This window comes from Salvelinus alpinus, chromosome 15 (genome assembly GCF_045679555.1).
Source record: "Salvelinus alpinus chromosome 15, SLU_Salpinus.1, whole genome shotgun sequence".
Classification (NCBI taxonomy): Eukaryota; Metazoa; Chordata; class Actinopteri; order Salmoniformes; family Salmonidae; genus Salvelinus; species Salvelinus alpinus.
This window is the reverse complement of record NC_092100.1, coordinates 2,503,423-2,647,601: the sequence shown is the minus strand read 5'-3', so window position 1 is coordinate 2,647,601 and position 144,179 is coordinate 2,503,423. Positions and strand designations below refer to the sequence as shown.

The 144,179-nt window shown below is 46.4% G+C and overlaps 4 protein-coding genes and 1 non-coding gene across 10 annotated transcripts in view; 3 read left to right on the top strand and 2 right to left on the bottom strand.

Moving 5' to 3' along the window:
• The first annotated feature begins 7,812 nt into the window (after window positions 1–7,812).
• trnas-uga (transfer RNA serine (anticodon UGA)) lies at window positions 7,813–7,894 on the top strand. The gene has a single exon. It is a non-coding gene; the product is annotated as a tRNA-Ser (tRNA).
• A 17,605-nt stretch (window positions 7,895–25,499) lies between these two features.
• Window positions 25,500–100,216, bottom strand: LOC139539380 (gamma-aminobutyric acid receptor subunit beta-3-like). Its single transcript, XM_071342260.1, has 8 exons — window positions 100,125–100,216; window positions 99,927–99,994; window positions 89,436–89,656; window positions 65,236–65,318; window positions 58,353–58,490; window positions 53,578–53,730; window positions 35,278–35,549; window positions 25,500–29,816 (listed from the first exon to the last, which is right to left on the bottom strand). The coding sequence occupies exons 1-8, from the start codon at window positions 100,195–100,197 to the stop codon at window positions 29,475–29,477; spliced, it is 1,350 nt and encodes a 449-aa protein (XP_071198361.1). The 5' UTR covers window positions 100,198–100,216; the 3' UTR covers window positions 25,500–29,474.
• Window positions 100,217–115,761: 15,545 nt separating this feature from the next.
• nipa1 (NIPA magnesium transporter 1) lies at window positions 115,762–120,961 on the top strand. The gene is made up of 5 exons (XM_071342251.1): window positions 115,762–116,228; window positions 116,494–116,541; window positions 116,741–116,831; window positions 118,347–118,507; window positions 119,948–120,961. Exons 1-5 carry the CDS (start codon window positions 116,096–116,098, stop codon window positions 120,457–120,459), a joined length of 945 nt encoding a protein of 314 aa, XP_071198352.1. The 5' UTR covers window positions 115,762–116,095; the 3' UTR covers window positions 120,460–120,961.
• Window positions 120,962–122,331: 1,370 nt separating this feature from the next.
• LOC139539379 (magnesium transporter NIPA2-like) lies at window positions 122,332–137,447 on the top strand. Of its 3 annotated transcripts, none has more exons than XM_071342259.1 (6): window positions 122,332–122,485; window positions 123,521–123,684; window positions 128,087–128,143; window positions 128,304–128,394; window positions 135,317–135,477; window positions 135,660–137,447. In XM_071342259.1, the coding sequence occupies exons 2-6, from the start codon at window positions 123,546–123,548 to the stop codon at window positions 136,307–136,309; spliced, it is 1,098 nt and encodes a 365-aa protein (XP_071198360.1). In that variant the 5' UTR covers window positions 122,332–122,485; window positions 123,521–123,545; the 3' UTR covers window positions 136,310–137,447. The 3 variants fall into 3 exon arrangements, with proteins under 3 accessions (XP_071198360.1, XP_071198359.1, XP_071198358.1); XM_071342258.1 differs by having other exon boundaries at window positions 123,444–123,684; XM_071342257.1 differs by lacking the exon at window positions 122,332–122,485 and adding an exon at window positions 122,529–123,178 and having other exon boundaries at window positions 123,444–123,684.
• Window positions 137,394–144,179, bottom strand: part of LOC139539378 (cytoplasmic FMR1-interacting protein 1 homolog) — a 107,169-nt gene continuing 100,383 nt past the window's right edge. For all 4 annotated transcript variants that reach the window (XM_071342253.1, XM_071342255.1, XM_071342254.1 and 1 more), the window contains 5 exons: window positions 142,249–142,321; window positions 142,080–142,174; window positions 140,504–140,742; window positions 138,254–138,401; window positions 137,394–138,041 (listed from right to left, as the gene is read on the bottom strand). In XM_071342253.1, coding sequence (XP_071198354.1) covers window positions 137,877–138,041; window positions 138,254–138,401; window positions 140,504–140,742; window positions 142,080–142,174; window positions 142,249–142,321 — 720 coding nt within the window. In that variant the 3' untranslated portion in view covers window positions 137,394–137,876. The remainder of the gene's footprint in view (window positions 138,042–138,253; window positions 138,402–140,503; window positions 140,743–142,079; window positions 142,175–142,248; window positions 142,322–144,179) is intronic.

Here is a 144,179-nt window from a genome sequence, read left to right as displayed (position 1 = left end):
TTTACTCAGGGTCACGGAGTCACAAACTACTTTACTCAGGGTCACAGAGTCACAAACGACTTTACTCAGGGTCAGGGAGTCACAAACTACTTTACTCAGGGTCACAGAGTCACAAACGACTTTACTCAGGGTCACGGAGTCACAAACGACTTTACTCAGGGTCGGGGAGTCACAAACTACTTTACTCAGGGTCAGGGAGTCACAAACGACTTTACTCAGGGTCACAGAGTCACAAACGACTTTACTCAGGGTCACGGAGTCACAAACGACTTTACTCAGGGTCGGGGAGTCACAAACGACTTTACTCAGGGTCACGGAGTCACAAACGACTTTACTCAGGGTCACAGAGTCACAAACGACTTTACTCAGGGTCACGGAGTCACAAACGACTTTACTCAGGGTCACAGAGTCACAAACGACTTTACTCAGGGTCACGGAGTCACAAACGACTTTACTCAGGGTCACGGAGTCACAAACTACTTTACTCAGGGTCACAGAGTCACAAACGACTTTACTCAGGGTCACGGAGTCACAAACGACTTTACTCAGGGTCGGGGAGTCACAAACTACTTTACTCAGGGTCGGGGAGTCACAAACGACTTTACTCAGGGTCACAGAGTCACAAACAACTTTACTCAGGGTCACGGAGTCACAAACGACTTTACTCAGGGTCACAGAGTCACAAACGACTTTACTCAGGGTCAGGGAGTCACAAACTACTTTACTCAGGGTCACAGAGTCACAAACGACTTTACTCAGGGTCAGGGAGTCACAAACTACTTTACTCAGGGTCACAGAGTCACAAACGACTTTACTCAGGGTCACAGAGTCACAAACGACTTTACTCAGGGTCACAGAGTCACAAACGACTTTACTCAGGGTCACAGAGTCACAAACGACTTTACTCAGGGTCACGGAGTCACAAACGACTTTACTCAGGGTCACAGGGTCACAAACTACTTTACTGAGGGTCACGGAGTCACAAACGACTTTACTCAGGGTCACAGAGTCACAAACTACTTTACTCAGGGTCACAGAGTCACAAACGACTTTACTCAGGGTCGGGGAGTCACAAACAACTTTACTCAGGGTCGGGGAGTCACAAACGACTTTACTCAGGGTCGGGGAGTCACAAACTACTTTACTCAGGGTCACAGAGTCACAAACGACTTTACTCAGGGTCACGGAGTCACAAACTACTTTACTCAGGGTCACAGAGTCACAAACGACTTTACTCAGGGTCAGGGAGTCACAAACTACTTTACTCAGGGTCACGGAGTCACAAACTACTTTACTCAGGGTCACAGAGTCACAAACGACTTTACTCAGGGTCAGGGAGTCACAAACTACTTTACTCAGGGTCACAGAGTCACAAACGACTTTACTCAGGGTCACGGAGTCACAAACGACTTTACTCAGGGTCGGGGAGTCACAAACTACTTTACTCAGGGTCAGGGAGTCACAAACGACTTTACTCAGGGTCACGGAGTCACAAACAACTTTACTCAGGGTCACAGAGTCACAAACGACTTTACTCAGGGTCACGGAGTCACAAACGACTTTACTCAGGGTCACAGAGTCACAAACGACTTTACTCAGGGTCACGGAGTCACAAACTACTTTACTCAGGGTCACAGAGTCACAAACTACTTTACTCAGGGTCAGGGAGTCACAAACGACTTTACTTTGAGATTCTTCAAATAGCCACCCATTGCCTTGATGATAGCTTGGCACACTCTTGGCATTCTCTCAACCAGCTTCATGATGTAGTCACCTGGAACGCATTTAAATTAACATGTGTGCCTTTTAAAAGTTAAATTGTGGAATTTCTTTCCTTCAAAAACCATCAAGTGCTATGATGAAACTGTCTCTCATGAGTACCGCCACAGGAAAGGAAGACCCAGAGTTACCTCTGCGGTGCGGGTGAACGGATGATCTCAGCATGTGTATTTCCCACCGTGAAGCATGGAGGCGGAGGTGTTATGGTGTGGGGGTGCTTTACTGGTGACACTGTCTGATTTATTTAGAATTCAAGGCACACTTAACCAGCATGGCTACCAGAGCATTCTGCAGTGGTACGTCATCACACCTGGTTTGGGCTTAGTGGGACAATCACTTGTTTTTCAACAGGACAATGACCCAATCCATGTTCCAATGGCACGTTGTGTTAGCTAATCAAAGTTTATCATTTTAAAAGGCTAATTGTGTCACACCCTGACCTTAGAGATCCTTTTTATGTCTCTATTTTGGTTGGTCAGGGTGTGAGTTTGGGTGGGCATTCTATGTCTGGTGTTCTATGTTGTCCCACACGAAGCCTCCAGTGATGATCCATGGCACGAAGCCTCCAGTGATGATCCATGGCACGAAGCCTCCAGTGATGATCCATGGCACGAAGCCTCCAGTGAGGATCCATGGCACGAAGCCTCCAGTGAGGATCCATGGCACGAAGCCTCCAGTGAGGAGTTATGGCACGAGGCCTCCAGTGTCGCCCTCTAGTCCGGAGCCTCCAGCGACGCCCTCTAGTCTGGAGCCTCCAGCGACGCCCTCTAGTCCGGAGCCTCCAGCGACGGGCTTCAGTCAGGAGCAGCCAGAGTCTCCCTCCTGTCCGGAGCAGCCAGAGTCTCCCTCCTGTCCGGAGCAGCCAGAGTCTCCCTCCTGTCCGGAGCATCCAGAGTCGCCCTCTTGTCCGGGGCCCGCTGCGAGGGTCCCCGGTCCGGGGTCGGCGGTAAGGGTCCCCGCACCAGAGCCGCCACCGCGGTGAAATGCCCACCCAGACCCTCCCTGGGTGGGCACGAGAACCGTTACAAATTGATCATTAGAAAACCCTTTTGCAATTATGTTAGCACAGCTGAAAACTGTTGTTCTGATTATTAAAGAAGCAATAAAACTGGCCTTTTTTAGACTAGTTGAGTATCTGGAGCATCAGCATTTGTGGGTTCAATTTCAGGCTCAAAATTGCCAGAAACAAAGGATTTTCTTCTGAAACTCGTCAGTCTTTTCTTGTTCTGAGAAATGAAGGCTATTCCATGAAAGAAATTACCATCTCATACAACGCTGTGTACTACTCCCTTCACAGAACAGCGCAAACTGGCTCTAACCAGAATAGAAAAAGGAGTGGGAGGCCCCGGTGCACAACTGAGCAAGAGGACAAGTACATTAGAGTGTCTAGTTTGAGAAACAGACGCCTCACAAGTCCTCAACTGGCAGCTTCATTAAATAGTACCCGCAAAACACCAGTCTCAACGTCAACAGTGAAGAGGCGATTCCAGGATGCTGGCCTTCTAGGCAGAGTTCCTCTGTCCAGTGTCTGTGTTCTTTTGCCCATCTTAATCTTTTCTTTTTATTGGCCAGTCTGAGATATGGATTTTTCTATGCAAGTCTGCCTAGAAGGCCAGCTTCCCGGAGTTGCCTCTTCACTAAAATAAAGAATAACGCCAATATCCATTGCTAATTCATATCCAGAAATGAGTCATCAAATTCTATAACCACTTAAAAACAAGCTGTAGTATCCTTAGAGGCTTCTTAGATTGATGACTCATGAGACGTAAGTACGGTTCAGTATTTAATTGTAACTTAGAATTAGATTCTCTAATGCACCTGGCTTAAGCTACCTGAAGCTTTCTTAATCACGGTTATATAGGCAGACATAGGAAATAGCTACGGATAGCGGGAAGCAAACCCCCGTCTTGAGTCAATACTGCCATCTATTGGTAAACATATATATACCAGGTTACTCACCAAGCAATCCCCACTCCTACCACTACAAAAACTTCAGATGCCAAGAGGTGACCATAGAGAAGAGTCCCCTCAGCCAGCTGGTTCTGAGGCTCAGTTGACTAACGACTACCAACCCAACAAAGTCTCAGGACAGCACTCGGGACAATCTGAACCACACAAATTTTCACCAAACAAAAAGAAAATGATATTACCTAGTGGGAAGACATTACAAAATCTCAAAGTAAACTAAAATTCTGTTTAGCCCTAAACAGACAGTTCTCTCTGACCACTGTGCCTGATAGAAAACGTTTTTTATTTTTTTACACTGTACAGACACAGTGAGCATTGCTATTGAGAGAGGCCGCCACAGGCACACCTGGCTCTCGAGAGAAGACAGGCCTTGTGTAAACAGCCCCCAAAATGAGGTGGAAACTGAGCTGCACTTCCTAACCTACTGCCAAATGTATGACCATATTAGAGACACACCTATTTCCCTCAGATGCAAGAACCCACAAATAATTAGAAAACAAATGAAATATTGACAGGCTTCCATATTTGTCAGGTGAGATAATACAGTGTTCATTCATCCAAATGTGTGACCTGTTGCCATGAGCAACCAAGCATCGAGCTAAAGGCTAAAGCTAGCTATCATATCAAACTGGTGTCTGTCTGTCTGTCTGTCTGTCTGTCTGTCTGTCTGTCTGTCTGTCTGTCTGTCTGTCTGTCTGTCTGTCTGTCTGTCTTTCTGTCTGTCTGTCTGTCTGTCTGTCTGTCTGTCTGTCTGTCTGTCTGTCTGTCTGTCTGTCTGTCTGTCTGTCTGTCTGTCTGTCTGTCTGTCTGTCTGTACACTGTCCAAGGATCCTTCAAGACTATCCAGCCCCAGCTAACACTGCTTGACATACCAAGTTTTGACCAGCACCCTCTCTCTGCCATCAAGTGAGTATGAATTAATTAGCAGCATGTGTAACTTATTTTGTACATAATGTTTCTGCCACCGTGTCTTATGACCGAAAAAAAAACGTATTGATATCAGGGCAGCGATTACTCACCTCGAACTGAAGGAATGCTTTTTCTTTAACGAGTCGGACGGGAAGAATTTACTTCAGACGCCCGACAAGGCCCTCATCCCCATCATTCGCAGGAGAAAGAGACACAGATATCGGGGACGAAGGTCTGGATGCCTTGTAAGGATCTGACATCGAGCGGATAATCTTCCTTTACCATCGGTCCTATTAGCCAACGTACAATCAATGGAAAATAATATAGACAAACTACAATCACATATATCCTACCAACGGGACATTAAAAACTGTAATATCTTATGTGTCACTGAGTCGTGTCTGAACAATGACATGAATAACATACAGCTGGTGGGTTTTAAGTGTTTTCGGCAGGATAGAGCAGCGGCCTCTGGTAAGACAAGGGTTGGGGGTCTAGGTATATTTTTAAACAACAGCTGGTGCACGATATCTTAGGAAGTCTTGAGGTTTTGCTCGCCTGAGGTAGAGTATCTCCTGATAAGCTGTAGACCACACTATTTACCGAGAGAGTTTTCATCTATATTTTTCCAAGCTGTCTTTTACCACCACAAACCGATGCTGGCACTAGGACTGCACTCAATGACTGCACTCAAATTTGTTGAATTCAAATTTGATTTGATTTGAACATCACCTCTGACCAGACACCCTGCTTTACACCCCATCTCCGTTGCACACACTTTCAATATTTAAACAATAAGTCATTTGATTTTTGATGGAGGATTGATTTCCAAGTTTTTAGTATAATTTTTTTTCAAGATGAGTAAAGATGGCCAGTCAGGGAAGAAGCATGTCAGGTCTGGTGTAAAGATGGCCAGTCAGGGAGGAAGCATGTCAGGTCTGGTGTAAAGATGGCCAGTCAGGGAGGAAGCATGTCAGGTCTGGTGTAAAGATGGCCAGTCTGGGAGGAGAAATGTCAGGTGTAAAGATGGCCAGTCAGAGAGGAAGCATGTCAGGTCCGGTGTAAAGATGGCCAGTCAGAGAGGAAGCATGTCAGGTGTAAAGATGGCCAGTCAGAGAGGAAGCATGTCAGGTCTGGTGTAAAGATGGCCAGTCAGAGAAGAAGCATGTCATGTCCGGTGTAAAGATGGCCAGTCAGAGAGGAAGCATGTCAGGTGTAAAGATGGCCAGTCAGAGAGGAGGCATGTCAGGTCCGGTGTAAAGATGGCCAGTCAGAGAGGAAGCATGTCAGGTCTGGTGTAAAGATGGCCAGTCAGAGAGGAAGCATGTCAGGTCCGGTGTAAAGATGGCCAGTCAGAGAGGAGGCATGTCAGGTCTGGTGTAAAGATGGCCAGTCAGGGAGGAGGCATGTCAGGTCTGGTGTAAAGATGGCCAGTCAGAGAGGAAGCATGTCAGGTCTGGTGTAAAGATGGCCAGTCAGGGAGGAAGCATGTCAGGTCTGGTGTAAAGATGGCCAGTCAGGGAGGAAGCATGTCAGGTCTGGTGTAGAGATGGCCAGTCAGAGAGGAGGCATGTCAGGTCTGGTGTAAAGATGGCCAGTCAGAGAGGAAGGATGTCAGGTCTGGTGTAAAGATGGCCAGTCAGGGAGGAAGCATGTCAGGTCTGGTGTAAAGATGGCCAGTCAGGGAGGAAGCATGTCAGGTCTGGTGTAGAGATGGCCAGTCAGAGAGGAGGCATGTCAGGTCTGGTGTAAAGATGGCCAGTCAGAGAGGAGGCATGTCCGGTCCAGTGTAAAGATGGCCAGTCAGAGAGGAGGCATGTCAGGTCCGGTGTAAAGATGGCCAGTCAGGGAGGAAGCATGTCAGGTCTGGTGTAAAGATGGCCAGTCAGGGAGGAAGCATGTCAGGTCTGGTGTAAAGATGGCCAGTCAGGGAGGAAGCATGTCAGGTCTGGTGTAAAGATGGCCAGTCAGGGAGGAAGCATGTCAGGTCTGGTGTAAAGATGGCCAGTCAGGGAGGAAGCATGTCAGGTCTGGTGTAGAGATGGCCAGTCAGGGAGGAGGCATGTCAGGTCTGGTGTAGAGATGGCCAGTCAGGGAGGAAGCATGTCAGGTCTGGTGTAAAGATGGCCAGTCAGGGAGGAAGCATGTCAGGTCTGGTGTAAAGATGGCCAGTCAGGGAGGAAGCATGTCAGGTCTGGTGTAAAGGTGGACAGTCAGAGAGGAGGCATGTCAGGTGTAAAGATGGCCAGTCAGAGAGGAAGCATGTCAGGTCCGGTGTAAAGATTGCCAGTCAGGGAGGAAGCATGTCAGGTCTGGTGTAAAGATGGCCAGTCAGAGAGGAAGCATGTCAGGTCTGGTGTAAAGATGGCCAGTCAGAGAGGAGGCATGTCAGGTCTGGTGTAAAGATGGCCAGTCAGGGAGGAAGCATGTCAGGTCCGGTGTAAAGATGGCCAGTCAGAGAGGAAGCATGTCAGGTCTGGTGTAAAGATGGCCAGTCAGAGAGGAAGCATGTCAGGTCTGGTGTAAAGATGGCCAGTCAGAGAGGAGGCATGTCAGGTCTGGTGTAAAGATGGCCAGTCAGGGAGGAAGCATGTCAGGTCCGGTGTAAAGATGGCCAGTCAGAGAGGAAGCATGTCAGGTCCGGTGTAGAGATAGCCAGTCAGGGAGGAGGCATGTCAGGTCCAGTGTAAAGATAGCCAGTCAGGGAGGAGGCATGTCACATCCAGTGTAAAGATGGCCAGTCAGAGAGGAGGCATGTCACGTCCAGTGTAAAGATGGCCAGTCAGGGAGGAGGCATGTCACGTCCAGTGTAAAGATGGCCAGTCAGATGACAACCTGGACCGGCCATCTCTTCCTCTTCTGTTTGGTGCTACAACGTTGGAAATGAACTCCATTGTTGTCTCTCCGTTCAGTTTTTAAATCGGCTCGCAGCGCTTAGACAAACCAGTCTTTATTTGTAACATAGCATTGGTGGCGTCATATTGATGTGCTTAAGTGCTTAATGCATAGACTTGTCCTTTGATTCAAGTGCTCAGAATATGTATTCCTTGACAAACAGTTCAAATAGGCTCTTCAGTAGATAGTCTAGTCTTTACAGAAGTCAAATGGACAGAATGAGATAGCCGACTGGTTCAGGCCTGGTATTTAGCATAGCAAGCTGCGATGGCCGACTGGTTAAGGCGTTGGACTTGAAATCCAATGGGGTCTCCCCGCGCAGGTTCGAACCCTGCTCGCAGCGCTATGGCAAACCAGTCTTTATTTTTAACATATACTTGGTGACTTGATTTGGATAATGTCCTTAATACATGGAATTGTCCAGTGATTCAGGTGCTCAGAATATATCTGCCTTGACAAACAGTTCAAATAGGCTCTTCAGTACAGATACTGTTGTTTGTGTTAGATTTACGATGGAAATACTGAGAGCCAGGTGGTTAAGTCCTCAGACTTGAAACGCAATTGGGTCTCCCTGCTCTTTTTTAAATCTTATTCTCAGTGAATAGTCCACTTGTACTTTCTCTGCACATAGTTTTTTGATTTGCACATTAAACTTCCAAACTTCACAGCTTTGTAAAGGACCGAGGTTACTTGGCGCAACAAGATCAATATGTCGTGCCATCAAGTTGACCATTTTACACCAATGATGTCTGTTTCCAAATCCCAATCCCTTTACTTGCATTCCAACAGCTGCAATGGCCGAGTGCTTTAGACGTTGGACCTGACAACATGAAGACAATGGTGCTTACTACTTCCCACAAGAAGAACAGAAGAAGAACAGGGGGAACTTTCCGTGAGGATTCTGTACGGTGAAACAGCATGGAGACTTATAATGGGGATGTCTCACAAGTCATTAAAACACAAGTCATTAAAACACAAGTCATTAAAACACAAGTTATTAAAACACAAGTCATTAAAACACAAGTCATTAAAACACAAGTCATTAAAAAGTCATCCGCTTCAGTGTAACGGAGTAGTTTTTGAAATGTGTCCACAACAAGGACAAAGGGAGACCACCTCGGAGAGGACAAAGGGACACCACCTCGGAGAGGACACCCAGATTCATATCTTAGTGATCTGTCTGCATTGTGAAGCAGCGTGGAGGCACCTATAAATGATGATCAATCTTAGTTTTGGAAATCTGGACTTCACCAACAAAGTAGCCTCCTTCAAAGTTGCTTAAAACACAAGTCATTGGCTTCAGCCTTAAGGAGTGCTTTTTGAAGTGTGTGTATTTTTAAAAACTGCTTACTGAGCGTTTCTGAACTCCTGATGTAGAAGTTGATGTAAACTTGAAAACAGGAACTGACTAAGTGCTTACAATCTCCAACTCTGCTGCATTATACATCGTTCCACATCGATTCACTTCCTCTCTCAGGGTACAGTAATATAAATATAAGCATGTTTTTCACAACATCATGATCCAGGTGAAAAAACACAAAGGAAGGGGAGGAGTTTGAACATTAGGAATAGTTTAACCTGGACCTGTATAGGTACCCTCTGCATCCTTCCAGTCTTATCCGGTGTCCTGTGTGAATTTAAGTATGCTCTCTCTAATTCTCTCTTTCTCTCTTTCTTTTCTCTCTTTCTCTCGGAGGACCTGAGCCCTAGGACCATGCCTCAGGGCTACCTGGCATGATGACTCCTTGCTGTCCCCAGTCCACCTGGCCGTGCTGCTGCTCCAGTTTCAACTGTTCTGCCTGCGGCTATGGAACCCTGACCTGTTCACCGGACGTGCTACCTGTCCCAGACCTGCTGTTTTCAACTCTCTAGAGACAGCAGGAGCGGTAGAGATACTCTTAATGATCGGCTATGAAAAGCCAACTGACATTTACTCCTGAGGTGCTGACTTGTTGCACCCTCGACAACTACTGTGATTATTATTATTTGACCCTGCTGGTCATCTATGAACATTTGAACATCTTGGCCATGTACTGATATAATCTCCACCCGGCACAGACAGAAGAGGACTGGCCACCCCTCATAGCCTGGTTCCTCTCTAGGTTTCTTCCTAGGTTTTGGCCTTTCTTGGGAGTTTTCCCTAGCCACCGTGCTTCTACACCTGCATTGCTTGCTGTTTGGGGTTTTAGGCTGGGTTTCTGTACAGCACTTTATGATATCAGCTGATGTAAGAAGGGCTATATAAATACATTTGATTTGATTTGAAGCTGGTTGAGAGAATGCCAAGAGTGTGCAAAGCTGTCATCAAGAAAAATGGTGGCTACTTTGAAGAATCTCAAATATGAAATATATTTCGATTTATTTAACACTTTTTTGGTTACTACATGATTCCATATGTGTTATTTCATAGTTTTGATGTCTTCACTATTATTCTACAATGTAGAAAATAGTAAAAATAAACAAAAACCCTTGGTGTGTTTTAGGTGTGTCCAAACTTTTGACTGGTACTGTATTTTAACAACTAGTGTGGAGATGGACAGCCATATGGGGCTATAGGTACAGATGGACAGCCAGATGGGGCTATAGGTACAGATGGACAGCCAGATGGGGCTATAGGTACAGATGTACAGCCAGATGGGGCTCTCGGTACAGATGGACAGCCAGATGGGTCTATAGGTACAGATGGACAGCCAGATGGGGCTATAGGTACAGATGGACAGCCAGATGGGGCTATAGGTACAGATGGACAGCCAGATGGACTATAGGTACAGATGGACAGCCAGATGGGGCTATAGGTACAGATGGATAGCCATAACATGTACATTTCCTTACACATACACATGTACTGTACACACACACACACTGACAGGAACACACACACACACTGACAGGAACACTCACAGACACACACACTGACAGGAACACACACACTGACAGGAACACACACACTGACAGGAACACTCACACACTGTTAGGAACACACACACACTGACAGGAATACTCACACACACACACACTGACAGGAACACTCACACACTGTTAGGAACACACACACACACTGACAGGAACACTCACACACTGACAGGAACACACACACACACACACTGACAGGAACACACACACACTGACAGGAACACACACACACACACACACACTGACAGGAACACTCACACACTGTTAGGAACACACACACACTGACAGGAACACACACACACACACACTGACAGGAACACACACACACTGACAGGAACACACACACACACACACTGACAGGAACACACACACACTGACAGGAACACACACACACACACACTGACAGGAACACACACACACTGACAGGAACACACACACACATTAATTCAAACATCTATCATTTCATTTGATCAGCAGTTTTTTCATAATCTTCATTGATCGTGGCACCTGTTTAGGCATTTCCCCTCTCCATATCAGACACGGCCTGTGTTCCAAATGGCACCCTATTCCCTATAAAGTGCATTACTTTTGACCAGAGACCTATGGGCCCTAGTCTAAAGTAGTGCACTACAAAGGGAATAGGGTGCCATTTGGAACGTGGAGAAGATGTTTTACGAGACAGTCAGAAGACATTTAGTCATCGAGCTCATTAATTCGTTTTGAACAACAATCTACATCAGACAGCGGTTATATCAATATACATGACTAAAGCTTTCAACTCATGAATATGATGTTGAACATTTATAAAATGTACTGATTCAGGTAATCTGAACCAGGTAATCTGAACCAGGTAATCTGATCCAGGTCATCTGAACCAGGTAATCTGATCCAGGTAATCTGATCCAGGTCATCTGAACCAGGTAATCTGAACCAGGTAATCTGATCCAGGTCATCTGAACCAGGTAATCTGATCCAGGTAATCTGATCCAGGTCATCTGATCCAGGTCATCTGAACCAGGTAATCTGAACCAGGTAATCTGGATTTGCAGTGGGTCTGTGTACCAAATGACAAGATATTCTGTATGTAGTGTACTACTTTTGACTAGGACCCATAGGGAACAGGGTGTCCTTTAATTGGGACACAAACTACAATAATTCATCAAAGGGGTTAAGAATGAGTACTAAAGAAGAGAAGAACCCTCTATCACACACAGTCATATTTAAATGGGTTAGTGATTCATAAACATGGATGGAGAAAGACATTAACTCTGAGAAACAAAAAGCTTGTCTCATTTGTACCCTGTAGTGCTGGATTCAGGGCAGATTAATGGCTGGATTCAGGGCAGATTAAGGGCTGGATTCAGGGCAGATTTAAAAAACTGGATTCAGGGTAGATTAAGTGTTGATTTCAGAGCAGATTAAGTGCTGGATTCAGTTTAGATTAAGAGCTGGACTCAGGGCAGATTAAGGGCTGACTCAAGGCAGATTAATGGCTGGATTCAGGGCAGAGTCAGGGCAGATTAAGTGCTGGATTCAGGGCAGATTAAGGGCTGGTTTCAGGGCAGAGTCAGGGCAGATTTAAAACTGAATTCAGGGTAGATTAAGTGTTGATTTCAGGGCAGATTAAGTGCTGGATTCAGTTTAGATTAAGTGCTGGATTCAGTTTAGATTAAGAGCTGGACTCAGGGCAGATTAAGGGCTGGATTCAAGGCAGATTAAGGGCTGGATTCAAGGCAGAGTCAGGGCAGATTAAGTGCTGGATAAAGGTTTGATTAAGAGCTGGATTCAGGGCAGATTAAGGGCTGGATTCAGTTTAGATTAAGAGCTGGACTCAGGGCAGATTAAGGGCTGGATTCAAGGCAGATTAAGGGCTGGATTCAAGGCAGAGTCAGGGCAGATTAAGTGCTGGATAAAGGTTTGATTAAGAGCTGGATTCAGGGCAGATTAAGGGCTGGATTCAAGGCAGATTAAGGGCTGGATTCAAGGCAGACTGAGGACTGGATTCAGGACCTATTAACGTTTGGATTCAGGGCAGATTAAAGGCTGGATTCAGGGCAGAGTAAGGGCTGGATTTAGGGCAGAGTCAGGGCATATTAGATTAGATTAAGAGCTGGACTCATTGCAGATTCGGGACTGGACTCAGGGCAGATTAAGGGCTGGAGTCAGAGCAGATTAAGTGCTGGATTCAGTTTAGATTAAGAGCTGGACTCAGGGCAGATTAAGGGCTGACTCAAGGCAGATTAATGGCTGGATTCAGGGCAGAGTCAGGGCAGATTAAGTGCTGGATTCAGGGCAGATTAAGGGCTGGTTTCAGGGCAGAGTCAGGGCAGATTTAAAACTGAATTCAGGGTAGATTAAGTGTTGATTTCAGGGCAGATTAAGTGCTGGATTCAGTTTAGATTAAGTGCTGGATTCAGTTTAGATTAAGAGCTGGACTCAGGGCAGATTAAGGGCTGGATTCAAGGCAGATTAAGGGCTGGATTCAAGGCAGAGTCAGGGCAGATTAAGTGCTGGATAAAGGTTTGATTAAGAGCTGGATTCAGGGCAGATTAAGGGCTGGATTCAGTTTAGATTAAGAGCTGGATTCAGGGCAGATTAAGGGCTGGATTCAAGGCAGATTAAGGGCTGGATTCAAGGCAGACTGAGGACTGGATTCAGGACCTATTAACGTTTGGATTCAGGGCAGATTAAAGGCTGGATTCAGGGCAGAGTAAGGGCTGGATTTAGGGCAGAGTCAGGGCATATTAGATTAGATTAAGAGCTGGACTCATTGCAGATTCGGGACTGGACTCAGGGCAGATTAAGGGCTGGAGTCAGAGCAGATTAAGGGCTGATTTATTGCAGAGTCAGGGATGATTAAAAACTGGATTCAGGGCAGAATAAGGGATGATTCAGGGAAGATTAAGGGCTGGATTTATTGCAGAGTCAGGGCAGAATAAAAAATGGATTAAGGTCAGATTAAGGGATGATTCAGGGAAGATTAAGGCCTGGATTCAGGGCAGATTAAGGGATGATTCAGGGAAGATTAAGGGCTGGATTTATTGCAGAGTCAGGGCAGAATAAAAAATGGATTAAGGTCAGATTAAGGGATGATTCAGTGAAGATTAAAAACTGGATTCAAGGCAGATTAAGGGCTGGATTCAGGGCAGATTAACGGCTGGACTCAGGGCAGATTATGGTCTGAACTCACTGTTGATTGGGGGATGGACTAAGTGCAGATTAAGGGCTGGACTCAGGGCAGACATACACACAAACATACACACACAAACACACACAAACTGACCATCCTACCGATCCTCGACTTCCGCGATGTCATTTACAAAATAGCCTCGCTTCATACTCGTCGCCAAACCCACTGGCTTCGGGTCATCTACAAGTCTTTGCTAGGTAAAGCCCCGCCTTATCGCAGCTCACTGGTCACCATAGCAGCACCCACCCGTAGCATGCGCTCCAGCAGGTATATCTCACTTGTCACCCCCAAAGCCAATTCCTCCTTTGGCCGCCTTTCCTTCCAGTTCTCTGCTGCCAATGACTGGAACGAACTGCAAAAATCACTGAAGCTGGAGACTCTTATCTCCCTCACTAGCTTTAAGCACCAGCTGTCAGAGCAGCTCACAGATCACTGCAGCTGTACATAGCCCATCTGTAAATAGCCCATCCAACTACCTCATCCCCATACTGTATTTATTTATTTATCTTGCTCCTTTGCACCCCAGTATCTCTACTTGCACATTCATCTTCTGCACATCCTACCATTCCAGTGTTTAATTGCTATATTGTAATTACTTCGCCACCATGGCCTATTTATTGCCTTACCTCTCTTATCCTACCTCATTTGCACAGGCTGTATATAGATTTTTCTACTGTATTATTGACTGTATGTTTGTGTTGTTGTATGTGTCAAACTGCTTTGCTTTATCTTGGCCAGGTCACAGTTGTAAATGAGAACTTGTTCTCAACTAGCCTACCTGGTTAAATAAAGGTAAAAAAATAATAAAAAAAGTATAAATAAACACACACACACACACACACACACACACACACACACACACACACACACACACACACACACACACACACACACACACACACACACACACACACACACACACACACACACACACACACACACACACACACACACAAACAATAGACACATTGTATTGTTGTTGAAGTCAATGTGACTCCGTTTTGTGGTCTCCTCACGGTGAACCAGCAGGTGTGCATTACAGACACCCCTGAGTGATACATTGCTACATCATGATATTACCATGTCACCCCTCTTCTGTTTTTCATTTGGCTTTTCCACATCAACCACTCTGTGAATGTGGAAACACAAAACATTTACAAGGCCGTCTTATTGAGACGCTGAAAACACATTACTGCTCTCCTTCCTTATCTTTCCACAGGTACATTTTAGACTGGCCATGTTCTATTGGCTATTTTGGATACACACCGTGTCACCAGTCCTGTGTTTCTGATATAGCTCATGAACATGAACCACCCTCTATTCTACAACACATTAACACCCCTGTGTCTTATTGCTGAAACCACATGAGGGTTAATATGTTTCCACAGGCAGAACGCCAATCAAACTCCACTAACTGATACGTTTTCATTGGATTCTATGTAAAACTGAAGTCCCCTGAGCTACCCTACCCCTACCCCATGAGCTACCCTACCCCTAACCCTACCCCCTGAGCTACCCCTAACCCTAGCCCCTGAGCTACCCTACCCCTAGCCCCTGAGCTACCCTACCCCCTAACCCTACCCCCTGAGCTACCCTAACCCTACCCCATGAGCTACCCTACCCCTAACCCTACCCCCTGAGCTACCCCTAACCCTAGCCCCTGAGCTACCCTACCCCTAACCCTACCCCCTGAGCTACCCTACCCCTAACCCTACCCCCTGAGCTACCCTAACCCTACCCCATGAGCTACCCTACCCCTAACCCTACCCCCTGAGCTACCCTAAACCTACCCCCTGAGCTACCCTAACCCTACCCCCTGAGCTACCCTAACCCTACCCCATGAGCTACCCTACCCCTAACCCTACCCCCTGAGCTACCCTAACCCTACCCCCTGAGCTACCCTAACCCTACCCCCTGAGCTACCCTAACCCTACCCCCTGAGCTACCCTAACCCTACCCCCTGAGCTACCCTACCCCTAACCTACCCCCTGAGCTACCCTACCCCTAACCTACCCCCTGAGCTATCCTAAACCTACCCCCTGAGCTACCCTACCCCTAACCCTACCCCCTGAGCTACCCCACCCCTAACCCTACCCCCTGAGCTACCCTAACCCTACCCCATGAGCTACCCTACCCCTAACCCTACCCCCTGAGCTACCCGAACCCTACCCCCTGAGCTACCCTAACCCTACCCCCTGAGCTACCCTAACCCTACCCCATGAGCTACCCTACCCCTAACCCTACCCCCTGAGCTACCCTAACCCTACCCCCTGAGCTACCCTAACCCTACCCCCTGAGCTACCCTAACCCTACCCCCTGAGCTACCCTAACCCTACCCCCTGAGCTACCCTACCCCTAACCTACCCCCTGAGCTACCCTACCCCTAACCTACCCCCTGAGCTATCCTAAACCTACCCCCTGAGCTACCCTACCCCTAACCCTACCCCCTGAGCTACCCCACCCCTAACCCTACCCCCTGAGCTACCCTAAACCTACCCCCTGAGCTACTCTACCCCTAAACCTACCCCCTGAGCTACTCTACCCCTAACCCAACCCCCCGAGCTACCGTAACCATACCCCCTGAGTTACCCTAACCCTACCCCCTGAGCTACCCTACCCCTAACACTACCCCCTGAGCTACCCTACCCCTAACCCTACCCCCTGAGCTACCCTACCCCTAACCCCTGAGCTACCCTACCCCTAACCCCTGAGCTACCCTACCCCTAATCCCTGAGCTACCCTAACCCTACCCCCTGAGCCACCCTACCTCTACTCCCTGAGCTACCCTACCCCCTCACCCTAACCCCGAACCCTTGCTAGCTAATGAAAACATTGCCATCGGTCTAAAGTCAATTTGACCACACGATGATGATGGCAAAGTTGTTTCCTACTTTAGTTGTTTCCTACTTTCTATCTTCCTACTTTAGCAACGTCAACGTATTTCCAGGACACTATCGTGTAATTGAGTCAAAACAGACGTTAGCCTTTGTCCAGAATGACTGGGCGTATCACAACTTTTTGGCGCCGCCAGCAGAGGGCGGCTTTGATAACGTTGATAACAATGGTATGACGCGACCGAGTGACGGAGGTGAAACCTATGAATAGTACTTCCTACTGTGTGTGGGTCAGTAACAGCCCTTTCTAATGTATGTGGGTCAATAACAGCCCTTCCTACTGTATGTGGGTCAGTAACAGCCCTTCCTACTGTGTGTGGGTCAGTAACAACCCTTCCTACTGTCTGTGGGTCAGTAACAGCTCTTTCTACTGTATGTGGGTCAGTAACAGCCCTTTCTACTGTATGTGGGTCAGTAACAGCCCTTCCTACTGTATGTGGGTCAGTAACAGCCCTTTCTACTGTCTGTGGGTCAGTAACAGCCCTTCCTACTGTGTGTGGGTCAGTAACAGCCCTTCCTACTGTATGTGGGTCAGTAACAGCCCTTCCTACTGTCTGTGGGTCAGTAACAGCCCTTTCTACTGTATGTGGGTCAGTAACAGCCCTTCCTACTGTATGTGGGTCAGTAACAGCCCTTCCTACTGTCTGTGGGTCAGTAACAGCCCTTCCTACTGTATGTGGGTCAGTAACAGCCCTTCCTACTGTATGTGGGTCAGTAACAGCCCTTTCTACTGTATGTGGGTCAGTAACAGCCCTTCTTACTGTATGTGGGTCAGTAACAGCCCTTCCTACTGTATGTGGGTCAGTAACAGCCCTTCCTACTGTCTGTGGGTCAGTAACAGCCCTTCCTACTGTCTGTGGGTCAGTAACAGCCCTTCCTGTGTGTGGGTCAGTAACAGCCCTTCCTACTGTATGTGGGTCAGTAACAGCCCTTCCTACTGTATGTGGGTCAGTAACAGCCCTTCCTACCGTCTGTGGGTCAGTAACTGCCCTTTCTGTCTGTGGGTCAGTAACAGCCCTTCCTACCGTCTGTGGGTCAGTAACTGCCCTTTCTGTCTGTGGGTCAGTAACAGCCCTTTCTGTCTGTGGGTCAGTAACTGCCCTTTCTGTCTGAGGGTCAGTAACTGCCCTTTCTGTCTGTGGGTCAGTAACAGCCCTTTCTGTCTGTGGGTCAGTAACAGCCCTTTCTGTCTGTGGGTCAGTAACAGCCCTTTCTGTCTGTGGGTCAGTAACAGCCCTTTCTGTCTGTGGGTCAGTAACAGCCCTTTCTGTCTGTGGGTCAGTAACTGCCCTTTCTGTCTGTGGGTCAGTAACAGCCCTTCCTGCCGTCTGTGGGTCAGTAACTGCCCTTTCTGTCTGTGGGTCAGTAACAGCCCTTTCTGTCTGTGGGTCAGTAACAGCCCTTTCTGTCTGTGGGTCAGTAACAGCCCTTTCTGTCTGTGGGTCAGTAACAGCCCTTTCTGTCTGTGGGTCAGTAACAGCCCTTTCTGTCTGTGGGTCAGTAACTGCCCTTTCTGTCTGTGGGTCAGTAACAGCCCTTTCTGTCTGTGGGTCAGTAACTGCCCTTTCTGTCTGTGGGTCAGTAACAGCCCTTTCTGTCTGTGGGTCAGTAACTGCCCTTTCTGTCTGTGGGTCAGTAACAGCCCTTTCTGTCTGTGGGTCAGTAACAGCCCTTTCTGTCTGTGGGTCAGTAACAGCCCTTTCTGTCTGTGGGTCAGTAACAGCCCTTTCTGTCTGTGGGTCAGTAACAGCCCTTTCTGTCTGTGGGTCAGTAACAGCCCTTTCTGTCTGTGGGTCAGTAACAGCCCTTTCTGTCTGTGGGTCAGTAACAGCCCTTTCTGTCTGTGGGTCAGTAACAGCCCTTTCTGTCTGTGGGTCAGTAACAGCCCTTTCTGTCTGTGGGTCAGTAACAGCCCTTTCTGTCTGTGGGTCAGTAACTGCCCTTTCTGTCTGTGGGTCAGTAACTGCCCTTTCTGTCTGTGCGTCAGTAACAGCCCTTTCTGTCTGTGGGTCAGTAACAGCCCTTTCTGTCTGTGGGTCAGTAACAGCCCTTCCTGTGTGTGGGTCAGTAACAGCCCTTTCTGTCTGTGGGTCAGTAACAGCCCTTTCTGTCTGTGGGTCAGTAACAGCCCTTTCTGTCTGTGGGTCAGTAACAGCACACTGTAATATGTGGTGTGGATGCAGGTCTGTTTCAACTTGCTAAGGGAGAGATGGACTCACACACATACAGTCAGATACAGAGTAGAAACACATGACTCGTGGGGGTCTCTTTATTAACATTTCTGTACTATTGACAAAATAACCATTTGTATACATGTGTCATCATGTTTTTTTAAACCCTAAGATTCATTTAAAACATTTGCCCAAAAGTGTTTTAATGCTCTACTCACTCAGAGAAGGTAAATGACTAAGATTGATTATGTAAAATGAATAAAGGTAAGTCTCGTTTATGAATGAAAATGGATGATTCGGGTTCCATGACATGCTTACTCTCTCTGCAATCTTGCAAAATGCTCCCAGCTCAACTAGCCTAAATATGGAATCATACTAAAAAATGAGACTCTCTGTAGGGGGGTCTAAACTCTCTGTAGGGGGGTCTAGACTCTCTGTAGGGTGGTCTAGACTCTCTGTAGGGTGGTCTAGACTCTCTGTAGGGCGGTCTAGACTCTCTGTAGGGGGGTCTAAACTCTCTGTAGGGGGGTGTAGACTCTCTGTAGGGGGGTCTAGAATCTCTGTAGGGGGGTCTAGACTCTCTGTAGGGGGGTCTAAACTCTCTGTAGGGGGGTCTAGACTCTCTGTAGGGGGGGTCTAAACTCTCTGTAGGGGGGTCTAGACTCTCTGTAGGGGGGTCTAGACTCTCTGTAGGGGGGTCTAGACTCTCTGTAGGGTGGTCTAAACTCTTTAGGGCGGTCTAGACTCTCTGTAGGGTGGTCTAGACTCTCTGTAGGGGGGGTCTAAACTCTCTGTAGGGGGGTCTAGACTCTCTGTAGGGTGGTCTAAACTCTTTAGGGCGGTCTAAACTCTCTGTAGGGGGGTCTAGACTCTCTGTAGGGGGCTCTAGACTCTGTAATGTGGTCTAGAATCTCTGTAGGGGGGTCTAAACTCTCTGTAGGGGGATCTAGACTCTGTAGGGGGGTCTAGACTCTCTGTAGGGGGGTCTAAACTCTTTAGGGCGGTCTAGACTCTCTGTAGGGGGGTCTAGACTCTCTGTAGGGGGGTCTAAACTCTTTAGGGCGGTCTAGACTCTCTGTAGGGGGGTCTAGACTCTGTAGGGGGGTCTAGACTCTCTGTAGGGGGGTCTAAACTCTCTGTAGGGGGGTCTAAACTCTCTGTAGGGGGGTCTAGACTCTGTGTAGGGGGGTCTAGACTCCCTGTAGGGTGGTCTAGACTCTGTGTAGGGGGGTCTAGACTCCCTGTAGGGGGGTCTAGACTCTCTGTAGGGTGGTCTAGACTCTCTGTAGGGGGGTCTAGACTCTCTGTAGGGGGGTCTAGACTCTCTGTAGGGTGGTCTAAACTCTTTAGGGCGGTCTAGACTCTCTGTAGGGTGGTCTAGACTCTCTGTAGGGGGGGTCTAAACTCTCTGTAGGGGGGTCTAGACTCTCTGTAGGGTGGTCTAAACTCTTTAGGGCGGTCTAAACTCTCTGTAGGGGGGTCTAGACTCTCTGTAGGGGGCTCTAGACTCTGTAATGTGGTCTAGAATCTCTGTAGGGGGGTCTAAACTCTCTGTAGGGGGATCTAGACTCTGTAGGGGGGTCTAGACTCTCTGTAGGGGGGTCTAAACTCTTTAGGGCGGTCTAGACTCTCTGTAGGGGGGTCTAGACTCTCTGTAGGGGGGTCTAACCTCTTTAGGGCGGTCTAGACTCTCTGTAGGGGGGTCTAGACTCTCTGTAAGGGGGTCTAGACTCTCTGTAGGGGGGTGTAGACTCTCTGTAGGGGGGTGTAGACTCTCTGTAGGGGGGTCTAGACTCTGTAGGGGGGTCTAGACTCTCTGTAGGGGGGTCTAAACTCTTTAGGGCGGTCTAGACTCTCTGTAGGGGGGTCTAGACTCTCTGTAGGGGGGTCTAAACTCTCTGTAGGGGGGTCTAGACTCTGTAGGGGGGTCTAGACTCTCTGTAGGGGGGTCTAAACTCTTTAGGGCGGTCTAGACTCTCTGTAGGGGGGTCTAGACTCTCTGTAGGGGGGTCTAGACTCTCTGTAGGGTGGTCTAAACTCTCTGTAGGGGGGTCTAGACTCTGTAGGGGGGTCTAGACTCTCTGTAGGGGGGTATAAACTATCTGTAGGGGGGTCTAGACTCTGTAGGGGGGTCTAGACTCTCTGTAGGGGGTCTAAACTCTCTGTAGGGGGGGTCTAAACTCTCTGTAGGGGGGTCTAGACTCTCAAGGGGGGTCTAGACTCTCTGTAGGGGGGTCTAGACTCTCTGTAGGGGGGTCTAGACTCTCTGTAGGGGGGTCTAGACTCTCTGTAGGGTGGTCTAGACTATCTGTAGGGGAGTCTAAACTCTCTGTAGGGGGGTGTAGACTCTGTAGGGGGGTCTAGACTCTCTGTAGGGGGGTGTAGACTCTGTAGGGGGGTCTAGACTCTCTGTAGGGGGGTGTAGACTCTGTAGGGGGGTTTAGACTCTCTGTAGGGGGGTGTAGACTCTGTAGGGGGGTCTAGACTCTCTGTAGGGGGGTGTAGACTCTGTAGGGGGGTCTAGACTCTCTGTAGGGGGGTGTAGACTCTGTAGGGGGGTCTAGACTCTCTGTAGGGGGGTGTAGACTCTGTAGGGGGGTCTAGACTCTCTGTAAGGGGGTCTAGACTCTCTGTAGGGGGGTGTAGACTCTCTGTAGGGGGGTGTAGACTCTCTGTAGGGGGGTCTAGACTCTGTAGGGGGGTCTAGACTCTCTGTAGGGGGGTCTAAACTCTTTAGGGCGGTCTAGACTCTCTGTAGGGGGGTCTAGACTCTCTGTAGGGGGGTCTAAACTCTCTGTAGGGGGGTCTAGACTCTGTAGGGGGGTCTAGACTCTCTGTAGGGGGGTCTAAACTCTTTAGGGCGGTCTAGACTCTCTGTAGGGGGGTCTAGACTCTCTGTAGGGGGGTCTAAACTCTCTGTAGGGGGGTCTAGACTCTGTAGGGGGGTCTAGACTCTCTGTAGGGGGTCTCAACTCTCTGTAGGGGGGGTCTAAACTCTCTGTAGGGGGGTCTACACTCTCTGTAGGGGGGTCTAGACTCTGTAGGGGGGTCTAGACTCTCTGTAGGGGGGTCTAAACTCTTTAGGGCGGTCTTAGACTCTCTGTAGGGGGGTCTAGACTCTCTGTAGGGGGGTCTAGACTCTCTGTAGGGTGGTCTAAACTCTCTGTAGGGGGGTCTAGACTCTGTAGGGGGGTCTAGACTCTCTGTAGGGGGGTATAAACTCTCTGTAGGGGGGTCTAGACTCTGTAGGGGGGTCTAGACTCTCTGTAGGGGGTCTAAACTCTCTGTAGGGGGGGTCTAAACTCTCTGTAGGGGGGTCTAAACTCTCTGTAGGGGGGTCTAGACTCTCAAGGGGGGTCTAGACTCTCTGTAGGGGGGTCTAGACTCTGTAGGGGGGTCTAGACTCTCTGTAGGGGGGTCTAAACTCTTTAGGGCGGTCTAGACACTCTTTAGGGCGGTCTAGACTCTCTGTAGGGGGGTCTAGACTCTCTGTAGGGGGGTCTAAACTCTTTAGGGCGGTCTAGACTCTCTGTAGGGGGGTCTAGACTCTCTGTAGGGGGGTCTAAACTCTCTGTAGGGGGGTCTAGACTCTGTAGGGGGGGTCTAGACTCTCTGTAGGGGGGTCTAGACTCTGTAGGGGGGTCTAGACTCTCTGTAGGGGGTCTAAACTCTCTGTAGGGGGGGGTCTAAACTCTCTGTAGGGGGGTCTAGACTCTGTAGGGGGGTCTAGACTCTCTGTAGGGGGGTCTAAACTCTCTGTAGGGGGGTCTAGACTCTGTAGGGGGGTCTAGACTCTCTGTAGGGGGGTCTAAACTCTTTAGGGCGGTCTAGACTCTCTGTAGGGGGGTCTAGACTCTCTGTAGGGGGGTCTAAACTCTCTGTAGGGGGGTCTAAACTCTTTAGGGCGGTCTAGACTCTCTGTAGGGGGGTCTAGACTCTCTGTAGGGGGGTCTAAACTCTTTAGGGCGGTCTAGACTCTCTGTAGGGGGGTCTAGACTCTCTGTAGGGGGATCTAAACTCTCTGTAGGGGGGTCTAGACTCTGTAGGGGGGGTCTAGACTCTCTGTAGGGGGGTCTAGACTCTGTAGGGGGGTCTAGACTCTCTGTAGGGGGTCTAAACTCTCTGTAGGGGGGGGGTCTAAACTCTCTGTAGGGGGGTCTAGACTCTGTAGGGGGGTCTAGACTCTCTGTAGGGGGGTCTAAACTCTCTGTAGGGGGGTCTAGACTCTGTAGGGGGGTCTAGACTCTCTGTAGGGGGGTCTAAACTCTTTAGGGCGGTCTAGACTCTCTGTAGGGGGGTCTAGACTCTCTGTAGGGGGGTCTAAACTCTCTGTAGGGGGGTCTAGACTCTGTAGGGGGGTCTAGACTCTCTGTAGGGGGGTCTAAACTCTTTAGGGCGGTCTAGACTCTCTGTAGGGGGGTCTAGACTCTCTGTAGGGGGGTCTAAACTCTCTGTAGGGGGGTCTAGACTCTGTAGGGGGGTCTAGACTCTCTGTAGGGGGTCTAAACTCTCTGTAGGGGGGGTCTAAACTCTCTGTAGGGGGGTCTACACTCTCTGTAGGGGGGTCTAGACTCTGTAGGGGGGTCTAGACTCTCTGTAGGGGGGTCTAAACTCTTTAGGGCGGTCTAGACTCTCTGTAGGGGGGTCTAGACTCTCTGTAGGGGGGTCTAGACTCTCTGTAGGGTGGTCTAAACTCTCTGTAGGGGGGTCTAGACTCTGTAGGGGGGTCTAGACTCTCTGTAGGGGGGTATAAACTCTCTGTAGGGGGGTCTAGACTCTGTAGGGGGGTCTAGACTCTCTGTAGGGGGTCTAAACTCTCTGTAGGGGGGGTCTAAACTCTCTGTAGGGGGGTCTAAACTCTCTGTAGGGGGGTCTAGACTCTCAAGGGGGGTCTAGACTCTCTGTAGGGGGGTCTAGACTCTCTGTAGGGTGGTCTAGACTATCTGTAGGGGAGTCTAAACTCTCTGTAGGGGGGTGTAGACTCTGTAGGGGGGTCTAGACTCTCTGTAGGGGGGTGTAGACTCTGTAGGGGGGTCTAGACTCTCTGTAGGGGGGTGTAGACTCTGTAGGGGGGTTTAGACTCTCTGTAGGGGGGTGTAGACTCTGTAGGGGGGTCTAGACTCTCTGTAGGGGGGTGTAGACTCTGTAGGGGGGTCTAGACTCTCTGTAGGGGGGTGTAGACTCTGTAGGGGGGTCTAGACTCTCTGTAGGGGGGTGTAGACTCTGTAGGGGGGTCTAGAACTCTCTGTAAGGGGGTCTAGACTCTCTGTAGGGGGGTGTAGACTCTCTGTAGGGGGGTGTAGACTCTCTGTAGGGGGGTCTAGACTCTGTAGGGGGGTCTAGACTCTCTGTAGGGGGGTCTAAACTCTTTAGGGCGGTCTAGACTCTCTGTAGGGGGGTCTAGACTCTCTGTAGGGGGGTCTAAACTCTCTGTAGGGGGGTCTAGACTCTGTAGGGGGGTCTAGACTCTCTGTAGGGGGGTCTAAACTCTTTAGGGCGGTCTAGACTCTCTGTAGGGGGGTCTAGACTCTCTGTAGGGGGGTCTAAACTCTCTGTAGGGGGGTCTAGACTCTGTAGGGGGGTCTAGACTCTCTGTAGGGGGTCTAAACTCTCTGTAGGGGGGGTCTAAACTCTCTGTAGGGGGGTCTACACTCTCTGTAGGGGGGTCTAGACTCTGTAGGGGGGTCTAGACTCTCTGTAGGGGGGTCTAAACTCTTTAGGGCGGTCTAGACTCTCTGTAGGGGGGTCTAGACTCTCTGTAGGGGGGTCTAGACTCTCTGTAGGGTGGTCTAAACTCTCTGTAGGGGGGTCTAGACTCTGTAGGGGGGTCTAGACTCTCTGTAGGGGGGTATAAACTCTCTGTAGGGGGGTCTAGACTCTGTAGGGGGGTCTAGACTCTCTGTAGGGGGTCTAAACTCTCTGTAGGGGGGGTCTAAACTCTCTGTAGGGGGGTCTAAACTCTCTGTAGGGGGGTCTAGACTCTCAAGGGGGGTCTAGACTCTCTGTAGGGGGGTCTAGACTCTCTGTAGGGGGGTCTAGACTCTCTGTAGGGGGGTCTAGACTCTCTGTAGGGGGGTGTAGACTCTGTAGGGGGGTCTAGACTCTCTGTAGGGGGGTGTAGACTCTGTAGGGGGGTCTAGACTCTCTGTAGGGGGGTGTAGACTCTGTAGGGGGGTCTAGACTCTCTGTAGGGGGGTGTAGACTCTGTAGGGGGGTCTAGACTCTCTGTAGGGGGGTGTAGACTCTGTAGGGGGGTGTAGACTCTCTGTAGGGGGGTGTAGACTCTGTAGGGGGGTGTAGTGTAAAGTCTGGTTGCGTCTCAAACAGCACCCTATTCCCTATACAGAGCCTCTAAAGGGAATAGGGACTTCCTCTCTGTGTAATGTCTGTCTTGGACCAGGGGGATGTTGTTGTAGTGTTTATGAGCAGTATAAACCCCTAGTCTTAGTTCTCTGAGGAAGTCTTAAAGGAGAGGATAGCATTCATGAGCAGAACCCCTAGTCTCAGTTCTCTGAGGAAGTCGTAAAGGAGAGGAGAGTGTTTATCAGCAGAACCCCCTAGTCTCAGTTCTCTGAGGAAGTCTTAAAGGAGAGGAGAGTGTTTATGAGCAGAACCCCTAGTCTCAGTTCTCTGAGGAAGTCTTAAAGGAGAGGAGAGTGTTTATGAGCAGAACCCCTAGTCTCAGTTCTCTGAGGAAGTCTTAAAGGAGAGGAGAGTGTTTATGAGCAGAACCCCTAGTCTCAGTTCGCTGAGGAAGTATTAAAGGAGAGGACACTTCACTGAGGAACATACATAAAGAAGTAGTAATGTGTAGTATATAGTATGGTTACATTACAAACCAATGATAGGGAAATGTGTAGGAGTACTGTGTCATAATACAATCAGACAATAGATCATGTGTATTGTGATAAGGAACCATTCAGAACCTGAGTTGTGTTTACTATGGCTACGGTATGTATGTACATTGTAAAAAATAACATAATTCAAAATCATTAGGCTATTCATAAAGATATGGGTAGAGTTTAGGTCAGACCAAGGTCAGAGCCTAATGTATTGCCAACACATGTAAGGCCCACATCAAAGCCTTGGTTGAGCATTGCATGGCAGCAGTTCGGGAACATACGTTTACTTATGATCAGAAAACATCATTTCACTCAGGGAAGGTAAATGAATAAGATTGATTATGTAAAAATGAATGAAGGTAAGTCTCATTTAATGACTAAAAATGGCTGATGCTTATCTTGGCAGTGTGGATGTTAGGCGTGACCTGTGAACTACAGTGATACTGAGGTGTGGGTTGGTGAGAGCAGAGTTGACATCATTCACGTTGCCTCCAATGCACAGTGACATATAGATCAAGATTACATATACAGTGAGGGAAAAAAGTATTTGATCCCCTGCTGATTTTGTACGTTTGCCCACTGACAAAGAAATGTTCAGTCTATAATTTTAATGGTAGGTTTATTTGAACAGTGAGAGACAGAATAACAACAAAAATATCCAGAAAAACGCATGTCAAAAATGTTATAAATTGATTTGCATTTTAATGAGGGAAATAAGTATTTGACCCCCTCTCAATCAGAAAGATTTCTGGCTCCCAGGTGTCTTTCATACAGGTAACGAGCTGAGATTAGGAGCACACTCTTAAAGGGAGTGCTCCTAATCTCAGTTTCTTACCTGTATAAAAGACACCTGTCCACAGAAGCAATCAATCAATCAGATTCCAAACTCTCCACCATGGCCAAGACCAAAGAGCTCTCCAAGGATGTCAGGGACAAGATTGTAGATCTACACAAGGCTGGAATGGGCTACAAGACCATTGCCAAGCAGCTTGGTGAGAAGGTGACAACAGTTGGTGCGATTATTAGCAAATGGAAGAAACACAAAAGAACTGTCAATCTCCCTTGGCCTAGGGCTCCATGCAAGATCTCACCTCGTGGAGTTGCAATGATCATGAGAATGGTGAGGAATCAGCCCAGAACTACACAGGAGGATCTTGTCAATGATATCAAGGCAGCTGGGACCATAGTCACCAAGAAAACAATTGGTAACACACTACGCCGTGAAGGACTGAAATCCTGCAGCGCCCGCAAGGTCCCCCTGCTCAAGAAAGCACATATACATGCCCGTCTGAAGTTTGCCAATGAACATCTGAATGATTCAGAGGACAACTGGGTGAACGTGTTGTGGTCAGACGAGACCAAAATGGAGTTCTTTGGCATCAACTCAACTTGTCGTGTTTGGAGGAGGAGGAATGCTGCCTATGACCCCAAGAAACCATCCCCACTGTCAAACATGGAGGTGGAAACATTATGCTTTGGGGGTGTTTTTCTGCTAAGGGGACAGGACAACTTCACCGCATCAAAGGGACGATGGACGGGGCCATGTACCGTCAAATCTTGGGTGAAAACCTCCTTCCCTCAGCCAGGGTATTGAAAATGGGTCGTGGATGGGTATTCCAGCATGACAATGACCCAAAACACACGGCCAAGGCAACAAAGGAGTGGCTCAAGAAAAAGCACATTAAGGTCCTGGAGTGGCCTAGCCAGTCTCCAGACCTTAATCCCATAGAAAATCTGTGGAGGGAGCTGAAGGTTCGAGTTGCCAAACGTCAGCCTCGAAACCTTAATGACTTGAAGAAGATCTGCAAAGAGGAGTGGGACAAAATCCCTCCTGAGATGTGTGCAAACCTGGTGGCCAACTACAAGAAACATCTGACCTCTGTGATTGCCAACAAGGGTTTTGCCACCAAGTACTAAGTCATGTTTTGCAGAGGGGTCAAATACTTATTTCCCTCATTAAAATGCAAATCAATTTATAAAATTTTTGACATGCGTTTTTCTGGATTTTTTTGTTGATATTCTGTCTCTCACTGTTCAAATAAACCTACCATTAAAATTACAGACTGATCATTTCAATGTCAGTGGGCAAACAAACAAAATCAGCAGGGGATCAAATACTTTTTTCCCTCACTGTAGATTACTTCAGCACTTATATATATTTTTTTAGATGAAACGTTTGCAGAATAGTCAGACCCAAGCCAATGGAATTAGTATCCAAAAGTGATTCAGTACATGAATATACATGACTATTCATGACTATTCATGGTTATTCATGATTGTTAATGACTATTTATGACTATACATGACTATTCATGACTATCCTATACAGCTCATATACAACCCTATACAGCTCATATGCAACACTATACAGCTCATATGCAACACTATACAGCTCATATACAACCCTATACAGCTCATATACAACCCTATACAGCTCATATGCAACCCTATACAGCTCATATACAACCCTATACAGCTCATATACAACCCTATACAGCTCATATACAACCCTATACAGCTCATATGCAACACTATACAGCTCATATGCAACCCTATACAGCTCCTATGCAACACTATACAGCTCATATGCAACCCTATACAGCTCCTATGCAACACTATACAGCTCATATGCAACCCTATACAGCTCATATGCAACACTATACAGCTCATATACAACCCTATACAGCTCATATGCAACACTATACAGCAGTCCATAGAACATAGCCATGACTGGAATGATAATATCCCAACAGATAAACCAGACATCGTAACTCAAAAGCTGTGCATTGCATTTCCCATTCAGTTTATAATGGGCTACTATGATAAATAGCACACTGAATTCATTTCTCATTCAGTTTATAAATGGGCTACTATGATAAATAGCACACTGAATTCATTTCCCATTCAGTTAATAATGGGCTACTATGATAAATAGCACACTGAATTCATTTCTCATTCAGTTTATAAATGGGCTACTATGATAAATAGCACACTGAATTCATTTCCCATTCAGTTTATAATGGGCTACTATGATAAATAGCACACTGAATTCATTTCCCATTCAGTTTATAATGGGCTACTATGATAAATAGCACACTGAGTTAATTTCCCATTCAGTTTATAATGGGCAAATATGATAAATAGCACACTGAATTCATTTCCCATTCAGTTTATAATGGGCTACTATGATAAATTGCACTGAATGAATTTCCCATTCAGTTTATAATGGGCTACTATGATAAATAGCACACTGAATTAATTTCCCATTCAGTTTATAAATGGGCTACTATGATAAATAGCACACTGAATTCATTTCCCATTCAGTTTATAATGGGCTACTATGATAAATAGCACACTGAATTCATTTCCCATTCAGTTTATAAATGGGCTACTATGATAAATAGCACTCTGAATTCATTTCCCATTCAGTTTATAATGGGCTACTATGATAAATAGCACACTGAATTCATTTCCCATTCAGTTTATAATGAGTTTTAGCACTCTAAATGAATTTCTCACACTAAAATAAGGGGTAGAGTTACAATAATTGGCATAAATCATTGTAAATAATGCTTTTGAAAACCACATACCATGTCCTGTATCACCCTCTTGTTTTTACAGTGGAGTGTTCAGTGTAACACAGGAAGAGATCAGAAGGATAGTATTTCCACAAAGGGTCGTTGTCTCCGCTTGTCTGAACGTACAGTTCAAGAGACCCCACAACTAATTTCTAGTGTCTCTCTGCACTCAGTATGGACTGCGTAGTTATATGTCCTCTGAATACAGATGGGTTTCTTTAGAGAAACAAGAACAAGGAAAGTTTAAGGAGTGAAAATCCCTTCCCATCTGTTACTTAGTTCAGTGGTTCTCAAATTGAACGGCCGGGGGTCCCTGAGGAGAGACTTGAAAACCACTAGTTCACGTAGTAAAGCCAGTAGATGAAGTTGAAGAGGGTAAAGGTGAAGGGGAAGACAACCCGTGACCATCTGTCGATGGCGTTCACGTCCGTCAGGTTGGGGATTTTGATTCTGAGTTGAGAGGACCGCCTGCGTAGCCGTGTCTTCTTCACGTGGGCGTTTCTCTCCCGGCCATTCAGAGCGCTCGGTTTTCGGTACTGGAGGCCTGGTTGGTTGAATATCATGGAGGAGGAGTTCCGTGTGGTTGTCTCGGTGATGCTGGTTGTGATCTCGTTGCCGGCGCCAACTTCGTTGTGGATCTCCAGGGTTGTCAGGAGGATGTTGCCCTGAGAGTCAACCTATCAGAGGAGAGGACAGTGAGAGAAGAAATGTAATTAGTTGGCTGAACTTAGATAAACTTTTTTTTTTTTTAGCAAGGACATATATAGGATACAAACCTCTACATCAAAACCTTCACTCCAAATCTAAATTTCAAACCTAAAACATTATTTTGAACCAGATTACCTGGAAGGACTTTTCCAGAATACACTTCTAACAAACCAAAACCTGCAAAAGAAACAGCAGAAACCTGGAAATACCATCCAACACAAAACTGAGTGATTAATGTTCAGTCTGAATCAAATCAAATCAAATGTATTTATATAGCCCTTCTTACATCAGCTGATATCGCAAAGTGCTGTACAGAAACCCAGCCTAAAACACCAAACAGCAAGCAATGCAGGTGTAGAAGCACGGTGGCTAGGAAAAACTCCCTAGAAAGGCCAAAACCTAGGAAGAAACCTAGAGAGGAACCAGGCTCTGAGGGGTGGCCAGTCCTCTTCTGTAGAAGCACGGCGGCTCGGAAAAGTCTGAAGCTACTTCTGAATCCAAAAAGTAAAAAACTATCATCTGTAGATATTTTGTTATATACAGACTTCATGCTAAAGTAAGGCTACAAAGCTACCAAGCTTGCTAGGACAGGGATGTGAAGTGAGAGATATAAAAGCCCCTTGAACTCAACAAATGGCAGAAGAGCCTCACAGCTCCCCCCCGTGTAGAGATCATTACACTTCCCCCCCCGTGTAGAGATCATTACACTTCCCCCGTGTAGAGATCATTACACTTCCCCCCCCGTGTAGAGATCATTACACTTCCCCCCGTGTAGAGATCATTACACTTCCCCCCGTGTAGAGATCATTACACTTCCCCCCCGTGTAGAGATCATTACACTTCCCCCCGTGTAGAGATCATTACACTTCCCCCCGTGTAGAGATCATTACACTCCCCCCCCCGTGTAGAGATCATTACACTTCCCCCCCGTGTAGAGATCATTACACTTCCCCCCCGTGTAGAGATCATTACACTTCCCCCCGTGTAGAGATCATTACACTTCCCCCCGTGTAGAGATCATTACACTTCCCCCCGTGTAGAGATCATTACACTTCCCCCCGTGTAGAGATCATTACACTTCCCCCCGTGTAGAGATCATTACACTTCCCCCCGTGTAGAGATCATTACACTTCCCCCCGTGTAGAGATCATTACACTTCCCCCCCGTGTAGAGATCATTACACTTCCCCCCCGTGTAGAGATCATTACACTTCCCCCCGTGTAGAGATCATTACACTTCCCCCCGTGTAGAGATCATTACACTTCCCCCCGTGTAGAGATCATTACACTTCCCCCCGTGTAGAGATCATTACACTTCCCCCCGTGTAGAGATCATTACACTTCCCCCCCGTGTAGAGATCATTACACTTCCCCCCGTGTAGAGATCATTACACTTCCCCCCGTGTAGAGATCATTACACTTCCCCCAGTGTAGAGATCATTACACTTCCCCCCCGTGTAGAGATCATTACACTTCCCCCCGTGTAGAGATCATTACACTTCCCCCAGTGTAGAGATCATTACACTTCCCCCAGTGTAGAGATCATTACACTTCCCCCAGTGTAGAGATCATTACCCTTCCCCCCAGTGTAGAGACCATTACACTTCCCCCAGTGTAGAGATCATTACCCTTCCCCCCCGTGTAGAGATCATTACCCTTCCCCCCGTGTAGAGATCATTACACTTCCCCCAGTGTAGAGATCATTACCCTTCCCCCCCGTGTAGAGATCATTACACTTCCCCCCGTGTAGAGATCATTACACTTCTCCCCTGTGTAGAGATCATTACACTTCCCCCGTGTAGAGATCATTACACTTCCCCCATGTAGAGATCATTACACTTCCCCCCGTGTAGAGATCATTACACTTTCCCCCCGTGTAGAGATCATTACACTTCCCCCCTGTGTAGAGATCATTACACTTCCCCCCGTGTAGAGATCATTACACTTCCCCCCGTGTAGAGATCATTACACTTCCCCCCGTGTAGAGATAAATACACTTCCCCCCTGTGTAGAGATCATTACACTTCCCCCCGTGTAGAGATCATTACACTTCCCCCCTGTGTAGAGATCATTACACTTCCCCCCGTGTAGAGATCATTACACTTCCCCCCGTGTAGAGATCATTACACTTCCCCCCGTGTAGAGATCATTACACTTCCCCCCGTGTAGAGATCATTACACTTCCCCCCTGTGTAGAGATCATTACACTTCCCCCTGTGTAGAGATCATTACACTTCCCCCCGTGTAGAGATCATTACACTTCCCCCCGTGTAGAGATCATTACACTTCCCCCCGTGTAGAGATCATTACACTTCCCCCCGTGTAGAGATCATTACACTTCCCCCCGTGTAGAGATCATTACACTTCCCCCCGTGTAGAGATCATTACACTTCCCCCCGTGTAGAGATCATTACACTTCCCCCCGACACTATTTGCTGATTGTTACAAAGAGGGGAAGGTAAACAACTTCGTCCCCTCGAAGCCTACCATTCACTATGTACAGACCCAGTGTCCGACAGAGCTGCAGCAGTTGTGACCTGTTTTTGTTGGTTATGTTGTCGTAGTTGTGCCTAGGGGGGCGTATGGGGGAGGGAATGCTGTCACCTCCAGGTAGGTGTTTGTCCCCCTGTGTGCGGAAGGTGTCAGGTTCTTGTCCGGTTCTGGCATTTAGGTCGCCACAGACTAGTACATGTCCCTGGGCCTGGAAATGGTTGATCTCCCCCTCTAGGATGGAGAAGCTGTTATCGTTAAAGTATGGGGATTCTAGTTGAGATTATTTATTTATTTCTAGCTAGACTTAAAATGTTCCTGTTATGATTACTTTAATAGAGTGGGTTAGGTCTGCTCTATATCAAACCCCCTGAGTCTCTTCCCTGTTTTACACCTGGTAGGTTTGTGGATAGGACTACCAGCTCTCTGTAACCTACAGTTGTACAACTGAATACATTCAACTGAAATGTGTCTTCCTCATTTAACCCAACCCCTCTGAATCAGAGAGGTGCCGGGGGGCTGCCTTAATCGACCTCCACGTCTTTGTCCCCAGGCGAACAGTGGGTTAACTTCCTTGCTCAGGGGAAAAACAACAGATTTTAACCTTGTCAGCTAGTGCACTATATAGGAAATAGGGTTCCATTTGGAATTCATACCTAGATGCTGTAACTGAATCTACCCCTGTATGTGAATCTGATTGGATGTCCATCCATTTGACAGCACTCTCCTGTCCTAGAGAAGAATAACTGAATATGGGAACGTAATACTGAACGGACTCTAACACTGTTACTGTGAAGAATCACGTCTGGAATGATTAATGTTCCTTTCATTCTCTACGATGCTATATGTCAGGTTACCTTCGGGCTCCTCCTAATGCTGTGTATAGTGTACTAGTGCTTACAGGTCTGCTATATGTCAGGTTACCTTCGTGGCAACATCCTCCGTTCACCTCGGGCTCCTCCTAATGCTGTGTATAGTGTACTAGTGCTTACAGGTCTGCTATATGTCAGGTTACCTTCGTGGCAACATCCTCCTTTCACCTCGGGCTCCTCCTAATGTTGTGTATAGTGTACTAGTGCTTACAGGTCTGCTATATGTCAGGTTACCTTCGTGGCAACATCCTCCTTTCACCTCGGGCTCCTCCTAATGCTGTGTATAGTGTACTAGTGCTTACAGGTCTGCTATATGTCAGGTTACCTTCGTGGCAACATCCTCCGTTCACCTCGGGCTCCTCCTAATGTTGTGTATAGTGTACTAGTGCTTACAGGTCTGCTATATGTCAGGTTACCTTCGTGGCAACATCCTCCTTTCACCTCGGGCTCCTCCTAATGCTGTGTATAGTGTACTAGTGCTTACAGGTCTGCTATATGTCAGGTTACCTTCGTGGCAACATCCTCCTTTCACCTCGGGCTCCTCCTAATGCTGTGTATAGTGTACTAGTGCTTACAGGTCTGCTATATGTCAGGTTACCTTCGTGGCAACATCCTCCGTTCACCTCGGGCTCCTCCTAATGTTGTGTATAGTGTACTAGTGCTTACAGGTCTGCTATATGTCAGGTTACCTTCGTGGCAACATCCTCCGTTCACCTCGGGCTCCTCCTAATCTTGTGTATAGTGTACTAGTGCTTACAGGTCTGCTATATGTCAGGTTACCTTCGTGGCAACATCCTCCGTTCACCTCGGGCTCCTCCTAATGTTGTGTATAGTGTACTAGTGCTTACAGGTCTGCTATATGTCAGGTTACCTTCGTGGCAACATCCTCCTTTCACCTCGGGCTCCTCCTAATGCTGTGTATAGTGTACTAGTGCTTACAGGTCTGCTATATGTCAGGTTACCTTCGTGGCAACATCCTCCGTTCACCTCGGGCTCCTCCTAATGCTGTGTATAGTGTACTAGTGCTTACAGGTCTGCTATATGTCAGGTTACCTTCGTGGCAACATCCTCCGTTCACCTCGGACTCCTCCTAATGTTGTGTATAGTGTACTAGTGCTTACAGGTCTGCTATATGTCAGGTTACCTTCGTGGCAACATCCTCCTTTCACCTCGGGCTCCTCCTAATGCTGTGTATAGTGTACTAGTGCTTACAGGTCTGCTATATGTCAGGTTACCTTCGTGGCAACATCCTCCTTTCACCTCGGGCTCCTCCTAATGCTGTGTATAGTGTACTAGTGCTTACAGGTCTGCTATATGTCAGGTTACCTTCGTGGCAACATCCTCCGTTCACCTCGGGCTCCTCCTAATGCTGTGTATAGTGTACTAGTGCTTACAGGTCTGCTATATGTCAGGTTACCTTCGTGGCAACATCATCCTTTGACCTCTGGCTCCTCCTAATGCTGTGTATAGTGTACTAGTGCTTACAGGTCTGCTATATGTCAGGTTACCTTCGTGGCAACATCATCCTTTGACCTCTGGCTCCTCCTAATGCTGTGTATAGTGTACTAGTGCTTACAGGTCTGCTATATGTCAGGTTACCTTCGTGGCAACATCCTCCGTTCACCTCGGGCTCCTCCTAATGCTGTGTATAGTGTACTAGTGCTTACAGGTCTGCTATATGTCAGGTTACCTTCGTGGCAACATCATCCTTTGACCTCTGGCTCCTCCTAATGTTGTGTATAGTGTACTAGTGCTTACAGGTCTGTGAGCTCAATGGGAAGAGTCCCCCAGATAACAATGTTTTGATTTAGAAAATATATATATATATTTTTTTAAACTCTGCATTGTTGGGAATGGGTTCGTAAGTAAGCTATCACGGTAAAGTCTACACCTGTTGTATCCGGCGCATGTGACAAATAACATTTGATTTGAACAATCAAGATATCGTTGAGTACAATTAGTCTCAATCTCTGTCCGTTGTTATGATAAGTGACTAAAAAGGTCCTGTAGATAAAACAGGGACCCACAGTTAACAATCCAAGAAGAAGAAGAATAAGTAGCCTACTGACCATTTCCGAGGGGGTAAACGTTACCCTGTTGCCGTCGAACTTGGCCGCCCTGTCATTGTTGACCTTCTCTGCTTTCTCTGCCAACTTCTTCTGCATCTGATAGCCCCGTCCGAAGAAGATATAGTTGACGAAGGCGTACTCCAGCAGGGCCAGGAAGACGAACACAAAGCAGGTCATCAGGTACATGTCTATGGCCTTGACGTAAGGGATCTTAGGGAGGGTCTCTCTCAGATGGGTGTTGATGGTGGTCATGGTCAGCACTGTGGTGATACCTGGAGCGGAAAGTTCCTTGGTTTGAAACATAGGCATAATGGCACAAGAAAATATCTGTGGTTTAAGCTGATTTACTTCCCCTCTGGGATATTGGGGTTTATTGACAAAAAACTAAATCTAATAAACTTGGTCAGTATAGATGGTCAATACCCAGATCCTATTTATCTGGAAATAATCCTATTTACATAAGTGGGTTCTAAGTAGAGCCGTTCAAATAAGGTGAGCAAAGATTATGTTTCTCTTAACAGGGTGATTGAGCCCTTTTACATTCCAGGTAGTGAAGCAACGTGTATTATTTGGTTGACCAGTCATTATAGTAATCTAATAAGGTAGACAAACTTCAGCTTTAGAATTAAAATGATCGATTCACACTAAGTCAACATAGAGGACATAACACAAACTAAACTAACAGTAACTTTGAGAGAGACAGCATCCATGAACAGCTATTTCTGACCCTTTGAGGCTTATTGTTAATCAAAAGAAAATCAATATCATTGAAAGTCATGCAGAAGCCTAGAATGCCTCTCACCTCCCATCCTCATATATACTGTACCAGTCACATACTGTACATCCTCATATATACTGTACCAATCACATACTGTACATCCTCATATATACTGTACAGTCACATACTGTACATCCTCATATATACTGTACATCTTCATATATACTGTACCAGTCACATATTGTACATCCTCATATATACTGTACATCCTCATATATACTGTACCAGTCACATACTGTACATCCTCATATATACTGTACATCCTCATATATACTGTACCAGTCACATACTGTACATCCTCATATATACTGTACATCCTCATATATACTGTACCAGTCACATACTGTACATCCTCATATATACTGTACATCCTCATATATACTGTACCAGTCACATACTGTACATCCTCATATATACTGTACATCCTCATATATAGTGTACCAGTCACATACTGTACATCCTCATATATACTGTACATCCTCATATATACTGTACCAGTCACATACTGTACATCCTCATATATACTGTACATCCTCATATACTGTACATCCTCATACATACTGTACATCCTCATATATACTGTACATCCTCATATATACTGTACCAGTCACATACTGTACATCCTCATATATACTGTACATCCTCATATATACTGTACATCCTCATATTTACTGTACATCCTCATATATACTGTACATCCTCATATATACTGTACATCCTCATATATACTGTACATCCTCATATATACTGTACCAGTCACATACTGTACATCCTCATATATACTGTACATCCTCATATATACTGTACCAGTCACATACTGTACATCCTCATATATACTGTACATCCTCATATATACTGTACCATACTGTACATCCTCATATATACTGTACATCCTCATATATACTGTACATCCTCATATATACTGTACATCCTCATATATACTGTACATCCTCATATATACTGTACATCCTCATATATACTGTACCAGTCACATACTCTGCGTCCCAAATGGCACCCTTTTTCTTAGGGTTTACAGGGGGTGTAGCCCTATCCAATCACAGCCCAGCATCCCATACAGGGGGTGTAGCCCTATCCAATCACAGCCCAGCATCTCATATACAGGGGGTGTATCCCTATCCAATCACAGCCTAGCATCCCATAAACAGGGGGGTGTAGCCCTATCCAATCACAGCCCAGCATCCCATACAGGGGGTGTAGCCCTATCCAATCACAGCCCAGCATCCCATACAGGGGGTGTAGCCCTATCCAATGTGGAGGCTATATACAGGGGGTACCGATACAGAGTCAATGTGGAGGCTATATACAGGGGGTACCGGTACAGAGTCAATGTGGAGGCTATATACAGGGGGTACCGGTACAGAGTCAATGTGGAGGCTATATACAGGGTATTACGGTACAGAGTCAATGTGAAGGCTATATACAGGGTGTTACGGTACAGAGTCAATGTAGAGGCTATATACAGGGTGTTACGGTACAGAGTCAGTGTGGAGGCTATATACAGGGTATTACGGTACAGAGTCAATGTGGAGGCTATATACAGGGGGTTATGGTACAGAGTCAATGTGGAGGCTATATACAGGGGGTACCGGTACAGAGTCAATGTGGAGACTATATACAGGGTGTTACGGTACAGAGTCAATGTGGAGGCTATATACAGGGGGTACCGGTACAGAGTCAATGTGGAGACTATATACAGGGTGTTACGGTACAGAGTCAATGTGGAGGCTATATACAGGGGGTACCGGTACAGAGTCAATGTGGAGGCTATATACAGGGTGTTACGGTACAGAGTCAATGTGGAGGCTATATACAGGGGGTACCGGTACAGAGTCAATGTGGAGGCTATATACAGGGGGTACCGGTACAGAGTCAATGTGGAGGCTATATACAGGGTGTTACGTTACAGAGTCAATGTGGAGGCTATATACAGGGTGTACCAGTACAGAGTCAATGTGGAGGCTATATACAGGGGGTACCGGTACAGAGTCAATGTGGAGGCTATATACAGGGGGTACCGGTACAGAGTCAATGTGGAGGCTATATACAGGGGGTTCCGGTACAGAGTCAATGTGGAGGCTATATACAGGGGGTTCCGGTACAGAGTCAATGTGGAGGCTATATACAGGGGGTACCGGTACAGAGTCAATGTGGAGGCTATATACAGGGGGTACCGGTACAGAGTCAATGTGGAGGCTATATACAGGGGGTACCGGTACAGAGTCAATGTGGAGGCTATATACAGGGGGTACCGGTACAGAGTCAATGTGGAGGCTATATACAGGGGGTACCGGTACAGAGTCAATGTGGAGGCTATATACAGGGGGTACCGATACAGAGTCAATGTGGAGGCTATATACAGGGGGTACCGGTACAGAGTCAATGTGGAGGCTATATACAGGGGGTACCGGTACAGAGTCAATGTGGAGGCTATATACAGGGGGTACCGGTACAGAGTCAATGTGGAGGCTATATACAGGGGGTACCGATACAGAGTCAATGTGGAGGCTATATACAGGGGGTACCGGTACAGAGTCAATGTGGAGGCTATATACAGGGGGTACCGGTACAGAGTCAATGTGGAGGCTATATACAGGGGGTACCGGTACAGAGTCAATGTGGAGGCTATATACAGGGGGTACCGGTACAGAGTCAATGTGGAGGCTATATACAGGGGGTACCGGTACAGAGTCAATGTGGAGGCTATATACAGGGGGTACCGGTACAGAGTCAATGTGGAGGCTATATACAGGGGGTACCGGTACAGAGTCAATGTGGAGGCTATATACAGGGGGTACCGGTACAGAGTCAATGTGGAGGCTATATACAGGGGGTACCGGTACAGAGTCAATGTGGAGGCTATATACAGGGGGTACCGGTACAGAGTCAATGTGGAGGCTATATACAGGGGGTACCGATACAGAGTCAATGTGGAGGCTATATACAGGGGGTACCGGTACAGAGTCAATGTGGAGGCTATATACAGGGGGTACCGGTACAGAGTCAATGTGGAGGCTATATACAGGGGGTACCGGTACAGAGTCAATGTGGAGGCTATATACAGGGTGTTACGTTACAGAGTCAATGTGGAGGCTATATACAGGGTGTTACGGTACAGAGTCAATGTGGAGGCTATATACAGGGGGTACCGGTACAGAGTCAGTGTGGAGCCTCTGGAACTGCCGATCTGCGGCCAACAAGGCAGAGTTCATCTCAGCCTATGCTTCCCTCCAGTCCCTCGACTTCTTGGCACTGACGGAAACATGGATTACCACAGATAACACTGCTACTCCTACTGCTCTCTCCTCGTCTGCCCACGTGTTCTCGCACACCCCGAGAGCTTCTGGTCAGCGGGGTGGTGGCACTGGGATCCTCATCTCCCCCAAGTGGACATTCTTCTTTCTCCCCTGACCCATCTGTCTATCGCCTCCTTTGAATTCCATGCTGTCACAGTTACCAGCCCTTTCAAGCTTAACATCCTTATCATTTATCGCCCCCCAGGTTCCCTTGGAGAGTTCATCAATGAGCTTGACGCCTTGATAAGCTCCTTTCCTGAGGATGGCTCACCTCTCACAGTTCTGGGTGACTTTAACCTCCCCACGTCTACCTTTGACTCATTCCTCTCTGCCTCCTTCTTTCCACTCCTCTCCTCTTTTGACCTCACCCTCTCACCTTCCCCCCCTACTCACAAGGCAGGCAATACGCTTGACCTCATCTTTACTAGATGCTGTTCTTCCACTAATCTCATTGCAACTCCCCTCCAAGTCTCCGACCACTACCTTGTATCCTTTTCCCTCTCGCTCTCATCTAACACTTCCCACACTGCCCCTACTCGGATGGTATCGCGCCGTCCCAACCTTCGCTCTCTCTCCCCCGCTACTCTCTCCTCTTCCATCCTATCATCTCTTCCCTCTGCTCAAACCTTCTCCAACCTATCTCCAGATTCTGCCTCCTCAACCCTCCTCTCCTCCCTTTCTGCATCCTTTGACTCTCTATGTCCCCTATCCTCCAGGCCGGCTCGGTCCTCCCCTCCTGCTCCGTGGCTCGACGACTCATTGCGAGCTCACAGAACAGGGCTCCGGGCAGCCGAGCGGAAATGGAGGAAAACTCGCCTCCCTGCGGACCTGGCATCCTTTCACTCCCTCCTCTCTACATTCTCCTCTTCTGTCTCTGCTGCTAAAGCCACTTTCTACCACTCTAAATTCCAAGCATCTGCCTCTAACCCTAGGAAGCTCTTTGCCACCTTCTCCTCCCTCCTGAATCCTCCTCCCCCTCCCCCCCTCCTCCCTCTCTGCGGATGACTTCGTCAACCATTTTGAAAAGAAGGTCGACGACATCCGATCCTCGTTTGCTAAGTCAAACGACACCGCTGGTTCTGCTCACACTGCCCTACCCTGTGCTTTGACCTCTTTCTCCCCTCTCTCTCCAGATGAAATCTCGCGTCTTGTGACGGCCGGCCGCCCAACAACCTGCCCGCTTGACCCTATCCCCTCCTCTCTTCTCCAGACCATTTCCGGAGACCTTCTCCCCTACCTCACCTCGCTCATCAACTCATCCTTGACCGCTGGCTACGTCCCTTCCGCCTTCAAGAGAGCGAAAAAACCTACACTCGATCCCTCTGATGTCAACAACTACAGACCAGTATCCCTTCTTTCTTTTCTCAGTGCAGTGATACTATCCAGAGTAGTGATACTATCCAGAGTAGTGATACTATCCAGAGTAGTGATACTAGCCAGAGCAGTGATACTATCCAGTGATACTAGCCAGAGTAGTGGTACTATCCAGAGCAGTGATACTATCCAGTGATACTAGCCAGAGTAGTGGTACTATCCAGAGTAGTGATACTATCCAGAACAGTGATACTAGCAAGAGCAGTGATACTATCCAGAGTAGTGGTACTATCCAGAGTAGTGATACTATCCAGAGCAGTGATACTATCCAGAGTAGTGATACTATCCAGAGTAGTGATACTATCCAGAGCAGTGATACTATCCAGAGCAGTGATACTATCCAGAGCAGTGATACTATCCAGAGCAGTGATACTATCCAGAGTAGTGATACTATCCAGAGCAGTGATACTATCCAGAGCAGTGGTACTATCCAGAGTAGTGATACTATCCAGAGCAGTGGTACTATCCAGAGTAGTGATACTATCCAGAGTAGTGATACTATCCAGTGATACTAGCCAGAGCAGTGATACTAGCCAGAGTAGTGATACTAACCAGAGCAGTGATACTATCCAGAGCAGTGATACTATCCAGAGTAGTGATACTATCCAGAGTAGTGATACTATCCAGAGCAGTGATACTCTCCAGAGTAGTGATACTATCAAGGGCAGTGATACTATCCAGAGTAGTGATACTATCCAGTGATACTAGCCAGAGCAGTGATACTAGCCAGAGTAGTGATACTAACCAGAGCAGTGATACTATCCAGAGTAGTGATACTAACCAGAGCAGTGATACTAACCAGAGCAGTGATACTATCCAGAGCAGTGATACTATCCGGAGCAGTGATACTATCCAGAGCAGTGATACTATCCAGAGCAGTGATACTATCCAGAGCAGTGATACTATCCAGTGATACTATCCAGAGCAGTGATACTATCCAGAGCAGTGATACTATCCAGAGTAGTGATACTAGTCAGAGTAGTGATACTAGCCAGAGTAGTGATACTAGCCAGAGTAGTGATACTAGCCAGAGTAGTGATACTAGACAGAGTAGTGATACTAGCCAGAGTAGTGATACTATCCAGAGTAGTGATACTATCCAGAGCAGTGATACTATCCAGAGTAGTGATACTATCCAGAGCAGTGATACTATACAGAGTAGTGATACTATCCAAAGCAGTGATACTATCCAGAGTAGTGATACTAACCAGAGCAGTGATACTATCCAGAGTAGTGATACTATCCAGAGCAGTGGTACTATCCAGAGCAGTGATACTATCCAGAGCAGTGGTACTATCCAGAGTAGTGATACTATCCAGAGTAGTGATACTATCCAGAGTAGTGATACTATCCAGAGCAGTGGTACTATCCAGAGCAGTGATACTATCCAGAGCAGTGATACTATCCAGAGTAGTGATACTATCCAGAGCAGTGGTACTATCCAGAGCAGTGATACTATCCAGAGTAGTGATACTATCCAGAGTAGTGATACTATCCAGTGATACTAGCCAGAGCAGTGATACTATCCAGAGTAGTGATACTATCCAGAGTAGTGATACTATCAAGAGTAGTGATACTATCCAGAGCAGTGATACTATCCAGAGTAGTGATACTATCCAGAGCAGTGATACTATCCAGAGCAGTGATACTATCCAGAGTAGTGATACTATCCAGAGTAGTGATACTATCCAGAGTAGTGATACTATCCAGAGCAGTGATACTATCCAGAGTAGTGATACTATCCAGAGTAGTGATACTATCCAGAGTAGTGATACTATCCAGAGCAGTGATACTATCCAGAGCAGTGATATTAGCCAGAGCAGTGATACTATCCAGTGATACTAGCCAGAGCAGTGATACAATCCAGAGCAGTGATACTATCCAGAGCAGTGATACTATCCAGAGTAGTGATACTATCCAGAGTAGTGATACTATCCAGAGTAGTGATACTAGCCAGAGCAGTGATACTATCCAGTGATACTAGCCAGAGCAGTGATACTATCCAGAGCAGTGGTACTATCCAGAGTAGTGGTACTATCCAGAGTAGTGATACTATCCAGAGTAGTGATACTATCCAGAGCAGTGGTACTATCCAGAGCAGTGATACTATCCAGAGTAGTGATACTATCCAGAGTAGTGATACTATCCAGAGCAGTGGTACTATCCAGAGCAGTGATACTATCCAGAGTAGTGATACTATCCAGAGTAGTGATACTATCCAGTGATACTAGCCAGAGCAGTGATACTATCCAGAGTAGTGATACTATCCAGAGTAGTGATACTATCAAGAGTAGTGATACTATCCAGAGCAGTGATACTATCCAGAGCAGTGATACTATCCAGAGTAGTGATACTATCCAGAGCAGTGATACTATCCAGAGTAGTGATACTATCCAGAGCAGTGATACTATCCAGAGCAGTGATACTATCCAGAGCAGTGATATTAGCCAGAGCAGTGATACTATCCAGTGATACTAGCCAGATCAGTGATACTATCCAGAGCAGTGATACTATCCAGAGCAGTGGTACTATCCAGAGCAGTGATACTATCCAGAGTAGTGATACTATCCAGAGTAGTGATACTATCCAGAGTAGTGATACTAGCCAGAGCAGTGATACTATCCAGTGATACTAGCCAGAGCAGTGATACTATCCAGAGTAGTGATACTATCCAGAACAGTGATACTATCCAGAGCAGTGATACTATCCAGAGCAGTGATATTAGCCAGAGCAGTGATACTATCCAGTGATACTAGCCAGAGCAGTGATACTATCCAGAGCAGTGATACTATCCAGAGCAGTGGTACTATCCAGAGTAGTGATACTATCCAGAGTAGTGATACTAGCCAGAGCAGTGTTACTATCCAGTGATACTAGCCAGAGCAGTGATACTATCCAGAGTAGTGATACTATCCAGAACAGTGATACTATCCAGAGCAGTGCTACTATCCAGAGCAGTGATATTAGCCAGAGCAGTGATACTATCCAGTGATACTAGCCAGAGCAGTGATACTATCCAGAGCAGTGATACTATCCAGAGCAGTGGTACTATCCAGAGCAGTGATACTATCCAGAGTAGTGATACTATCCAGAGTAGTGATACTATCCAGAGTAGTGATACTAGCCAGAGCAGTGATACTATCCAGTGATACTAGCCAGAGCAGTGATACTATCCAGAACAGTGATACTATCCAGAGCAGTGATACTAGCAAGAGCAGTGATACTATCCAGAGTAGTGGTACTATCCAGAGTAGTGATACTATCCAGAGCAGTGATACTATCCAGAGTAGTGATACTATCCAGAGCAGTGATACTATCCAGAGTAGTGATACTATCCAGAGTAGTGATACTATCCAGAGTAGTGATACTATCCAGAGTAGTGATACTATCCAGAGTAGTGATACTATCCAGAGCAGTGATACTATCCAGAGTAGTGATACTATCCAGAGCAGTGGTACTATCCAGAGCAGTGGTACTATCCAGAGCAGTGGTACTATCCAGAGTAGTGATACTATCCAGAGCAGTGGTACTATCCAGAGCAGTGATACTATCCAGAGTAGTGATACTATCAAGGGCAGTGATACTATCCAGAGTAGTGATACTATCCAGAGTAGTGATACTATCCAGAGTAGTGATACTATCCAGAGCAGTGGTACTATCCAGAGCAGTGATACTATCCAGAGCAGTGATACTATCCAGAGTAGTGATACTATCCAGAGCAGTGGTACTATCCAGAGCAGTGATACTATCCAGAGTAGTGATACTATCCAGAGTAGTGATACTATCCAGTGATACTAGCCAGAGCAGTGATACTATCCAGAGTAGTGATACTATCCAGAGTAGTGATACTATCAAGAGTAGTGATACTATCCAGAGCAGTGATACTATCCAGAGTAGTGATACTATCCAGAGCAGTGATACTATCCAGAGCAGTGATACTATCCAGAGTAGTGATACTATCCAGAGTAGTGATACTATCCAGAGTAGTGATACTATCCAGAGCAGTGATACTATCCAGAGTAGTGATACTATCCAGAGTAGTGATACTATCCAGAGTAGTGATACTATCCAGAGCAGTGATACTATCCAGAGCAGTGATATTAGCCAGAGCAGTGATACTATCCAGTGATACTAGCCAGAGCAGTGATACAATCCAGAGCAGTGATACTATCCAGAGCAGTGATACTATCCAGAGTAGTGATACTATCCAGAGTAGTGATACTATCCAGAGTAGTGATACTAGCCAGAGCAGTGATACTATCCAGTGATACTAGCCAGAGCAGTGATACTATCCAGAGCAGTGGTACTATCCAGAGTAGTGGTACTATCCAGAGTAGTGATACTATCCAGAGTAGTGATACTATCCAGAGCAGTGGTACTATCCAGAGCAGTGATACTATCCAGAGTAGTGATACTATCCAGAGTAGTGATACTATCCAGAGCAGTGGTACTATCCAGAGCAGTGATACTATCCAGAGTAGTGATACTATCCAGAGTAGTGATACTATCCAGTGATACTAGCCAGAGCAGTGATACTATCCAGAGTAGTGATACTATCCAGAGTAGTGATACTATCAAGAGTAGTGATACTATCCAGAGCAGTGATACTATCCAGAGCAGTGATACTATCCAGAGTAGTGATACTATCCAGAGCAGTGATACTATCCAGAGTAGTGATACTATCCAGAGCAGTGATACTATCCAGAGCAGTGATACTATCCAGAGCAGTGATATTAGCCAGAGCAGTGATACTATCCAGTGATACTAGCCAGATCAGTGATACTATCCAGAGCAGTGATACTATCCAGAGCAGTGGTACTATCCAGAGCAGTGATACTATCCAGAGTAGTGATACTATCCAGAGTAGTGATACTATCCAGAGTAGTGATACTAGCCAGAGCAGTGATACTATCCAGTGATACTAGCCAGAGCAGTGATACTATCCAGAGTAGTGATACTATCCAGAACAGTGATACTATCCAGAGCAGTGATACTATCCAGAGCAGTGATATTAGCCAGAGCAGTGATACTATCCAGTGATACTAGCCAGAGCAGTGATACTATCCAGAGCAGTGGTACTATCCAGAGTAGTGATACTATCCAGAGTAGTGATACTAGCCAGAGCAGTGTTACTATCCAGTGATACTAGCCAGAGCAGTGATACTATCCAGAGTAGTGATACTATCCAGAACAGTGATACTATCCAGAGCAGTGCTACTATCCAGAGCAGTGATATTAGCCAGAGCAGTGATACTATCCAGTGATACTAGCCAGAGCAGTGATACTATCCAGAGCAGTGATACTATCCAGAGCAGTGGTACTATCCAGAGCAGTGATACTATCCAGAGTAGTGATACTATCCAGAGTAGTGATACTATCCAGAGTAGTGATACTAGCCAGAGCAGTGATACTATCCAGTGATACTAGCCAGAGCAGTGATACTATCCAGAACAGTGATACTATCCAGAGCAGTGATACTAGCAAGAGCAGTGATACTATCCAGAGTAGTGGTACTATCCAGAGTAGTGATACTATCCAGAGCAGTGATACTATCCAGAGTAGTGATACTATCCAGAGCAGTGATACTATCCAGAGTAGTGATACTATCCAGAGTAGTGATACTATCCAGAGTAGTGATACTATCCAGAGTAGTGATACTATCCAGAGTAGTGATACTATCCAGAGCAGTGATACTATCCAGAGTAGTGATACTATCCAGAGCAGTGGTACTATCCAGAGCAGTGGTACTATCCAGAGCAGTGGTACTATCCAGAGTAGTGATACTATCCAGAGCAGTGGTACTATCCAGAGCAGTGATACTATCCAGAGTAGTGATACTATCAAGGGCAGTGATACTATCCAGAGTAGTGATACTATCCAGTGATACTAACCAGAGCAGCTTGGGAGTTTCATATTTTTTTCTTATCTTATTAAATTGTTACCATGCACCTGCAACTAAGATAGCTCAGATGCGCGAGTGCCTTTTGAAGTGTTTCCATGGTTTCAAGATCCTATCTAATTAGCTAACTTTTCTATCAAAATTCATAGTTGCAAGATCCTTCCCCTTTCAGGAACGTGTCCACCAAGTACATCAACTGCGCCATCCGCCCATTTAATCAATTCATTTCTTTCCAACTCTCTTTTTTCACTCCTTGCCTCTTTTGACCTCACCCTTTCCCAGTCCCCTCCAACTCACAAGGCAGGCAATACTCTTGACCTCATCTTTCCTAGAGGCTGTTCTCCTACTAGAGGCTGTTCTCCTACTAATCTTACTGCAACCTCCCTCCAGGTCTTGTTCCCTTTTCCGTCTCCCTTTCCTCCAACCCTTACCAAGATGGTCTCTCTCTCTCTCTCTCTCTCTCTCTCTCTCTACTCTCTCTCTTCTCTCTCTCTACTCTCTCCTCTTCTATCCTATCATCTCTAACCACTCAGCCCCTACCCAGATGGTCTCTCTTTCTCTCCCACTACTCTCTCCTCTTCTATCCTATCATCTCTAACCACTCAGCCCCTACCCAGATGGTCTCTCTCTCTCCCACTACTCTCTCCTCTTCTATTCTATCATCTCTAACCACTCAGCCCCTACCCAGATGGTCTCTCTCTCTCCCACTACTCTCTCCTCTTCTGTCCTATCATCTCTCTCTTCTACTAAATCCTTCTCCCTCTTGTCTCCTGATTCTGCCTCTTCGACCCTACTCTCCTCCCTTTTCGCCTCCTATGACTCACACGGTCCCCTTCCCTCCCGGCCAGGTCAGCCCCTCCCCTCTTGCTCCGAGTGACTCATTGTGAGCTTACAGAACAGGGCTGTGGGCAGCTGAGTGAAAATCTAGGAAAACTAAACTTTCAGAGGAACTATCATTCCTTCCACTCCCTCCTCTCTACCTCTGTATCTGCTACACCTGTTGTATATCATTCCTTCCACTCCCTCCTCTCTACCTCTGTATCTGCTGCTTAAGCCACTTTTTGTCACTCTAAATGTCAAACTTCTGCCTCTAACCCTAGAAACTATTTTCCTCCTTCTCCTCCATCCTTAATCCTCCACCCCCCCCCCCCCCCAACTCCCTCTCAGTGGATCACTGTCAACCACTCCTCACTCAGCCTATTGAGTTGACTGGTCTCATCCACTCAGCCTGTTGAGTCCACTGGTCTCATCCACTCAGCCTATTGAGTCGACTGGTCTCACTCAGCCTATTGAGTCGACTGGTCTCACTCAGCCTATTGAGTCGACTGGTCTCATCCACTCAGCCTGTTGAGTCCACTGGTCTCATCCACTCAGCCTATTGAGTCCACTGGTCTCATCCACTCAGCCTATTGAGTCCACTGGTCTCATCCACTCAGCCTATTGAGTCCACTGGTCTCATCCACTCAGCCTATTGAGTCGACTGGTCTCATCCACTCAGCCTATTGAGTCGACTGGTCTCATCCACTCAGCCTATTGAGTCCACTGGTCTCATCCACTCAGCCTATCGAGTCCACTGGTCTCATCCACTCAGCCTATTGAGTCCACTGGTCTCATCCACTCAGCCTATTGAGTCCACTGGTCTCATCCACTCAGCCTATTGAGTCGACTGGTCTCATCCACTCAGCCTATTGAGTCCACTGGTCTCACTCACTCAGCCTATTGAGTCCACTGGTCTCATCCACTCAGCCTATTGAGTCCACTGGTCTCATCCACTCAGCCTATTGAGTTGACTGGTCTCATCCACTCAGCCTATCGAGTCCACTGGTCTCACTCAGCCTATTGAGTCCACTGGTCTCATCCACTCAGCCTGTTGAGTCCACTGGTCTCATCCACTCAGCCTGTTGAGTCCACTGGTCTCATCCACTCAGCCTGTTGAGTCCACTGGTCTCATCCACTCAGCCTATTGAGTTGACTGGTCTCATCCACTCAGCCTATTGAGTCCACTGGTCTCATCCACTCAGCCTGTTGAGTCCACTGGTCTCATCCACTCAGCCTATTGAGTCGACTGGTCTCATCCACTCAGCCTATTGAGTCCACTGGTCTCATCCACTCAGCCTATTGAGTTGACTGGTCTCATCCACTCAGCCTATCGAGTCCACTGGTCTCACTCAGCCTATTGAGTCCACTGGTCTCATCCACTCAGCCTGTTGAGTCCACTGGTCTCATCCACTCAGCCTGTTGAGTCCACTGGTCTCATCCACTCAGCCTGTTGAGTTGACTGGTCTCATCCACTCAGCCTGTTGAGTCCACTGGTCTCATCCACTCAGCCTATTGAGTTGACTGGTCTCATCCACTCAGCCTATTGAGTCCACTGGTCTCATCCACTCAGCCTGTTGAGTCCACTGGTCTCATCCACTCAGCCTATTGAGTCCACTGGTCTCATCCACTCAGCCTGTTGAGTCCACTGGTCTCATCCACTCAGCCTATTGAGTTGACTGGTCTCATCCACTCAGCCTGTTGAGTCCACTGGTCTCATCCACTCAGCCTATTGAGTTGACTGGTCTCATCCACTCAGCCTATTGAGTCCACTGGTCTCATCCACTCAGCCTGTTGAGTCCACTGGTCTCATCCACTCAGCCTATTGAGTCGACTGGTCTCATCCACTCAGCCTATTGAGTCCACTGGTCTCATCCACTCAGCCTATTGAGTCGACTGGTCTCATCCACTCAGCCTATTGAGTTGACTGGTCTCATCCACTCAGCCTATTGAGTCCACTGGTCTCATCCACTCAGCCTATTGAGTCCACTGGTCTCATCCACTCAGCCTATTGAGTCCACTGGTCTCATCCACGTCAAAAAACTACAGACCGATATCCTTCTATATTTTCTTTCCAAAACACTTGAGCGTTCTGTCTCAGATCAACTCTCTCGTTATCTCTCTCAGAACCATCTTCTTGACCCTAACCAATCAGGCTTCAAATCGTATTTGTCACATGCGCCGAATACAACAGGTGTAGACCTTACAGTGAAATGCGTACTTACAAGCCCTTAATCAACAATGCAGTTTTAAGAAAAATAAAGTAACAAATAATTAAAGAGCAGCAGTAAAATAACAATAGCGAGACTATATACAGGGGGCACCAGTACAGAGTCAATGTGCGGGGGCACCGGTTTGTTGACGTAATTGAGGTAATATGTACATGTGGGTAGAGTTAATAAAGTGACTATGCATAGATAATAACAGAGAGTAGCAGCAGCGTAAAAGAGGAGGGGGGGGGGCAATGCAAAATGTCTGATTAGATGTTCAGGAGTCTTATTGCTTGGGGGTAGAAGCTGTTTAGAAGCCTCTTGGACCTAGACTTGGCGCTCCGGTACCGCTTGCTGTGCGGTAGCAGAGAGAACAGTCTATGACTAGGGTGACTAGGGTAGTCTTTGACAATTTTTAGGGCCTTCCTCTGACACCGCCTGGTATAGAGGTCCTGGATGGCAGGAAGCTTGGACCCAGTGATGGCACTCTGTAGAGCCTTACGGTCAGATGCAGAGCAGTTGCCATACCAGGCGGTGATGCAACCGGTCAGGATGCTCTCAATGGCGCAGCTGTAGAACCTTTTGAGGATCTGAGGACTCTTGCCAAATCTTTTCAGTCTCCTGAGGGGGAATAGGTTTTGTCGAGCCCTCTTCACAACTGTCTTGGTGTGCTTGGACCATGATAGTTTGTTGGTGATGTGGACACCAAGGAACTTGAAGCTCTCAATCTGCTCCACTACAGCCCCGTCGATGACAATGGGGGCGTGCTCGGTCCTCCTTTTCCTGTAGTCCACAATCTTCTCCTTAGTCTTGACCACGTTGAGGGAGAGGTTGTTGTCCTGGCACCACAAGGCCAGGTCTCTGACCTCCTCCTCAAGATGGGTCACTCAACTGAGACTGCTCTTCTCTGTGTCATGGAGACTGCCAAAGCTGACTCTCTCTCCTCTGTTCTCATCCTCCTAGATCCAGCCGCTGCCTTCGACCCCGTGAACCATCAGGTCCTCCTCTCCACCCTCTCAGGGCTGGGCGTCTCAGACTCTATCAGATCCTCCTCTGTACCCTCTCAGGGTTGGGTGTCTCAGGCTCTACACACTATTGGATTGCATCCTACCTGGCAGGGCGCTCCTACCAGGTGACGTGGAGAGGATCTGTGTCTGCACCACATATTCTCACTACTGGTGTCCCCCAGGGCTCGGTTCTAGGTCCTCTCCTCTTCTCTCTATGTTACATCTGCTCCTGCCACGCCCTCTACTGCTCATTCTGTGTCTCCTTGACCTGCCGCCTTTCCCCCAGTGCTCTCCCTCTCCCTCTCCCTCTCTGTGTGTGTGATTGTGTGGATGGAGACAGGTGTGCTGGAGTCAGAGCAGATGCCCACCAGCTGCAACCTGTTCCATAATCAAGACCTCTACAAATACTCAGTCCTGCCACTTCCACACTGCCAGATCGTAATCTCTGCTCAGTCAGTCTACGTTTCTAGCCGTTTATTACTATTTAGATCCTGTTATCCTGTTGTGCCTGTTTTCCTTGCCTGATACGGTTTTCCTCTCCGCTACAGTTCTGCCCACTCTGACACTGGTCCCTGTCTCCAGTCCCACGCCTCCTCATCCTGCTACTCTGCCCTGGATTCCCCACTCTACTGCTCCCTTGGATTCCCCTCCGGAACTGCTTACCCTGTCCCAAACACCTCTCGCTCCAGCCTCCGCACCTCGTTTCCTGCAACCCGCCCGAGCTTCCCCTGGCCTGCACTCCATCTTCCCGCTGTGTTCTAATACATACTTTGGTTACTTCATCCCAGTCTCCTTGTCTGAGTCTGCTCTTGGGTTTCCCTGTTCCACTCCGCGTAACACTCTATATATCAAGTCACTGGTCATATCCTCACCTGGTCTCTCCTATCACTGCTATGAGCATGGACCTCTCCTCTTCTCTCTGTAGACCAAGTCACTCAGCTCCGTCATATCCTCACACGGTCTCTCCTATCACTGCTATGAGGATGGACCTCTCCTCTTCTCTCTGTAGACCAAGTCACTCAGCTCTGTCATATCCTCACATGGTCTCTCCTATCACTGCTATGAGCATGGACCTCTCCTCTTCTCTCTGTAGACCAAGTCACTCAGCTCCGTCATATCCTCACATGGTCTCTCCTATCACTGCTATGAGGATGGACCTCTCCTCTTCTCTCTGTAGACCAAGTCACTCAGCTCCGTCATATCCTCACATGGTCTCTCCTATATTTGCTATACAGATGACACTCAACTACTTTTCTCCTTCCTCCCCTCTGACTCCCCAGGTGCCGACACGCATCTCTGCGTGCCTGGCAGATATTTCAACTTGGATGTCGGTCCACCAAGGTCAATATCGACAAGACAGAGCTGCTCTTCCTGCCGGGGAATGCCTGCCCGTTCAAAGACCTTGCCATCACAGTTGACAACTCCACAGTGTTGTCCTCCCAGAGTGCAAAGAACCTGGCATGACCCTGGATAACACTCTGTCATTCTCTGCAAACATCAAAGCAGTGACTCACTCCTGCAGGAGTCTACTCTGTGTTGTCTGGGCTCTCAGCTTGTGCCATTAAAATCCCTGCAATTTATCCAAAACTCTGCAACCCACTTGGTTTTCAACCTTCCCAAGTTCTCCCACGTTACCCCACTCCTCCACACACTCCACTGGCTTCCAGTTGAAACTCACATCCACTACAACACCATGGTGCTTACCTACAGAACAGCAAGAGGAACTGGCCCTCCCTACCCTCAGGCTCTCCTCAAACCCTACACCCCATCCCGAGCTCTCCGCTCTGGTGGAACCAGGTTTCCCCTGAAGCTAGGACAGCAGAGTCCCTGCCCATCTTCCCCCTGAAGCTAGGACAGCAGAGTCCCTGCCCATCTTCCCCCTGAAGCTAGGACAGCAGAGTCCCTGCCCATGTTCCCCCTGAAGCTAGGACAGCAGAGTCCCTGCCCATCTTCCCCCTGAAGCTAGGACAGCAGAGTCCCTGCCCATCTTCCCCCTGAAGCTAGGACAGCAGAGTCCCTGCCCATGTTCCCCCTGAAGCTAGGACAGCAGAGTCCCTGCCCATGTTCCCCCTGAAGCTAGGACAGCAGAGTCCCTGCCCATCTTCCCCCTGAAGCTAGGACAGCAGAGTCCCTGCCATCTTCCCCCTGAAGCTAGGACAGCAGAGTCCCTGCCCATGTTCCCCCTGAAGCTAGGACAACAGAGTCCCTGCCATCTTCTCCCTGAAGCTAGGACAGCAGAGTCCCTGTCCATCTTCCCCCTGAAGCTAGGACAGCAGAGTCCCTGTTCATCTTCCCCCTGAAGCTAGGACAGCAGAGTCCCTGTTCATCTTCCCCCTGAAGCTAGGACAGCAGAGTCCCTGTTCATCTTCCCGAAAACATCTGAAACCCTACCTCTTAAAAGACTATCTTAAATAACCCCACAGCACCCCCCCCCCCTCGCACTCTGTGTCCCAATGCACTGGCTCAGAGGGGACAGTCACACTATCCCCGTCTCTCTCTCTCTACAGACCAGAGGTCAGTTTTAAAGGCAGTACCTAAAGCCACTCTGGCAGCGGAGGGGACAGTCACACTATCCCCGTCTCTCTCTCTCTCTCTACAGATCAGAGGTCAGTTTTAAAGGCAGTACCCAAAGCCACTCTGGCAGCGGAGGGGACAGTCACACTATCCCCGTCTCTCTCTCTCTCTCTACAGATCAGAGGTCAGTTTTAAAGGCAGTACCCAAAGCCACTCTGGCAGCGGAGGGGACAGTCACACTATCCCCGTCTCTCTCTCTCTCTCTACAGATCAGAGGTCAGTTTTAAAGGCAGTACCTAAAGCCACTCTGGCAGCAGAGGGGACAGTCACACTATCCCCGTCTCTCTCTCTCTCCTTACAGATCAGAGGTCAGTTTTAAAGGCAGTACCTAAAGCCACTCTGGCAGCAGAGGCGTCGTAGTTGATCCAGAAGGAGACCCAGGACAGGATGGTGATCAGGATGGAGGGCATGTAGGTCTGCAGGATGAAGTAGCCGATGTTCCTCTTTAGCTTGAAGCTCAGAGACAGACGTGGGTAGGCACCTGTAGGGAAAACAATACGTCATATTTCTAGACAGACATACAGAATGGCCTGGACTAGACTGTACTAACTAGAGACAGTCTTGGGACGGCACCTGTCTATAGGAACACAACATAGTAGAAGGTGGGAGAAGATGGAAAAAGTGACAGTACTACTGCTTAACTCAAGCGGCACAAACACAGTGATAGGCCTATCTTATGTCGTGGCTTGTTTCACGTTCCCATAGCAACGGCAGCATGGGTGAGTTTGTCACCATGGTAACAAGCAAGCCTGGACCAAACTTCCAATGATTTGTTCGCATCTTAGCATTGAGACCACAAAGGAAATGTAAATTTAATATATCAGTAGAATAATAAACGTTTATGCTTCGATGACATTACAGTTTTTCTCAATCGCGTACAATCATTTTCTGAAACAATCGATTTTCAAAACAGAGTGCACGAGACAAAGAACTCTCTGTCCTTTTGCTGAACAGTCAATGCATTTTCAAAATGTAGTTGCCTTATCAAAACAAATAAGTTCATCAAAACTATATTATACCGTCAAAGTAGCAAATACATTCATCAAATACTCAGAAGACAGTAGGCTATAGCTTTAGTAATAGAATAGGCAGTAGGCTATAGCTTCAGTAATACTAGTAGTTGAAACATCACTTATTTATGTTAAAGCTTCGTCATGGTCTCCACTAGACGTGTTAAAGCTTCATCATGGTCTCCACTAGACGTGTTAAAGCCTCGTCATGGTCTCCACTAGACGTGTTAAAGCTTCATCATGGTCTCCACTAGACGTGTTAAAGCCTCGTCATGGTCTCCACTAGACGTGTTAAAGCCTCGTCATGGTCTCCACTAGACGTGTTAAAGCCTCGTCATGGTCTCCACTAGACGTGTTAAAGCTTCATCATGGTCTCCACTAGACGTGTTAAAGCCTCGTCATGGTCTCCACTAGACGTGTTAAAGCCTCATCATGGTCTCCACTAGACGTGTTAAAGCCTCATCATGGTCTCCACTAGACGTGTTAAAGCCTCGTCATGGTCTCCACTAGACGTGTTAAAGCCTCATCATGGTCTCCACTAGACGTGTTAAAGCTTCGTCATGGTCTCCACTAGACGTGTTAAAGCTTCGTCATGGTCTCCACTAGACGTGTTAAAGCTTCATCATGGTCTCCACTAGACGTGTTAAAGCTTCGTCATGGTCTCCACTAGACGTGTTAAAGCTTCGTCATGGTCTCCACTAGACGTGTTAAAGCCTCATCATGGTCTCCACTAGACGTGTTAAAGCCTCATCATGGTCTCCACTAGACGTGTTAAAGCCTCGGCATGGTCTCCACTAGACGTGTTAAAGCCTCATGGTCTCCACTAGACGTGTTAAAGCTTCATCACGGTCTCCACTAGACGTGTTAAAGCTTCCTCATGGTCTCCACTAGACGTGTTAAAGCCTCATGGTCTCCACTAGCCGTGTTAAAGCTTCGTCATGGTCTCCACTAGACGTGTTAAAGCTTCGTCATGGTCTCCACTAGACGTGTTAAAGCCTCATCATGGTCTCCACTAGACGTGTTAAAGCCTCATCATGGTCTCCACTAGACATGTGAAAGCTTCGTCAGGTCTCCACTAGACGTGTTAAAGCTTCATCATGGTCTCCACTAGACGTGTTAAAGCCTCGTCATGGTCTCCACTAGACGTGTTAAAGCTTCATCATGGTCTCCACTAGACGTGTTAAAGCCTCGTCATGGTCTCCACTAGACGTGTTAAAGCCTCATCATGGTCTCCACTAGACGTGTTAAAGCCTCATCATGGTCTCCACTAGACGTGTTAAAGCCTCGTCATGGTCTCCACTAGACGTGTTAAAGCTTCATCATGGTCTCCACTAGACGTGTTAAAGCTTCGTCATGGTCTCCACTAGACGTGTTAAAGCTTCGTCATGGTCTCCACTAGACGTGTTAAAGCCTCATCATGGTCTCCACTAGACGTGTTAAAGCCTCATCATGGTCTCCACTAGACGTGTTAAAGCCTCGGCATGGTCTCCACTAGACGTGTTAAAGCCTCATGGTCTCCACTAGACGTGTTAAAGCTTCATCACGGTCTCCACTAGACGTGTTAAAGCTTCCTCATGGTCTCCACTAGACGTGTTAAAGCCTCATGGTCTCCACTAGCCGTGTTAAAGCTTCGTCATGGTCTCCACTAGACGTGTTAAAGCTTCGTCATGGTCTCCACTAGACGTGTTAAAGCCTCATCATGGTCTCCACTAGACGTGTTAAAGCCTCATCATGGTCTCCACTAGACATGTGAAAGCTTCGTCAGGTCTCCACTAGACGTGTTAAAGCTTCATGGTCTCCACTAGACGTGTTAAAGCCTCATGGTCTCCACTAGACACCAGTATGTTCACACATGTTCATTTAAAGGAATTACTGCGAGATTTAGGTTGTTTTTCTACTTAACAAGAGTCAGACGAACTCATGGATTCCATTTTTATGTCTTTACGGGCAGTTTGGAGATCATTGAAGTTAGCATATCGTTAGCTTAGCGCAATTGCTGTAAGTCTCCCGGTACAGTAGCCAGTTTCTCTCAGAAGCAGGGGATTAAACCTTGTACTCTAAGGCTGAGTGTGCGGTCATTTATAGTCTTACAAAGCTATACATAGTAAATCAACATTTTATCAATGTGATCGTTTTACTGATAATCATCAGAAACAAGATTCTATCCACTTCCTTATTCTCTGTCCCGTTGTCACGTAGACATTTATAGAGATTGCAACGTTGTTCGAATTTCATTGTTAGAAATGAATAGATTCCAGTTTGCTCATTCCTCCTGCAAGAGCAAACAACCCATCACTCCTTCTAGCCCCCTTGCACAACCCCTCACTCCTTCTAGCCCCCTTGCACAACCCCTCACTCCTTCTAGCCCCCTTGCACAACCCCTCACTCCTTCTAGCCCCCTTGCACAATCCTCACTCCTTCTAGCCCCCTTGCACAACCCCTCACTCCTTCTAGCCCCCTTGCACAATCCTCACTCCTTCTAGCCCCCTTGCACAACCCCTCACTCCTTCTAGCCCCCTTGCACAATCCTCACTCCTTCTAGCCCCCTTGCACAACCCCTCACTCCTTCTAGCCCCCTTGCACAATCCTCACTCCTTCTAGCCCCCTTGCACAACCCCTCACTCCTTCTAGCCCCCTTGCACAATCCTCACTCCTTCTAGCCCCCTTGCACAACCCCTCACTCCTTCTAGCCCCCTTGCACAACCCCTCACTCCTTCTAGCCCCCTTGCACAACCCCTCACTCCTTCTAGCCCCCTTGCACAACCCCTCCCTCCTTCTAGCCCCCTTGCACAACCCCTCACTCCTTCTAGCCCCCTTGCACAACCCCTCACTCCCTCTAGCCCCCTTGCACAACCCCTCACTCCTTCTAGCCCCCTTGCACAACCCCTCACCCCTTCTAGCCCCCTTGCACAACCCCTCACTCCTTCTAGCCCCCTTGCCCAACCCCTCACTCCTTCTAGCCCCCTTGCACAACCCCTCCCTCCTTCTAGCCCCCTTGCACAACCCCTCACTCCTTCTAGCCCCCTTGCACAACCCCTCACTCCCTCTAGCCCCCTTGCACAACCCCTCACTCCTTCTAGCCCCCTTGCACAACCCCTCACTCCTTCTAGCCCCCTTGCACAACCCCTCACTCCTTCTAGCCCCCTTGCAAGTTATTGCTGATTTCAGGCTTCGGGAAGAGCCGGTCCAGACCTTCAATTTGGCAGAAGAAATCGGACCTGGGTAGGGTATAGCCTGAACTTCGCTGGCATGGGTAGAACTCAGGCTTAATTCATGCCCGTGCAGGGCTCCAAGAAGCATTCCTTGTGTTTTGGTGAGAGGGCCCAGCCGGTATGATACATAGCCTGTTATAAGGAAGCCCATTTGTACTAAGTGGTAAATTGTCTCTCATTAGAACGGTACGCAGGCAGGCACAGTACAGGACGACCACTAGACTACAGGACCCCAAACAATAACTCTCGTATACTGGATCACTGGTTCAGGGTGTTTGAGTACCTCCAAACTACATCACAATGCAATACACAGGAACATATGAAAACTGTAATACAATACACAGGAACATATTAACATTTTGGAGGGAGCTGGGAGAGAGAGTGTTGCTTAGTAAAAGAAAGTAACAATAACAAAGTTAGAGGCAATGGTAATTTTATCAGAGGGTGTTGGTTTGGTTTCTCTAACAAACAATGGGAACTTTATCAGAGGATGTTGGTTTGGTTTCTCTAACAAACAATGGGAACTTTATCAGAGGCTGTTGGTCTGGTTTCTCTAACAAACAATGGAAACTTCATCAGAGGGTGTTGGTCTGGTTTGTCTAACAAACAATGGGAACTTTATCAGAGGCTGTTGGTCTGGTTTCTCTAACAAACAAAAAACGAATCACAAAAGAGTGCGCCAATTCTTTTGATAATGATACCAAACACGGGGACTGCATAATATGATCATGATAAGTGTTGCAGTAACTTCCACAAAGCTCCCAGGTTTCCCAGAAATCCTAGTTGGAGGATTCTAGATTCCCTCCTGATTCCGGGAATCGTCAAACCTACATTTCTGGAAAAGCCACCCTAATCATGGCTCTCCATGGCTGTTACTGTACCTGTGGAAAAGACCACATTTCTGGAAACCAGTTTGTAGTCCACGATGGAGAACTGAGGCAGCTGGATACGGGTCACTCCCGTCACAGCATTCTCCCCCCCTTTCCAGTAGAACTCTATGTCATCTGTGGTGTAGCCATCTGTAACACAGAAACACACAGGCATGCGCAGTACATTATTCAACATAATAGAAATCATGGTTGAATCTAGTTAACCATGTGAGTCTGATGAGAAATAATGTATTGTAGTTTTATCCCCGCTTTTAAATGCAGTGAACTACTAAATAAAGTCAAATATAGGTTATGTAACCCAAGCCAACATACTAAAGCACTAACTTACACTAGCCTTGTCAATCATTTAGTAGGCACATTTTAAGATGACTAATCTTCATTAGCATTCAGGCTAAGTGACATTTGTGGCTCGTGATGACAGAGTATGATGAAGTCCTGTGAATCACAGAGAGAGAGCAGAGGCTCGTGGGTAATAGATAGTTACATGAGGCTGATGTAAATCTACCATTAGCCGGATGTCTAGCTGACAACGTGTTTGTGTCCCCAATGGCACCCTATTCCAGGTCTAAAGTAGTGTACAATATAGGGAATATGGCTCTGGTCTAAAGTAGTGCACTATATATAGGAATAGGGCTCTGGTCTAAAGTAGTGCACTATATAGGGAATAGGGTTCTGGTCTAAAGTAGTGCACTATATAGGGAATAGGGTGCCATTTTGGACATAGCCTGACAGTGTTTCCAGTCTCATTGGTAGGCAGACCAACAGATACGCTGTTTATGGCTGTTCATAAGTGACCTTCAGCAGTTTTATGGGGAGACATGTACTGATGAGTTAGGAGACATCATGGATCAGAGTGGAGTTAGGAGACATCATGGATCAGAGTGGAGTTAGGAGGCATCATGGATCAGAGTGGAGTTAGGAGACATCATGGATCAGAGTGGAGTTAGGAGACATCATGGATCAGAGTGGAGTTAGGAGGCATCATGGATCAGAGTGGAGTTAGGAGGCATCATGGATCAGAGTGGAGTTAGGAGGCATCATGGATCAGAGTGGAGTTAGGAGACATCATGGATCAGAGTGGAGTTAGGAGACATCATGGATCAGAGTGGAGTTAGGAGGCATCATGGATCAGAGTGGAGTTAGGAGACATCATGGATCAGAGTGGAGTTAGGAGGCATCATGGATCAGAGTGGAGTTAGGAGGCATCATGGATCAGAGTGGAGTTAGGAGGCATCATGGATCAGAGTGGAGTTAGGAGGCATCATGGATCAGAGTGGAGTTAGGAGACATCATGGATCAGAGTGGAGTTAGGAGGCATCATGGATCAGAGTGGAGTTAGGAGACATCATGGATCAGAGTGGAGTTAGGAGGCATCATGGATCAGAGTGGAGTTAGGAGACATCATGGATCAGAGTGGAGTTAGGAGACATCATGGATCAGAGTGGAGTTAGGAGGCATCATGGATCAGAGTGGAGTTAGGAGACATCATGGATCAGAGTGGAGTTAGGAGGCATCATGGATCAGAGTGGAGTTAGGAGGCATCATGGATCAGAGTGGAGTTAGGAGGCATCATGGATCAGAGTGGAGTTAGGAGGCATCATGGATCAGAGTGGAGTTAGGAGGCATCATGGATCAGAGTGGAGTTAGGAGGCATCATGGATCAGAGTGGAGTTAGGAGACATCATGGATCAGAGTGGAGTTAGGAGGCATCATGGATCAGAGTGGAGTTAGGAGGCATCATGGATCAGAGTGGAGTTAGGAGGCATCATGGATCAGAGTGGAGTTAGGAGGCATCATGGATCAGAGTGGAGTTAGGAGGCATCATGGATCAGAGTGGAGTTAGGAGACATCATGGATCAGAGTGGAGTTAGGAGACATCATGGATCAGAGTGGAGTTAGGAGGCATCATGGATCAGAGTGGAGTTAGGAGACATCATGGATCAGAGTGGAGTTAGGAGGCATCATGGATCAGAGTGGAGTTAGGAGACATCATGGATCAGAGTGGAGTTAGGAGGCATCATGGATCAGAGTGGAGTTAGGAGGCATCATGGATCAGAGTGGAGCTAGGAGACATCATGGATCAGAGTGGAGTTAGGAGGCGAGGTCAGTACAGGTGCATCAAAGTGGGGACCGAGAGACTGAAAAACAGCTTCTATTCCAGACTGTTAAATAGCCATCAAATCAAATCATTTTTGTGAAATGCTGAATACAACAGGTGTAGTAGACCTCACAGTGAAATGCTGAATACAACAGGTGTAGTAGACCTCACAGTGAAATGCTGAATACAACAGGTGTAGTAGACCTTACAGTGAAATGCTGAATACAACAGGTGTAGTAGACCTTACAGTGAAATGCTGAATACAACAGGTGTAGTAGACCTCACAGTGAAATGCTGAATACAACAGGTGTAGTAGACCTTACAGTGAAATGCTGAATACAACAGGTGTAGTAGACCTTACAGTGAAATGCTGAATACAACAGGTGTAGTAGACCTTACCGTGAAATGCTGAATACAACAGGTGTAGACCTCACAGTGAAATGCTGAATACAACAGGTGTAGTAGACCTTACAGTGAAATGCTGAATACAACTGGTGTAGGTAGACCTCACAGTGAAATGCTGAATACAACAGGTGTAGTAGACCTTACAGTGAAATGCTGAATACAACAGGTGTAGTAGACCTCACAGTGAAATGCTGAATACAACAGGTGTAGTAGACCTCACAGTGAAATGCTGAATACAACAGGTGTAGTAGACCTTACAGTGAAATGCTGAATACAACTGGTGTAGGTAGACCTCACAGTGAAATGCTTACTTACAAGCCCTTAACCAACAATGCAGTTCAAGAGTTAAGAAAATATTTACAAAATAAACTAAAGTGATTTTTTTTTTACAAAAATGGAGTAACACAAGTCATTTACATAACAATAAAGCTATATACAGGTGGTACCGGTACCGAGTCAACGTGCGGGGATACAGGTTAGTCAAGGTCATTTGTAAAGTGACTATGAACAGCGAGTAGTAACATAAAAATAGATAGAAATAGGCTATGTAGAACCCAAAGGCCTCTCTGACATGTTGAAGAAGAAATAACATTGACTCTATTTAGGGAATTTCTATTTGCAACATTCAAGAATGCAAATTGGAGTGGGTCTAGGGTTTCTGGCAGGATGGTGTAAAAACAAAAAACAAAGGGGGGGGGGGGGGGGGTCAATATGTAAACAGTCCGGGTAGCCATTTGATTAATTGTTCAGCAGTCTTATGGCTTGGGGATAGAAGCTGTTTAGGAGCCTTTTGGTCCTAGACTTGGTGCTCCGGTACCGCTTGCCGTGCGGTAGCAGAGAGAACAGTCTATGACTAGGGTGGCTGGAGTCTTTGACAGTTTTTAGGGCATTCCTCGGACACCGCCTGGTATAGAGGTCCTGGATGGCAGGAAGTTGGACCCAGTGATGTACTGGGCCGTACGCATTACCCTCTGTAGAGCCATGCGGTCAGATGCAGAGCAGTGACCATACCAGGCGGTGATGCAACCGGTCAGGATGCTCTCGATGGTGAAGCTGTATAACTTTTTGAGGATCTGAGGATCCATGCCAAATCGTTTCAGTCTCCTGAGGGGGAATAGGTCTTGTCGTGCCCTCTTCACGACTGTCTGGGTGTGTTTGGACCATGATAGTTTGTTGGGGATGTGGACACCAAGTAACTTGAAACTCTCGACCCGCTCCACTTCAGCCCCGTCGATGTTAATGGGGGCCTGTTCGGCTCTCCTTTTCATGTAGTCCATGATCAGCTCCTTTGTCTTGATCACGTTGAGGGAGAGGTTGTTGTCCTGGCACCACACTGTCAGGTCTCTGACCTCCTCCCTATAGGCTGTCTCATCATTTTCAGTAATCAGGCCTGTTGACACTGTTGTGTCATCAGCAAACTTAATGATGGTGTTGGAGTCATGCTTGGCCATGCAGTCGTGGGTGAACAGGGAGTACAGGAGGGGACTGAGCGCACACCCTTGAGGGGCCCCAATGTTGAGGATCAGCGTGGCAGATGTGTTGCTGCCTACCCTTACCACCTGGGGGCGGCCGATCAGGAAGTCCAGGATCCAGTTGCAGAGGGAGGTGTTTAGTAACAGGGTCCTAAGCTTAGTGATAAGTTCTGTGGGCACTATGGTGTTGAACGCTGAGCTGTAGTCAATGAACAGCATTCTCACATCGGTGTTCCTTTTGTCCAGGTGGGAAAGGGCAGTGTGGAGTGAAATAGAGATTGTGTCATCTGTGGATCTGTTGGGGCGGTATGCAAATTGGAGTGGGTCTAGGGTTTCCGGCAAGATGGTGTTGATGTGAGCAATGACCAGCCTTTCAAAGCACCTCATGGCTACCGATGTGAGTGCTACGGGGCGGTAATCATTTCGGGAGGTTACCTTCGCTTTCTTGGGCACAGGGACTATGGTGGTATGTTTGAAATATGTTGGTATTACAGACTCAGACAGGGAGAGTTTGAAAATGTCAGTGAAGACACTTGCCAGTTGGTCCATGCATGCTTTGAGTACATTTCCTGGTAATCCGTCTGGCCCCGCAGCTTTGTGAATGTTGACCTGTTTAAAGGTCTTGCTCACATCAGCTACGGAGAGTGTGTTCACACAGTCATCCGGAACAGCTGGTGCTCTCATACATGCTTCAGCGTTGCTTGCCTTGAAGCGAGCATAAAAGACATTTAGCTAGTCTGGTAGGCTCACATCACTGGGCAGCTCGCGGCTGGGTTTCCCTTTATAGCCCCTAATAATCCTGTATTGGCGTTTTGCCTGTTTGATGATTTACTGGCCCAACGCTCTAACCACTAGGCTACCTGCCGCTTTAGCCTTTAGCTTGGTGCGGATGTTGCCTGTTATCCATGGCTTCTGGTTGGGAAATGTACGTACGGTCACTGTGGGGACGACGTCGTCGATGCACTTATTGATGAAGCCGGTGACTGGCATGCCACTGGATGGATCCGGGAACATATTCTAGTCTGTGCTAGCAAAAGAGTCCTGTAGCGTAGCATCTGCGTCATTTGACCACTTCCGTATTGAGCGAGTTACTGGTAGTTCCTGCTTTAGTTTTTGCTTGTAATTAGGAATCAGGAGGCTAGAATTATGGTCAGATTTGCCAAATGGAGGGTGAGGGAGAACTTTGTATGAGTCTCTGTGTGTGGAGTAAAGGTGGTCTAGAGTTTTTTTCCCCTCTGGTTGCACATTTAACATGCTGATAGAAATGAGGTTAAATGGATTTAAGTTTCCCTGCATTAAAGTCCCCGGCCACTAGGAGTGCTGCCTCTGGATGAGCATTGTCTTGTTTGCTTATTGCCTTATAGAGCTCGTTGAGTGCGGTCTTCGTGCCAGTATCGGTTTGTGGTGGTAAATAGATGGATATGAATAATATAGATGAGAACTCTCTTGGTAGATAATGTGGTCAACAGATTATCATAAGGTACTCTAGCTCAGGCGAGCAATACCTCGAGACTTCTTTAATATTAGACATCGCGCACCAGCAGTTATTAACAAATAGACACATCTTCTTACCAGACGTAGCTGCTCTGTCCTGCCGATGCACCGATAAGCCAGCCAGTTCTATATTATCCGTGTCGTCGTTCAGTCACATCTCAGTGAAACATAGGATATTACAGTTTTTAATGTCCCATTGGTAGGATAGTCTTAATCGTAGATCGTCCAGTTTGTTTTTCAATGATTGCACGTTGGCCAATGACACGGAGGGAGTGGTGGTTTACCTGCTCGTCGGCGAATCCTTACAAGGCACCCCGCCCTCCTCCCCCTTTTCCTCCATCTTTTCTTCACGCTGATGACAGGGATTTGGGCCTTGTCTTGACAAAGCAGTATATCCTTTGCGTCGGACTCATTAAAGAAAAAAAATCAGTTTGAGGTGAGTAATCGCTGTTCTGATTTCCAGAAGCTATTTTAGGTCATAAGAGACGGTGGCAGCAACATGATGTACAAAATAAGTTACAAACAATGTGAAAAACAAAATAGCACAGTTGGTTAGGAGGCCGTTAAACGACAGCCATCCCCACCGTCACTAGCCGGCCTCCACCCAGTAACCTGCCCTGAACTTAGTCACTGTCACTAGACGGCTACCACCCGGTTACTCAACCCTGCGCCTTAGAGGCTGCTGCCTTATGTACTGTACATAGAATCACTGGTCACTTTAATAATGTTTACATACCGTTTTACTCATTTCATATGTATATACTGTATTCTAGTCATGGTTCATCCTATTTAACTACAGCTGGAAATATACTATTCCATTCTACGTATTCTACAGATATGGACAGTATGAGGATAGAATATATAGTATAGTGTCTATTACATCCCATCACATTTATATAGATTTATACTCCGGACTCCGACATTGCTCGTCCTAATATTTATATATTTCTTAATTCCATTATTTTACTTTTAGATGTGTGTATTGTTAGATATTACTGCACTGTTGGAGCTAGGAACACTACAGCATTTCCCTACACTCGCAATAACATCTGCTAACCATGTGTATGTGACCAATAACATCTGCTAACCACGTGTATGTGACCAATAACATCTGCTAACCATGTGTATGTGACCAATAACATCTGCTAACCATGTGTATGTGACCAATAACATCTGCTAACCATGTGTATGTGACCAATAACATCTGCTAACCATGTGTATGTGACCAATAACATCTGCTAACCATGTGTATGTGACCAATAACATCTGCTAACCACGTGTATGTGACCAATAACATCTGTTAACCACGTGTATGTGACCAATAACATCTGCTAACCATGTGTATGTGACCAATAACATCTGCTAACCATGTGTATGTGACCATTAACATCTGGTTTCCACTCACAGCTCTCTATCTCCAGGGTGCAGTTCTGTTCGTCCAGTGGGTATCTCCTCAGGTCCATCATGCAGGCAGCCGTCGTTGTGATCCTACATCAAACAGACCAACATTATGACACAGTTTAAGTGAGTCCCAATGGCAACCTATTCCCTTTATAGTGCACTACTTCTGACCAGGACCCTATGGCACCCTATGCCCTTTATAGTGCACTACTTCTGACCAGGGCCCATAGGGCTCTGGTGAAAACTAGTACACTAGAGAATAGGGTGCCATTTGGGACTGAATTAAAGTTAGGCAAACACATCCTACAGAAAGGTACAGACATGCTGGTATTTATTTATTTTTATCTTTATTTAACTAGGCAAGTCAGTTAAGAACAAATTCTTATTTACAATGACGGCCTACACCAGACAAACCCAAACCCAGACGACGTTGGGCCAATTGTGGGCCGCCATATGGGACTCCCAATCACGGCCGGTTGTGATACAGCCTGGATACAAACCAGGGTGTCTGTGGTGACGCCTGAAGCACTGAGATGCAGTGTCTTAGACTGCTGCACCACTCGGGAGCCCTGATAGACAGAGGAACAATTCTGGACTGACCACCTGAACAGGACTGACCACCTGAACAGGACTGACTACCAGAACAGGACTGACCACCTGAACAGGACTGACAAACAGAACAGGACTGACCACCTGAACAGGACTGACCACCTGAACAGGACTGACCACCTGAACAGGACTGACCACCTGAACAGGACTGACCACCAGAACAGGACTGACCACCAGAACAGGACTGACCAGCAGAACAGGACTGACCACCAGAACAGGACTGACTACCTGAACAGGACTGACCACCAGAAAAGGACTGACCACCAGAACAGGACTGACCAACAGAAAAGGACTGACCACCAGAACAGGACTGACCACCTGAACAGGACTGACCAGCAGAACAGGACTGACCACCTGAACAGGACTGACCACCTGAACAGGACTGACCACCAGAACAGGACTGACCACCAGAAAAGGACTGACCACCTGAACAGGACTGACCAGCAGAACAGGACTGACCAACAGGACTGACCAGCAGAACAGGACTGACCACCTGAACAGGACTGACTACCAGAACAGGACTGACCACCTGAACAGGACTGACAAACAGAACAGGACTGACCACCTGAACAGGACTGACCACCTGAACAGGACTGACCACCTGAACAGGACTGACCACCTGAACAGGACTGACCACCAGAACAGGACTGACCACCAGAACAGGACTGACCAGCAGAACAGGACTGACCACCAGAACAGGACTGACCAGCAGAACAGGACTGACTACCTGAACAGGACTGACCACCAGAAAAGGACTGACCACCAGAACAGGACTGACCAACAGAAAAGGACTGACCACCAGAACAGGACTGACCACCTGAACAGGACTGACCAGCAGAACAGGACTGACCACCTGAACAGGACTGACCACCTGAACAGGACTGACCACCAGAACAGGACTGACCACCAGAAAAGGACTGACCACCTGAACAGGACTGACCAGCAGAACAGGACTGACCAACAGGACTGACCAGCAGAACAGGACTGACCACCAGAACAGGACTGACAAACAGAACAGGACTGACCACCAGAACAGGACTGACAACCAGAACAGGACTGACCACCAGAACAGGACTGACCACCTGAACAGGACTGACCACCTGAACAGGACTGACCACCAGAACAGGACTGACCAGCAGAACAGGACTGACCACCTGAACAGGACTGACCACCAGAACAGGACTGACCACCAGAACAGGACTGACCACCAGAACAGGACTGACCACCAGAACAGGACTGACCACCAGAATAGGACTGACCACCAGAACAGGACTGACCAGCAGAACAGGACTGACCACCAGAACAGGACTGACCACCTGAACAGGACTGACCACCTGAACAGGACTGACCACCAGAACAGGACTGACCACCAGAACAGGACTGACCACCAGAACAGGACTGACCACCAGAACAGGACTGACCACCTGATGCTTTGTCCACCACATGCTCGGATTCTCCACACACACACACACACACACACACACACACACACACACACACACACACACACACACACACACACACACACACACACACACACACACACACACACACACACACACACACACACAGCAATGACATGACCCCACTGCAGCAGTCTCCCCTGGAGGTCCTGTAGAAACCTCTGGTTGTAACATGACCCCACTGCAGCAGTCTCTTCTGGAGGTCCTGTAGAAACCTCTGGTTGTAACATGACCCCACTGCAGCAGTCTCTTCTGGAGGTCCTGTAGAAACCTCTGGTTGTAACATGACCCCACTGCAGCAGTCTCCCCTGGAGGTCCTGTAGAAACCTCTGGTTGTAACATGACCCCACTGCAGCAGTCTCCCCTGGAGGTCCTGTAGAAACCTCTGGTTGTAACATGACCCCACTGCAGCAGTCTCTTCTGGAGGTCCTGTAGAAACCTCTGGTTGTAACATGACCCCACTGCAGCAGTCTCTTCTGGAGGTCCTGTAGAAACCTCTGGTTGTAACATGACCCCACTGCAGCAGTCTCCCCTGGAGGTCCTGTAGAAACCTCTGGTTGTAACATGACCCCACTGCAGCAGTCTCTTCTGGAGGTCCTGTAGAAACCTCTGGTTGTAACATGACCCCACTGCAGCAGTCTCTTCTGGAGGTCCTGTAGAAACCTCTGGTTGTAACATGACCCCACTGCAGCAGTCTCTTCTGGAGGTCCTGTAGAAACCTCTGGTTGTAACATGACCCCACTGCAGCAGTCTCTTCTGGAGGTCCTGTAGAAACCTCTGGTTGTAACATGACCCCACTGCAGCAGTCTCTTCTGGAGGTCCTGTAGAAACCTCTGGTTGTAACATGACCCCACTGCAGCAGTCTCCCCTGGAGGTCCTGTAGAAACCTCTGGTTGTAACATGACCCCACTGCAGCAGTCTCTTCTGGAGGTCCTGTAGAAACCTCTGGTTGTAACATGACCCCACTGCAGCAGTCTCTTCTGGAGGTCCTGTAGAAACCTCTGGTTGTAACATGACCCCACTGCAGCAGTCTCCTCTGGAGGTCCTGTAGAAACCTCTGGTTGTAACATGACCCCACTGCAGCAGTCTCTTCTGGAGGTCCTGTAGAAACCTCTGGTTGTAACATGACCCCACTGCAGCAGTCTCTTCTGGAGGTCCTGTAGAAACCTCTGGTTGTAACATGACCCCACTGCAGCAGTCTCTTCTGGAGGTCCTGTAGAAACCTCTGGTTGTAACATGACCCCACTGCAGCAGTCTCTTCTGGAGGTCCTGTAGAAACCTCTGGTTGTAACATGACCCCACTGCAGCAGTCTCTTCTGGAGGTCCTGTAGAAACCTCTGGTTGTAACATGACCCCACTGCAGCAGTCTCCTCTGGAGGTCCTGTAGAAACCTCTGGTTGTAACATGACCCCACTGCAGCAGTCTCTTCTGGAGGTCCTGTAGAAACCTCTGGTTGTAACATGACCCCACTGCAGCAGTCTCTTCTGGAGGTCCTGTAGAAACCTCTGGTTGTAACATGACCCCACTGCAGCAGTCTCTTCTGGAGGTCCTGTAGAAACCTCTGGTTGTAACATGACCCCACTGCAGCAGTCTCTTCTGGAGGTCCTGTAGAAACCTCTGGTTGTAACATGACTGTTACGTTCCCCAGTTTCTGTGTTCTGTTTTGTATTTGAGTGTGTGTGTTTCAGGAGATAGACTCCTGTAACTCCCCAAGCAGCTGATTGGTCGACCCCAGGCTAATTGATGATGGAGTTGACCCCGCCCCCTCGTCAAGAAGCAGCTGACTCTATTCACCATTGCCACCTGAAGATATTTTTATTTTTATTTCACCTTTATTTAACCAGGTAGGCTAGTTGAGAACAAGTTCTCATTTGCAACTGCGACCTGGCCAAGATAAAGCATAGCAGTGTGAACAGACAACACAGAGTTACACATGGAGTAAACAATAAACAAGTCAATAACATGGTAGAAAAAAAAGAGAATCTATATACAATGTGTGCAAAAGGCATGAGGTAGGCAATAAATCGAATAATTACAATTTAGCAGATTAACACTGGAGTGATAAATCATCAGATGATCATGTGCAAGAAGAGATACTGGTGTGCAAAAGAGCAGAAAAGTAAATAAATAAAAGCAGTATGGGGGGTGAGGTAGGTAAATTGGGTGGGTAGTTTACAGATGGACTATGTACAGCTGCAGCGATCGGTTAGCTGCTCGGATAGCAGATTTTTAAAGTTGTTGAGGGAGATAAAAGTCTCCAACTTCAGAGATTTTTGCAATTCGTTCCAGTCGCAGGCAGCAGAGAACTGGAAGGAAAGGCGTCCAAATGAGGTTTTGGCTTTAGGGATGATCAGTGAGATACACCTGCTGGAGCGCGTGCTGCGGGTGGGTGTAGCCATCGTGACCAGTGAACTGAGATAAGGCGGCACTTTACCTAGCATAGCCTTGTAGATGACCTGGAGCCAGTGGGTCTGACGACGAACATGTAGCGAGGGCCAGCCGACTAGGGCATACAGGTCGCAGTGGTGGGTCGTATAAGGTGCTTTAGTAACAAAACGAATGGCACTGTGATAAACTGCATCCAGTTTGCTGAGTAGAGTATTGGAAGCTATTTTGTAGATGACATCGCCGAAGTCGAGGATCGGTAGGATAGTCAGTTTTACTAGGGTAAGTTTGGCGGCGTGAGTGAAGGAGGCTTTGTTGCGGAATAGAAAGCCGATTCTTGATTTGATTTTGGATTGGAGATGTTTGATATGAGTCTGGAAGGAGAGTTTGCAGTCTAGCCAGACACCTAGGTACTTATAGATGTCCACATATTCTAGGAACCGTCCAGGGTGGTGATGCTAGTCGGGCGTGCGGGTGCAGGCAGCGAACGGTTGAAAAGCATGCATTTGGTTTTACTAGCGTTTAAGAGCAGTTGGAGGCCACGGAAGGAGTGTTGTATGGCATTGAAGCTCGTTTGGAGGTTAGATAGCACAGTGTCCAAGGAAGGGCCGGAAGTATATAGAATGGTGTCGTCTGCGTAGAGGTGGATCAGGGAATCGCCCGCAGCAAGAGCAACATCATTGATGTATACAGAGAAAAGAGTCGGCCCGAGAATTGAACCCTGTGGTACCCCCATAGAGACTGCCAGAGGACCGGACAACATGCCCTCCGATTTGACACACTGAACTCTGTCTGCAAAGTAGTTGGTGAACCAGGCAAGGCAGTCATTAGAAAAACCGAGGCTACTGAGTCTGCCGATAAGAATATGGTGATTGACAGAGTCGAAAGCCTTGGCCAGGTCGATGAAGACGGCTGCACAGTAATGTCTTTTATCGATGGCGGTTATGATATCGTTTAGTACCTTGAGCGTGGCTGAGGTGCACCCGTGACCGGCTCGGAAACCGGATTGCACAGCGGAGAAGGTACGGTGGGATTCGAGATGGTCAGTGATCTGTTTGTTGACTTGGCTTTCGAAGACCTTAGATAGGCAGGGCAGGATGGATATAGGTCTGTAACAGTTTGGGTCCAGGGTGTCTCCCCCTTTGAAGAGGGGGATGACCGCGGCAGCTTTCCAATCCTTGGGGATCTCAGATGATACGAAGGAGAGGTTGAACAGGCTGGTAATAGGGGGTGCGACAATGGCGGCGGACAGTTTCAGAAATAGGGGGTCCAGATTGTCAAGCCCAGCTGATTTGTATGGGTCCAGGTTTTCCAGCTCTTTCAGAACATCTGCTATCTGGATTTGGGTAAAGGAGAAGCTGGGGAGGCTTGGGCGAGTAGCAGCGGGGGGGGCGGGGCTGTTGGCCAAGGTTGGAGTCGCCAGGAGGAAGGCATGGCCAGCCATTGAGAAATGCTTGTTGAAGTCTTCGATTATCACGGATTTATCGGTGGTGACCGTGTTACCTAGCCTCAGTGCAGTGGGCAGCTGGGAGGAGGTGCTCTTGTTCTCCATGGACTTTACAGTATCCCAGAACTTTTTGGAGTTAGAGCTACAGGATGCAAATTTCTGCTTGAAAAAGCTGGCCTTTGCTTTCCTGACTGACTGCGTGCGTGTATTGGTTCCTGACTTCCCTGAACAGTTGCATATCGCGGGGGCTCTTCGATGCTATTGCAGTTCGCCACAGGATGTTTTTGTGCTGGTCGAGGGCAGTCAGGTCTGGAGTGAACCAAGGGCTATATCTGTTCTTGGTTCTGCATTTTTTGAACGGAGCATGCTTGTCTAATATGGTGAGGAAGTAACATTTAAAGAATGACCAGGCATCCTCAACTGACGGGATGAGGTCAATATCCTTCCAGGGTACCCGGGCCAGGTCGATTAGAAAGGCCTGCTCGCAGAAGTGTTTTAGGGAGCGTTTGACAGTGATGAGGGGTGGTCGTTTGACCGCGGACCCGTGGCGGATACAGGCAATGAGGCAGTGATCGCTGAGATCTTGATTGAAGACAGCAGAGGTGTATTTGGAGGGCAGGTTGGTCAGGATAATGTCTATTAGGGTGCCCATGTTTACGGATTTAGGGTTGTACCTGGTGGGTTCCTTGATGATTTGTGTGAGATTGAGGGCATCAAGCTTGGATTGTAGGACTGCCGGGGTGTTAAGCATATCCCAGTTTAGGTCACCTAACAGAACAAACTCTGAAGCTAGATGGGGAGCGATCAATTCACAGATGGTGTCCAGGGCACAGCTGGGAGCTGAGGGGGGTCGGTAGCAGGCGGCAACAGTGAGAGACTTATTTCTGGAGAGATTAATTTTTAAAATTAGAAGTTCGAACTGTTTGGGCATAGACCTGGAAAGTATGACAGAACTTTGCAGGCTATCTCTGCAGTAGATTGCAACTCCTCCCCCTTTGGCAGTTCTATCTTGACGGAAAGTGTTATAGTTGGGTATGGAAATCTCAGAATTTTTGGTGGCCTTCCTAAGCCAGGATTCGGACACGGCAAGGACATCAGGGTTGGCAGAGTGTGCTAAAGCGGTGAGTAAGGCAAACTTAGGGAGGAGGCTTCTGATGTTGACATGCATGAGGCCAAGGCTTTTTCGATCACAGAAGTCAACAAATGAGGGTGACTGGGGACATGCAGGGCCTGGGTTTACCTCCACATCACCCGAGGAACAGAGGAGTAGTAGGATGAGGGTGCGGCTAAAGGCTATCAAAACTGGTCGCCTTGAGCGTTGGGGACAAAGAATAAAAGGAGCAGATTTATGGGCGTGGTAGAATAGATTCTGGGCATAATGTGCAGACAGGGGTATGGTGGGGCGCGGGTACAGCGGAGGCAAGCCCAGGCACTGGGTGATGATAAGAGAGGTTGTATCTCTGGACATGCTGGTCTCAATGGGTGAGGTCACCGCATGTGTGGGGGGTGGGACAAAGGAGGTATCAGAGGTACGGAGAGTGGAACTACAGGGTCCATTGCAAACCAAAACGATGATAATGATAACTAGCCTGAACAACAGTATGCAAGGCATATTGATATTTGAGAGAGACATACAATAAGGCATAAAGTGATTGCAGGTCTTGATTGGGAGAGCTAGCTAAAACAACAGGTAAGATAACAGCAGCAATAACAGGGTGCTAGTCTAACACAGCAACAACAGGTAAAAATGGCGACGACTAGGCAGAGAGGGTCGGATTAACTACACACAGATCCTGAGTTAAAGCACAGAGCCGACAAATAAAACACAAATAAACAGAATGGAGTACCGTGAATTAATGGACAGTCAAGCATGCATCAGCTATGTAGCCAAGTGATCATAGTGTCCAGGGGGCAGCCGTAGATGGAGCAGGGAGGCCTCCACTAAGCTAGCACGCAGCGTTTAAAGTTAGTAGCCCGGGGGGTGGTCTGCTCAGACGGAGGGGGTCTGCTCAGACGTGGTCGTGTCGACAGAGAATCCAAGCCGGATGGCGATGGCGAAAGAGAGGTTGTGAATTGTAGAATTGTGTTTGCTAACTGGTGCTAGCTTCGTGGCAGTGGCGCTAGCTGCGCTAGCTGCAAGCTAGCTGTGAGGATCAGAAGTAGTGGCTCAGGGATTACGGCAGGAATCCGGCGTTGTTGTCGAGAGACAGTCAGATGCTGGTAAATTGGTGAGTAATATCCAGGCTAATAACAGGGCTGGTGTCTGTGCAGAAGGTAAAAGCTACTAGCAGCGACAAAAAAATGGCTAAATTAGCTTGTAGCTGAGTTAGACCAGTTGTGATGGATTGGCAAGGCTCTGTGTCGGCAAAAAAGGTCCAGTCCAATTGGCAAAAGAGGTATTGTAGCCCAAGAATTCGCTGGTAGACCTCTTCGGCTAGCCGGCAGATGGGCCTAGCTCGAGGCTAGCTCAAGGCTGACTGGTGCTTGCTTCGGGACAGAGGTGTTAGCCAGTAGTAGCCACTCGGTTGCAGCTAGCTAGCTGTGATGATACGGTGTAATTGTCCAGAGCTTGCGTCAGGAATCCGGTGATGTGGTAGAGAAAAAGCAGTCCTATATGCTCTGGGTTGATATCGCGCTTGCAGACTGGTAGGTATTGGCCCGGTATTGAAGCTGGCTGTGTCCGAGTTAAGGGTGAAGACCGCAGCAGTGGCTAACTGACTACTAGCTAGTAGCTAGTTATCTGGCTAGCTTCTGATTGGGGTTACGGTTCTAAAGTATAAAAAATAGCAGGTCCGTACCACATTGGGTGAGGCGGAATGTAGGAATGTATATTCAGTTCCTAGATGGAAAGTGAAATTAAAATATATACGAAATAAATACGAAGACTATTTACACGGGACAAGACAAGACAACACACGTCCGACTCCTACGCCATCTTGGATTGGATATGGATATGGATATATAAAAGCCAGTGTTCTGTTCAGAAGAGAGGGAGATGAGATCAGGAGAGTAGAGATTTGGAGATCAGAGATAGAATTGAATATTTAGGAGAGAGATTAGAGAGAGAGGAGAGAAATTAGAGATTAGAGGGAGATTGAATGTTTTGGAGAAATCATTAGAGAGAGTTCTGTGTTTGTTGCTCAGTCAGACAGAGCCTCATTGATGTCCTGTGTTTCTGAGTGTTTGTGAAATTGTTAATAATCAATCTGTTTCATTTGTTCCCAGGGGGGAAGGGGAAGGCACCTAGGGAGTGCTTAGGCAAGAGGCCCGAGGGCATACATATACCCGTAGTATATTTACTGTCTAGGCACACTAGGTAAGACCTGGGCGGACCACCCCCTGTATTTTGGTTAGGGCACCAGGTGGTGCTAAGTTAGGTAAGTTAAGTGGGTAGGCAGGTTAGATAGGAGAGGGGGAAGCTTTGATATTTACTTTCTTTGTTTTGGTTTCGTCCAGCCCCGTTGCCCCATATTACCGTGTAAGAAAATAAATCCTAGTAAACGGTAAATTCTGCCTTTGTCGTCCTTTCTCGCACCTACAGTCCATACCTCTTGCACTTCACAGAGAGTTGAGTTGTAGCAGGGTGTTGCGTTCCCTCTTCTCAGAGGCGTGCGTAACAATGACCCCACTGCAGCAGTCTCTTCTGGAGGTCCTGTAGAAACCTCTGGTTGTAACATGACCCCACTGCAGCAGTCTCTTCTGGAGGTCCTGTAGAAAACCTCTGGTTGTAACATGACCCCACTGCAGCAGTCTCCCCTGGAGGTCCTGTAGAAACCTCTGGTTGTAACATGACCCCACTGCAGCAGTCTCTTCTGGAGGTCCTGTAGAAACCTCTGGTTGTAACATGACCCCACTACAGCAGTCTCTTCTGGAGGTCCTGTAGAAACCTCTGGTTGTAACATGACCCCACTGCAGCAGTCTCCCCTGGAGGTCCTGTAGAAACCTCTGGTTGTAACATGACCCCACTGCAGCAGTCTCTTCTGGAGGTCCTGTAGAAACCTCTGGTTGTAACATGACCCCACTACAGCAGTCTCTTCTGGAGGTCCTGTAGAAACCTCTGGTTGTAACATGACCCCACTGCAGCAGTCTCTTCTGGAGGTCCTGTAGAAACCTCTGGTTGTAACATGACCCCACTGCAGCAGTCTCTTCTGGAGGTCCTGTAGAAACCTCTGGTTGTAACATGACCCCACTGCAGCAGTCTCTTCTGGAGGTCCTGTAGAAACCTCTGGTTGTAACATGACCCCACTGCAGCAGTCTCTTCTGGAGGTCCTGTAGAAACCTCTGGTTGTAACATGACCCCACTGCAGCAGTCTCTTCTGGAGGTCCTGTAGAAACCTCTGGTTGTAACATGACCCCACTGCAGCAGTCTCCCCTGGAGGTCCTGTAGAAACCTCTGGTTGTAACATGACCCCACTGCAGCAGTCTCTTCTGGAGGTCCTGTAGAAACCTCTGGTTGTAACAATGACCCCACTGCAGCAGTCTCCCCTGGAGGTCCTGTAGAAACCTCTGGTTGTAACATGACCCCACTGCAGCAGTCTCTTCTGGAGGTCCTGTAGAAACCTCTGGTTGTAACATGACCCCACTGCAGCAGTCTCCCCTGGAGGTCCTGTAGAAACCTCTGGTTGTAACATGACCCCACTGCAGCAGTCTCTTCTGGAGGTCCTGTAGAAACCTCTGGTTGTAACATGACCCCACTGCAGCAGTCTCTTCTGGAGGTCCTGTAGAAACCTCTGGTTGTAACATGACCCCACTGCAGCAGTCTCTTCTGGAGGTCCTGTAGAAACCTCTGGTTGTAACATGACCCCACTGCAGCAGTCTCCCCTGGAGGTCCTGTAGAAACCTCTGGTTGTAACATGACCCCACTGCAGCAGTCTCCTCTGGAGGTCCTGTAGAAACCTCTGGTTGTAACATGACCCCACTGCAGCAGTCTCCTCTGGAGGTCCTGTAGAAACCTCTGGTTGTAACATGACCCCACTGCAGCAGTCTCCCCTGGAGGTCCTGTAGAAACCTCTGGTTGTAACATGACCCCACTGCAGCAGTCTCCCCTGGAGGTCCTGTAGAAACCTCTGGTTGTAACATGACCCCACTGCAGCAGTCTCTTCTGGAGGTGTGCCCTGGCACTGGTCTGACTCACTAAGACAACACACACGCTAATAAAGAGCCATTGGACTGGTCTCAATGAGCCAACACACTGCCTGTCTGGTACGATGTGGACTGGTCTCAATGAGCCAACACACTGCCTGTCTGGTCCGATATGGACTGGTCTCAATGAGCCAACACACTGCCTGTCTGGTACGATGTGGACTGGTCTCAATGAGCCAACACACTGCCTGTCTGGTCCGATATGGACTGGTCTCAATGAGCCAACACACTGCCTGTCTGGTCCGATATGGACTGGTCTCAATGAGCCAACACACTGCCTGTCTGGTACGATGTGGACTGGTCTCAATGACCCAGCACACTGCCTGTCTGGTACGATGTGGACTGGTCTCAATGACCCAACACACTGCCTGTCTGGTCCGATATGGACTGGTCTCAATGAGCCAACACACTGCCTGTCTGGTACGATGTGGACTGGTCTCAATGACCCAACACACTGCCTGTCTGGTCCGATGTGGACTGTTTAAATGAGCCAACACACTGCCTGTCTGGTCCGATGTGGACTGGTCTCAATGACCCAACACACTGCCTGTCTGGTCCGATGTGGACTGTTTAAATGAGCCAACACACTGCCTGTCTGGTCCGATGTGGACTGTTTAAATGAGCCAACACACTGCCTGTCTGGTCCGATGTGGACTGTTTAAATGAGCCAACACACTGCCTGTCTGGTCCGATATGGACTGGTCTCAATGAGCCAACACACTGCCTGTCTGGTCCGATGTGGACTGTTTAAATGAGCCAACACACTCATTACTACAGGGAATGTTGGAAGTATAAGTAAGCCTTGTCTGAGCCAAATTTGACCTCGGTTCACTAAACGGGGCAGATTCTCGGTTCACTAAACGGGGCAGATTCTAGGTTCACTAAACGGGGCAGATTCTAGGTTCACTAAACGGGGCAGATTCTAGGTTCACTAAACGGGGCAGATTCTAGGTTCACTAAACGGGGCAGATTCTAGGTTCACTAAACGGGGCAGATTCTAGGTTCACTAAACGGGGCAGATTCTAGGTTCACTAAACGGGGCAGATTCTAGGTTCACTAAACGGGGCAGATTCTAGGTTCACTAAACGGGGCAGATTCTCGGTTCACTAAACGGGGCAGATTCTCGGTTCACTAAACGGGGCAGATTCTCGGTTCACTAAACGGGGCAGATTCTAGGTTCACTAAACGGGGCAGATTCTAGGTTCACTAAACGGGGCAGATTCTAGGTTCACTAAACGGGGCAGATTCTAGGTTCACTAAACGGGGCAGATTCTAGGTTCACTAAACGGGGCAGATTCTCGGTTCACTAAACGGGGCAGATTCTCGGTTCACTAAACGGGGCAGATTCTAGGTTCACTAAACGGGGCAGATTCTAGGTTCACTAAACGGGGCAGATTCTCGGTTCACTAAACGGGGCAGATTCTCGGTTCACTAAACGGGGCAGATTCTAGGTTCACTAAACGGGGCAGATTCTAGGTTCACTAAACGGGGCAGATTCTAGGTTCACTAAACAGGGCAGATTCTCGGTTCACTAAACGGGGCAGATTCTAGGTTCACTAAACAGGGCAGATTCTAGGTTCACTAAACGGGGCAGATTCTAGGTTCACTAAACGGGGCAGATTCTAGGTTCACTAAACAGGGCAGATTCTAGGTTCACTAAACGGGGCAGATTCTAGGTTCACTAAACGGGGCAGATTCTAGGTTCACTAAACGGGGCAGATTCTAGGTTCACTAAACAGGGCAGATTCTAGGTTCACTAAACGGGGCAGATTCTCGGTTCACACTAAACAGGGCAGATTCTAGGTTCACTAAACAGGGCAGATTCTAGGTTCACTAAACGGGGCAGATTCTCGGTTCACTAAACGGGGCAGATTCTCGGTTCACTAAACGGGGCAGATTCTCGGTTCACTAAACGGGGCAGATTCTAGGTTCACTAAACGGGGCAGATTCTAGGTTCACTAAACGGGGCAGATTCTAGGTTCACTAAACGGGGCAGATTCTAGGTTTACTAAACAGGGCAGATTCTCGGTTCACTAAACGGGGCAGATTCTCGGTTCACTAAACGGGGCAGATTCTAGGTTCACTAAACGGGGCAGATTCTAGGTTCACTAAACGGGGCAGATTCTAGGTTCACTAAACAGGGCAGATTCTCGGTTCACTAAACAGGGCAGATTCTCGGTTCACTAAACGGGGCAGATTCTAGGTTCACTAAACGGGGCAGATTCTAGGTTCACTAAACGGGGCAGATTCTAGGTTCACTAAACAGGGCAGATTCTAGGTTCACTAAACAGGGCAGATTCTCGGTTCACTAAACGGGGCAGATTCTAGGTTCACTAAACGGGGCAGATTCTAGGTTCACTAAACGGGGCAGATTCTAGGTTCACTAAACGGGGCAGATTCTAGGTTCACTAAACGGGGCAGATTCTAGGTTCACTAAACGGGGCAGATTCTCGGTTCACTAAACGGGGCAGATTCTCGGTTCACTAAACAGGGCAGATTCTCGGTTCACTAAACAGGGCAGATTCTCGGTTCACTAAACAGGGCAGATTCTCGGTTCACTAAACAGGGCAGATTCTAGGTTCACTAAACGGGGCAGATTCTAGGTTCACTAAACGGGGCAGATTCTAGGTTCACTAAACGGGGCAGATTCTAGGTTCACTAAACGGGGCAGATTCTAGGTTCACTAAACAGGGCAGATTCTCGGTTCACTAAACGGGGCAGATTCTAGGTTCACTAAACAGGGCAGATTCTAGGTTCACTAAACGGGGCAGATTCTAGGTTCACTAAACGGGGCAGATTCTAGGTTCACTAAACAGGGCAGATTCTAGGTTCACTAAACGGGGCAGATTCTAGGTTCACTAAACGGGGCAGATTCTAGGTTCACTAAACGGGGCAGATTCTAGGTTCACTAAACAGGGCAGATTCTAGGTTCACTAAACGGGGCAGATTCTCGGTTCACACTAAACAGGGCAGATTCTAGGTTCACTAAACAGGGCAGATTCTAGGTTCACTAAACGGGGCAGATTCTCGGTTCACTAAACGGGGCAGATTCTCGGTTCACTAAACTGGGCAGATTCTCGGTTCACTAAACGCGGCAGATTCTAGGTTCACTAAACGGGGCAGATTCTAGGTTCACTAAACGGGGCAGATTCTAGGTTCACTAAACGGGGCAGATTCTAGGTTTACTAAACAGGGCAGATTCTCGGTTCACTAAACGGGGCAGATTCTCGGTTCACTAAACGGGGCAGATTCTAGGTTCACTAAACGGGGCAGATTCTAGGTTCACTAAACGGGGCAGATTCTAGGTTCACTAAACAGGGCAGATTCTCGGTTCACTAAACAGGGCAGATTCTCGGTTCACTAAACGGGGCAGATTCTAGGTTCACTAAACGGGGCAGATTCTAGGTTCACTAAACGGGGCAGATTCTAGGTTCACTAAACAGGGCAGATTCTAGGTTCACTAAACAGGGCAGATTCTCGGTTCACTAAACGGGGCAGATTCTAGGTTCACTAAACGGGGCAGATTCTAGGTTCACTAAACGGGGCAGATTCTAGGTTCACTAAACGGGGCAGATTCTAGGTTCACTAAACGGGGCAGATTCTAGGTTCACTAAACAGGGCAGATTCTCGGTTCACTAAACAGGGCAGATTCTCGGTTCACTAAACAGGGCAGATTCTCGGTTCACTAAACAGGGCAGATTCTAGGTTCACTAAACGGGGCAGATTCTAGGTTCACTAAACGGGGCAGATTCTAGGTTCACTAAACGGGGCAGATTCTAGGTTCACTAAACGGGGCAGATTCTAGGTTCACTAAACGGGGCAGATTCTAGGTTCACTAAACGGGGCAGATTCTAGGAACCCAGATATTCCTATCTAAACTGATCCTGAATGCAATGACCTACCGCAAAAACACTGGATATTCTGAGATGACATATCGGTTGTGGTTTAGCCTCGGTCCGAGAGACTCCCCGATTGTGTCCCGAATGACCCCCTATTTCCTAAGTAGTACACTACTTTTGGCCAGGGCTTTGGTACAGGAAATAGAGTTCCATTTGGGAAACGCCCCCTGACTGAGGGACTGAGGGGCTGAGGGGCTGAGGGGCTGAGGGACTGAGGGGCTGAGGGACTGAGGGGCTGAGGGGCTGAGGGACTGAGGGGCTGAGGGACTGAGGGGCTGAGGGGCTGAGGGGCTGAGGGTCTTCTGGGGCTGAGGGGCTGAGGGGCTGAGGGACTGAGGGACTGAGGGGCTGAGGGACTGAGGGACTGAGGGGCTGAGGGGCTGAGGGACTGAGGGACTGAGGGACAGAGGGACTGAGGGGCTGAGGGTCTTCTGGGGCTGAGGGGCTGAGGGGCTGAGGGACTGAGGGACTGAGGGACAGAGGGACTGAGGGGCTGAGGGACTGAGGGGCTGAGGGACTGAGGGACTGAGGGGCTGAGGGACTGAGGGGCTGAGGGGCTGAGGGGCTGAGGGACTGAGGGACTGAGGGGCTGAGGGACTGAGGGGCTGAGGGACTGAGGGGCTGAGGGACTGAGGGGCTGAGGGGCTGAGGGGCTGAGGGACTGAGGGGCTGAGGGACTGAGGGGCTGAGGGACTGAGGGACTGAGGGACTGAGGGGCTAAGGGACTGAGGGGCTGAGGGACTGAGGGACTGAGGGGCGTCCCAAAATGGCTTCCTGCATCACTTCATCAGTTAGATGTCCAGGATGGAGAGACGTGGGTCTCTGAATGTAGCAATACGACCACTTTAACACATGAGCATTTCTCCATTAACGGCCTCCTAACAGACCAGCAAATCTTCTCTTCCGCTATCCATTAATCAGATCCTTCTCTTCCTTCCTGGATAGCTTGATCTCTTCCTGAGTTGTCAGTGCTCTGTTGGGATGCCATGATGCACCCGATGACCTAGTGCTAATACACACTTCTGATAGGGGAAGGGGGGATACCTAGTCAGTTGTACAACTCAATGCCTTCAACTGAAATATGTCTTCCTCATTTAACCCAACCCCTCTGAATCAGAGAGGTGTGGGGGGGGGGGGGGGGGCTGCCTTAATCGACATCCACGTCTTCGGCGCCTGGGGAACAGTGTTAAGCACTTTACCTAGACGATGTAATTCTGGTCTGCTACTTTACAGACCAAGTGATACAGTATTGCACTTTGCCTCTGTCAGTAATACACGTTTTAAAGTAAAAATAGGTTAACTGGTCTGTGCCTCTTTAACTAAGGGAGAACATGAGTACACTATTTATGATATTGCACTATATTCACTGTGATATACTGCTACATACAACATGTATAATATACTGCTAAATACAACATATACAATATACTGCTACATACAACATACAACATATACAATATACTGCTACATACAACATGTATAATATACTGCTAAATACAACATATATAATATACTGCTACATACAACATGTATAATATACTGCTACATACAACATGTATAATATACTGCTACATACAACATGTATAATATACTGCTACATACAACATATATAATATACTGCTACATACAACATATACAATATACTGCTACACATAACATATATAATATACTGCTACATATAACATGGAACATATACAATATACTGCTACATATAACATGTATAATATACTGCTACATACAACATGTATAATATACTGCTACATATAACATGTATAATATACTGCTACATATAACATGGAACATATACAATATACTGCTACATATAACATGTATAATATACTGCTACATACAACATGTATAATATACTGCTACATACAACATGTATAATATACTGCTACATATAACATGTATAATATACTGCTACATATAACATTGAACACATACAATATAATGCTACATATAACATGGAACATATATAATATACTGCTACATACAACATATATAATATACTGCTACATATAACATGTATAATATACTGCTACATACAACATATATAATATACTGCTACATATAACATATATAATATACTGCTACATATAACATATATAATATACTGCTAGATATAACATGGAACATATACAATATACTGCTATTGCCCAAAATGCACTGTCATACATCCAGTATTTGGCCTCTACAGCACATCAGTGTATTAACTAAAAGATTGTTGTTTCTAGTTATCTCCTGTAGTAAAACCTAGCAAGCAGCTGAACGGGACGGTGATGGGATCCAGTCCCTTCATAAAGAGAAAGCTGTGGGACAGTGATGGGATCCAGTCCATTCCTAAAGAGAAAGCTGAGGGACAGTGATGGGATCCAGTCCATTCATAAAGAGAAAGCTGTGGGACAGTGATGGGATCCAGTCCATTCATAAAGAGAAAGCTGTGGGACAGTGATGGGATCCAGTCCATTCATAAAGAGAAAGCTGTGGGACAGTGATGGGATCCAGTCCATTCATAAAGAGAAAGCTGAACGGGACAGTGATGGGATCCAGTCCATTCATAAAGAGAAAGCTGTGGGACAGTGATGGGATCCAGTCCCTTCATAAAGAGAAAGCTGTGGGACAGTGATGGGATCCAGTCCCTTCATAAAGAGAAAGCTGTGGACAGTGATGGGATCCAGTCCCTTCATAAAGAGAAAGCTGTGGGACAGTGATGGGATCCAGTCCCTTCATAAAGAGAAAGCTGTGGGACAGTGATGGGATCCAGTCCATTCATAAAGAGAAAGCTGTGGACAGTGATGGGATCCAGTCCCTTCATAAAGAGAAAGCTGTGGGACAGTGATGGGATCCAGTCCATTCATAAAGAGAAAGCTGTGGGATAGTGATGGGATCCAGTCCCTTCATAAAGAGAGACAGCACTAACCTCAGATGAGACATTAAATATATATGGAGAGACAGTACTAACCTCAGATGAGACATTATATATATATGGAGAGACAGTACTAACCTCAGATGAGACATTATATAAATATATATGGAGAGACAGCACTAACCTCAGATGAGACATTATATAAATATATATGGAGAGACAGTAATAACCTCAGATGAGACATTATATATATATGGAGAGACAGTAATAACCTCAGATGAGACATTATATAAATATGGAGAGACAGTAATAACCTCAGATGAGACATTATATAAATATATATGGAGAGACAGTAATAACCTCAGATGAGACATTATATAAATATGGAGAGACAGTAATAACCTCAGATGAGACATTATATATATATGGAGAGACAGTAATAACCTCAGATGAGACATTATATAAATATGGAGAGACAGTAATAACCTCAGATGAGACATTATATAAATATATATGGAGAGACAGTAATAACCTCAGATGAGACATTATATATATATGGAGAGACAGTACTAACCTCAGATGAGACATTATATATATATGGAGAGACAGTACTAACCTCAGATGAGACATTATATAAATATATATGGAGAGACAGTAATAACCTCAGATGAGACATTATATAAATATGGAGAGACAGCACTAACCTCAGATGAGACATTATATAAATATATATGGAGAGACAGTAATAACCTCAGATGAGACATTATATAAATATGGAGAGACAGTAATAACCTCAGATGAGACATTATATATATATGGAGAGACAGCACTAACCTCAGATGAGACATTATATAAATATATATGGAGAGACAGTACTAACCTCAGATGAGACATTATATAAATATATATGGAGAGACAGTAATAACCTCAGATGAGACATTATATATATATGGAGAGACAGTACTAACCTCAGATGAGACATTATATAAATATATATGGAGAGACAGTAATAACCTCAGATGAGACATTATATAAATATATATGGAGAGACAGTAATAACCTCAGATGAGACATTATATAAATATATATGGAGAGACAGTAATAACCTCAGATGAGACATTATATATATATGGAGAGACAGTACTAACCTCAGATGAGACATTATATATATATGGAGAGACAGTACTAACCTCAGATGAGACATTATATATATATGGAGAGACAGTACTAACCTCAGATGAGACATTATATAAATATATATGGAGAGACAGTAATAACCTCAGATGAGACATTATATAAATATGGAGAGACAGCACTAACCTCAGATGAGACATTATATAAATATATATGGAGAGACAGTAATAACCTCAGATGAGACATTATATAAATATGGAGAGACAGTAATAACCTCAGATGAGACATTATATATATATGGAGAGACAGCACTAACCTCAGATGAGACATTATATAAATATATATGGAGAGACAGTACTAACCTCAGATGAGACATTATATAAATATATATGGAGAGACAGTAATAACCTCAGATGAGACATTATATATATATGGAGAGACAGTACTAACCTCAGATGAGACATTATATAAATATATATGGAGAGACAGTAATAACCTCAGATGAGACATTATATAAATATATATGGAGAGACAGTAATAACCTCAGATGAGACATTATATAAATATATATGGAGAGACAGTAATAACCTCAGATGAGACATTATATATATATGGAGAGACAGTACTAACCTCAGATGAGACATTATATATATATGGAGAGACAGTACTAACCTCAGATGAGACATTATATATATATGGAGAGACAGTACTAACCTCAGATGAGACATTATATATATATGGAGAGACAGTACTAACCTCAGATGAGACATTATATATATATATATATATATATATATATATATATATATATATATGGAGAGACAGTACTAACCTCAGATGAGACATTATATATATATGGAGAGACAGTAATAACCTCAGATGAGACATTATATAAATATATATGGAGAGACAGTACTAACCTCAGATGAGACATTATATATACAGTGGGGAGAACAAGTATTTGATACACTGCCGATTTTGCAGGTTTTCCTACTTACAAAGCATGTAGAGGTCTGTAATTTTTATCATAGGTACACTTCAACTGTGAGAGACGGAATCTAAAACAAAAATCCAGAAAATCACATTGTATGATTTTTAAGTAATTAATTTGCATTTTATTGCAAGACATAAGTATTTGATCACCTTCCAACCAGTAAGAATTCCGGCTCTCACAAACCTGTTAGTTTTTCTTTAAGAAGCCCTCCTGTTCTCCACTCATTACCTGTATTAACTGCACCTGTTTGAACTCGTTACCTGTATAAAAGACACCTGTCCACACGCTCAATCAAACAGACTCCAACCTCTCCACAATGGCCAAGACCAGAGAGCTGTGTAAGGACATCAGGGATAAAATTGTAGACCTGCACAAGGCTGGGATGGGCTACAGGACAATAGGCAAGCAGCTTGGTGAGAAGGCAACAACTGTTGGCGCAATTATTAGAAAATGGAAGAAGTTCAAGATGACGGTCAATCATCCTCGGTCTGGGGCTCCATGCAAGATCTCACCTCGTGGGGCATCAATGATCATGAGGAAGGTGAGGGATCAGCCCAGAACTACACGGCAGGACCTGGTCAATGACCTGAAGAGAGCTGGGACCACAGTCTCAAAGAAAACCATTAGTAACACACTATGCCGTCATGGATTAAAATACTGCAGCGCACGCAAGGTCCCCCTGCTCAAGCCAGGGCATGTCCAGGCCCGTCTGAAGTTTGCCAATGACCATCTGGATGATCCAGAGGAAGAATGGGAGAAGGTCATGTGGTCTGATGAGACAAAAATTGAGCTTTTTGGTCTAAACTCCACTCGACGTGTTTGGAGGAAGAAGAAGGATGAGTACAACCCCAAGAACACCATCCCAACCGTGAAGCGTGGAGGAGGAAACATCATTCTTTGGGGATTCTTTTCTGCAAAGGGGACAGGACGACTGCACCGTATTGAGGGGAGGATGGATGGGGCCATGTATCGCGAGATCTTGACCAACAACCTCCTTCCCTCAGTAAGAGCATTGAAGATGGGTCGTGGCTGGGTCTTCCAGCATGACAACGACCCGAAACACACAGCCAGGGCAACTAAGGAGTGGCTCCGTAAGAAGCATCTCAAGGTCCTGGAGTGGCCTAGCCAGTCTCCAGACCTGAACCCAATAGAAAATCTTTGGAGGGCGCTGAAAGTCCGTATTGCCCAGCGACAGCCCCGAAACCTGAAGGATCTGGAGAAGGTCTGTATGGAGGAGTGGGACAAAATCCCTGCTGCAGTGTGTGCAAACCTGGTCAAGAACTCCAGGAAACGTATGATCTCTGTAATTGCAAACAAAGGTTTCTGTACCAAATATTAAGTTCTGCTTTTCTGATGTATCAAATACTTATGTCATGCAATAAAATGCAAATTAATTACTTAAAAATCATACAATGTGATTTTCTGGATTTTTGTTTTAGATTCCGTGTCTCACAGTTGAAGTGTACCTATGATAAAAATTACAGACCTCTACATGCTTTGTAAGTAGGAAAACCTGCAAAATCGGCAGTGTATCAAATACTTGTTCTCCCCACTGTATATGGAGAGACAGTACTAACCTCAGATGAGACATTATATATATATGGAGAGACAGTACTAACCTCAGATGAGACATTATATATATATATATATATATATATATATATATATATATATATGGAGAGACAGTACTAACCTCAGATGAGACATTATATAAATATATATGGAGAGACAGTAATAACCTCAGATGAGACATTATATATATATGGAGAGACAGTACTAACCTCAGATGAGACATTATATAAATATGGAGAGACAGTAATAACCTCAGATGAGACATTATATATATATGGAGAGACAGTACTAACCTCAGATGAGACATTATATAAATATATATGGAGAGACAGTAATAACCTCAGATGAGACATTATATAAATATGGAGAGACAGTAATAACCTCAGATGAGACATTATATATATATGGAGAGACAGTACTAACCTCAGATGAGACATTATATATATATATATGGAGAGACAGTAATAACCTCAGATGAGACATTATATATATATGGAGAGACAGTAATAACCTCAGATGAGACATTATATATATATGGAGAGACAGTACTAACCTCAGATGAGACATTATATAAATATATATGGAGAGACAGTAATAACCTCAGATGAGACATTATATAAATATGGAGAGACAGTAATAACCTCAGATGAGACATTATATATATATGGAGAGACAGTACTAACCTCAGATGAGACATTATATATATATATATATATATATATATATATATATATATATATATATATATATATAAATATATATGGAGAGACAGTACTAACCTCAGATGAGACATTATATATATATGGAGAGACAGTACTAACCTCAGATGAGACATTATATAAATATATATGGAGAGACAGTAATAACCTCAGATGAGACATTATATATATATATATATGGAGAGACAGTACTAACCTCAGATGAGACATTATATATATATATATATATATATATATATATATATATATATACAGTGGGGAGAACAAGTATTTGATACACTGACGATTTTGCAGGTTTTCCTACTTACAAAGCATGTAGAGGTCTGTCATTTTTATCATAGGTACACTTCAACTGTGAGAGAAGGAATCTAAAACAACAATCCAGAAAATCACATTGTATGATTTTTAAGTAATTAATTGGCATTTTATTGCATGACATAAGTATTTGATACATCAGAAAAGCAGAACTTAATATTTGGTACAGAAACCTTAGTTTGCAATTACAGAGATCATACGTTTCCTGTAGTTCTTGACCAGGTTTGCACACACTGCAGCAGGGATTTTGGCCCACTCCTCCATACAGACCTTCTCCAGATCCTTCAGGTTTCGGGGCTGTCGCTGGGCAATACGGACTTTCGGCTCCCTCCAAAGATTTTCTATTGGGTTCAGGTCTGGAGACTGGCTAGGCCACTCCAGGACCTTGAGATGCTTCTTACGGAGCCACTCCTTAGTTGCCCTGGCTGTGTGTTTCGGGTCGTTGTCATGCTGGAAGACCCAGCCACGACCCATCTTCAATGCTCTTACTGAGGGAAGGAGGTTGTTGGTCAAGATCTCGCGATACATGGCCCCATCCATCCTCTCCTCAATACGGTGCAGTCGTCCTGTCCCCTTTGCAGAAAAGCATCCCCAAAGAATGATGTTTCCACCTCCATGCTTCACGGTTGGGATGGTGTTCTTGGGGTTGTACTCATCCTTCTTCTTCCTCCAAACACGGCGAGTGGAGTTTAGACCAAAAAGCTCTATTTTTGTCTCATCAGACCACATGACCTTCTCCCATTCCTCCTCTGGATCATCCAGATGGTCATTGGCAAACTTCAGACGGGCCTGGACATGCGCTGGCTTGAGCAGGGGGACCTTGCGTGCGCTGCAGGATTTTAATCCATGACGGCGTAGTGTGTTACTAATGGTTTTCTTTGAGACTGTGGTCCCAGCTCTCTTCAGGTCATTGACCAGGTCCTGCTGTGTAGTTCTGGGCTGATCCCTCACATTCCTCATGATCATTGATGCCCCACGAGGTGAGATCTTGCATGGAGCCCCAGACCGAGGGTGATTGACCGTCATCTTGAACTTCTTCCATTTTCTAATAATTGTGCCAACAGTTGTTGCCTTCTCACCAAGCTGCTTGCCTATTGTCCTGTAGCCCATCCCAGCCTTGTACAGGTCTACAATTTATCCCTGATGTCCTTACACAGCTCTCTGGTCTTGGCCATTGTGGAGAGGTTGGAGTCTGTTTGATTGAGTGTGTGGACAGGTGTCTTTTATACAGGTAACGAGTTCAAACAGGTGCAGTTAATACAGGTAATGAGTGGAGAACAGGAGGGCTTCTTAAAGAAAAACTAACAGGTCTGTGAGAGCCGGAATTCTTACTGGTTGGTAGGTGATCAAATACTTATGTCATGCAATAAAATGCAAATTAATTACTTAAAAATCATACAATGTGATTTTCTGGATTTTTGTTTTAGATTCCGTCTCTCACAGTTGAAGTGTACCTATGATAAAAATGACAGACCTCTACATGCTTTGTAAGTAGGAAAACCTGCAAAATCGGCAGTGTATCAAATACTTGTTCTCCCCACTGTATATATATATATATATATATGGAGAGACAGTACTAACCTCAGATGAGACATTATATATATATATATATATATATATATATATATATATATATATATATGGAGTGACAGTACTAACCTCAGTCCGTAGAGCACGGTGCCGTCCGGATGCAATCGGATCATACGGTTCTTCACGGTGACCCCATGCACAAAGGACTTCTTATCGTTGAGGAAGTAGGTGTCGGGGACCCAGAGCTGGTCGGCGACCCGGTTATCCAGCGTCAGGTTGAGGGGGATCCCAGCGTATGCCAGCCTCTTATCCCTCCAGTACTGCTGGAAGTACATGGTCAGCGTGTAGTCCTGAAGACACACATAGAACAAGGTTAAAGGAGTCATATCATACACTTCATTTACATGGTTAAAGCAGTCATATCATACACTTCATTTACATGGTTAAAGCAGTCATATCATACACTTCATTTACAAGGTTAAAGGAGTCATATCATACACTTCATTTACAAGGTTAAAGCAGTCATATCATACACTTCATTTACAAGGTTAAAGGAGTCATATCATACACTTCATTTACAAGGTTAAAGGAGTCATATCATACACTTCATTTACAAGGTTAAAGGAGTCATATCATACACTTCATTTACAAGGTTAAAGCAGTCATATCATACACTTCATTTACAAGGTTAAAGGAGTCATATCATACACTTCATTTACAAGGTTAAAGCAGTCATATCATACACTTCATTTACAAGGTTAAAGGAGTCATATCATACACTTCATTTACATGTTTTCTCACCTACAGTACCAGTCAAAAGTTTGGATACAGTTACTCATTCAAGGGTTTTTCTTTATTTTAACTATTTTCCATATTGTAGAATAGTGAAAACATCAAAACTATGAAATAACACATATGGAATCTTGTAGTAAACAAAAAAAGTTTTAAACAAATCAAAATATATTTTTATATTTGAGATTCTTTAAAGTAGCCACCATTTGCCGTGATGAAAGCTTTGCATACTCTTGGCATTCTCTCAACCAGCTTCACCTGGAATGCTTTTCCAATAGTCTTGAAGGAGTTCCCACATATGCTGAGCACTTGTTGGCTGCTTTTCCTTCACTCCGCGGTCCAACTCGTCCCAAACCATCTCCATTGGGTTGAGGTCGGGTGATTGTGGAGGCCAAGTCATCTGATGCAGGGCGGCAGGTAGCCACAGCGTTGGGCCAGGAACCGAAAGGTTGCTGGATCAAATTCCCGAGCTGACAAGGTAAAAATCTGTCGTTCAGCCCATAAGCAAGGCAGTTAACCCACTGTTCCGCAGGCGTCGAAGACGTGGATGTCGATTATGGCAGCCCCCCCCCACACCTCTCTGATTCAGAGGGGTTGGGTTAAATGCAGAAGACAAATTTCAGATGAATACTTTCAGTTGTACAACTGACATGGTATCCCCCTTTCCCCTTTCCATCACTCTCCTTCTTGGTCAAAAATACCTTACACAGCCTGGAGGTGTGTTTTTAGTCATTGTCCTGTTGAAAAACAAATGATAGTCCCACTAAGTGCAAACCAGATGGGATGGCATCTCGCTACATAATGCTGTGGTAGCCATGCTGGTTAAGTGTGCCTTGAATTAAAAAAAAATCACAGACAGTGTCACCAGCAAAGCACCCCCACACCATCACACCTCCTCCTCCATGCTTCACGGTGAAAATCACACATGCAGAGATCCATTCACCTACTCTTTCTCACAAAGACACAGCGGTTGCAACCAAAAATAAAACCTTTGGAGTCATCAGACCAAAGGACAGACTTCCACCGGTCTAATGTCAATTGTCTCTTCTTTTTATTGGTGTCCTTTAGTAGTGGTTTCTTTGCAGCAATTCGACCATGAAGGCCTGATTCACGCAGTCTCCTCTGAACAGTTGAGGTTGAGATGTGTGTCATGACGTTAGCCTGTGGGTAAGGTTTATGACCCCCCCCCATAAATTCCTTTCTCCCTGCCCTCTCTCTTGACTCTACAGAGGGACTCTTGAATAGCCTTTCTTAAACATATAGAGTCTGGGAACATCAAACAAGTGGAGGGAAAGGAACCATATTTCGGTAATAGAACCAGTTGACAATATGCGTTGGTACTTAATGAATATGATGTCAGTTCGGTTGTCATCTGAGACATTATGACTGATGACAGGACGACCTAAACTGTATCTGGGAAAGTCTACACATTATAGTTATCAGATTCACATGGAATTGTTGTGCAATTCAAATGTTTAAATATAAAATTATTTGTGAAAAGATTAAATGTAATTTTAGCTTCCAATTGAGAGATTTGGGTTTTCATAAGGTTAGGGCTCTGCTCAATCAGTGGCCCGCCCCTGTGAAGAGACATGGGTTATAAACTATGAAACATACCCTTCTCCCTTCACTATATAAGCCCTTGACGAACATGTAACCTTCTGTTCCGGGTACATTAGGATGACGATCCGATGTCAGAAGGATTCAGATAATAACTACAGAACGAAGCCAACCTCAGCGTGAGCTTTGGTTGAGAATGGTATGAACTTTTAACTCTTATTCGCTACAGAAGTGATACCTCCTAGCCGTTGAGTTAGCAGCGGACGCTGTAAACGTGGGCTAGGAAAGGACGGACAGAGTATCCCGTCTACCACACAACGACGACACTACAACGTTTCCCGTTCACCACCAGAGACACTCTTCAAAGGACAAAGGACTCTGTTGGGCAACACGGCCTTCCATCTACCACCAACCTATTGAAGCGCAGCTCAGAGTAAATATTTATTGCATTTTCCTTTTCCAAATGGGCAGTAATTTAGAATGCATAAGATTCTGTATTTACGATAGAGTAGCTTCTCCCTTTGTTCTTCAGTCTTCAAATCAAATCAAATGTATTTATATAGCCTTTCTTACATCAGCTGATATCTCAAAGTGCTGTACAGAAACCCAGCCTAAAACCCCAAACAGCAAGCAATGCAGGTGTAGAAGCACAGTGGCTAGGAAAAACTCCCTAGAAAGGCTAAAACCTAGGAAGAAACCTAGAGGAACCAGGCTATGAGGGGTGCCCAGTCCTCTTCTGGCTGTGCCGGGTGGAGATTATAACAGAACATGGCCAAGATGTTCAAATGTTCATAAATGACCAGCATGGTCAAATAATAATAATCACAGTAGTTGTCGAGGGTGCAGCAGGTCAGCACCTCAGGAGTAAATGTCAGTTGGCTTTTCATAGCCGATCATTAAGAGTATCTCTACCGCTCTTGCTGTCTCTAGAGAGTTAAAAACAGGGACGTTTTCCTTTATGACATAATTTGTAATCAAGGTATGATTCATTCTCTGTAAATGTAATTCTGTGTGATTAGTTAGGTATTTCCTAAATAAATAATTAAACCCAATTTTGTATTGCTGATTCAACTTGTTAGCCAGGGTTCGTGAAGATAACCAAGAATTTACAACTTTCAGATGAGACTGAAATAAGGTGACGATTAATATTGACTGCGATTGATGTAAATTACTACTAGGTCTTTAAGAGTTTATTCGGAAGATAACAGCTCTATAAACACTCTTTCGTGATGCCCCGACTTTCTAGTTAATTACATTTACATGATTATCTCAATCAGGTAATATTAATTACAGAGAAAGGATTTTATAGAATAGCATGTCATATCACTTAATCCGGCATAGCCAAAGAAACGACATGTGTCTGTTACTTTAACTCTGTGAAGCATTTATTTGGGCTGAAATCTGCGGTGCAGTTAACTCTACTGTACTAATTACTCTGGGTCTTCCTTACCTGTGGCGGTCCTCAAGAGAGACAGTTTCATCATAGCGCTTGATGGTTTTTGCAACTGCAATTGAAGAAACTTTCAAAGTTCTTGAAATTGGATTGACTGACCTCCATGTCTTAAAGTAATGACGGACTGTCATTTCTCTTTGCTTATTTGAGTTGTTCTTGCCATAATATGGACTTGGTCTTTTACCAAATAGGGCTGTCTTCTGTATACCCCACCTACCTTGTCACGACACAACTGATTGGCTCAATTAAGAAGGAAAGAAACTCCACAAATTAACTTTTAACTAGGCACACGTGTTAATTGAAATTCATTCCAGGTGACTACCTCATGAAGCTGGTTGAGAAAATGCCAAGCTTGTGCAAAGCTGTGATCAAGGCCAAAGGTGGCTACTTTGAAGAACCTCAAATATAAAATCTATTTTGATTTATTTAACACTTTATTTGGTTACTGTATGATTCCATATGTGTTATTTCATAGTTTTGGTGTCTTCATTATTATTCTACAACGTAGAAAATAGTAAAAACAAAGAAAAACCCTTGAGGAATGAGTAAGTGTGTCCAAACCTTTGACTGGTACTGTATGTGTCTGTATATATAGGTTCAGGAGGTTCAGGAGTCAGGTTCAGGAGGCTCCTCCTCTCCTCACAGGGAGAAGAGACAACCAATGGCCAGGGCTATACACTAGCGTCAGGTTCAGGAGGCTCCTCCTCTCCTCACAGGGAGAAGAGACAACCAATGGCCAGGGCTATGCACTAGCGTCAGGTTCAGGAGGCTCCTCCTCTCCTCACAGGGAGAAGAGACAACCAATGGCCAGAGCTATACATCACAGTCTGACGCTGGAAATAGATTTCCTGTAGTCAGGTTGATATTTATGGAAGTGTCAACAGCCATTATTCAGGACCTGTCTAGTCCTGTCTAGTATAGACCCCCTCCTCCACAGGTATTATGAGCAGCAGAAAAGCAGGCAGGCCTGTACACTATAGACCCAGGCAGGGGTGTCTAGTATAGACCCAGGCAGGGGGTGTCTAGTACAGACCCAGGCAGGCGGTGTCTAGTATAGACCCAGGCAGGGGGTGTCTAGTACAGTCCCAGGCAGGGGGTGTCTAGTACAGACCCAGGCATCTAGTACAGACCCAGGCAGGGGGTGTCTAGTATAGACCCAGGCAGGCGGTGTCTAGTATAGACCCAGGCAGGGGGTGTCTAGTATAGACCCAGGCAGGCGGTGTCTAGTATAGACCCAGGCAGGGGGTGTCTAGTATAGACCCAGGCAGGGGGTGTCTAGTACAGTCCCAGGCAAGGGGTGTCTAGTACAGACCCAGGCAGGGGGTGTCTAGTATAGACCCAGGCAGGGGGTGTCTAGTATAGACCCAGGCAGGGGGTGTCTAGTACAGACCCAGGCAGGGGGTGTATAGTATAGACCCAGGCAGGGGGTGTCTAGTACAGACCCAGGCAGGGGGTGTCTAGTACAGACCCAGGCAGGGGGTGTCTAGTATAGACCCAGGCAGGGGGTGTCTAGTATAGACCCAGGCAGGGGGTGTCTAGTATAGACCCAGGCGGGGGTGTCTAGTACAGACCCAGGCAGGCGGTGTCTAGTATAGACCCAGGCAGGGGGTGTCTAGTACAGACCCAGGCAGGCGGTGTCTAGTACAGACCCAGGCAGGCGGTGTCTAGTACAGACCCAGGCAGGCGGTGTCTAGTATAGACCCAGGCAGGGGGTGTCTAGTACAGACCCAGGCAGGCGGTGTCTAGTACAGACCCAGGCAGGCGGTGTCTAGTATAGACCCAGGCAGGCGGTGTCTAGTACAGACCCAGGCAGGCGGTGTCTAGTACAGACCCAGGCAGGGGGTGTCTAGTATAGACCCAGGTAGGGGCTATACCTACTTCCTTTCACCAGAGCCCTATGGTCTGATATATAGTGCCCTACCTTTCACCAGAGCCCTATGGTCTGATATAGTGCCCTACCTTTCACCAGAGCCCTGTGGTCTGATATATAGTGCCCTACCTTTCACCAGAGCCCCTGGTCAAACATAAGGCACTATTAAGGGAGCCATTTGGGACAGACAGGATCTAGCTCTCAGGCCATACAGTTCAGTCACTTAGCAGACACTCTAGAGCGACTTGCAGACTTCATTTTTTACTGGTCCCCCATGGGAATCAAACCCACAACCCTGGCATTGCAAGAGCCATGCTTTACCAACTGAGCCACAGCATCGGTACTACTGTCGGTTTCAGTTTGTAAGGATGGCCGATAACCTCACCATGCCAAGACGCTGCTACAAACTGAATCTTCAAATAAAAATAATAACTTTGAAGCAGGCTATGATGAGTGATGTCTACTGGGCTGGACTACCGTGGCCTGTGAGGGGTCAGCAGCTTCTGGACTGGAGAAGGGAGCCTGTGGATGGTTGAGGTGTTAAACTTGCCCCCAGTTGGACCTGAACCCATCACAGAACACAGAAGTGCTTGAGGAGGACATTTTGAAATTAAATCCCTGTTGATTATTGTTGTAATAACCTGCCACACACCAAGCAGGCTAGGACAGGGCTGTAACAACCTGCCACACACCAAGCAGGCTAGGACAGGGTTGTAATAACCTGCCACACACCAGGCAGGCTAGGACAGGGTTGTAATAACCTGCCACACACCAGGCAGGCTAGGACAGGGTTGTAATAACCTGCCACACACCAAGCAGGCTAGGACAGGGTTGTAATAACCTGCCACACACCAAGCAGGCTAGGACAGGGTTGTAATAACCTGCCACACACCAGGCAGGCTAGGACAGGGTTGTAATAACCTGCCACACACCAAGCAGGCTAGGACAGGGTTGTAATAACCTGCCACACACCAAGCAGGCTAGGACAGGGTTGTAACAACCTGCCACACACCAAGCAGGCTAGGACAGGGTGGTAATAACCTGCCACACATCAAGCAGGCTAGGACAGGGTGGTAATAACCTGCCACACACCAAGCAGGCTAGGACAGGGCTGTAATAACCTGCCACACACCAAGCAGGCTAGGACAGGGTTGTAATAACCTGCCACACACCAAGCAACAGAGTCAGGCTGTGAATTATTCAGAAACCATTCTGAACATGTGTCCCAAATGGCAACCTATTCCCTACATAGTGCACTACGCTTCACCAGAGCCCTATTCCCTACATAGTGCACTACTCTTCACCAGAGCCCTATTCCCTACATAGTGCACTACGCTTCACCAGAGCCCTATTCCCTACATAGTGCACTACTCTTCACCAGAGCCCTATTCCCTACATAGTGCACTACTCTTCACCAGAGCCCTATTCCCTACATAGTGCACTACTCTTCACCCGAGCCCTATTCCCTACATAGTGCACTACTCTTCACCAGAGCCCTATTCCCTACATAGTGCACTACTCTTCACCAGAGCCCTATGGGCCGTAGTCAAAAGCAGTGCAACTGTATAGGGAATGGGGTGCCATTTGGGACACAGTCTCTAAGACTGGTTCTACTGTTGGAGGGGGGGAGTAATGCTTTTTAAATGGACCTCTGTGGGCTCGACCACTCAGCTCTGCTCTGCTGACTCATTATGAAACGCCTAAAATAGTGGTTACAAAGTTAAGAAGGCAACAACATAACCAAGCACTTTGGTACGAATGTATTGTACTGGTCCTGTACGTAGCTCAGTTCATTAGAGCATGGCCCTGGCAACATCACAGTTGTGGGTTGAATTCCCACTGGGGTCACATAGCAACATGGATGGACTGTTGTCACTTTGGATAACATTTTATACTATGTAAATGGTATATATATATTACTGTATTGGCCTATATTACCATACTGTATTGGCCTATATTACCATACTGTATTGGCCTAAATTACCATACTGTATTGGCCTAAATTACTATACTGTATTGGCCTATATTACCATACTGTATTGGCCTAAATTACCATACTGTATTGGCCTAAATTACAGTACTGTATTGGCCTATATTACAGTACTGTATTGGCCTATATTATAGTACTGTATTGGCCTATATTACCATACTGTATTGGCCTATATTACCGTATTGGCTTATATTATGGTATTACAGTACTGTATTGGGCTATATTACAGTATTACAGTACTGGACAATATTACAGTATTACAGTACTTTATTGGCCTATATTACGGTATTACAGTATTGTATTGGACAATATTACGATATTACAGTATTGGCCTATATTACTGTATTGGCTTCAGTGGTGAAAAAGGCCGTCATTGAAAATAATATTTTTTTCTTAACTGACTTGCCTAGTTAAATAAAGGTACAATTTAATTAAAATATTACTGTATTGGTCTATATATTATTGTATTGCTTACCATTCCACTGTACTGTAGGAGCTAGAAACACAAGCATTCTGCTGTAGGAGCTAGAAACACAAGCATTCTGCTGTACTGTAGGAGCTAGAAACACAAGCATTCTGCTGTACTGTAGGAGCTAGAAACACAAGCATTCCACTGTACTGTAGGAGCTAGAAACACAAGCATTCTGCTGTACTGTAGGAGCTAAAAACACAAGCATTCTGCTGTACTGTAGGAGCTAGAAACACAAGCATTCCACTGTACTGTAGGAGCTAGAAACACAAGCATTCCACTGTACTGTAGGAGCTAAAAACACAAGCATTCTGCTGTACTGTAGGAGCTAGAAACACAAGCATTCTGCTGTACTGTAGGAGCTAGAAACACAAGCATTCTGCTGTAGGAGCTAGAAACACAAGCATTCTGCTGTACTGTAGGAGCTAGAAACACAAGCATTCTGCTGTACTGTAGGAGCTAGAAACACAAGCATTCCGCTGTACTGTAGGAGCTAGAAACACAAGCATTCTGCTGTACTGTAGGAGCTAGAAACACAAGCATTCTGCTGTAGGAGCTAGAAACACAAGCATTCTGCTGTAGGAGCTAGAAACACAAGCATTCTGCTGTACTGTAGGAGCTAGAAACACAAGCATTCTGCTGTACTGTAGGAGCTAGAAACACAAGCATTCTGCTGTACTGTAGGAGCTAGAAACACAAGCATTCTGCTGTACTGTAGGAGCTAGAAACACAAGCATTCTGCTGTACTGTAGGAGCTAAAAACACAAGCATTCTGCTGTACTGTAGGAGCTACAAACACAAGCATTCTGCTGTACTGTAGGAGCTAAAAACACAAGCATTCTGCTGTAGGAGCTAGAAACACAAGCATTCTGCTGTACTGTAGGAGCTAGAAACACAAGCATTCTGCTGTAGGAGCTAGAAACACAAGCATTCTGCTGTACTGTAGGAGCTAGAAACACAAGCATTCTGCTGTACTGTAGGAGCTAGAAACACAAGCATTCTGCTGTACTGTAGGAGCTAGAAACACAAGCATTCTGCTGTAGGAGCTAGAAACACAAGCATTCTGCTGTAGGAGCTAGAAACACAAGCATTCCACTGTACTGTAGGAGCTAGAAACACAAGCATTCTGCTGTACTGTAGGAGCTAGAAACACAAGTATTCTGCTGTACTGTAGGAGCTAGAAACACAAGCATTCTGCTGTAGGAGCTAGAAACACAAGCATTCTGCTGTAGGAGCTAGAAACACAAGCATTCTGCTGTAGGAGCTAGAAACACAAGCATTCCACTGTACTGTAGGAGCTAGAAACACAAGCATTCCACTGTACTGTAGGAGCTAGAAACACAAGCATTCTGCTGTAGGAGCTAGAAACACAAGCATTCTGCTGTACTGTAGGAGCTAGAAACACAAGCATTCTGCTGTACTGTAGGAGCTAGAAACACAAGCATTCCACTGTACTGTAGGAGCTAGAAACACAAGCATTCTGCTGTACTGTAGGAGCTAGAAACACAAGCATTCTGCTGTACTGTAGGAGCTAGAAACACAAGCATTCTGCTGTAGGAGCTAGAAACACAAGCATTCTGCTGTACTGTAGGAGCTAGAAACACAAGCATTCTGCTGTACTGTAGGAGCTAGAAACACAAGCATTCTGCTGTACTGTAGGAGCTAGAAACACAAGCATTCTGCTGTACTGTAGGAGCTAGAAACACAAGCATTCTGCTGTACTGTAGGAGCTAGAAACACAAGCATTCTGCTGTAGGAGCTAGAAACACAACTATTCCGTCACACCTGTTGTAACATCTGCTAATCTGTGTATGTGACCAATAAACTTACATTCAGTACATCTCTGATCTTGTCAATATCAGATTTTACTTACTTTGAATCATAATAATTCATAACCATAATAATACATTACAGTATATACTGTATCATACTTTAAATGTTTATACTTTACAAACTTACATTTTCATTATGTAAATCTGTAGTAGCCAGCAAAAAAAATCTATATGTTTACCAAATGGTTTAATGATTATCAATGAAGAGCCGTAACGGTAAAATGTACTTTAACAAATGAGAAGAGAATCACATCAAAAGTAATGTGAGCGGTGCACTGTGAAAAGCAATGACTTTATATGACCACGTATTGCAATGTGAAACATGTATTTCTAGAAGAAATGGCTGATCAAGGATCATCCTTATCCTGCTCACCAAGCCACAAAATAGAACAATCTGCTGCGAACTTCTCAACCAAAGGTTTTCACTTCTGACAAGTAAAGACAGTGGAGAGGTAATACGTACTGATGTCTGAAATACTGTCGGTCAACATAAAGCATTACGGCGGTAACCGCTCAACCCTTTCAAACAACACGAAGACAACATTGTCAACGAGGAAAAGGGAAGCCATACGAATGTCTGAAATATGTTAACATTATGCAACATCCACAGTCAATCAATGGTCAAATGTAAGTATATGGACTTATACTACTTACCATGTTGACCTCTGACACCATGTCGATGTTTGCCACATCTAAACTCATGCCAACAGAAACCGGTGCGCCTGAGAAATGGGACCAATAATCAAATGACCATTAACATGACAAATAACGTACATTATTATATTCATTATAATAATATTATTGGGCAATAATTTGCACCATCATCAACGCGCAAAAAAAGTGTAGATGTACCTCCAAAGTCTGGTCGAAGGCGGATATCATAGCCCTTTAACAGTCTGTCCACCGTCTCCTTTACGACAGACATATTCCCCTGTTCGTTGGCGCTGAAATACAAGAAAGAGATATTTAAACTAACTTTTTCCCAATACGACGGGACCCATCCCTTCTTTACGACCAGTCTCTTCTCCAACACTCACCTCTGCGCACAGCTCATCAACGCCACTATGAGCGGCACAGATAGAATGTCAAATACCCCTCTTCTCTGGAACCCGCACATTTCTTGTGATCTCTCCGACATGGGATCACGCGTCTAGACTCTAAACCGGTGTTTAACGTTTTTTTCCCAGCGTACAAAATCAATAAATCCGTTATAAAACCACGTATCTATGGGTATATGTCAACAGCAGCTCTCTGATATTAACCTGACATGGTTAGCTCCCGAGATCTTTGATCAGTTCAAATGTTTCACATCAGTCGGAAATCTTTCTGTTTCTGTTGGAACCCGAAGATGTTATTGCACCGCGCATTAGGTGAACACCAAACATTTCGCCTAAACCGTTACCAGTACCGGCGGCGAGACCCGTCGTGGTTTGAACTCATCCAAACCTCCATTATCCAAGCCATGGCATGCATTGCTTTTCAGACGATCACATCCACAGCAATGTAGAAATCCGGATGTCACTTCTGGGGTTTTTGAATTAGAGACCAATTCATTCCAAGTGCGTAAAACTCATCTAGCGTACATTATCCATGTTGTCACCAGGTGTTTGCCATTCTCACGCCAGGTTTTCCTCTCCCTTAGATGAGACTCAGCACCACCACTGGTTCATACCACGTTGTCCGGAGTCTGAAGAAACTGTCTCTCTGTATGATAGAGGAGCTAAATGGACCAGGATACGTGATACTACAGTTTGCGAGCTCGTTGGAGCTTTTTGCTGATTGGTAGAACAGCAAAATTCATATTGACTCGGGGGCCAGCCAGCAACAATTCACTAAACGGAAATATATCTATTATCTACTTGGGTAAAACATTTAATGTATATGCCCAGACATCATTAGCTTAATATTCCACAAGGTAATGTGGTGATTCTATGCGGCTCAGTCGGTAGAGTAGGGCGCGTACAACAGTAAGTGTTATGGGTTCGATTCCCTCTAGATTCACCTGTAGGACGCTTTGGATAAAGCTGTCTGCTACATAGTGTATATTACTATTTGTAAACTGGGTGGTTCGAGCCCTGAATGCTGATTGGTTGAAAGCCGTAGTATATCAGACCATATACCATAGGTATGACAATATATTTATTTTTTACTGTTCTAGTTACGTTGGTAACCAGTTTATAATAGCAATAAGGTACCTCTGGGGTTTGTGATATATGGCCAATATACCACAGCTAAGGGCTGTGTCCTAGCACTCCGCGTTGCTTCGTGCGTAAGAACGGCCCTTAGCCGTGGTATATTGGCCATATACCACATCCCCTCGGGCCTTATTGATTAATTATGAAGTGTAAGGTTTTGCATCTTATTGTCAATATTTAGCCTATGGTTGATTGTCTTCCAGCAAACTAGTTAAAGATGTACTATTCAGAAATCACTCCTTCATTTCCTGGTTGTTAAAATTCTAATAGTTTGACAAATTTCAGTTTTGTGACAAAACAAGCAAGTACAGTGTAGAGAATCATTGCACTGTCTAAACTTCGTTGAAATATATTTTCCATAACCAGAATTAGGACACCAAAAGCATAGATACACAAACAAAACGTAAAAACGGGAAGCATAGAAAAAGCGTTTTCTAGTTCCGACTAGCATGTGAACGCGGCAGTACGTGGCTCAAACTCGGGACCTCTGGTTTGCTAACACACGTCCTCCTTGACAACATTCCAACGGGTTGAGTCACCCAATAGGTACCAATTGGTGGCTCCATCCGTAACATTTCAAGCTAGCTGTGGAGTAAATGTATGGTTCATTACAGTGTGTTGTCGTTTTACAGAGTTTTTACACAGGTTGACTGCAAGTGTTACTCAAGTTACTCCTATGAATTATACTGTATTTCTAAATCTGTACCAAGTTATATTGTGTTGTGTGTTAACCTTAGATCAGATCTGTTGTGTGTGTTAACATAGATCAGTTCTGTGTTATGTGTGTTAACCTAGATCAGATCTGGGTTATGTGTGTTAACCTAGATCAGATCTGGGTTATGTGTGTTAACCTAGATAAGATATGTGTTATGTGTGTTAACCTAGATCAGATCTGTCAGCTCAGTGAAGAACTGCTCTCTTGCCCTTGACTCTGTGTGTAATAGATGAGTCCATTGTGACAGGAAGTATCCTATCATTCAACGAGGTAGTAGTATATCATTCAACGAGGTAGTATCCTATCATTCAACGAGGTAGTATCCTATCATTCAACGAGGTAGTAGTATATCATTCAACGAGGTAGTAGTATATCATTCAATGAGGTAGTAGCCTATCATTCACGAGGTAGTAGCCTATCATTCAACGAGGTAGTAGCATATCATTCACGAGGTAGTAGTATATCAATCACGAGGTAGTAGTATATCATTCACGAGGTAGTAGCCTATCATTCAACGAGGTAGTAGAATATCATTCACGAGGTAGTAGTATATCAATCACGAGGTAGTAGTATATAATTCACGAGGTAGTAGCCTATCATTCAACGAGGTAGTAATATATCATTCAACGAGGTAGTAGTATATCATTCACAAGGTAGTAGTATATCAATCACGAGGTAGTAGCCTATCATTCAACGAGGTAGTAGCCTGTCATTCAACGAGGTAGTAGCCTATCATTCAACGAGGTAGTAGCCTATCATTCAACGAGGTAGTAGATTATCATTCAACAAGGTAGTAGTATATCATTCAACGAGGTAGTAGTATATCATTCACGAGGTAGTAGCCTATCATTCAACGAGGTAGTAGCCTATCATTCAACGAGGTAGTAGCCTGTCATTCAACGAGGTAGTAACCTAACATTCAACGAGGTAGTATCCTATCATTCAACGAGGTAGTAGCCTGTCATTCAACGAGGTAGTATCCTGTCATTCAACGAGGTAGTATCCTATCATTCAACGAGGTAGTAGACTATCATTCAACGAGGTAGTATCCTATCATTCAACGAGGTAGTATCCTGTCATTAAACGAGGTAGTATCCTATCATTCAACGAGGTAGTATCCTGTCATTAAACGAGGTAGTAGACTATCATTCAACGAGGTAGTATCCTGTCATTCAACGAGGTAGTAGTCTATCATTCAACGAGGTAGTATCCTATCATTCAACAAGGTAGTATCCTATCATTCAACGAGGTAGTATCCTATCATTCAACGAGGTAGTATCTTATCATTCAACGAGGTAGTATCCTATCATTCAACAAGGTAGTAATATATCATTCAAAGGGTAGTATCCTATCATTCAACGAGGTAGTAGTCTATCATTCAATGAGGTAGTATCCTATCATTCAAAGAGGTAGTAACCTATCATTCAACGAGGTAGTATCCTATCATTCAACGAGGTAGTATCCTATCATTCAACGAGGTAGTATCCTATCATTCAACGAGGTAGTATCCTATCATTCAACGAGGTAGTATCCTATCATTCAACGAGGTAGTAGCCTATCATTCAACGAGGTAGTATCCTATCATTCAACGAGGTAGTATCCTAAGGTGTGTCCCAAATGGCACCATATTCCCTATAGTGCACTACTTTAAACCAGAGGCCTATGGGCCGTGGTAAAAAGTGCACTGAATAGGGTGCCATTTGGGACATAGACCGGATGTCAACGTGCAGACAGGGGACACTGTGAGAGATAGGGAGCCATCGTATTGATTCTGAGCACTAATGGGGGGTCTGGCAGCATCACATTACAAACAAAGAGACAGTAAGACAGACAGACATCACACTATGTAGTGTGTATAGTCCAATATGTTACCAGTCCTCCATACTACTGTGCTAATAATGATACTCGTGGAGATGAGGTCTCTGTGATGGTCTCAGTGATGGTCTCCGTGATGGTCTCTGTGATGGTCTCAGTGATGGTCTCTGTGATGTCTCTGTGATGGTCTCTGCGATGGTCTCTGTGATGGTCTCTGTGATGGTCTCTGTGATGGTCTCTGCGATGGTCTCTGCGATGGTCTCTGTGATGGTCTCTGTGATGGTCTCTGCGATGGTCTCTGCGATGGTCTCTGTGATGGTCTCTGTGATGGTCTCCGTGATGGTCTCAGTGATCAAACCAATTACCATCAATAGACTGTTGATGAGGTCGTGTTGGATATAAAACTTCTATGTCTCCAGACCGTGTCATCATTGTTATTTTATTTATTTGATTGAACCTTTATGTAACGAGGCAAGTCAGTTAGGAACACATTCTTATTTACAATGACGGCCTACCAAAAGGCTTCCTGCAGTGAGAGGGGCTCGGATTAAAAATATAAATAAATTATTTAAAAATATAGGACAAAACACACATCACGACAAGAGAGACAACAATCCATCAGATTCTAAAAGAGACTTGACATTTCACTGGGTATTCAACTTTCATGAAATGGCTGATTTGAAATCCTGAACATTTAGCACAGAGTTGATATACTGCACCAATATTATTACAGGGAAGTCGATTTGTGTTCATTTGAATGAGTTTAGTTGATAATTGTCAGACTGCATGAGCATTGCTGTGTGGGCCAGACAGCCAGAGAAGTGGCTCAGAGTAGAGACCCTCCCTATACATACTCCATTAGATTAGAGGACTAATGTGTTTATATGAGAGACTCTGGAAATGATGGAGCTGTTGGTCTGATTCCAGGAACAACCACACACAGTCATTCCACAGCTCTGAGAGAGTCAACCATGTTATAGAGGACCACTCCCTCTGCTAATAGAAACCAGTATTTGTCAGATAATTCGTTTGGAAATTAAAGACGATCTTGAATAAAACAAAAGGGATTTATCATCTACATTTAAAAAAATCAAATAATAAAACTGTGGTTTTGAGTTGCTCAACCTAAACTTGTAATTTACAGTGGTTCTATAGAGATCACCCTAAACTTGTAATTTACAGTGGTCCTATAGAGATCACCCTAAACATTTAATTTACAGTGGTTCTATAAAGATCAACCTAAACATGTAATTTACAGTGGTTCTATAAAGATCAACCTAAACATGTAATTTACAGTGGTTCTATAGAGATCACCCTAAACTTGTAATTTACAGTGGTTCTATAGAGATCAACCTAAAGTTGCTGAAAGTGTCTGGCTTCATGTAATTTCTTAAAGACAGTCAGAAAGTCAAAGGGATGAAAAATCTTTATTTTATCTGTCAGGTCATAAGGGCCAAGGTGCAGCGTAGTAGGCGTACATTTTCTTCTATTTAAATGAACACCGAACAAAAGGAGAAATGGCTGCCTAAATATGATCCCCAATCAGTAAACAGCTGTCTCTGATTGGGAAGCATACCAGGCCAACATAAACCATTAATCACCTAGATGACCCACTGGTGCGTATAGCCTGCATCAATGGTACCGGTTCGATGACACAGCTAGCACAGGACGCACTGGGCTGTGGAAGCGTACATCTGGGCGAATGCGAGGAGCAGGCACAGATTGCACCGGACTGGTAACACGCTCCTCCAAACGCCTGCGTTGTCGCTTACTCCTCGCCAACTCCATTCTCCGGTATCCCTCCTCAGACTGTTCCATCGACTCCCAGGCGGGCTCTGGCACTCTCCCTGGGTCGACCGACCACCTCTCTACCTCCTCCCATGTTGTCACTGGTTCACACCTCGGCTCCGCCGACCACCCCGTGTGCCCTTTCCTTGTGGCCGCGAACCCCGGCGTCGTCGCTGTTCTCCTCTGTCTTACCGGACCCTGGGCCTGCCGTCCTGTACCTTGGCCTCTACTCTGGATTACCGACCTCTGTCTTACCGGACCCTGGGCCTGCCGTCCTGTACCTTGGCCTCTACTCTGGATTACCGACCTCTGTCTTACCGGACCCTGGGCCTGCCGTCCAGTACCTTGGCCTCTACTCTGGATTACCGACCTCTGTCTTACCGGACCCTGGGCCTGCCGTCCTGTACCTTGGCCTCTACTCTGGATTACCGACCTCTGTCTTACCGGACCCTGGGCCTGCCGTCCAGTACCTTGGCCTCTACTCTGGATTACCAACCTCTGTCCCACGCATCAGGCCACCAGTGCGCCTAGTAGTGTAGGTAGTAGTGTAGATAGTAGTGTAGGTAGTAGTGTAGGTAGTAGTGTAGATAGTAGTGTAGGTAGTAGTGTAGATAGTAGTGTAGGTAGTAGTGTAGATAGTAGTGGTGTAGGTAGTAGTGTAGGTAGTAGTGTAGGTAGTAGTGGTGTAGGTAGTAGTGTAGGTAGTAGTGGTGTAGGTAGTATTGTAGGTAGTAGTGTAGGTAGTAGTGTAGGTAGTAGTGTAGGTAGGTAGTAGTGTAGATAGTAGTGGTGTAGGTAGTAGTGTAGGTAGTAGTGTAGGTAGTAGTGTAGGTAGTAGTGTAGGTAGTAGTGGTGTAGGTAGTAGTGTAGGTAGTAGTGTAGATAGTAGTGTAGGTAGTAGTGTAGGTAGTAGTGGGGTAGGTAGTAGTGTAGGTAGTAGTGTAGGTAGTAGTGTAGGTATTAGTGGTGTAGGTACTTGTAGTGTAGTTAGCTGTAGTGTAGGTAGTCGTGTAGGTAGCTGTGGTGTAGGTATTAGTGTAGGTAGCTGTAGTGTAGGTATTAGTGTAGGTAGCTGTGGTGTAGGTATTAGTGTAGGTAGTAGTGTAGGTAGCTGTAGTGTAGGTAGTAGTGTAGGTAGCTGTAGTGTAGGTATTAGTGTAGGTAGCTATAGTGTAGGTAGCTGTGTAGGTAGCTGTGGTGTAGGTATTAGTGTAGGTAGCTGTAGTGTAGGTATTAGTGTAGGTAGCTGTGGTGTAGGTATTAGTGTAGGTAGCTATAGTGTAGGTAGCTGTGTAGGTAGCTGTGGTGTAGGTAGCTGTAGTGTAGGTAGCTGTAGTGTAGGTAGGTAGTAGTGTAGGTATTAGTGTAGGTAGCTGTAGTGTAGGTATTAGTGTAGGTAACTGTAGTGTAGGTATTAGTGTAAGTAGCTGTAGTGTAGGTATTAGTGTAGGTAACTGTAGTGTAGGTAGCTGTAGTGTAGGTATTAGTGTAGGTAACTGTAGTGTAGGTAGCTGTAGTGTAGGTAACTGTAGTGTAGGTATTAGTGTAGGTAGCTGTAGTGTAGGTAACTGTAGTGTAGGTAGCTGTAGTGTAGGTATTAGTGTAGGTATTAGTGTAGGTATTAGTGTAGGTAGCTGTAGTGTAGGTATTAGTGTAGGTAATTGTAGTGTAGGTATTAGTGTAGGTAGCTGTAGTGTAGGTATTAGTGTAGGTAGCTGTAGTGTAGGTAGCTGTGGTGTAGGTAGGTAGTAGTGTAGATATTAGTATAGGTAGTAGTGTAGGTAGTTGTAGCTGTAGTGTAGGGAGCTGTAGTGTAGGGAGCTGTGGTGTAGGGAGCTGTGGTGTAGGGAGCTGTGGTGTAGGGAGCTGTGGTGTAGGGAGCTGTAGTGTAGGGAGCTGTGGTGTAGGGAGCTGTAGTGTAGGGAGCTGTAGTGTAGGGAGCTGTAGTGTAGGGAGCTGTGGTGTAGGGAGCTGTAGTGTAGGGAGCTGTAGTGTAGGGAGCTGTAGTGTAGGGAGCTGTGGTGTAGGGAGCTGTGGTGTAGGGAGCTGTAGTATAGGGAGCTGTGGTGTAGGGAGCTGTAGTGTAGGGAGCTGTAGTGTAGGGAGCTGTAGTGTAGGGAGCTGTGGTGTAGGGAGCTGTAGTGTAGGGAGCTGTGGTGTAGTCTACACCGCTGAGATGTAGTGGGCTGTAGAGGGCTGTAGTGGGCTGTAGAGGGCTGTAGTGGGCCGTAGTGGGCTGTAGAGGGCTGTAGTGGGCTGTAGTGGGCCGTAGTGGGCTGTAGAGGGCTGTAGTGGGCTGTAGTGGGCCGTAGTGGGCTGTAGTGGGCTTTAGAGGCACTGGAGGAGAAACAAATTGTTGTTCCGCTAAAGGACGGAATAGTCCTTGTTGGGCACAGACCGCGACGGATAACGGCGGGCGACTTCACAGGCGTATTGATGGATGGCGTTACACTACAGCATCGCATATTAATAACAGATGTATATCTAAGAAATACTGTATTAAAGTAGATGATGATGAGGGGAGTGTATCAGAATGCAGAGTTCTTGTTCTGTAAGGTTGAGTTCATCGGTACTGTTGTAGAAGAGGTGATACCAGCAGTGGCTGGTCCGGGCTGTAGTCTAGACAGGCAGGGTAGAACACATTTCTAAAGGACAGACACTCCTTTAGAGTGTCCAGCTGCGTGAAGGCAGACAACATTGCTTTCCAATTCAAATTGAATACTGTGCTTATCAATAACGCACCCTCAACGATACAGCTAGAGATTTATTTTAATCGATTGTGACGTTCATTGAACATGTATTGTTGTTCTGGAACGTAGCCCTTTTTCTTTGTGTTCTGGAACGTTGCCCTGTTTCTTTGTGTTCTGGAACGTAGCCCTGTTTCTTTGTGTTCTGGAACGTTGCCCTGTTTCTTTGTGTTCTGGAACGTAGCTCTGTTTCTTTGTGTTCTGGAACGTAGCCCTGTTTCTTTGTGTTCTGGAACGTAGCCCTGCTTCTTTGTGTTCTGGAACGTAGCCCTATTTCTTTGTGTTCTGGAACGTAGCCCTGTTTCGTTGTGTTCTGGAACGTTGCCCTGTTTCTTTGTGTTCTGGAACGTAGCCCTGCTTCTTTGTGTTCTGGAACGTAGCCCTGTTTCGTTGTGTTCTGGAACGTAGCCCTGTTTCGTTGTGTTCTGGAACGTAGCAATGTTTCGTTGTGTTCTGGAACGTAGCTCTGTTTCTTTGTGTTCTGGAACGTAGCCCTGTTTCTTTGTGTTCTGGAACGTAGCCCTGCTTCTTTGTGTTCTGGAACGTAGCCCTATTTCTTTGTGTTCTGGAACGTAGCCCTGTTTCGTTGTGTTCTGGAACGTTGCCCTGTTTCTTTGTGTTCTGGAACGTAGCCCTGCTTCTTTGTGTTCTGGAACGTAGCCCTGTTTCGTTGTGTTCTGGAACGTAGCCCTGTTTCGTTGTGTTCTGGAACGTAGCAATGTTTCGTTGTGTTCTGGAACGTAGCTCTGTTTCTTTGTGTTCTGGAACGTAGCTCTGTTTCTTTGTGTTCTGGATCGTAGCCCTGTTTCCTTTGTGTTCTGGAACGTAGCCCTGTTTCTTTGTGTTCTGGAACGTAGCCCTGCTTCTTTGTGTTCTGGAACGTAGCCCTGTTTCTTTGTGTTCTGGATCGTAGCCCTGTTTTCTTTGTGTTCTGGAACGTAGCCCTGTTTCTTTGTGTTCTGGAACGTAGCCCTGCTTCTTTGTGTTCTGGAACGTAGCCCTGTTTCGTTGTGTTCTGGAACGTAGCCCTGTTTCTTTGTGTTCTGGAACGTAGCCCTGTTTCTTTGTGTTCTGGATCGTAGCCCTGTTTTCTTTGTGTTCTGGAACGTAGCCCTGTTTCTTTGTGTTCTGGAACGTTGCCCTGTTTCGTTGTGTTCTGGAACGTAGCCCTGTTTCTTTGTGTTCTGGAACGTAGCCCTGTTTCTTTGTGTTCTGGAACGTTGCCCTGTTTCCTTGTGTTCTGGGTGTTGGGTTACTGGTGCTGGGTGCTGGGTTATTGGTGCTGGGTTGTGGGTTACTGGTGCTGGGTTATTGGGTTACTGGTGCTGGTAGTGGGTTACTGGTGCTGGGTGGTGGGTTACTGGTGCTGGGTAGTGGGTTACTGGTGCTGGGTGGTGGGTTACTGGTACTGGGTAGTGGGTTACTGGTGCTGGGTATTGGGTTATTGGTGCTGGGTAGTGGGTTATTGGTGCTGGGTATTGGGTTATTGGTGCTGGGTAGTGGGTTATTGGTGCTGGGTTATTGTAATGTCTCTTATCGATGGCGGTTATGATATCGTTTAGGACCTTGAGCGTGACTGAGGTGCACCCATGACCAGCTCTGAAACCAGATTGCATAGCGGAGAAGGTACGGTGGCATTGGAAATGGTCGGTAATCTGTTTGTTAACTAGAATAGCAGTATCGACTATCATAATGTCGTGACGTTGTATTGATTGTGACGACTGCTGTTCATCGAATGATTAACTGTTTATAATTACGTGATTCAATTAATCAGGTAATCATTAACTCAGTAACCTGAGGCACCATGGGAAAAGTTCATTTGTAATGAGTGTCCGTTTCCCAAATTAACTCAAAGAATATCAGAATATCGATTCTACAACAGTCGCCAATTAATTAATTTCCTCTACAGTCTCATTATGAACGTTGCATAATTCGTTGAATCTGCACAAACCCGAGTCTCACTAAATAAGAAACAGGTCCCTAGCGGACCAACACAATATGACACGTTACACAAAATGGGGATTTATAAAGAGAGTGCATGTGAGAAAAGCACACTTGGATACATTTGTAAACTATGCTTAGTTTAGCCCTAACACCTTACCCCAAACTGCCGCTCTTATGGGGCAGAATATAATGATGTAATTACTTGTCGATGGTCTCCGATGGGGTGTCCCTTCGTGGACCGAGTTCACCTTCTCCTCTGATGTCAGCACCTCTTTGGTTACCGCAACTCTCTGATTGTCCACAAGATGTCAGTGTCCTTTCTCTTAGTGGTCTGTTTCCTCACCTTTGTTCTGAAAGTGGGTCTTCGGAGTACGTTTCCAACCTTTATGGCAAGTTCTCTGGGCGTATGTAGTTACGAGTCAAGGCGTCAAGGTTGTCCTCTGATCAAGTTTAGACAACTAATTTCACAGTTCACTTTTACAAAAACATTCTCTTTGATCTGGACATTTTACACACAATGTACAATATGTAAACATGTGCATATTATGGAAACTCTTCAAGTTGCAATGTTTTCGTTATAACGTCGTCATTTAACTTTTAATAACATCACAAATACGACATAAATTTTCATATTCCATCTATCGTTATTACCATTTTAGCTGATTAAATATTTGTCCCAAAGTCCATTTATCGCAAGTTACCGTTCTGAGTTAGATTCTCCATAGGGCCCACTCACACATTCCAATCCTTCACACTGAAAGGACAAAGGATTTGGCCATGCACGCCTCCAACTCAATCATCAAGTTTGCAGACGACATAACACAACAGTAGTGGGCTTGATTACCAACAACGACGAGACGGCCTACAGGGAGGAGGTGAGGGCCCTCGGAGTGTGGTGTCAGGAAAATAAACTCAGCAAAACAAGCAAAACAAAAGAGATGATCGTGGACTTTAGGTAACAGCAAAGGGAACACCCCCCTATCCACATCGACGGGATAACAGTGGAGAGGGTGGAAAGTTAAGTTCCTCTGTGGTCATAACACTGACAAACTGAAATGGTCCACACACATAGACAGTGCATCTTCAACCTTGGGGCGGCAGGGTAGCCTAGTGGTTAGAGCATTGGGCTAGTAACCGAAAGGTTGCAAGTTCAAACCCCTGAGCTGACAAGGTAGAAATCTGTCATTCTGCCCCTGAACAAGGCAGTTAACCCACTGTTCCTAGGTCATCATTGAAAATAAGAATTTGTTCTTAACTGACTTGCCTAGTTAAATAAAGATCAAATAAAAAACCTCAGGAGGCTGAACATTTTTGGCTTGTCACTGAAAACCCTCACTAACTTTTACAGATGCACAATTGAGAGCATCCTGTCGGGCTGTATCACCGCCTGGTACGGCAACTGCTCCGCCCATATCCGTAAGGCTCTCCAGAGGGTAGTGAGGTCTGCACAACGCATCACCGGGGGCAAACTACCTGCCCTCCAGGACACCTACACCACCCGATGTCACAGGAAGGCCATAAAGATCAAGGACAACAACCACCCGAGCCACTGCCTGTTCACCCCGCTATCATCCAGAAGGAGAGGTCAGTACAGGTGCATCAAAGCAGGGACCGAGAGACTGAAAAACAGCTTCTATCTCAAGGCCATCAGATTGTTAAACAGCCATCACTAGCAGAGAGAGGCGGCTGCCTACATACAGACGATATCATTGGCCACTTTAATAAATACAACACTAGTCACTTTAATAATGTTTACATCTCGCATTACTCATCTCATATGTATACTGTATCCTTCACTATCTATTCTTTACCATCCATTGCAGCTTAGCCCCTCTGTCACTGCTCATCCATATATTTTATACTGATATATTCTCATCCCATTCCTTTACTAGATTGTGTGTATTAGGTTTTGTTGTGGAGTTGTTAGATATTAGGTTTTGTTGTGGAATTTGTTAGATATTACCTGTTAGATACTGCTGCACTGTTGTATCTAGAAGCATTTCACTACACTCACAATAACATCTGCTAACCATGTGTATGTGACCATTAACATCTGCTAACCATGTGTATGTGACCATTAATATCTGCTAACCATGTGTATGTGACCAATAACATCTGCTAACCACGTGTAGGTGACCAATAACATCTGCTAACCATGTGTATGTGACCATTAACATCTGCTAACCATGTGTATGTGACCAATAACATCTGCTAACCATGTGTATGTGACCAATAACATCTGCTAACCACGTGTATGTGACCAATAACATCTGCTAACCATGAGTATGTGACCAATAACATCTGCTAACCACGTGTATGTGACCAATAACATCTGCTAACCATGTGTATGTGACCAATAACATCTGCTAACCATGTGTATGTGACCAATAACATATGCTAACCATGTGTATGTGACCATTAACATCTGCTAACCATGTGTATGTGACCAATAACATTTGATTTGATTTTGTCTGCTGCCTTACGATTTACAGTGGGCATGAGGTGTCATAAACCCCCCCCACCTCTGGTGGGTGTGAGAGCTATCTCTGTAGGACTGTGGTCCAAGGTAACCTGACTCAAACAGGCCAGTCATGACAATTAAATAACATTAACACTAACCCCACAACATGATCCCGCCCCGCCCACAACATGACCCCGCCCCACCCACAACATGACCCCGCTCCGCCCACAACATGACCTTGTCCCGCCCACAACATGACCCCGCCCCGCCCACAACATGACCCCGCCCCGCTCACAACATGACCCCGCCCCGCCCACAACATGACCCCGCCCCACACACAACATGACCCCGCCCACAACATGACCCCGCCCCACACACAACATGACCCCGCCCACAACATGACCCCGCCCCGCCCACAACATGACCCCGCCCAACAAACTGCTATGACAACAGGACAGCCATGAGGTCAGTCAGCACATGTATCAACAATTAGTTGATGACTTTTCATCAGAAACATAAACGTGCAATTTATACTCATCTAATTGGTTGCAGTAGTTCACCATGAAGTCAGCACATGTTATGTATTAGCAATCAGCAGATAACTTCTCCATTGAACTCTCACAAACAGATGAATGATCATTCAGACATTCAGAGCTCAATCTGTATTTGATAGGAGTCCTGTGGTATGTTTGAGACACTGTCCTCAACCAGGTCGGTATCAACTGCTTCATGTAGTTGTATTGAAGCATACAATGGGTTAGTGTAACGGATGTGAAATGGCTAGCTAGTTAGCATACAATGGGTTAGTGTAACGGATGTGAAATGGCTAGCTAGTTAGCATACAATGGGTTAGTGTAACGGATGTGAAATGGCTAGCTAGTTAGCATACAATGGGTGAGTGTAACGGATGTGAAATGGCTAGCTAGTTAGCATACAATGGGTTAGTGTAACGGATGTGAAATGGCTAGCTAGTTAGCATACAATGGGTTAGTGTAACGGATGTGAAATGGCTAGCTAGTTAGCATACAATGGGTTAGTGTAACGGATGTGAAATGGCTAGCTAGTTAGCATACAATGGGTTAGTGTAACGGATGTGAAATGGCTAGCTAGTTAGCATACAATGGGTTAGTGTAACGGATGTGAAATGGCTAGCTAGTTAGCTGTGGTGCGCGCTAATAGCGTTTCAATCGGTTACGTCACTCGCTTTGAGACCTTGAAGTGGTGGTTCCCCTTGCACTGCAAGGGCCGCGGCCTTTGTGGAGCGATGGGTAACGACGCTTCGTGGGTGACTGTTGTTGTGTGCAGAGGGTCCCTGGTTCGCGCCCGTGTCGGGGGGACGGTCTAAAGTTAAACTGTTACATTAGCAAATGTCTAACAACTTTTAATATGTTTTATGGAAAAAAGGGTTGGAAATATGTGTTTCCATAATGACAATCTAAATAGCCTACCTACAACTGGTCAAATGTTGTCACGATGTGCACTCGTGCTGCCTCGTCTCCTCTCACTCACACTCAGTGCTGCCTCGTCTCCTCTCACTCACACTCAGTGTTGCCTCGTCTCCTCTCACTCACACTCGTGCTGCCTCGTCTCCTCTCACTCACACTCGTGCTGCCTCGTCTCCTCTCACTCACACTCGTGCTGCCTCGTCTCCTCTCACTCACACTCGTGCTGCCTCGTCTCCTCTCACTCACACTCGTGCTGCCTCGTCTCCTCTCACTCACACTCGTGCTGCCTCGTCTCCTCTCACTCACACTCGTGCTGCCTCGTCTCCTCTCACTCACACTCAGTGTTGCCAACTTAGCGACTTTTAGGACAGCCAATAGCTACTTTCCTTACTGAGGAGTTGGCAACACTGCTCACACTCTGCTGCCTCCTGCAGCGCTCAGTCTCAACACACACCTCTCACTCAGCAACAGCCTCCTAAAATAATGTTGTGTTTACCTGCGAGTTTTTCTTTATTTCTATTAGCGTCCCTACAGTCCTATCACCGGCGTTGCTGCCTTTATAAATCGTCCACGTTGGACCCATATGATTGACAGCTAAACAGCCAAGGCATGAAAACAGATGAGGTAGCTAGATATTAGCCTCGTCACGGGGCGTTTTCGAATTAAAAGCCTCCTGCATTCCTCCCTTGAAGTAGCGTAATGATTGATCTGATATATGTGTAAGCACATACCTTTCCCCTATCCATCAACCAACAGGTGCATCCCATATCGGAAATGGTATCATTATAAATGAATTGATACAGATATTGATTTGCTATCCTCTCCCTGACTTTGTAGATGTGTAGGCCTAAATGTTGAATAGACTTTTGATTAGATATCAATGTGCCATTATGTGACTGATACGTACCTGCCGGTTAGTCTTTTCACCGATATTCTTTAAATCATCCAGAATAAAACTCTTTACTTGCATTGTCGACGACAACCTATGGAGGGCGCTATATGCAGTGATACCAACGTAGCAATTGTGTTGCTAGATTTAGCAACTTTTCAGACTACCCTGGCGACTTTTTTTTCAAACAGCACCTAGCAACAAATGTAGCTACTTTTAAAAATGTATTTGGAACTTTTAGCAACTTTTGAAAATTGACTCAAACGCTAAAATGCACGCATTTTCACTCTAAATGACACAAAAACAATTTTCTGTCACAACACACGTGCCTGGCTGCAAAGGTGCATTATGAGTGACAGCAGCAATTTCAGCAAATTGCAAATCATTGTTGTCTGACTGCAGCAGCAGTAGTACTGGTTCGACGAGCCAACCCCAATGAATATATTTGGTCACGAATGTTTGATCTTGAACAGAACTTACAACATCAATCAACATGTCTACAATCAAAATAGTACAGAAAAGAGTGGGAACAGAAAAGAGTGGGAGTCGGTACCTGAACAAATGTCTAATCATATTTTTTGCCAGTCAATTTGAGTAACGTTATTGTATATTTTACGTAATGACGCAGTTTTACGTTATCACGCAATGACATCACAACGTGATTTAGCAACTTTTAGCAACAAATCAATCTGCGTCTAACAATTTACCCTGAAAATTAGTTTGCAACACTGGCTATATATATGTAAAGTGTGCTTTGGACTTGCCTAGTCACACATTTAATTTAAGCCCACCATTTGTGTCACTTATGGGAAAATGTGTGATCAATGATGACTTCAGAAATTAGAGAGACTTCGCCACCAATTGCTGCTGGTGTATGGATAGCTGTCATATCAAGTTTCATCAATGGATCGACGTTTGTGCTTCAAAAAAAGGGAATATTACGATCCCGTAAAAGAGGTAGAGTGTTGGGGGGGAAAATCCCAAGTATAATCATGTTTGTAGGGTCATTTGTTGGCTACAACGTTGTAAGATCCTCAGACACAGTAAATACATCATCTCTTAAAACAACTATATTCGGTTCCTTGTGACTGGTTCGCGATTTTCCTGCAAAAAAAAATGAATGCTGCTTTCGTGGCAAAATTATAATTGGACATTGGAAATCAGAGGGTGACTACTGTACTGTTAATAACACAAACACTGCATGTATTTCATTATTTTTTAGGTGGGTCCTATCTAAAAGATGGCGTATGGTGGAGCGGCACACTCTCCAGTAAGTAGCCGAGCTAACAGTGCCACCTGCCATTTATTAGCTGTAGTACATCCTCATGGATAATTCTGTCACACACCCTATTTAACCTAATAATAAAGACATTTTACTACTACATTAACTATCACTACTCACCGATTGCGTTTATTTCATTGATCATATTTCATGAATTCCATTGACCTCTGAACTCTTCCCGAACAAGTGATTGTGGGACAGATTGGGAACTTCCTGGCCTATAACGCAGCCCCTGCTGTTGTGGTCACACCTTTAGGAGCCCTGGGGGTGCTGTTTGGGTGAGTTATTGTTATCATTCAGTGTGTGACTACTATTGTCTTTTGTTTTCTGGTGGGAGTGTTTACAGTGATGTGATGTTTGTTACAGTACAGGAGTGTTTACAGTGATGTTTGTTACAGTACAGGGGTGTTTACAGTGATGTTTGTTACAGTACAGGAGTGTTTACAGTGATGTTTGTACAGTACAGGGGTGTTTACAGTATGTGTACAGTACAGGAGTGTTTACAGTGATGTTGACAGTACAGGAGTGTTTACAGTGATGTTTGTTACAGTACAGGAGTGTTTACAGTGATGTTTGTTACAGTACAGGGGTGTTTACAGTGATGTGATGTTTGTTACAGTACAGGGGTGTTTACAGTGATGTTTGTTACAGTACAGGAGTGTTTACAGTGATGTTTGTTACAGTACAGGAGTGTTTACAGTGATGTTTGTTACAGTACAGGAGTGTTTACAGTGATGTTTGTTACAGTACAGGGGTGTTTACAGTGATGTTTGTTACAGTACAGGAGTGTTTACAGTGATGTTTGTTACAGTACAGGAGTGTTTACAGTGATGTTTGCTACAGTACAGGAGTGTTTACAGTGATGTTTGTTACAGTACAGGAGTGTTTACAGTGATGTTTGCTACAGTACAGGAGTGTTTACAGTGATGTTTGTTACAGTACAGGAGTGTTTACAGTGATGTGATGTTTGTTACAGTACAGGGGTGTTTACAGTGATGTTTGTTACAGTACAGGAGTGTTTACAGTGATGTTTGTTACAGTACTGGGGTGTTTACAGTGATGTTTGTTACAGTACAGGAGTGTTTACAGTGATGTTTGCTACAGTACAGGAGTGTTTACAGTGATGTTTGTTACAGTACAGGAGTGTTTACAGTGATGTGATGTTTGTTACAGTACAGGGGTGTTTACAGTGATGTTTGTTACAGTACAGGAGTGTTTACAGTGATGTTTGTTACAGTACAGGGGTGTTTACAGTGATGTTTGTTACAGTACAGGAGTGTTTACAGTGATGTGATGTTTGTTACAGTACAGGGGTGTTTACAGTGATGTTTGCTACAGTACAGGAGTGTTTACAGTGATGTTTGTTACAGTACAGGGGTGTTTACAGTGATGTTTGCTACAGTACAGGAGTGTTTACAGTGATGTGATGTTTGTTACAGTACAGGGGTGTTTACAGTGATGTTTGTTACAGTACAGGTGTGTTTACAGTGATGTTTGCTACAGTACAGGAGTGTTTACAGTGATGTTTGTTACAGTACAGGGGTGTTTACAGTGATGTTTGCTACAGTACAGGAGTGTTTACAGTGATGTGATGTTTGTTACAGTACAGGAGTGTTTACAGTGATGTTTGCTACAGTACAGGAGTGTTTACAGTGATGTTTGCTACAGTACAGGAGTGTTTACAGTGATGTTTGCTACAGTACAGGAGTGTTTACAGTGATGTGATCTTTGCCTAGCTAGCTAACTGCACGCCTCTCTGTTTTGATCACTAAAATGGTTGCTTTGTGATCCAGGGCTGTTCTGGCCTCCTATATCCTCCAGGAACAGCTGAATGTCCTGGGGAAGCTGGGCTGTGTGTTGTGTTGCTGTGGTTCTGTCGTGCTCATCATTCACTCCCCTAAATCCGAGAGCGTCACCTCTAGTCTGGAGCTGGAAGACAGGCTTACTGATCCAGGTGGGTGGGACCTGGTATTACATCCCAAATGGATCCCTATTCCCTATATAGTGCACTACTTTAGACCAGAGCCTATTCCCTATATAGTGCACTACTTTAGGCCAGAGCCCTATTCCCTATATAGTGCACTACTATAGACCAGAGCCCTATTCCCTATATAGTGCACTACTTTAGGCCAGAGCCCTATTCCCTATATAGTGCACTACTTTAGGCCAGAGCCCTATTCCCTATATAGTGCGCTACTTTAGACCAGAGCCCTATTCCCTATATAGTGCGCTACTTTAGACCAGAGCCCATAGGACCGATAGGGTGCTATTTTGGGACACATCCATTCACTGCTCTTATATGATCAGATAGGTCCATTTCACATAGTTTCCATGTTATTTGTGTAACAGTGCATTTAACTGTCCTCGTCAAGAATCCTTATTAATGTTGTTGAAGAGGGGTTCTTTATCTGCTTGAATGACAATGGAAGTTGTAGATTACCGCCTAAATAGACAAACCCAAAAGTAAATATTTTTCATGAGATGGCCGTAAACAATAACTAATAATGCGGCATTGTTCTAGAAAAGTCTGGGACCTTTCTGTTAAAAATAGTTATACATTGCTGAAGTGTACTCCCTTTTGAGGACTAGTACCAAATATTATGAAAAATCATACATCATTTTTTTCCCATGTTCAACAAGAGTGGGGTAAATATGGCTTGAAATGATTCAAATGCTTTCTAAGTATAATGACAATCTAATTACTTACTATAAGATTTCACCTTTCTTATAACTGTAAAATAAGTATGATCATACTTAAGTGACAGTACAAAATTGGCACCATTTCATATAACTGATGACAGAGAATGTTCTGCCCTGTGTCCTCTGAGATGCCCAGACACCATTCTGCATCACTCTGTTACCAAGACAAAGTGGTCTTGTTCCAATTCTACAAAATTATTTTATATATTTTCATGTTGAGAGCTCCAAATCCGTCTTGAGAAAAATCACTGGGAGATGTTCCTTTAGGCTCTCCCCTTTCATATTGAAAATGGGGCTCCGAGGTTCACAGCCAGAGGATATTCAATCCTTTGTTTGGATGGGCCAGGACAAGGGACATGTCTGAGCCTGAACCGGGAGAGTCAGCTCCTCGCAGGCAGCGCCTAAACCGGGAGACTCCGCTCCTCGCAGGCAGCGCCTAAACCGGGAGACTCAGCTCTTTTGCTGTATGGGCTAACCACTTTGTACATTTCCGTGTACAAAGCACTCTGTGAACGGTGCAAAGTCAATTGCTGTGACCTCAATTGACGTTGCACCGTTCACAGAGTGCTTTGTGCACGGACATGTTAGTTGGAACCGGCCCAGACCTGCTCAAAGTCCTCTAAATAAGGACTTTACATCAAACTTCAATTGAGAGTAATTCTGAGGTGTGTCTGAATGTTTTCTCTCCGTGCAGTGTTCGTCACCTATTCCTTGTTGGTGGTCCTACTACTGGTTGTGCTGATCGTGTGGGTGGCCCCAGCTCACGGCACGTCCAACATCATGGTGTACGTATCCATCTGCTCCCTCCTGGGGAGTTTCACAGTCCCCAGCAGTAAGGGTCTGGGCCTGGCCGCCCAGGATGCCTTCAGCGGGGGTCCTTCCAGCAGCCGAGCCCTAGGTCTCTTCCTGGGTCTACTGGGAACCCTGTCCGTCAGCATCCTCGTCCAGTTCACCTTCATCAACAAGGCTCTGGAGCACTATAGCTCCAACATGTTTGAAGCCATTTACTACGTGACTTTCACCTCTACGGTCCTCACAGCTTCGGCCATCTTGTTCAGAGAGTGGACCGCGGTGGGTTTAGTAGACTGCCTGGGCATGCTGTGTGGGCTAACCACGGTGGCCGTAGGGGTCCTGCTGCTTCGCTTCTCCTCAGAGGCCTCACTCACCTGGAAGCAAGCTGCTAAAGGACCAGATAAAAGGGATTAATCAGAGGCTTGTCCGTCTCAGGGAGATTAATGCAGTGTTTATTGGTTAATTTGGGGCCACATTTTTTTAAAATATTGAATAACATATATAATTGTATTGTGAATTGCATTGTATCTAATAAAATACTTGAATGTAAGTGTAAGAATCTTACTGTGGATTTGCGAACAACATATCTGTTGTGTAATATTTTGTTGCTCGCCATTCTCAAGGGCTCAATGATCGGCATATGAAGTAATGTCCTGTTGTGTTCAAACACTTAAAGTAGCATTGTTGCTGTTGAATGTGCTAGATGTTTGCTATTGTAACACTTGTCAGTCAGTGTCAATCCATGTGGACTGGCTGTAACTTAAAGAACCTAACTCAGGTGCCGATTGAAAAGTCTAATTTCATTACAACTTACAACATGTGGTCAACCTTGTCAGTACGGGGTCATCTTTTATAATTAAGTGAAATTAACTCAATGATTTTTGTAATTTACTACAATAAAAGTCAAAAAAAATTATTCTTATCTTGTGACGTGTTTGCAAATGCAGTTAACCTCCAACAACTGTGCCGATGACGTGGCAGTCGATTAGGCATCTCCCGTGCATCTCTTATTCAGAGAGGGTTAAATGCATTCTGTGTTGCAACTGACTACGTATCCCCTTTCCCTTCGCGGGGGAGAGGAGTTGAACCACTTAGTCATTTCACTACAGCAGACCTTATAAATATGTGGATCAGATTATGTGGTCTAACACACACATAACAGGTTATAACCGCTACCCACACGTCCTCTTTGTGAGAAACTGTACCAAAATAACATTTTATTATTTTAAAGTCTTCAGTCCCTTCATGTCCACTGACCATTCGGTTCATTTGTAAAACCGTAGAACTTTGCCTATTCACACAAGCATCGTGGGCCATTGAATTATTTAGAGAGTCATTCTAGACAGTCACAACAGTGCATGTTGTGTGGCGGGGGATCTGGGACTCTTTTTTTTGTCACGTTGGGTCTTAGGACTCACAAAGGCTGGAGAGAAAAGTGGAACAACATTTTGGTTGTATCTCTGCAGGTAATGTTAGATATTATTCTCACTAATTCAATAACTGTAGTTTATTATATTTTGATGTGTGTTATTGCAGCTCTGAAGAAGCACTGTTTGTTGAATATCAGAACAACTTTATTTGGTGTTTTACATATAAATACAGTATGTTACGATAAGAGTATGATATTTTACCTTTATTTAACTAGGCAAGTCAGTTAAGAACAAATTCTTATTTTCAATGAGGGCCTAGGAACAGTGGGTTAACTGCCTTGTTCAGGGGCAGAACGACAGATTTGTACCTTGTCAGCTCGGGGATTTGAACTTGCAACCTTTCATTTACTAGTCCAACGCTCTAACCACTAGGCTACCCTGCCGCGGTATGATACGGTATGATACGATACGGTATGATATGATACAGTATGATACGATACAGCATGATACAATACAGTATGATACGATACAGCATGATACGGTATGATACGATACAGTATGATATGATACAGTATGATACAATACAGTATGATACAGTATGATACAATACAGTATGATACAGTATGATACGATACAGTATGATACGATACAGCATGATACGATACAGTATGAAACGATACAGTATGATACGATACAGCATGATACGATAAGACTGACAAGAACATTTCACTAAGCTGTATGTGGGCTAGGCTTAGTTAAAAGTGCTTGAAAACATTTCAAGGTGTAACAGTCCATTTAGAATGTGGCAATCAAATAGGGCACTTTTTTATTAAAGTGATCACTAAAATATTAATCTAGAGAATTTCCGGTAGAACGAGGAACTTCTCAGGACCTATTTGTACGCATGCGTGAAGAATCGCCCTTTCACCATGTGTGGGCGGACCGCGTCAACCTTACCTTCAAATTAGGTCGTAACAAAATGATAGAGCTACATAGCTATAACTTGCTATTTATCACATAGCTAGCTAACTACCACTGTTTTCCTGGGAAAACCAGGGATCTTTTACCAGGTATTTCGCATGGAAACATACATATGATATTCATGTTTACGATATCATGCCAGCTTGCTAGTTAGTTATTTGGCCGCAGATTTTCACATAGCTAGCTAACTGGTACAATTACCAACCGATTTAGGGCACGTTAGCCCTTATGCTAACAAGCTAGCTAGTTTTGATCTGACTCTGAGGTGGACAACAAGAAGGCTTGAGCTTAATCTCAAAATGATAGCTATGCTAGTTAGTAAACTGATAGCGATGCTAGGAAATTGAAGTTAGTAATTTAGCTAACTAGTTGCCTAATTAGCTAGCTGGCTAACGTTACGTTTGCAATAACCATGCCAGTGAACGTTAGCTAGCTACAATAGCTAGTTATCATATGAACACAAATCTCCTGAAGCGCCTCACAAATCAGATCATGTTATTGTTTTCATTGTGCAGGTTTGAATGACAACCGGTATTTCATGACAGTAACATTGTCTTGGCCTGAGGTTTTATGGGTTTTGCAGCGCCACATTAGATATTTGATTACTGCAATCTTAGTCACTAACTGAATTCTTGACTCATTGAATTCACATGAGTACAGGTTGCGGAAGTGGTAGACAGGGTTTGGTCTACCTAGTATACGGATTGTCAATGTGCCATTTCTATAACGGAACCAACTATTTTGGATCAGGGTTGTTCACTCTGATTTAACTTGTCGAAATGGTAAGTTAGCCTAACTGGTAGGAATCAGATTCTACAATTGAATTACTAACAGTTGTAAACTTTAGGTACATTTACCTAGGCAAATTGATTACAATTTACATTTATAATTTAGCAGACACTTTTATCCCGAGCAACTTAGTGCATTCGTCTTAAAGCTAGGTGAGGCAACATATCACAGTCGTAGTAAGGACATTATTTCCAAGGTACATTGATGTATGAGTTTAATATTTTGTTTGTCTTGTGTCGTTTTGCTTTCATACTGAAGGTAGTGGTGTCACAGGTTGGTGACAAGTGTTCAGCTGGTCAGCAACTCCTGTGTCTTGTGGTCAATGTAACAAACAGTACGAACAACTCATCCAGCGTCACCATGGGCCAGGACAGAGGGAAGTATGATTTCTACATCGGCCTGGGACTAGCCATCAGCTCCAGCATCTTCATAGGAGGAAGCTTCATCCTCAAGAAGAAAGGACTACTCCGCCTGGCCAGGAAGGGACAGTGCAGAGCAGGTAAGGTCATGTTTATGTTCAGTCACCAACTGCTGCTCTGGATAAGAGTGTCTACTAAATGACTAACATGTTAAAGTAGAGTACACAGTATCGTTTGGTTGAATTTGTACATTTGAGAAAGAGATGAAGAGAGCAGGTCTTCTTGTGTATATGTACTGTACGCATAGATGGGTGGCAGGTAGCCTAGCTGTTAGAGCATTTGGACAGTAACCGAAAGGTTGCTAGTTCAAATCCCTGAGCCGGTGAAAAAAATCTGTGCTTAACCCTAATTGCTCCAGGGTCGCCGTTGATAATGGCTGGCCATGAGCCCTCTGAGGGGTGGGATAATGGCTGACCATGAGCCCTCACAGAGGGGTGGGATAATGTCTGACCATGAGCCCTCACAGAGGGGTGGGATAATGGCTGACCATGAGCCCTCTCAGAGAGGGGTGGGATAATGGCTGGCCATGAGCCCTCTCAGAGAGGGGTGGGATAATGGCTGGCCATGAGCCCTCTCAGAGAGGGGTGGGATAATGGCTGGCCATGAGCCCTCTCAGAGAGGGGTGGGATAATGGCTGGCCATGAGCCCTCTCAGAGAGGGGTGGGATAATGGCTGGCCATGAGCCCTCTCAGAGAGGGGTGGGATAATGGCTGGCCATGAGCCCTCTCAGAGAGGGGTGGGATAATGGCTGGCCATGAGCCCTCTCAGAGAGGGGTGGGATAATGGCTGGCCATGAGCCCTCTCTGAGGGGTGGGATAATGGCTGGCCATGAGCCCTCTCTGAGGGGTGGGATAATGGCTGGCCATGAGCCCTCTCAGAGAGGGGTGGGATAATGGCTGGCCATGAGCCCTCTCAGAGAGGGGTGGGATAATGGCTGGCCATGAGCCCTCTCAGAGAGGGGTGGGATAATGGCTGGCCATGAGCCCTCTCAGAGAGGGGTGGGATAATGGCTGGCCATGAGCCCTCTCAGAGAGGGGTGGGATAATGGCTGGCCATGAGCCCTCTCAGAGAGGGGTGGGATAATGGCTGGCCATGAGCCCTCTCAGAGAGGGGTGGGATAATGGCTGGCCATGAGCCCTCTCAGAGAGGGGTGGGATAATGGCTGGCCATGAGCCCTCTCAGAGAGGGGTGGGATAATGGCTGGCCATGAGCCCTCTCAGAGAGGGGTGGGATAATGGCTGGCCATGAGCCCTCTCAGAGAGGGGTGGGATAATGGCTGGCCATGAGCCCTCTCAGAGAGGGGTGGGATAATGGCTGGCCATGAGCCCTCTCAGAGAGGGGTGGGATAATGGCTGGCCATGAGCCCTCTCTGAGAGGGGTGGGATAATGGCTGGCCATGAGCCCTCTCAGAGAGGGGTGGGATAATGGCTGGCCATGAGCCCTCACAGAGGGTGTCTCAGGGGGAGTTGGGATATGCAAAAAAAACAAAACATTTCCAATTCACACATGACTATCTTACCGATCTGCCAGGTGTGGCTGTGTAAATGGGTGTGAATGGAATTGTTGACAACTTGTCTTGTGAGTTCAGGTTAGAATGTGGTAGTAACTGACTGGTGCTAAGATGCAGAAGGGTGCGGCAGAGTTGAACACTTGATTAGTTTGTCACCCTTTGGCTTTTATTACACACAGCAATCATTAACTAGTAGACTCTCTGCTGCACCTTGCCTTCTATATACACACCCAATCATTAACTAGTAGACTCTCTGCTGCACCTTGCCTTCTATATACACACCCAATCATTAACTAGTAGACTCTCTGCTGCACCTTGCCTTCTATATACACACCCGATCATTAACTAGTAGGCTCTCTGCTGCACCTTGCCTTCTATATACACACCCAATCATTAACTAGTAGACTCTCTGCTGCACCTTGCCTTCTATATACACACCCAATCATTAACTAGTAGACTCTCTGCTGCACCATGCCTTCTATATAAACACCCAATCATTAACTAGTAGACTCTCTGCTGCACCTTGCCTTCTATATACACACCCAATCATTAACTAGTAGACTCTCTGCTGCACCTTGCCTTCTATATACACACCCAATCATTAACTAGTAGACTCTCTGCTGCACCTTGCCTTCTATATACACACACCCACTCATTAACTAGTAGACTCTCTGCTGCACCTTGCCTTCTATATACACACCCAATCATTAACTAGTAGACTCTCTGCTGCACCTTGCCTTCTATATACACACCCAATCATTAACTAGTAGACTCTCTGCTGCACCTTGCCTTCTATATACACACCCAATCAATAACTAGTAGACTCTCTGCTGCACATTGCCTTCTATATACACACCCAATCATTAACTAGTAGACTCTCTGCTGCACCTTGCCTTCTATATACACACCCAATCATTAACTAGTAGACTCTCTGCTGCACCTTGCCTTCTATATACACACCCAATCATTAACTAGTAGACTCTCTGCTGCACCTTGCCTTCTATATACACACCCAATCATTAACTAGTAGACTCTCTGCTGCACCTTGCCTTCTATATACACACCCAATCATTAACTAGTAGACTCTCTGCTGCACCTTGCCTTCTATATACACACCCAATCATTAACTAGTAGACTCTCTGCTGCACCTTGCCTTCTATATACACACCCAATCATTAACTAGTAGACTCTCTGCTGCACCTTGCCTTCTATATACACACCCAATCATTAACTAGTAGACTCTCTGCTGCACCTTGCCTTCTATATACACACCCAATCATTAACTAGTAGACTCTCTGCTGCACCTTGCCTTCTATATACACACCCAATCATTAACTAGTAGACTCTCTGCTGCACCTTGCCTTCTATATACACACCCAATCATTAACTAGTAGACTCTCTGCTGCACCTTGCCTTCTATATACACACCCAATCATTAACTAGTAGACTCTCTGCTGCACCTTGCCTTCTATATACACACCCAATCATTAACTAGTAGACTCTCTGCTGCACCTTGCCTTCTATATACACACCCAATCATTAACTAGTAGACTCTCTGCTGCACCTTGCCTTCTATATACACACCCAATCATTAACTAGTAGACTCTCTGCTGCACCTTGCCTTCTATATACACACCCAATCATTAACTAGTAGACTCTCTGCTGCACCTTGCCTTCTATATACACACCCAATCATTAACTAGTAGACTCTCTGCTGCACCTTGCCTTCTATATACACACCCAATCATTAACTAGTAGACTCTCTGCTGCACCTTGCCTTCTATATACACACCCAATCATTAACTAGTAGACTCTCTGCTGCACCTTGCCTTCTATATACACACCCAATCATTAACTAGCGTCCAGTAGGTAGTGCTCTACTGTTGACCAGGGCCCGTAGAGGTAGTGCTCTACTGTTGACCAGGGCCCGTAGAGGTAGTGCTCTACTGTTGACCAGGGCCCGTAGAGGTAGTGCTCTACTGTTGACCAGGACCCATAGAAGGTAGTGCTCTACTGTTGACCAGGGCCGATAGAGGTAGTGCTCTACTGTTGACCAGGGCCCATAGAGGTAGTGCTCTACTGTTGACCAGGGCCCATAGAGGTAGTGCTCTACTGTTGACCAGGGCCCATAGAAGGTAGTGCTCTACTGTTGACCAGGGCCCATAGACGGTAGTGCTCTACTGTTGACCAGGGCCCATAGAAGGTAGTGCTCTACTGTTGACCAGGGCCCATAGAAGGTAGTGCTCTACTGTTGACCAGGGCCCATAGAAGGTAGTGCTCTACTGTTGACCAGGGCCCATAGAGGTAGTGCTCTACTGTTGACCAGGGCCCATAGAGGTAGTGCTCTACTGTTGACCAGGGCCCATAGAGGTAGTGCTCTACTGTTGACCAGGGCCCATAGAGGTAGTGCTCTACTGTTGACCAGGGCCCGTAGAGGTAGTGCTCTACTGTTGACCAGGGCCCGTAGAGGTAGTGCTCTACTGTTGACCAGGGCCCGTAGAGGTAGTGCTCTACTGTTGACCAGGGCCCGTAGGGGTAGTGCTCTACTGTTGACCAGGGCCCGTAGAGGTAGTGCTCTACTGTTGACCAGGGCCCGTAGGGGTAGTGCTCTACTGTTGACCAGGGCCCGTAGAGGTAGTGCTCTACTGTTGACCAGGGCCCATAGGGGTAGTGCTCTACTGTTGACCAGGGCCCATAGAGGTAGTGCACTGTTATTTGGGACACAGCCCAGCAACAAGCAGAAAGGACACATGCAGCTAGTGTCATACAGGGTCAAAGTGTACTGTTGATAAACCTACAGTGTCACCCTGGTTGTTACCATAGCGCCCTAGAGTTGAACTGTCTCAGTGGTTTATATGGTGTGACTGCAGGACATTTTTTATTGAACACACATGAGAATGTTTGAGTAACTAATTAAAGCTAGTGATCTGAAATGTTGCTAGCTACTGAACTTGTTTTTTGTCTTTGTCTAGGACAAGGCGGACACGCATATCTTAAAGAATGTCTCTGGTGGGCTGGCTTATTATCAAGTAAGTGAGGACTATGGATAAAATGTTCCTCTTAATATGTGATTCAGTTCACCTCAGTTTCTATATCCCCCTGTTCCTCAGGTCGTTCTGTTCTCAAGTCAACTTACCTGGTAAAATATAAATATGTCGGCTTGTGTTCCTGTTCTGTGTGTTTTCACAGTGGCGGCTGGTGAAGGGGCTAACTTTGCAGCGTATGCCTTCGCTCCTGCTACTCTCGTCACCCCTCTGGGGGCCCTCAGTGTGCTGGTCAGGTAGGTCACCCCTCAGTGTGCTGGTCAGGTAGGTCACCCCTCAGTGTGCTGGTCAGGTAGGTCACCCCTCAGTGTGCTGGTCAGGTAGGTCACCCCTCAGTGTGCTGGTCAGGTATGTCACCCCTCTGGGGGCCCTCAGTGTGCTGGTCAGGTAGGTCACCCCTCAGTGTGCTGGTCAGGTAGGTCACTCCTCAGTGTGCTGGTCAGGTAGGTCACCCCTCTGGGGGCCCTCAGTGTGCTGGTCAGGTAGGTCACCCCTCAGTGTGCTGGTCAGGTAGGTCACCCCTCAGTGTGCTGGTCAGGTAGGTCACCCCTCAGTGTGCTGGTCAGGTATGTCACCCCTCAGTGTGCTGGTCAGGTAGGTCACCCCTCAGTGTGCTGGTCAGGTAGGTCACCCCTCAGTGTGCTGGTCAGGTAGGTCACCCCTCAGTGTGCTGGTCAGGTAGGTCACCCCTCAGTGTGCTGGTCAGGTATGTCACCCCTCAGTGTGCTGGTCAGGTATGTCACCCCTCAGTGTGCTGGTCAGGTATGTCACCCCTCAGTGTGCTGGTCAGGTATGTCACCCCTCAGTGTGCTGGTCAGGTATGTCACCCCTCAGTGTGCTGGTCAGGTAGGTCACCCCTCAGTGTGCTGGTCAGGTATGTCACCCCTCAGTGTGCTGGTCAGGTATGTCACCCCTCAGTGTGCTGGTCAGGTAGGTCACCCCTCTGGGGGCCCTCAGTGTGCTGGTCAGGTAGGTCACCCCTCAGTGTGCTGGTCAGGTAGGTCACCCCTCAGTGTGCTGGTCAGGTAGGTCACCCCTCAGTGTGCTGGTCAGGTAGGTCACCCCTCAGTGTGCTGGTCAGGTATGTCACCCCTCAGTGTGCTGGTCAGGTATGTCACCCCTCAGTGTGCTGGTCAGGTAGGTCACCCCTCAGTGTGCTGGTCAGGTATGTCACCCCTCAGTGTGCTGGTCAGGTATGTCACCCCTCAGTGTGCTGGTCAGGTAGGTCACCCCTCAGTGTGCTGGTCAGGTATGTCACCCCTCTGGGGGCCCTCAGTGTGCTGGTCAGGTAGGTCACCCCTCAGTGTGCTGGTCAGGTATGTCACCCCTCTGGGGGCCCTCAGTGTGCTGGTCAGGTAGGTCACCCCTCAGTGTGCTGGTCAGGTAGGTCACTCCTCAGTGTGCTGGTCAGGTAGGTCACCCCTCTGGGGGCCCTCAGTGTGCTGGTCAGGTAGGTCACCCCTCTGGGGGCCCTCAGTGTGCTAGTCAGGTAGGTCACCCCTCTGGGGGCCCTCAGTGTGCTGGTCAGGTAGGTCACCCCTCTGGGGGCCCTCAGTGTGCTGGTCAGGTAGGTCACCCCTCTGGGGGCCCTCAGTGTGCTGGTCAGGTAGGTCACCCCTCAGTGTGCTGGTCAGGTAGGTCACCCCTCAGTGTGCTGGTCAGGTAGGTCACCCCTCAGTGTGCTGGTCAGGTAGGTCACCCCTCAGTGTGCTGGTCAGGTAGGTCACCCCTCAGTGTGCTGGTCAGGTATGTCACCCCTCAGTGTGCTGGTCAGGTAGGTCACCCCTCAGTGTGCTGGTCAGGTATGTCACCCCTCAGTGTGCTGGTCAGGTATGTCACCCCTCAGTGTGCTGGTCAGGTAGGTCACCCCTCAGTGTGCTGGTCAGGTATGTCACCCCTCTGGGGGCCCTCAGTGTGCTGGTCAGGTAGGTCACCCCTCAGTGTGCTGGTCAGGTAGGTCACCCCTCAGTGTGCTGGTCAGGTATGTCACCCCTCTGGGGGCCCTCAGTGTGCTGGTCAGGTAGGTCACCCCTCAGTGTGCTGGTCAGGTAGGTCACTCCTCAGTGTGCTGGTCAGGTAGGTCACCCCTCTGGGGGCCCTCAGTGTGCTGGTCAGGTAGGTCACCCCTCTGGGGGCCCTCAGTGTGCTAGTCAGGTAGGTCACCCCTCTGGGGGCCCTCAGTGTGCTGGTCAGGTAGGTCACCCCTCTGGGGGCCCTCAGTGTGCTGGTCAGGTATGTCACCCCTCTGGGGGCCCTCAGTGTGCTGGTCAGGTAGGTCACCCCTCAGTGTGCTGGTCAGGTAGGTCACTCCTCAGTGTGCTGGTCAGGTAGGTCACCCCTCTGGGGGCCCTCAGTGTGCTGGTCAGGTAGGTCACCCCTCTGGGGGCCCTCAGTGTGCTAGTCAGGTAGGTCACCCCTCTGGGGGCCCTCAGTGTGCTGGTCAGGTAGGTCACCCCTCTGGGGGCCCTCAGTGTGCTGGTCAGGTAGGTCACCCCTCTGGGGGCCCTCAGTGTGCTGGTCAGGTAGGTCACCCCTCAGTGTGCTGGTCAGGTAGGTCACTCCTCAGTGTGCTGGTCAGGTAGGTCACCCCTCTGGGGGCTCTCAGTGTGAAGTTGTACCAGGTGTGTGAATGACTGAACCGTGTGTGTGTGTGTGTGTGTGTGTGTGTGTGTGTGTGTGTGTGTGTGTGTGTGTACCAGGTGTGTACCAGGTGTGTGAATGACTGAACCGTGTGTGTGTGTGTGTGTGTGTGTGTGTGTGGGTGTGTGTGTATGCAAGTGTGTGTGTGTGTGTGTGTGTGTGTGTGTGTGTGTGTGTACCAGGTGTGTGAATTTTACTGAGTTACAGTAGTTACAGGAAATCAGTCAATTGATATAAATGAATTAGCCCCTAATCTATAGATTTCACATGACTGGGAATACAGATATGCATCTGTTGGTCACAGATACCTTTAAACAGGTAGGGGTGTGGATCAGAAAACCAGTCAGTATCTGGTGTGACCACCATTTGCCTTATGCGGCGTGACACATCTCCTTTGCATAGAGTTGATCAGGCTGTTGATTGTGGCCTGTGGAATGTTGTCCAACTCCTCTTCAATGGCTGTGAAGTTCCTGGATATTGGAGGGAACTGGAACACACTGTTGTACACGTCCATCCAGAGCATTCCGAGCATGCTCAACGGGTGACATGTCTGTTGAGTATGTAGGTCATGGAAGAACTGGGACATTTTCAGCTTCCAGGAATTGTGTACAGATCCTTGAGACATGGAACCGTGCGTTATCATGCTGAAACATGAGGTGATGGAGGTGGATGAATGGCAGGACAACGGGCCTCAGGATCTCATCACGGTATCTCTGTGCATTCAAATTACCAATGATAAAATGCAATTGTGTTTGTTGTCTGCAGTTTATGCCTGCCCCATACCATAACCCCCCCACCACCATGGGGCACTCTGTTCACAACGTTGACATCAGCAAACCGCTCGCCCACACGGTCTGTCATCTGCCCAGTACAGCTGAAATCGGGATTCATTGTGAAGAATACACTTCTCCAAAGTGCCAGTGGCCATCTGCCCACTGAAGTCGGGTTACGATGCCGAACTGCAGTCAGGTCAAGACCCTGGTGAGGTCGACGAGCATACAGATGAGCTTCCCTGAGAGGGATTCTGACAGTTTGTTCAGAAATTAGTCTGCGGTTGTGAGGCCGGTTGGAGATGCTGCCAAATTCTCTAAAATGGCGTTGGAGGCGGCTTATGGTAGAGAAATTAACAAAATGATCTGGCAACAGCTCTGGTGGACATTCCTGCAGTCAGCATGCCAATTGCACACTGTGTCAAAACATCTGTGGCATTGTGTTGTGTGACACCTGCACATTTTAAGAGTGGCCTTTTATTGTCCCCAGCAGAAGGAGCACCTGTGTAATGATCATGCTGTTTAATCAGCTTCTTGACATGCCACACCTGTCAGGTGGATGGATTATCTTGGCAAAGGAGAAATGCTCACTAACAGGGATGTAAACATTTGTGCAGATTATTTGAGAAATAAGCATTTTTGTGCATACGGAACTTTTCTGGGATCTTTTATTTCAGCTCATGAAACATGAGACCAACTGTTGTGTTTATTTTTGTCCAGTGTATGTTAGTACAGTGTGGTGCTGTGAGTTTGATGTAATGCTTCATCTCATTGCAGTGTGGTACTGTATTTTAGGTTATAATTGTGTTGCGGTACTGTATTTTAGGTTATTGTGTCGCGGTACTGTATTTTAGGTTATAATTGTGTTGCGGTACTGTATTTTAGGTTATAATTGTGTCGCGGTACTGTATTTTAGGTTATAATTGTGTTGCGGTACTGTATTTTAAGTTATTGTGTCGCGGTACTGTATTTTAGGTTATAATTGTGTTGCGGTACTGTATTTTAGGTTATAATTGTGTCGCGGTACTGTATTTTAGGTTATAATTGTGTCGCGGTACTGTATTTTAGGTTATAATTGTGTCGCGGTACTGTATTTTAGGTTATAATTGTGTTGCGGTACTGTATTTTAGGTAATAATTGTGTTGCGGTACTGTATTTTAGGTAATAATTGTGTTGCGGTACTGTATTTTAGGTTATAATTGTGTTGCGGTACTGTATTTTAGGTTATAATTGTGTTGCGGTACTGTATTTTAGGTTATAATTGTGTCGCGGTACTGTATTTTAGGTAATAATTGTGTTGCGGTACTGTATTTTAGGTTATAATTGTGTCGCGGTACTGTATTTTAGGTTATAATTGTGTTGCGGTACTGTATTTTAGGTTATAATTGTGTCGCGGTACTGTATTTTAGGTTATAATTGTGTTGCGGTACTGTATTTTAAGTTATTGTGTCGCGGTACTGTATTTTAGGTTATAATTGTGTTGCGGTACTGTATTTTAGGTTATAATTGTGTCGCGGTACTGTATTTTAGGTTATAATTGTGTCGCGGTACTGTATTTTAGGTTATAATTGTGTCGCGGTACTGTATTTTAGGTTATAATTGTGTTGCGGTACTGTATTTTAGGTAATAATTGTGTTGCGGTACTGTATTTTAGGTAATAATTGTGTTGCGGTACTGTATTTTAGGTTATAATTGTGTTGCGGTACTGTATTTTAGGTTATAATTGTGTTGCGGTACTGTATTTTAGGTTATAATTGTGTCGCGGTACTGTATTTTAGGTAATAATTGTGTTGCGGTACTGTATTTTAGGTTATAATTGTGTCGCGGTACTGTATTTTAGGTTATAATTGTGTTGCGGTACTGTATTTTAGGTTATAATTGTGTCGCGGTACTGTATTTTAGGTTATAATTGTGTTGCGGTACTGTATTTTAAGTTATAATTGTGTTGCTGTACTGTATTTTAGGTTATAATTGTGTCGCGGTACTGTATTTTAGGTAATAATTGTGTTGCGGTACTGTATTTTAGGTTATAATTGTGTCGCGGTACTGTATTTTAGGTAATAATTGTGTTGCGGTACTGTATTTTAGGTTATAATTGTGTCGCGGTACTGTATTTTAGGTTATAATTGTGTTGCGGTACTGTATTTTAGGTTATAATTGTGTCGCGGTACTGTATTTTAGGTTATAATTGTGTTGCGGTACTGTATTTTAGGTTATAATTGTGTCGCGGTACTGTATTTTAAGTTATAATTGTGTCGCGGTACTGTATTTGAGGTTATAACCAATGTTCCCTGAGACTGCCGCGAAATAGAAATACTGTATCTGCCCACGGAGTGAAGATTCAACGTTTTCCTTTACTGTGGCAACTGTGATCAAATCAATGCAATATCAGCCACTTTTAATGCAACATACCGAAACCAAACGAACTATGCAAGAGATTTTGTTGTAGGAAGAACTCAGGATTCTACAGCTTTGACACGCCTGACTCAGCTCGTATAACCAATCAGATCTGCAGTAGTCCTATATGCAAATAGACCATTGCCATATATGGCTCTGTGCCATTCATTGTGAACTGGACTATGTTTACAGCATGAGTGGTCATGCATAGTTGTACTTGTTTTGAGGTCAAAGTGAGCGCTACATGTAGCCGTGTGTGCACGTTTGTTCATGTCCGTTGCTAGTTAGTGAGTTATTAGCCCAGTTATGGATCATTTGTAGTCAGCAACGAGGAAGTGGCTGTTTAACACAAGAGCACATTTCTAGACATCTTTGAAAAGCCAGTCAGGTAAAGTTTTTTTTTTGTTTGTCTTAAAGTGGCAGTGTTGTATTTTGAGACGGGCTTGAATAAGCTAAGTAGCCAATAGGCAGAGGGTAGCATGATTAGTCTAATTCTCTGTAATGTTATGGAAATAATGATGCAGTGTCTTGCATCAAACAACATTGTCAGTCACCTCCTTGTCTGAAGGACAAGTGGATAAACAGGTTAATGTCAAGCCCTGCATGTTGTTTTCTAAAGTCTCATGGAATGTAGGTCTACATTGAAACACCACACATTGGCTGCTACTGTAGGCTGAATGATAGAACAGCTATTTCCATGTTAACATGTTATGGGATGCATTTTCTTCCATTGTTTTTGATGTTAGGCCACTCTGGTAGGCCTACATTATCAAATAGCCACAGTAGCCTACTTGACCACTGTTAAAACTGTAACTTAAAGCGGGTGCAGCCTCAGTGTTCACAGTAAAACTGTAACTTAAAGCGGGTGCAGCCTCAGTGTTCACAGTAAAACTGTAACTTAAAGCGGGTACAGCCTCAGTGTTCACAGTAAAACGCACGCTGGAAGTTGCACAACTTTCAAGTTTGCGCTCAGCAGACCTAAAATAAGTAACTGTGTTACTGTAATATAACTGTGTTACTGTAATATAACTGTGTTACTGTAATGTTACTGTAATAACTGTGTTACTGTAATGTTACTGTAATAACTGTTACTGTAATATAACTGTTACGGTTCTGTATTTTAGGTTAACTGTGTTACTGTAATATAACTGTGTTACTGTTCTGTATTTTAGGTTAACTGTGTTACTGTAATATAACTGTTACTGTTCTGTATTTTAGGTTCACTGTGTTACTGTAATATAACCGTGTTACTGTAATATAACTGTTACTGTAATATAACTGTGTTACTGTTCTGTATTTTAGGTTCACTGTGTTACTGTAATATAACTGTGTTTTCTATGTTTTGCTGCAGTGCGGTGCTGTCCTCGTACTTCCTGACAGAGCGTCTGAACCTGCACGGGAAGCTGGGCTGTCTGCTCAGTATCTTGGGCTCTACTACCATGGTGATCCACGCCCCTCAGGAGGAAGAGATCAACAGTCTGGACCACATGGCTCGGAAACTGGTGGACCCAGGTCGGTACCGGACAAACCCTCCCCTCGACTACATGAGTTACTGTATTCTGAAAAGCTGCTTCCTCTTAAAGCTCTTTGGAGGAAGTGGTTTGAGGCTGGGACTTTATACTCTCCTCTAATGACTAACTTCAGACTCTTCTGTTTAACTTCCTGTGAGCTAAGCCATCCTCTGTCTCCCTCAGGTTTCCTGGTGTTTGCCACCTTCGTCATCATCGTAGCGCTCATCTTCATCGTGGTGGTGGGCCCTCGGCACGGCCAGACCAACATCATGGTGTATATTACCATCTGCTCTGTGATTGGAGCTCTGTCTGTGTCGTGTGTGAAGGGGTTGGGCATCGCCATCAAAGAGGCCATAGCTGGGAGGCCCGTGGTGGGGAACCCTTTAGCCTGGGTGTTACTGCTCGGGCTGGTGGCCTGCGTCTCCACACAGATCAACTACCTGAACAAGGCTCTGGATATCTTCAACACCTCCCTGGTCACACCCATCTACTACGTGTTTTTCACCACCTCAGTCCTCTCCTGCTCTGCCATCCTCTTCAAGGAGTGGGAGCACATGGCCTCTGCTGATGTTATCGGGACTCTGAGTGGGTTCCTGACCATTATAGTTGGTATCTTTCTGCTCCATGCCTTTAAGGACCTTAATGTGAGCCTGTCCACGTTGGCTGTGTCCATCAGGAAGGACGAGAGGCCCGGGCCGGCAGCTAACGGAGTGGCAACACACGGCAGCTACGAACTGCTGCACAATGACTCCACGGAGAGGGACCTGGAGGAGAGGGAGGTGGGCCTGCCGTTTGACAGCCTGTCCAGGAGAAATGGTGCCATGACAGCCTAGCTGGCTAGTCCTGGTCCTGCGCCCCCCCCCCCCATCCTACTGACCGCCTCTTAGAGGAACTAGCTAACTCACCTGGTCCTGCGTCCCCCCCCCCCATCCTACTGACCGCCTCTTAGAGGAACTAGCTACCTACCTGGTCCTGCGTCCCCCCCCTACTGACCGCCTCTTAGAGGAACTAGCTAACTCACCTGGTCCTGCGTCCCCCCCCCCCATCCTACTGACCGCCTCTTAGAGGAACTAGCTACCTACCTGGTCCTGCGTCCCCCCCCTACTGACCGCCTCTTAGAGGAACTAGCTAACTCACCTGGTCCTGCGTCCGTCCCCCCCATCCTACTGACCGCCTCTTAGAGGAACTAGCTAACTACCTGGTCCTGCGCCCCCCCCCGACTGACCAGGATTACATCCCAAATAGCATCCTTTTCCCTTTATAGTGCTCTACTCTGGTTAAAACTAGTGCACTATATAGAGGGTAGGGTGCTATTTGGGATTCTACCCTAGGACTACACTGGTGTGGATTTATTTTTATTTTTTATATTTCGTTTTTTTTTAACATATTAAAACAATCAACTCTTGACTTGGATGGACCAACTGATTGTACTTGGATTAGATTTACCTTCTGTTCTCTGAATAAAAGGGGTGCATCTCTTCCCTCGGGATATCCGACTCCGTGGAGAAGACAGGGGGTCGTCCCTTCCTCTGAAGCTGGCAATATTCTATTATTCTGTTATACATTCTGTATTTAAACATGCACAGAGTTTCCTTCTACAAATCAACAGCTTTTGTTTTTGTAATATTCTTGAGGGAGATCCCAGGTCTGATTTTTAAATCTGGCTCCAGTTCTGGGTTTGGCAGGTCGATATGGATCAGTCCCACGTGGCAACCTAGTCCCTACGTAGTGCACTACCCATAGGGATCTGGTCACAAGTAGTGTGCACTACCCATAGGGATCTGGTCACAAGTAGTGCACTACGTAGGGAATAGGGGGTCATTTGGAACGTAACCTGAGACTTGTTCCGAAGAGTTATCGAAAATCACCATCAACTTTTTGTTGTATCTTTTACATAAAATGCCCTCAAGAAGCAGATATTTGTTACATATTTATTGAATGAAAAAATGATTAAAATAATTCCAACACAAAGTGGATAAATGCTTTATCATTAAGAAACTTGGTTCCTTTTACAGATTTCAGGTTTTTAGCATGAAAATGTTTAACACCAAATATACTCTACTCTGTCCCATTCCCCTTCATTGAATACAGGCTACTGTTCAACAACGATATCCCCAAACCCCTGAAATAAATCGAGTCATTCCCTGGTCTATACAGTGTTCTAGATGTATGAAACACAGCGATTGATTTTAAGGCACAATAATCATCCTAACAAACAGTATGTAAGGAAAGTTGGACCCTCTTCGTCTCATGGGCCACTGCTGCTTTAAAAGGTGGAAGAATATTTGATAAATGTGTCCAAAAAGGCACCCTACTCACTATGTAGTGCAGTTATATAAAACAGTTGAGATGCATCCTTTGTGTTTAGTTAAACACTGACAGGTTCATCATCCAATAATCTCAGTTGCTGGCCAGGGATTGGTGGATAGGAGGCTGGAAACACCGGACATGCTCCACAGGCATATTTTCCCCATCGCCTGACTTCAGGTACTTGTTCAGAATGGCGTAGATCTCGTCGTTGAGAACCTGGAACTTGTGGATTCTGTCCACCATCTTTTTAAGAGGCTGAGGAAGGAGAGACATTATTCAGGCCAATGATGTAATAAATCATTGTTTTTTGACCGGATCTAAAAGACCGTCTGGCAAGAGATTACCCTAAACATGACACCCATGGGTGTATTCACTAAGAACCACTTGTGCTAATGACATACAAACAACCCAGCTGTTTGGGGTCTGTGACGGTTCTAGTGTAGCTGACCCCTGACCCCTCCACTCACCACACTCTTGATGATCTCATCCTTTCCATCGTGTTTCTGCACCTTCAGCAGGTGATAGCTGAAGTCCAGGATGTCAAAGCGTCTCTGTTGACCCAGTAGGGAGATGATCATACACCCAGCCCAGTGGAGACCGTCCCCGAAACACTGCCTGGAAAATACAACACAGGTTATATACCCAGCCCTGTGGAGACCGTCCCCGAAACACTGCCTGGAAAATACAACACAGGTTATATACCCAGCCCAGTGGAGACCGTCCCCGAAACACTGCCTGGAAAATACAACACAGGTTATATACCCAGCCCAGTGGAGACCGTCCCCGAAACACTGCCTGGAAAATACAACACAGGTTATATACCCAGCCCAGTGGAGACCGTCCCCGAAACACTGCCTGGAAAATACAATACAGGTTATACACCCAGCCCAGTGGAGACCGTCCCCGAAACACTGCCTGGAAAATACAATACAGGTTATATACCCAGCCCTGTGGAGACCGTCCCCGAAACACTGCCTGGAAAATACAACACAGGTTATATACCCAGCCCAGTGGAGACCATCCCCGAAACACTGCCTGGAAAATACAACACAGGTTATATACCCAGCCCAGTGGAGACCGTCCCCGAAACACTGCCTGGAAAATACAACACAGGTTATATACCCAGCCCAGTGGAGACCATCCCCGAAACACTGCCTGGAAAATACAACACAGGTTATATACCCAGCCCAGTGGAGACCGTCCCCGAAACACTGCCTGGAATGGCCGATTTAATTAGTGCCGATTTCAAGTTTTCATAACAATCGGAAATCGGTAATTTCGGACGCCGTATTTTCCTATTTTTTTATATTGTTTTTAATATTGTTTTCACTACTCACTCCCCTCTATACAGAACAGCGTAAACCACTCAGAGATCACTCCCCTCTATACAGAACAGCGTAAACCACTCAGAGATCACCCCCCTCTATACAAAGCAGTGTAAACCCCTCAGAGATCACCCCCCTCTATACAGAGCATTGTAAACCCCTCAGAGATCACCCCCTACATACAGAGCAGTGTAAACCCCCTCCATACAGAGCAGTGTAAACCCCCTCCATACAGAGCATTGTAAACCCCCTACATACAGAGCAGTGTAAACCCCCTCCATACAGAGCAGTGTAAACCCCCTCCATACAGAGCATTGTAAACCCCCTACATACAGAGCAGTGTAAACCCCCTCCATACAGAGCAGTGTAAACCCCCTCCATACAGAGCAGTGTAAACCCCTCAGAGATCACCCCCCTCTATACAGAGCATTGTAAACCCCCTCCATACAGAGCAGTGTAAACCCCCTCCATACAGAGCAGTGTAAACCCCCTCCATACAGAGCAGTGTAAACCCCCTACATACAGAGCATTGTAAACCCCCTCTATACAGAGCAGCGTAAACCCCCTCCAGAGCATGTAAACCCCCTCATACAGAGCATGTAAACCCCCTCATACAGAGCAGTGTAAACCCCCTCCATACAGAGCAGCGTAAACCCCTCAGAGATCACCCCCCTCTATACAGAGCATTGTAAACCCCCCCTAGAGCAGTGAAACCCCTCCATACAGAGCAGTGTAAACCCCCACATACAGAGCAGTGTACCCTCTACATACAGAGCATTGTAAACCCCCATACAGAGCAGCGTAACCCTCAGAGATCACCCCCCAACAGAGCAGTGTAAACCCCTCAGAGATCACCCCCCATACAGAGCATTGTAAACCCCCTACATACAGAGCAGTGTAAACCCCCTCCATACAGAGCAGTGTAAACCCCCTCCATACAGAGCAGTGTAAACCCCCTCCATACAGAGCAGTGTAAACCCCCTCCATACAGAGCAGTGTAAACCCCCTCCATACAGAGCAGTGTAAACCCCCTCCATACAGAGCAGTGTAAACCCCCTCCATACAGAGCAGTGTAAACCCCCTCCATACAGAGCAGTGTAAACCCCCTCCATACAGAGCAGTGTAAACCCCCTCCATACAGAGCAGTGTAAACCCCCTCCATACAGAGCAGTGTAAACCCCCTCCATACAGAGCAGTGTAAACCCCCTCCATACAGAGCAGTGTAAACCCCCTCCATACAGAGCAGTGTAAACCCCCTCCATACAGAGCAGTGTAAACCCCCTACATACAGAGCAGTGTAAACCCTCTCCATACAGAGCAGTGTAAACCCCCTCCATAAAGAGCAGTGTAAACCCCTCAGAGATCCTTCTAGACCGATGTGTCACTACTCACTCCACGGTGAACTCGTGAGCTCCGACAGGGATGCAGTAAACAAACTGCATGGCGCTCCACAGCCGGTGGAACTCCACACACTCGTCCACGTGCATCACGCCGTTGCTGGGCAACGGGCCGCGCCAGATGGGGTCGTCCAGGAAACCGCGGACGCGTGTCAGGATGACCTCGAACATGGACAGGCCACAGCACAGACGCTCTTTGGTCAGCAGGTCACCTTCACGGGTAATGGCTATTTGCTACAGTGGAAGAGAGGGGGGAGAAAAAGAGGGGGAGGGGGGAGAAAGGGTGGGGGGAAGAGAGAGAAAATGGGGGGGAAGAGGGAGGGCTGGTGTTAACTAAGGCAGTGTGATGGTTACCAGGTGGAGGGCTGGTGTTAACTAAGGCAGTGTGATGGTTACCAGGTGCAGGGCTGGTGTTAACTAAGGCAGTGTGATGGTTCCCAGGTGCAGGGCTGGTGTTAACTAAGGCAGTGTGATGGTTACCAGGTGCAGGGCTGGTGTTAACTAAGGCAGTGTGATGGTTACCAGGTGCAGGGCTGGTGTTAACTAAGGCAGTGTGATGGTTACCAGGTGCAGGGCTGGTGTTAACTAAGGCAGTGTGATGGTTACCAGGTGCAGGGCTGGTGTTAACTAAGGCAGTGTGATGGTTACCAGGTGCAGGGCTGGTGTTAACTAAGGCAGTGTGATGGTTACCAGGTGCAGGGCTGGTGTTAACTAAGGCAGTGTGATGGTTACCAGGTGCAGGGCTGGTGTTAACTAAGGCAGTGTGATGGTTACCAGGTGCAGGGCTGGTGTTAACTAAGGCAGTGTGATGGTTACTAGGTGCAGGGCTGGTGTTAACTAAGGCAGTGTGATGGTTACCAGGTGCAGGGCTGGTGTTAACTAAGGCAGTGTGATGGTTACCAGGTGCAGGGCTGGTGTTAACTAAGGCAGTGTGATGGTTACCAGGTGCAGGGCTGGTGTTAACTAAGGCAGTGTGATGGTTACCAGGTGCAGGGCTGGTGTTAACTAAGGCAGTGTGATGGTTACCAGGTGCAGGGCTGGTGTTAACTAAGGCAGTGTGATGGTTACCAGGTGGAGGGCTGGTGTTAACTAAGGCAGTGTGATGGTTACCAGGTGGAGGGCTGGTGTTAACTAAGGCAGTGTGATGGTTCCCAGGTGCAGGGCTGGTGTTAACTAAGGCAGTGTGATGGTTACCAGGTGCAGGGCTGGTGTTAACTAAGGCAGTGTGATGGTTACCAGGTGCAGGGCTGGTGTTAACTAAGGCAGTGTGATGGTTACCAGGTGGAGGGCTGGTGTTAACTAAGGCAGTGTGATGGTTCCCAGGTGCAGGGCTGGTGTTAACTAAGGCAGTGTGATGGTTACCAGGTGCAGGGCTGGTGTTAACTAAGGCAGTGTGATGGTTCCCAGGTGCAGGGCTGGTGTTAACTAAGGCAGTGTGATGGTTCCCAGGTGCAGGGCTGGTGTTAACTAAGGCAGTGTGATGGTTCCCAGGTGCAGGGCTGGTGTTAACTAAGGCAGTGTGATGGTTCCCAGGTGCAGGGCTGGTGTTAACTAAGGCAGTGTGATGGTACCTGTGGGGTTCCCAGGCGTTCTATCAGGGGAACCAGGTGCAGGGCTGTGTATTTAGCCTCCAGACGTTTCATCTTGGCATCAAGACGTTCACCCTCTACAATGACAAGAGACAACAGAGTCACTGATCCACACAGACACACAGACAGACAGACAGACAGACAGTCTTACCCTTGACATGGACCCTGGGAAGAATGTTCTGGAATGGTGCTGCATGTAGCAGGTCACACACCTCCTCCTGAGACTGAAAGAGAAGATTGTTTAAAACACAAACCCCCTGGGGAACTCGCACCACGCTGTCCCCCTACACTCCCCTGGGGAACTCGGACCACGCTGTCCCCCTACGCTCCCCTGGGGAACTCGCACCACGCTGTCCCCCTACGCTCCCCTGGGGAACTCGGACCACGCTGTCCCCCTACGCTCCCCTGGGGAACTCGGACCACGCTGTCCCCCTACGCTCCCCTGGGGAACTCGGACCACGCTGTCCCCCTACGCTCCCCTGGGGAACTCGGACCACGCTGTCCCCCTACGCTCCCCTGGGGAACTTGCACCACGCTGTCCTCCTACGCTCCCCTGGGGAACTCGGACCACGCTGTCCCCCTACGCTCCCCTGGGGAACTCGGACCACGCTGTCCTCCTACGCTCCCCTGGGGAACTTGCACCACGCTGTCCTCCTACGCTCCCCTGGGGAACTCGGACCACGCTGTCCCCCTACGCTCCCCTGGGGAACTCGAACCACGCTGTCCCCCTACGCTCCCCTGGGGAACTCGAACCACGCTGTCCCCCTACGCTCCCCTGGGGAACTCGGACCACGCTGTCCCCATACGCTCCCCTGGGGAACTCGGACTACGCTGTCCCCCTACGCTCCCCTGGGGAACTCGAACCACGCTGTCCTCCTACGCTCCCCTGGGGAACTCGAACCACGCTGTCCACCTACGTTCCCCTGGGGAACTCGGACCACGCTGTCCTCCTACGCTCCCCTGGGGAACTCGGACCACGCTGTCCCCCTACGCTCCCCTGGGGAACTCGGACCACGCTGTCCTCCTACGCTCCCCTGGGGAACTCGGACCACGCTGTCCCCCTACGCTCCCCTGGGGAACTCCGACCACCACGCTCCCCTGGGGAACTCGGACAACGCTGTCCTCCTACGCTCCCCTGGGGAACTTTCACCACGCTGTTCCCCTACGCTCCCCTGGAGAACTCGGACCACGCTGTCCTCCTACGCTCCCCTGGGGAACTTGCACCACGCTGTCCCCCTACGCTCCCCTGGAGAACTCGGACCACGCTGTCCTCCTACGCTCCCCTGGGGAACTCCGACCACCACGCTCCCCTGGGGAACTCCGACCACCACGCTCCCCTGGGGAACTCCGACCACCACGCTCCCCTGGGGAACTCGGACCACGCTGTCCTCCTACGCTCCCCTGGGGAACTCGGACCACGCTGTCCTCCTACGCTCCCCTGGGGAACTCGGACCACGCTGTCCTCCTACGCTCCCCTGGGGAACTCGGACCACGCTGTCCCCCTACGCTCCCCTGGAGAACTCGGACCACGCTGTCTTCCTACGCTCCCCTGGGGAACTCGAACCACGCTGTCCTCCTACGCTCCCCTGGGGAACTCGAACCACGCTGTCCTCCTACGCTCCCCTGGGGAACTCAAGGGAGCTTCCCATTCTTAAATGTATCTTTTGCGTCTTTTACACCAACTGAAAATATACTTCACAGCAGTTTAGATTTTACACTATACTTGCTTGTTTTGTCAAGTAAACTGAAATTAGGTGAACTATTAGAATTTTAGCAACCAGGAAATGACGGATCGATTTCTGCACTGTGCACCTTTCAATCTTTTATCTTGCCCATTCACCTGGTCAGTCTATCATGGAAAGAGCAGGTGTTCCTAATGTTTTGTATAGTCAGCGTAAATTGCTAAATTCTCCTCTAGCTGTATATAATGTATGGAAACTGTTTCAACTCCGCTGTCTGTAAATGTTGTCTATCGCCATATCACCAGGTAACATTCTGAGTATGTTGTCTATCACTAGCAGCACCATATCACCAGGTAACATTCTGAGTATGTTGTCTATCACTAGCAGCACCATATCACCA

What these genes read in the sequence shown, in the direction of transcription:
- LOC139539380 (XM_071342260.1), bottom strand. Translation starts at nt 100,197, where the DNA reads ATGTCTGTCGTAAAGGAGACGGTGGACAGACTGTTAAAGGGCTATGAT. An exon ending in TGGTGTCAGAGGTCAACATG is followed by an intron (nt 89,657 to 99,926) that starts GTAAGTAGTATA and finishes GTGTGTCTTCAG; the next exon opens with GACTACACGCTGACCATGTA. An exon ending in CGTTTACCCCCTCGGAAATG is followed by an intron (nt 29,817 to 35,277) that starts GTCAGTAGGCTA and finishes CTCCTCTGATAG; the next exon opens with GTTGACTCTCAGGGCAACAT.
- nipa1 (XM_071342251.1), top strand. Translation starts at nt 116,096, where the DNA reads ATGATGACTTCAGAAATTAGAGAGACTTCGCCACCAATTGCTGCTGGT. An exon ending in ATTACGATCCCGTAAAAGAG is followed by an intron (nt 116,229 to 116,493) that starts GTAGAGTGTTGG and finishes ATTATTTTTTAG; the next exon opens with GTGGGTCCTATCTAAAAGAT. An exon ending in AGACAGGCTTACTGATCCAG is followed by an intron (nt 118,508 to 119,947) that starts GTGGGTGGGACC and finishes CTCTCCGTGCAG; the next exon opens with TGTTCGTCACCTATTCCTTG.
- LOC139539379 (XM_071342257.1), top strand. An exon ending in GTGGGCTGGCTTATTATCAA is followed by an intron (nt 128,144 to 128,303) that starts GTAAGTGAGGAC and finishes GTGTTTTCACAG; the next exon opens with TGGCGGCTGGTGAAGGGGCT. An exon ending in TCGGAAACTGGTGGACCCAG is followed by an intron (nt 135,478 to 135,659) that starts GTCGGTACCGGA and finishes TGTCTCCCTCAG; the next exon opens with GTTTCCTGGTGTTTGCCACC.